General features: G+C 36.5%; 1 protein-coding gene and 1 long non-coding RNA gene across 6 annotated transcripts; one reads left to right on the top strand and one right to left on the bottom strand.

Annotated features, from left to right (window-relative positions):
- Positions 1-52,218: 52,218 nt before the first annotated feature.
- On the top strand, positions 52,219-138,202 carry ARMC3 (armadillo repeat containing 3). 5 transcript variants are annotated; one of them, XM_087947800.1, is made up of 19 exons: positions 52,219-52,418; positions 68,082-68,130; positions 72,961-73,078; positions 74,871-74,996; positions 77,209-77,277; positions 78,503-78,678; positions 80,310-80,504; positions 83,032-83,215; positions 101,557-101,709; positions 101,820-101,925; positions 121,108-121,357; positions 123,623-123,759; positions 124,822-124,990; positions 126,147-126,247; positions 127,450-127,554; positions 130,057-130,134; positions 132,555-132,752; positions 136,106-136,268; positions 137,509-138,202. In XM_087947800.1, the coding sequence occupies exons 2-19, from the start codon at positions 68,083-68,085 to the stop codon at positions 137,716-137,718; spliced, it is 2,586 nt and encodes an 861-aa protein (XP_087803926.1). In that variant the 5' UTR covers positions 52,219-52,418; position 68,082; the 3' UTR covers positions 137,719-138,202. The 5 variants fall into 5 exon arrangements, with proteins under 5 accessions (XP_087803926.1, XP_087803927.1, XP_087803930.1 ...); XM_087947801.1 differs by lacking the exon at positions 130,057-130,134; XM_087947802.1 differs by lacking the exon at positions 72,961-73,078 and having other exon boundaries at positions 52,221-52,418.
- Positions 108,881-117,202, bottom strand: LOC148128838 (uncharacterized). The gene is made up of 3 exons (XR_015745686.1): positions 116,965-117,202; positions 116,188-116,330; positions 108,881-108,996 (listed from the first exon to the last, which is right to left on the bottom strand). It is a non-coding gene; the product is annotated as an uncharacterized LOC148128838 (long non-coding RNA).
- Positions 138,203-139,506: the final 1,304 nt, after the last annotated feature.

The following is a 139,506-nucleotide window of genomic DNA, read 5'->3' as shown; positions in this document are numbered from 1 at the left end:
AAAATTCAGAAGAGAAGCAGAAATCAATAGAATACCATTTCTACCAGGAATAGCAAATGAAAAGGCTATAAAACAATTTACGTATTCTTATTTTGAAAAATATCAGGGTAGTATAGTTGTTTGCAGTATCTTGGTTTATAAAAAACAAATAGTAACAAGCTCCTTTTGTGCAAATAAAATTTTCTTTTGTATATATTATTATTACTAATGAAACACTGAATCAGAACAAAAAAAAACTCATCTAGCCAAAGTAAGTGTTTTAAAATATTTGTGCCAGGCATGGATTTTAAAAACAAGCACTATTATCTTGTAGCAAAGATATCACTTGTTTTCATTTCATTTATAATAGATATTTTTTATTATACCATAGCTCACGTGAAACTGATTGTTTTATTTCAGGAATTATATAATAAATTATATAATCTGCCTGCTCATTAAGATCTACTGAGCTTAAACAGAGAACGTGAAAACAAATAAATACTACAAGATTCAGTCATTCCTTTCTATCTCTCTATTTGGGGTCTTTTTTTTTTTAGGAGGAAATAGATTTTCCCCTGATTGATGGGCCAATGCCTATGATGTCTCCAACAAGCCATGATGATGTGTATGATGGCATGATCACACAATTGCCTCATTACATGTTTCTGCCCGAATGTCTGATGCAAATATGTAAGTTGCAGAATTTGTGTAACAATTTTGTTATTCTTGTGCCATGATTTATCTCCTCTCATTAATGAAATCACTACTCATATCTATGCCTACAGACATACTGTATCCAGACCATCATGGGTTCAGATAGCCTTGTGTTGAATTATTTGGTATTTTTGTTTTGTATTTAGTTTAAAAGTTTAAAAATCGTGCTATCCCATAATATAATTTGGGGACTTTATATTGCTAGGTATATGGTAATTTTTATGTTAACCAGGATGTGCTTGGTGGAGGATTATATAATAAATAGGTTAGAGCATTGAAACGTAGTTGAAACATGGATCTTAGTCTTTGCCTTCCCAAGAAGCTTCACCACCATGGCAGGTATCATCACATTTTTTTTTTGCTTGCTTCATCTCTCGCAGTTCCAGACAGAAGCATGGAATCAACAGTTGGGAAGAAATCTTAATAGCATAAGCTCAAGCTATCTTTTCATGCAATCTTTGCATGGTAGAGAGACACCAGTATGGGACAGAACATCCATCAGATTATCTGGAAAATTCTTAAGTACCTTCTTGAAATTATCCAGGATGTATCAGGCATCTCAGGCAGACCATCATAATGGGTTCATTGCCATGACAGAAATACAAGGAACCCAAAATCTCCAGTTTGGCTAACAATAGATCAGTACAGCAAAAGGACATTTGTCAATATTCTTCAAATTCAAATCAAATTTGATCCAAGGTCCAGCATATGCTTGTCTTTTGGAGCTATAAGCATTTGTAAACAAGTTCTTGAGTACCTTAAAGGCAAAAAAAACCATGAGATAACCCAGTCTCTTCTCCCAAGGCATGGAGACAGAAAGCCTCCTGAGAACAAAAGCCACAGGGACTCCAGCAGTAGCCCTTAGATGACATCTACTCATGCAGAGCCATTGCCAAGCAGCAAGACAATTGTTACACAATAGCAGTTTTAATTTGACATCACACACACACACACACACACACACACACTGCTCAAAAAAATAAAGGGAACAATTAAACAACACAATGTAACTCTAAGTCAATCACACTTCCGTGAAATCAAACTGTCCACTTAGGTAGCAACACTGATTGACAATCAATTTCACATGCTGTTGTGCAAATAGAATAGACAACAGGTGGAAAGCATAGGCAGTTAGCAAGACATCCCCAATAAAGGAGTGGTTCTGCAGGTGGTGACCACAGACCACTTCTCAGTTCCTATGCTTTCTGGCTGATGGTTTGGTCACTTTTGAATGCTGGTGGTGCTTTCACTCTAGTGGTAGCATGAGACGGAGTCTACAACCCACACAAGTGGCTCAGGTAGTGCAGCTCATCCAGGATGGCACTTCAATGCGAGCTGTGGCAAGAAGGTTTGCTGTGTCTGTCAGCATAGTGTCCAGAGCATGGAGGCGCTACCAGGAGACAGGCCAGTACATCAGGAGATGTGGAGGAGGCCGTAGGAGGGCAACAACCCAGCATCAGGACCGCTACCTCCGCCTTTGTGCAAGGAGGGACAGGAGGAGCACTTCCAGAGCCCTGCAAAATGACCTCCAGCGGGCCACAAATGTGCATGTGGCTGCTCAAACAGTCAGAAACAGACTTCATGAGGGTGGTATGAGGGCCCGACATCCACAGGTGGGCGTTGTGCTTACAGCCCAACATCATGTAGGACATTTGGCATTTGCCAGAGAACACCAAGATTGGCAAATCACCACTGGTGCCCTGTGCTCTTTACAGATGAAAGCAGGTTCACAATGAGCACATGTGACAGACATGACAGGGTCTGGAGACGCCATGGAGAACGTTCTGCTGCCTGCCACATCCTCCAGCATGACCGTTTTGGCAGTGGGTCAGTAATGGTGTGGGGTGGCATTTCTTTAGGGGGCTGCACAGCCCTCCATGTGCTCGCCAGAGGTAGCCTGACTGCCATTAGGTACCGAGATGAGATCCTCAGACCCCTTGTGAGACCATATGCTGGTGCGGTTGGCCCTGGGTTCTTCCTAATGCAAGACAATGCTAGACCTCATGTGGCTGGAGTGTGTCAGCAGTTCCTGCAAGACAAAGGCATTGATGCTATGGACTGGCCCGCCCATTCCCCAGACCTGAATCCAATTGAGCATATCTGGGATATCATGTCTCGCTCCATCCACCAACGCCACGTTGCACCACAGACTGTCCAGGAGTTGGGGGATGCTTTAGTCCAGGTGTGGGAGGCGATCCCTCAGGAGATCATTCGCCACCTCATCAGGCATTGTAGGGAGGTCATACAGGCACGTGGAGGCCACACACACTACTGAGTCTCATTTTGACTTGTTTTAAGGACATTACATCAAAGTCGGATCACCCTGTAGTGTTTTTTTCCACTTTAATTTTGAGTGTAACTCCAAATCCAGACCTCCATGGGTTGCTCAATTTGATTTCCATTGATAATTTTTGTGTGATTTTGTTGTCAGCACGTTCAACTATGTAATGAACAAAGTATTTAATCAGAATATTTCATTCATTCGGATCTAGGATGTCTTATTTTTGTGTTCCCTTTATTTTTTTGAGCAGTGTATATACACTCAAAACCAATGACAGGTCATTGCTTCCTGTATGATTATGGTACAGTATCCCACCTCTTTAGCCTTGGTGTTGGAGCTACTGCAGAGCCTGAAACTCAAGAGAACGGTCCATGTCTCTTGCCAGCCACAACCTATGGTACAGAACATTTCTCATCTATCATGTGGTTTAATTCTGTCTTACTGTGCATTGCCTAGTTTTTACCAGGAATAGCCTGAGTCCAATGCCCCCACAAGATTCAGCTTCCAGTAGCTAGGGTTGGAGCCATTAGATTAGAAGGAGCTTGTTTATCAATGAGCGAGTTTCCTTCTTTTATAAGAGTCTACCCAGAACTCCCTATCTGTCTGTATGTGAGCCATCTATATCTCTGCCCATGATATGTTTCCCAATCCCAAATACCCTATTTTGCCCTTGACATTTATCCACTTAAAATGTTGGGTTAGCGTTTGCATGAAAATTTACAAATTTTGTTTTGTAAACTATTATTAAATATGTTGTGCAAACTCAGATGTTATGGTTATTCAGTAAAGCAAGTTTAAATAGACCATAGAATACCACATGTGAACCTATTCTATTTGTTCATGAACCAATAATTCACATGAGAACTGGATTTTAGACCATGAAGGTGTTGGTGTTCAGGATGTTTTAAAACTCACCTGATGGTAAAACAGATGTTCACATCTTAGTGAACTTGAATCTCATTCAACTGCATCTTAATTAACTTGAGAAGATCACAAGTACAGAATGGGTTACAGAAAATAGCAGCTATCGTCCCCAGTGTACAGAATGGGTTATAGAAAATAGCAGCTACTGTTTATTCCAACATGGAAAATCAAATACTGATTCTCATGTGAGGAAAGCAACACCTACTGTTTATCAGTTATTTGACTAGGGAGAAGCATCTAAACTCAGCAGGACTTAGAACAAACTTGCACAAGAACAGACTCCAATACCGTACCTACAGTATGTATTTGTTTTCACTCACACCTGTACTTTATTGCTAGCCTGAGCAGGCATGCAAAAGACAGGTAGCCAAAAATGAAATGTGTTTTAAAGGGTTACATATTAAAGGTAAAGGTTCCCCTCGCACATACGTGCTAATCGTTTCCAGCTCTAGGGGGCAGTACTCATCTCCATTATAAAGCCGAAGAGCCAGCATTGTCCAGAGACGTCTCTGTGGTCATGTGGCTGGTATGATTAAGGGGCACAGAACACTGTTACCTTCCCACCCAGGGGGTCCCTATTTTTCTACTTGCATTTTTACATGCTTTCAAATTGTTAGGTTGGCAGAAGTTGGGACAAGTAACGAGAGCTCACTCCGTTACACAGTGCTAGGGATTCAAACCACGAAATTGCCGACCTTTCTGATCGACAAACTCAGCATCTTAGCTACCAAGCCATTAAAGACTGGAATTTATCCATGATCAACCAAGGAATCTTTTCAGTCTAGGCTACGTGCTACCTTTCAGACCAATTTACCTCACTGGATTGTCATGAAAATATAATTGGAGATATTCTATTACATTGCATTGAAGAGGAAAGAAAAAGTAAGACATCTATTAAAAAGAAATTCATTTAAACATTTTAATTACATTACTTAAAATCCATAAACTGAATTCTTTAAATTAATCATGGGAAATAATATTCATTACAATGAATATATTAGACAATGGAAATAGAAAATTATGTTAGAAAAATGGAATATGAGAGAGTCTTCTGCTTTTGAAAAAAAAAACATTCTAAGGAATTAATTAAAAATATTATCTTGGCCACATTGAATTTTCCTGAGGATAAACATTACATAGGTTAGATTTGCTTCTTGTACTGTTTCTTAAAAACAGAAAAGCAAGCTGGTACTTCAGGATAGGTTTTATAAAGGGAATATCTGAGTCACCATTTCTATGTGATTGTTGTCATTCTCAGAGAATTCTAAATAATTAATGATGCAGAAATAGTGAATAGGGGTATACTGTACTGAAAAACATTATTTTAATTTTAAAAAATCCAGCAGTTCATTTCTAGTGAACAATTCAACATAGACATACCTCTAGCAAAGCAATTCTATGCATATTTCCTCAGGAGAAAGACCCACATGCGTAAAAAAGATTGCCTAATATTTTAAAATCATATCTGATGATTATTTTATATATATGGATTTTCCTCCTGAACAATCTGAAACAGATTGCCAGTATATAAAATATAAGATCTTTCAGAACCAGCTCCTTGCCCAACCTATGGTTACAAGCCACAGTCATTCCCATCTTCAAAAAGGGAGACCCAAGCCTAGTTGAAAATTACAGACCAATCTCCTTATGCTGCGTCACCTGTAAAGTCATGGAATCAATTATTAACCAATCCATCATCCTCCATTTAGAGACAAACAACCTACTCTCCAATAAACAATTTGGTTTCAGAAAAAAACTATCCTGTAATCTGCAACTCTTACACTGCAAAAACATATGGACTACTCAACTCGACCAGGGCAAAGCAATAGACGCAATCTACATAGACTTCTGCAAAGCCTTTGATTCAGTGGTACACGACAAACTACTCCTAAAAATAAAATCTTATGGTATCTCTGGACAACTGAATAACTGGATAGAAGCATTCCTGTCAAACAGACAACAAATGGTCAAAATTGGGAACGCCTATCAAATCCAGTACCTGTCAATAGTGGTGTTCCCCAAGGCAGTGTTCTAGGACCAACTCTCTTCATAATCTACATAAACGACCTTTGTGATCATATCAAGAGCAATTGCGTTCTCTTCGCTGATGATGTAAAGCTGTTCAATACCACAGACAATACTACTACCCTTCAAAAGATCTAGACTATGTATCTGAATGGTCTAACATATGGCAACTCCAAATCTCCACAAATAAATGCTCTGTCTTACATATTGGTAAAAAAATCAGAAAATAAAATACAAACTGAATAGTCAAGATCTTGTTGATGACCCAAGCTCTGTAAAGGACCTGGGAATACTCACCTCTAATGATCTAAGTGCTAGAGCTCACTGCAACTACATAGCCAAAAGGCATTAAGAGTTGTTAACCTAATCCTACGTTGCTTTTTCTCTGGTAATATCTCACTACTAACCAGAGCATACAAAACATTTGCTAGACCAATACTCGAATACAGTTCATCAGTCTGGAATCCTTATCACGTATGTGATATTAACACAATTGAGAAAGTCCAGAAGTATTTCACAAGAAGAGTTCTCCACTCTTCTACCCGTTATAGAATACCTTACGCCACCAGACTCGAAATTCTAAAACTAGAAAACCTCGAATTACGCCGTCTTCGGTCCGACTTAAGCATGGTATATAAAATCATACATTGCAATGTCCTACCTGTCAATGAATACTTCAGCTTTAACCATAACAACACAAGAGCACACAACAGATACAAACTCAAAGTAAACCGCACCAAACTTGATTGCAGGAAATACGACTTCAGCAATAGAGTGGTCAATGTCTGGAATACTCTACCCGACTCTGTAGTCTCTTCCCCAAACCCCAAAAACTTTAACCTTAGACTGTCTACTATTGACCTCACCCCTTTCCTAAGAGGTCTGTAGGGGGCGTGCATAAGCGCACCAACGTGCCTACCGTCCCTGTCCTATTGTTTCTCTTATTCTTTTATTTTTCTTATATGTACCCATTTCATATATTCACAACTATGTATACACTTGTACTTATTATCTTGTAAACAATTGACAAATCAAATAAATAAATAAAAATAAATAAACATTCTGAGGTATTTCTTATAGCAGACAGGGGTATAAAAATCTTAACTTGGTCATATAATCAAGGCAGTATAGGCACAGATACAAGAGATACCGTATTTATCGGCGTATAACACGCACTTTTTTCCCCCTGAAAATAGGGGGCAAATGATGTATGCGTGTTATACGCGATATAATGTTAAGAAGCCTTCGGTGAATGCTGCTGGGATCGGGGATCAAGGACACAAATGAAAGAAGGGGAGGGAGGAAGCAACCGAAGCCTGTCCTTCTCTCTGGGTCAGCTCTCTCAGTCGCTCTCTCGCTCCTCCACCAGCACAGGAAGAAACTGCTTCAAAGAAGCGGGGGCTTTTCCTGTCGCCACAGCTTCCCTGAAGCGCCCGTTTCTCCCCACCCCCACCCCGTCCGCCCGCCCGCCCGCCCGCAGTGCTCCGTTCTGCCTGCCTGCCTGCCTTCGTTAATGGTTGAATCGGAACAGCTTCGGCTGAGTAAAAGAGGCGAATAGTTATTATTCTCAGCCGAAGCTGCTCCCAAACAACCAGAAACTAAGGCAGGCAGGCAGAATTTTTTTTCCTGAAATTTCCCTCTTAAAATGAAGATGCGTGTTATACGCCTGTGCGTGTTATACGCCGATAAATACGGTATCTCATTACCCATTTTCTGCTCCCCAGAATCCCATCACCATCACCACTAATTTAGTCTAAATATTGCCTTTTTTTTTTTCATTTGGGGAGTATAAGGAATTTAGAATTTTTTTCCCCATTGGGATGAGAATTTTCACTCTAGAAGGTTTAAGGTACTCATCTTGCTTCATATCTTTCATTCAAAAACCTGCTCTTGCTGTGAAATCATAATGTCACCAGCCATAGCTTCTGCTTTCTTCAGGCAAAGTGCAACATCTTAAAAAAAAAAAAAAAAAGGTTCCTCACCACTGCAAAGTTTGCTTGTTTTTGTACTGCAGCCTTAAAATCTAGAAATGATTTTTTTCAATTTCTGTAAAGAATGAGGACAACATTAGCAGAGACAGACCACCACTGTAGCAGCAGATACTTTGAAGGCCAATTATGGCAGATTTCTCACTTTCCAACCTGAGAATTTCAATCTCAACTTTGTCTTAACATCATGGGCAGGATGCTGCCTTTTGTGCTTCCTTAAACATGGGTGTTGTCCTCAGTAATGGTTAAGAAACAAATCCTATTGTCAATATAAAAGTAAGATACTGCTGTCACTCCATATGACTTAGCTTGAAGGAGGAGAATCCCTTTGTCTCAGGCAAGATAATCCTGGTCTTGTTAAATAAGTCAAATCTTGCCTTAGACATTGCCCCCCTTGTTCTTAACCATGGCATAATTGTGGTATTCTTGGTGCTCTCTGAGCTTGGCCATTTTCCTGCATATGTTTTATTACTATGCACTGATGATGTTACTTAATTTGGGTAATGAAATGTCTGTGGGAAAACAGCCAACCTCAGAGAGCACTAAAGATTCTTCATTTCAATCCCGAGCCACAAACGTTCCACTTTACTCATGGCATAATCATCCCTTGGCAGCCTCATTTCCCTCCTGTCATTGTGGTATTGCCTTATCTTTTCCTCAGTTTGTGAATGAGAGAGATATAAGCTGTAACAATAAAAAAAAAGGAATTTTTTTCTGATATGTTGACACCATCCCAGGACAATTTCAATGAGTATACATATGTCATTTGTTACCGTAGAAATGGTAACTTGCAGTGGGCCTGATCAGGGATATACTTTGGGAATGTTGGAAATATGGGCACACATTCATTTCTCTGTCCTCTGTGGCTGGTCTGTCCCTCTCAGCCTTTATTTATTTTATATTTTTGATCAGTAAGTGGTTCTAGGCAGTGAACAATATTAAAATTAATAAGTACAACCATAAATACAAAAATTAAAATAGTTGAATGCTATCTAGAGCTTTTTGCGAGCTGGGTGATCATTCTTTTTCCATTCAATCATAATCAATTCTCAGTGACTTCTTGGACAGGGCCCTGCAGTTTTCTTGGCAAGGTTCTTTAGAAGCGCTTTGCTGTTGCCCCCTTTCTAGGACTGAGAGAGAAGGACTGGGTGAGGAAGATGTCCCAATTGATAGTCTAATGAAACCAGGAGGTCCTTTCACATTCAGAGAGCCTAAATCAGATCTTTAGACCCTTACAAAAGGCAAGCAGTTATGACTATCCTAAACTCCAGAAGGAGAATGTTCCACAAGGCAGGCATTATGGTAGAAAGACTGTACCAACGGGTATTTCTTAGCCAGTGGGTCCTAGATTATGATCATCCTGCCAGAACAGACAGATAGAAACATCTAGGGAGAGATGGTCCTTCAGGGTCCCTCAGGTGTTGTTCTGCCCATTAGTACTGTTGTTTTGGATTTCTTCCAGGTCCTTCCCATCTAGTACACCAACATCTCTCCAAGCTTTCAACAAGGTATAGAAGAGAACTACTATTACTATTTTGATTTTGGAAAGAATACGCATATCTAAACTTATCCATACTGCATAGAATCTGCTCCCGTGAACTCCGTGCAGAACTCAAAAAATGTCTAGATAATGGAGAAAAGGACCTATACATTGACTACAGAGATGATTGCATCAAAAGAAAGTCACACAACCCACAACTCCGCATCCAACCCCACCCCATCCAATCCAACATCACTCAAAACCCCTAACTACCTCTATTCCAACCACAACTGGCCTTAAATGCAAGCTACTCAATGCAAGAAGCCTTGTAAATAAAATACCTGAATTTCTCCTCTTATTAAATACGGCTAAATTCAACATTATATTTGTCTGTGAAACATAGCTCAATGCATCTCTCCCTGACTCCATTACCACAGTAAGAGACTATCATGTTTACTGATCAGATCGTGAAATCCATAGAGGAGGTGGTGTTGCTTTCTTCTATAAAAAGTTCCTACATCTAAAAAGCACCCAAGTTACCCAGGAGCTTGCTATTCCTGAGACCATCATCTGTGAACTGTCCTTAAATATCACATTTTGGTTCTTACTATGTTACAGAGCCCCTGATAATGACATCGAACATGCAAACAAACTAAATACAGTACTAACATGGGTAGCATCCTGCCCACACACTTTTATCTTTCTTGGTGACTTCAATCTACCTCATATTAACTGGACCCTAAACGAATGTACAACTGAACCCACACATGCAACCTTCTACAATGCAGTAACAAATCTGGGACTAGAACAACTAATAACCAACAACACTAGACTTAACAACTACCTTGATCTCATCTTCTGCAATAGTTTGAATTCAATTTATGAAATACAAATTAAAGAACCCTTTTCCAATATTGACCACAACATGATAGACTTTTGTCTCAACATATGTCCACACAAAAATCATCACAATGATGGAATCCCCAATTATAACTTCAAAAAAGGCAACTATGATCTTATAAACAACGATCTCTCATCCCTTGATTGGCAATTTCTATTCTCTGGATGCAATACTGTAGAAGACCATTACAACATATTTTTACTTGAAGTCAAAAGAGTCATCAAACTATATGTACCATTAACAACTCCCAAAACCAGAAAAAACAAATTACCCAAAACAATAAGGAAGCTTCAATCCAAAAAGAAATCACTTTGGCGGAAAAACAAATCTGGTCACGTTGCCAACTTCAAAAGCCGATACAAAAATTTATGCCACCGGATAAAAACTGAATGCTCCAATTATCACATTAAACAAGAAGAAAACCTTCTATGCACCAATTCCACCCACACTTTCTACAATTTTATAAACAACAAACTAAAAGACTCAAGGTCCATCCCACCCCTGAAAGGACCTAATGCTAAAGACTGCAACGATGACATTATTAAAGCCAATCTCTTTAACACATTCTTTGGCTCAGTATTTGTAAACAGCAATGGATCATGCCCAGTATTTCCTAGTCGAACCACAGACAACTACAATGATCTAATACATATCAATTTTACAGAAGACATTGTTGAAAAAGCACTGCTCAATCTAAAACCAGCTCTATCTATTGGACCAGACAGAATATGTGCCTACTTCTTAAAAAAGCTATCCACTGCCATAGCCGAACCTCTAAGCATAATCTTTGAAAAATCTTTCAGGACCAGCTCCTTGCTAAAACTATGGTCACAAGCCACGGTCATCCCCATCTTCAAAAAGGGAGACTCCAGCCTAGTTGAAAATTACAGACCAATCTCTTTATGCTGCGTCACCTGTAAAGTCATGGAATCAATTATTAACCAATCCATTATCCTCCACTTAGAGACAAACAACCTACTCTCTAATAAACAATTTGGTTTTAGGAAAAAACTATCATGTAATCTGCAACTCTTACACTGCAAAAACATATGGACCACACAACTCAATCAGGGCAAAGCAATAGACTCAATCTACATAGACGTCTGTAAAGCCTTTGATTCAGTGGTACACGACAAACTACTTCTAAAACTAAAATCTTACAGTATCTCTGGACACCTGCTTTACTGGATAGAAGCATTCCTGTCAAACAGACAACAAGTGGTCAAAATTGGGAGCATCCTATCAAATTCTGTACCTGTCAACAGTGGTGTCCCCCAAGGCAGTGTTCTAGGACCAACTCTGTTCATACTCTACATAAATGACCTCTGTGATCATATCAAGAGCAACTGCATTCTCTTCACTGATGATGTAAAGCTATTCAACACCACAGACAATACTGCTACCTTTCAAAAAGACCTTGACTATGTATCAGAATGGTCAAACAAATGGCAACTTCAAATCTCAACAAATAAATGCTCTGTCCTACATATTGGCAAAAAATAATAATCAGAAAATAAAATACAGCCTGAGTAGTCAAGACCTTGTTAGGTCATCTCAAATGACCTAAGTGCTAGAGCCCACTGTAACTACATAGCCAAAAAGGCATTAAGAATTGTTAACCTAATCTTCCGTAGCTTTTTCTCTGGTAATATTACACTAATAACTAGAGCATACAAAACATTTGCTAGACCAATACTCAAATACAGCTCATCAGTCTGGAACCCACATTATATATCTGATATTAACACAGTTGAGAAAGTCCAGAAATATTTCACAAGAAGAGTTCTCCCCTCCTCTACTCGTTGCAGAATACCTTATGCCACCAGACTCGAAATTCTAGACCTAGAAAACATAGAACTACACGGCCTTCGGTCCAATCTAAGTATAGTATATAAAATCATACATTGCAACGTCCTACCTGTCAATGAATATTTCAGCTTCAACCATAACAACACTAGAGCAAACAATAGATACAAACTCAAGTTTAATCACACCAAACTTGATTGCAGGAAATATGACTTCAGCAACAGAGTGGTCAATGTCTGGAATACTCTATCTACTGTGGTTTTTTCCCCCAAACCCCAAAAACTTTAACCTTAGACTGTCTACTATTGACCTCACCCCTTTCCTAAGTGGTCTGTAGGGGGCGTGCATAAGCGCACCAACGTGCCTACCGTCCCTGTCCTATTGTTTCTTTTATATATTTTTTTATTTTTCTTATATGTATCCATGTATTCATAACTATGTTTTTACTTATACCTATTATCTTGTAAGCAATTGACAAATAAAAATTAAATAAATAAAGTTATTTGTCATGAAATAAGAGAAATTGTTGCCTGCATTTAATTAGTTTAATTTCCCTGGATCTTTGGGACTTGGCTATTTGCAGGGTTGGCTTCCATCTTCTCTGGAATTATATTTGCTCTAGTATCATCTCATATGATTGGGAAGAAAACAAATCAGAAACTAGACAGAATCCTGAATTTAAGCCTTCCCCATTCCAGATGTCATGCTCTGATTCATGGATGTTTTCTTGGCTGATTGATATTGTATACACCAGGAATCACGTTTGAGTTAAGCAACCTCTAAATCTTAGATTTAAATAAATACATAAGTGCACATTTTGAAGTTCAAAAAAAGAATACATTATCCCTGTAATAAGGAAAATGTAGCTTATGAACTGAATAGCAAGTTATAATAATTAAGTTCTCTCAGTTGAGGAAAAGTACCGTATGTACTTAATATAGATTGTGAATTAACCCAATGACTGGAAAATGGGGCTGGAGTTTTATTCCCAGGTGAATCACTGTGCAGGTTTTTGAATTACACTTGAGATGTTGACAACAGTCTCGCTGCTGACAACAGATGCTGGTTTAATACTGTTTTTCTCAAGTTGTTATTCAGTTTCATTCCAGAGATGTCCCTTTATGTGTTTTATCTGAATAGACAACAACCCCAAACTTATAGCCAATTTCTGTGTACTTCAGGTAGTCCGTGATTTACAACCATACATTTAGCAACTCTTCAATGTTAAAAAAGCACTGAAAAAAGTGACATGAGTTGTCTTACAACACTTTCAACTATTACAGATCCTCATGGTCATATGACAAAATTTAAGTACTTGGCACCATCTTAGAGTCATGTGATCGCTATTTGTGACTTCCCATAAAGTCAATAAGGGAAGCCAGTTTTACTTAATAACCATATGATTCACTTAACAACTGTGGCAAAAATTGTTGTAAAATCAGGTAAAGTGCACTTAACAGCTGGCTTGCTTAGCAAGAGAAATTCTGGTGCCAGCTATGGTTGTAAAACAAGGAATACTTATAATGCTAAAGATTGTCTGAACAGATTCAGATGAGTGTGGCACAGGCAGCTTCAGCATAACCTTTTGGGAACAACTATTGTATGACATATTTATGTGAGCAAGTATTAAAAGCAGTTCTGATATGGAATATTTGAACACACTATTCCTGGAGCATACCAAGTAAATTAAATAGTAGGTAGATAGGTTAAGTAAATAGATTCTTTGTTATAGTCAATGACCAGTCCATAAAACATGTGGCATAGATAAAACTAATATTCATTATTTAATTAAATGATATTTGATTTTTTTTCTCGATTGCAAGGCTTACCCTTTAGAAATCCAAATAGTTTGTTTTAGAGCTATCTCTCCTATCAAGGCTAATTCTGTGCCTGTAAAACATTTGTGTATTTTAGTTGTTTGAAAGGGGAGTAATATTATTAACAAGTGGTAGGTTTTGCTGTGGACAGCATTGTAGGGAGCATAGTAGACTGTCCTGTCCTATAGCTTTGTGTTGAGGTTTTGAATAAAGTTGGGAATATGGAAATGTGGAAGGCTTTTGCTTTCTGTGCCTCTTTAAAAACTTTCATTCAGGACTTCTGGTGGCAAGGCAAGGACGAGCAGAGGTGCAGAAGCCCATCTGTGGTTTCAGCCTATCTCTTTTTGTGGTTGGTGTGATCCCCTCAGGGTGCTCGAATCCCGGAGAGATTTGTGTCGGTGTGGGGGAAACTCGGGCTGCAGTGTGGGGAAGGCAACCCCCTGGCAGCAAAGAGGATCCCTCCAGAGCCCAATGAGCAAGAAAAAGCCTCCTGTCAATGGCGGCTCCAAAGTCTGGATTGCCTCCGATGTGAAAAGCGAATAAGTGACAGTTCGTAAGATCGGTGGAGAAAAGGTGGCAGGAAGAGCTTAACGGTGGAGAGGAAGATCGGCAAGTTATAATCTTATGTACTAGTGTCTGTCGGAAGCCTGAAAGGAAAGCGGCTAATAAGCGGAGGCTAGATAAGCGTGGGCGAAAAGGTCCGACAGAACGAAGTGAAAGTGTGGATTACAACGAGTGAAAGGGAAAGTCTACGAGGACAGGAAAATACTGCTTGGAAAGAGTCTGAAAGTTGTGGAGAATTTTGAATACTTGATTTGATTGCTACTTTGATGGACTTTCTAGGATAAACTTTATTAAAACAAAGATGAGAAGAGGAATGAGGTTGGTGAAGAAGAGATACCGCGGCGCTATACGAGTTACATAGAAACTCCGAAGTCATTGCAACAAAATATCAGATATTAACTGTTTAACAGACCTCTTAACTGATCTTGGGGAGAATTCTATTTTATTCTATACTAACTGAAGCGGTGGTCCTATGCAAAGGAAATTAATGTATTGAACTTAAGAACATTTACAAAAAAAAAAAAGTAACTTGGAAGTTTTGGAAGATACTGATTGATGGCAGTCATTATTCAGCACTTTTTACCTACCTACTTCCGGTGTGTTTGAAGAAAAAGTGCTTAAACGGTGGACTAAAAACTGACTCTAAAATCCCGTTTCCTTATTTCTCTCCTTCTTTTCTTTTCTCTTTCTTTCTCTTTGTATAAATCTGCTTAATTCTTCTCCTTTTCTCTTATTTACTGATTTTCTGGTGTTATGATGAATTTTTTTTCTCCTTCACTTTCTCTTTATAACGACTATAAATTTATCTATTGAGGAAAGGAGTAGTGACTGTTATATTAGATTGCTAGATAACTGATTTAATTGTTTTGATTAAGTTACAAATAATAGGGATAGTTATACTTTGACCAGATTGATAGGGAAAATAGCAAGAACGTTAAGAACTATTTAATCAATAAGTATAAGATTTAATATTTAATATCTTAATAGTATAATTTAGTGTGTGATTATAACTAATCTATTGGGGAAGGAAATAATACTGTTTATGTTTAAGAATACTGGTGACTAAGGGTACTTAGAATATCAAATACTTAAAATAGGGTCAGATAAGGTTAGATAAGATAAGAATACATATATATTTGCAATACTTACTAACTCATAAAACCTAAATTTGGTTAGATTTGATATACTATTTATTATATATATTTATTATATGGAACGTTATATAGTGTTGTATAGTGTTGCATAGTATTGGAACATAGACTTCACAAAATTATATACGTGATTTAGAATTTAGGATCTAAAATAACATATATTCATATATTTCAGTAACCGGTTAAGAATACAGATTACAGCTACCTAGTAGATAAGTGGACCAAGCAATTAGGTACCGGACAATTCTAATATAGGGGTCATAATACTGAATGGTAATTTGGGATAACATAACTAATATAATCCAACAACAGAAACAAATATTAAAAGAAATGACTTCTACAATGACTACGGCTCTGAAAACTGGAAGGAAGGCCACCCCGACTTTAACAACTACCCTGGCAACAGCTTCGCCCACGGTCCAAAAAACCATAGAAGAATCACTACCAGTGGAAAAACAAACTAATGTCTCGAATGCCAATATTCAATCAACTTTGCTAACCCTACCAGAATCGATGATGAAACTACAAGAAATAATGATTAAAAATCATAACGAAACAAGAGCAGATATTAGTGAATTAAAAGAGGAGACGGGGAAACTAAAAGCAGAAAAGAAAGCGGACATCTTTAAAGTAGAGGACAAAATTGGAATACTACAACAGGCCCTGGAAAAAAATGAAGCAACGATAAAAGAAGTAGAGACAAGGACTGAACGAACTGAAAGGAAATTAGAAAGGGTAGATGAAGAAGTAAAAAATGTGAGCAAAGAAATGTAGGACTCATTGGTCTACTTAGAAATGGACAAGGCAGCTACATACTTGAGATTCCAAAATGTTGAGGAATCCAAGGAAGAAAACCTGGAGCAGCTAATGGCAGAAATTCTGGCCGGACTACTGGGAAAGGACAAAGATGATATCCTAGTGGAATTTGACGAAGTTTACAGGGTCAGCACCAACTATGTGAGACATCATAAATGCCCGAGAGAAGTCCACATTCGCTTTGCGAGAAGGAGTGTCCGCGATATAATATTTAGGATGTCCAGAGACGGAACAATTATGTATAAAGGCAATTTTTTTTATTCTTAAGCAAATTCCAAGGAAAGTAAGAGAAATAAGGCGAGACTATAAATTTCTAGCTACTTATCTAAATCAGAAAAGAATTTTATTTAAATGGTTAATTCCGGAGGGGATATTAGTTTCATGGAAAGAAAGGAAAATCAAAATAGATTCTATGGAAAGGGCCCAAGAATTTTATGAACGACTAGTAGGTATGGAAGATCAGAGTAGTAAGGAGAAATTGGAATTAAACCCACAGAAAGACCAAAGCCACCACAGAAACAAAAAAGAAGGATCCTCAAGAAACCAAGGGAACGTTTATTCATTTCAGGAGAGAGAAGAAACTAGTCCCCAGCAAGCACAAGGAGAGACAGGAGTTATCACGAGACAAAGAGCAAAACAGATTTAAGTAAATGGAAGAAGAAAAGAAACTTCTATCCATTAACATAAATGGTTTAAATTCGACGACAAAAAGGAAAATAATAATAGCTACATTAATTAAACAAAATGCCGACATAATATGCCTACAAGAAACTCACATAAGGAAAGTAGATGAAAGATACCTAGACTGCCCGAAACTAGGGAAGCTATTTACTGCACCAGCAGACACGAGAAAAAAAGAAAGGGATTGCACTATACGTGAAAGACGATTTGAAAGCAGATTTAGTTTGGTCAGACCCTGAAGGAAGAACTTTGGTTTTACAGATCTGGATTAACGCCATTTCAATTCTATTAGTAGTAATTTATGCCCCGAATGAAGATCAGAAAGAGTTCTTTAAACATTTACATAAAAAAATAATAGGATTTGAAAAAAGGAATATTTGTATGGAGATTTCAACTCTATTGCTGATTATCAAAAGGACCATAGCAATGGGGGGAAGAATAAAAAGGGGAAAAGAGAGCTTCCTAAGACATGTAAAGAAATGATGAAGGAGTTAAATTTGGTGGACTTATGGAGAAGACTATACTCCGAGGAAAAACAATTCACATTTTACTCTAACCCGCATCAACTATGGACACGAATCAATATGGCATGGATGAATGGGGAAATAACAAATGAGATAAAAGGAATCGAAATTTTACCGAATGAATGGGCAGACCACAATCCAATTCAAATAACTTGGAAGGGTAGGAAAAAAACAAAGAAAAGATGGACATTAAACACCCAATTAATAAGAGAAAAAGAGTATACTAACAAACTTAAGGAGGAATTAAACTATTTTTTAAAGGAAAATGACAATGATGTAACTTTGAAACAAAACATTTGGGATACATTGAAGGCAGTTATAATAGGTATAACAATCTCTTACAATGCTATGAGAAATAAAGAAAAATATGCCCAGCAAAATAAACTACAACAACAAATTAAGGAATTAGAAACTCAATTACAAAAGACCCCTAAAGATCAAAGAGTACAAAATCAGATAACTGTTAAACATAATTTGAATTTAATTGAACAAGAGAAAATGATAATAAATTTGAAAATGACTAAACAAATCTACTTTGAACATGCTAATAAGCCAGGAAGATGGCTATCTTATAAATTTTAAAAAAAGAAGGAAAAGAGATTGATCTACCAATTAATAGACGAGAAGGGCGACATACAACAAGAGATAGAACAGAAAAAAGACATTGCACATAAATACTTTGAAGAGTTATACAAAAAGGAAGAAGTTAATGAGGATAGAATAAGAAATTATTTAGATGAAATGAAAGATAAAGTAATCGGGGAAGAATTGACAGAATTATTAAATAAAGACATTACTTGGTCCGAATTGAAATCAGCAATAGAGAATCAGGGAAACAATAAAGCCCCAGGGCCAGATGGGATCCCGGGAGAACCATATAAGGCAATTGCAGAACAAATTGGACCTCTTATGATGGAAGTCTTTAACGATGTCTTATTGGCAGCCAGAATGCCGGACTCATGGAGGGGAGCATTGATTTCGCTAATCCCGAAGGAGGAATCTGATCTTAGATATATTAACAACTACAGACCAATTTCACTCCTAAACACCAACTACAAAATATTCACCTCCATCATAGCGAACAGATTAAAATTAATTTTAAATTTGTATATACATGAGTATCAAAATGGATTCTAAACTAACTAAACTAACTTTAGCCTTAAAAAATAAAGATTCTTCAATATATTATAACAATTGGAATTGCTGGTATAAATGGTTAGAACAAAGATAGATTATATATCATAAGGCAAAAAAAGAATAGGACAAATTTATATGAGTGATATATAAACAAACATATGGATAAGGTGTATGTATATGGCATAACCCCCCAAAAAAGAAAAGATCTTACAAACTGTCGAAAATGAGAATGTTTTTAAGTGTTTTTCCATTCTTTTTTCTTTTTCTTTTTCTCTTTCTTTTCTATTTTGCTCTTCTATCTGTGTATATGTTGTTGATTTGTTTTTAATTGTAAAATTAATAAAATTTGTTTTTTAAAAAATAAAATAAAAACTTTCATTCATCAATAATTTTTGACCACGTATGTTACTTTGTATAAAATAGAGCTACTTACATAAGGCTACTTCAAATAAATTAGCAACTGAAATAAGTGCCAAAATAACATTCAGGCAGAAAGAGTGAAAATAAGGGCTCGGTAAGATTTTGTTTATCTTTTCTTATCTGAGAAAAAAATATTAAACCTGCAATAAACAAAAAAAATTAACAACCAACATTGCAGGCCTATTTCACACATTTGCTGGGTTAGTTTAAGCATGTCCTATAGATTGTAACCATGATTTCATAAGTGGATCATTGGACCCTGGCCAGTTGTGTTTATTCAGCAAATAAGTAAGCATACCATAGTTACTATGATACATTGAACCTACTGTGTAACAAAATAGAGATATGTAGAAAAATCCCTTATACAAAGTCACATATTTAAAAATCCATACACAGCAGCGGTAGGATTCAGCTGGTTTGCACAAATTATCCACCTCCCGCTATCAAAGTGGATCCTGGGTACTGCACTGCACTGCAATGGAGAAATGTGGGGGAAGGAGAGGGCCACTTTCCCTCTTTCTTTTCCCTGCTCCTCCTCCTTCTCTTGTGTCAGCCGCTCTGTTGCCCATTTTATCCATTGCAGCATAGCACTAGGATCCAATTTGATAGCGGTGGTGGTGCTGGGGTACTTTAACAACCGGTTCTCCCAGAGTCAGGTGGAGCCACACGTCCCACGACAGCCAACCTGATCACGGGCAAATCAGTTGTTAAATTATTTGAATCCCACTACTGATACAGATAATACAAACTAATAAAACAAAATCAGGTGGTCAGAAACAGCTCCCATAGCCTTCATTGGAATTTTTGGATTAAAGGTTATTGCACTTTAGAAATCAGCTTATAAATAAAATGTTATTTATTTAACATACACTTTAGCGTAAATCAAAATCATATTATTTACCTTGTAGTACCTTGTAGTACTAACTACTAAATGACTAAAGTAGTAGTAATACTACTAATAATAAATACTAAAACCCTGCAAAGCATCGTTATATTATTAAGATGGGAACCATATTAGACAATATTTCTCCAATATCTTTGTAAAAACTCTTTCAAATCAAGCTTGACTTCTGCTGACCATTTGAATGTACCATGAAGGATTTTTCAGCAGAAAGGCAGCAATCATTTTCTATTGTCTTCTGGATTTTGACGTTCCAATTTTAGCATGTAAAATTTTGACCTTCCAATTTTCAGCATATGCGGTTTTCTTATGATTTTCATCTAAATTTTAATTAGATATGACTGATTTAAGTTTTATTTGTCAAAACCAGCCAACATCAATTAGGTACTGAAATTCAAAGAGAAATTGACCATATTTTCATAAAGACAAACCTTTTACACAAAAAGTAGGAGAAAATGAACAATTTAGGCAGCTTGAAGTTGACTATCTAAGACATTTCATTTGAAAGCACTTATTCAAGGAATTATTATACAATAACTTTACCCCTTTAAAAAAACAGTATTATTACTAAAAGAAATAAGATATTTCTCCAGTATCTTTTTTTCCTCATCAATCTTATTGGAACATCAAGGAAGAAATCTTAGGATTGATATAAGTTCATATCATAGTGCAAATTCTGTAAAACAACTGCATTTGCATATACATTTAAAATAGGAAATAATTATATTGCTCCTGAGATAAATCCAAAATATATTGTACATGGGAACTATTTTTCCCCATTTATTAAAATAACTTCTGGCTTCAGTTCTCCCTTTCAGCTTAAATAAGCTAATCTGTCCATTTGTTAGAATGATTTATTTTGTTTTCATTTTGTTAAATACATTTCTTCAAGACAAATATGGTTTTAATTACTTCTGTACAAACCTTCTGGCATTTATAATTTTATCTGTCTTACTTTTGCAAATAACTGGGCTAGCCGTACAAATATGGGCTGATTATTTATACGTGGGAAAAGAAATATTTAATTATCTTAGCAAAACAAACAGAATATAAATGCTATGGAAATATTTTATATGCATATTGTTCTCAAAATTGCCGCTATAGAGCACTGTTGAAAAGATATTGAAAAGGCAAATCTAATTCTAAAAAGGAAAAAAGTGAATACGAGAAATAGTGTTGTCTGCCTCAAAGTCTGTTTGCAGTTAAGGTGCTTTGTACATTCATAAATAAATACTAAAAGACATGCGTGCGCATCTCCCATGCCCCCCCGCCCTTGCACATGCGTGCCAGATACCTGACAATCAACTGTCAGGTGGGCGGCGGGTGAGCATGTGCAGTTGGGTTCTTCCGGGTGATCTCTCGTGTGCTGACAGAAGTGGCTCTGTGTGCCATTTCCGGCACGCATGCCATATGTTCGCCATCATGGGTTAAACCACTAGACCCTACTGGATTTTTTTTAGTTAATTATCTTCCTCATATACTTTATTGATATGAGGAATATAATCTCAGTGGGTGTTTTTTGTGGTATGCCATTAGGATCATACTAGTGTGCTGCCACTGCACTAGTGCCATGCTAGTGTGTGTGAGAGATGAAGAAATATAGAAAACATAAGTTACAAAGTTCAGTCCTTGGCATCTAGCTTTCAAAGAAACAAATGACAAGGAATATAACCAACTGTTCAATCTTTAGGTAACTGCTGTACAAGAGGCACTGTTGGCCTACACAGGAAAATAATGTGACTCAAGGGTGCGTATATAAAGAGCTAGCTCTGTCTGCAAAAGACCATATTGCTGGGAAATGTAGAAAGAAAGGAAAAGACCTCCAGGGAACTGAAGACAGCTCCACTAAACTCAGAGCCAATGGTGGAATGAAGAATAGGTGAATATATTAGCTCTTTGTAATTACCCTCTGGGCAAGGAAACAACTTGAGATCACTTGCTGAGAGCTCCAGACAGATGCTCTTTGTGAGAAGACCACAACCCAGTGGCTTCCAGCAGTTTAGAGCTCTGGAAGATGACAGAATAGCCATCTACTTCAAACTACTTAGTGTCTATACAGGCAAAAGGTTCACACATACTTCCTTTTCTAATCCTTTTCAGAAAATGTTAATTGCTTTTTAGCTATTATTATGAGCAACGTAAGTTAAAACTTTTTAATTATTTGTAGCACCAAGTCTAAAAGTACTAGGTAGTTTTCCTTCAATTTTTAGCAAAAAAAAAGTTTTAAATGCAAGTTTTAGAACTTAAAAATATGTTGTTTTTAATAAACAGCAAAAAGGAGTTTAGAACTGTGCTTTTAGAAAATTACCAATGCGCTGAGGGTTCAGATGGATTTGAAACAAGACTTTGGAATTACAGTAATTATAAGAATCCTTCATGATCCATGATGGCTCAGTGGTTAGAACATAGTATTGCAGACTGATTCTGCTGTCTTCCAAGAGTTGGATCCTGAGCAGCTCAAGATTGCCTCAGCTTCCATTTTTCTAAAGTCAGTGAAATGAGGACCCAGATTGTTGGGAGCAGTATGCTAACTATGTAAACCACTTAGAAAGTGCTGTAAAGCACTGTACAGCAGTATATAATTCTAGGTGCTATTGCTAGGTCAGAATTTTTTTAAAGAAATATGATAGGTTGAAGATTTGAAGGTTGGACTTTGGAGGGAACTAGAAGAAATTAAAGATAATTAAAAGGGGATGTGGTGGCTCAGTGGTGGCTGAGCTTGTCGATCAGAAAGGTTGGCAGTTTGGCAGTTCGAATCTCTAGTGCCATGTAATGATGTGAATTCCCGTTTACTTGTCCCAGCTTCTGCCAACCTAGCAGTTTGAAAGCATGTAAAAATGCAAGTAGAAAAATAGGGATCACTTTGGTAGGAAGATAACAGCATTCCATGCGCTTTTAGTATTTAGTCATGCCGGCCAAATGACCACAGACAGCGCTGGCTCTTTGGCTTTGTAATGGAGATTAGCACTGCCTCCTAGAATCAGAAACGACTTGCACGTATGTGCAAGGGGAACCTTTACCTTTACTTACATTACAATTAAAGTAGAATACTTAAAGAATTTGACTTATTAATGCAGAATGAAGCAAAATATGTTAATATTAGACATATTGAAGTTTTTTGTTTGAATAGTGGACCCAGAAAATAATTTTAAAGGTCCTCAGATAGACTGTGTTTAAAAGGTGTCATGGAAAAAGAATACATTTTACCTGACAAGACTGAAACTGATCTGAAAAAGAATTTAAAAATGACAGTTTACAAAAATGATATGGAAATGATTTTACACTGACATTTGTCATGCAACAAAAAAACCTGTATACTGTCTTAATAATTAAAATGAATACACAAATAATAAACCAAATGAATGACCTGAATAATTTACCTATATTGGATTTACAAGAGGCTTCTTAAAGTGTTTAAGAATTTTATGAGAAGGGATAAAGAAAACATTAAAAGAAATCAGGTTCTAAAACATTATTTGAAGAAACTAGATCAAGACTTTTAAAAGCAAAAGGAAGGAATATAAAGTTGGTTTACTTGATCAAGGCTAAAATAGATAAGTTGGTATCTCTGGCAACCCTTAATATAGTGTTCCCCAACTGAATACCACCTTTGAAGTAAGAGAAAAAGAGGATAACCAGCAGCAAAGTAGGTGGATTTGGTGCACTGATGGAATAGCTAAAATAGCATTTCCAACCATTACAATTTTGAGATAATGGACTTCAATTTCCAGAATTCCCCAACCAGCAAACTTTGATCTAAAGGATCATAGTGGAACAGAGCATTCTGAAGAAAATCTATGTGGTTACTAAAGATCAACATTGATTTGATGGCAGATAATCAATCGATCAATCAATCAATCAGTCAGTCAGTCAGTCAGTCAATCAAAACCTGTTTTCTCTGTACCAAAGATCAGGATTATTTTAAAAACATTCTGCAGGTTTCTTCAGGATAGTAAAATAATAATGTGACAGCTGCAATAGAATAATATTTTCACTGTAACAGCCACTATTTTGATTTTCTTGACCATACCTTCTGGATACCACTGGCTATTGCTCTACCAGGTCCTATTGAAGGACATGCTGAAGTCTGGAATTGCTTAAATACTTGAAGGTTGGATGTGTTGGGTCTGCATTCAATTTTCCTATTCTTGCAAAAAAGGTTAATCTACAGATGTTTAACTGTGCCTTACTACCTACTGTAGAAGATTGGATTATAAAACTGATGGAGCTTGCAGAAATGGCAAATCTGACCATTTTGATCAAGGGGAAAATGCTAAAGGTTTTTAAAATATTTTATATGACTTTTTTTGAAGAAAATAACATATAGATTTGTAGATTTGGGGAAATCTTCAAAATCTACAAAAAGAATCAAAGAGGAAGGGGAAAGAATGAGATAGAAATTACTCTACAGAAAGGAGGAAGAAGGTCATAATTATGTCTTTCTTGACTTCTAAGTGAGAATGTGTACGAGGAAGATTTGATCATTTCAACAGTAAATAATAGCCAGTGGATTATCAGAAATTACTTCCTCTTTTGTTTTTAGCAGTAATGTTATATCAGAGAAAATCCTAAAATTGACTAAAAAAATTACCAATGCTTTAAATATGAATGAAATTTCACAAAACTGATATATTCTGTATGAGTACTGCTAAGATTTTAGTATTCTAACCCAAGATTTCCATATTCTTAGATGAAATTGCATGAGATCTCAAGGATAAGTTATTCAGTATCTTAAGAAATTTAGGATACTAAATATCCCAATTGTGGTGCCAAACTGTATGATGATACTGAATCTGAATAATATATTTATTTTTCCGACCAGATCTGCAATTACTGAATTCTAAACTTTGTGCCAGACATAACCAGTCAGCCATAAATTATTAATTGGGCCTGTATTCTTAGTGTGAACATATTGTGCCACATAATAATAGCAGCATAACAGCAGAGTAGCTATGTAGAATCAGTATTATTGATAAATAGAGAAGAACATTCACTTCTAATTACACATTAAATGCTCAACAACAATCTGGAAGACTCTGTTACAGCCAACCTGCAAAGGAATTGTGATGTAAGTTCTGGGTGGTTTGTGATATTACATGCATATAAAAAGGGGATAGAGCTAGACTTCCGGTGATGAGATATGGGTGAACAGAGGTGCTGAAGCTCACTCTGGGTTTCATGCTATCTCCTCTTGCTGTTGGAGTGAACCTTAGGGGTGCACGCATCTTGTAGAGAAGTGTGCTAGTGTGGGGAGACTCAAGTCGTGGTGTGGAAAGGCGATTCTCATCGCAACGTAGAGAAACCCTGTGGAGACCGACAACAAGAGACTGTCAGCAATGGAGGTCCTAAAGCCTTGATCGTTGCATACAAGAGGAAGTGAGTGAATGACAGACTGTGGCGAACGAAGAGTGCGAGTGAAAGAATTTGCGATCCTGATTGAGCGTTGAATATTGGAGTATCTTAGTCGGAGTAAAGCACGAAAACAGTGGCCAAAGCAGATACAAGCGGCGGCGAAAGCGAAAGGGCTCGTGAGACGGAAGAGGGTAAGGACGTGAGCAATCGGACAGAGAAGATAAGAGAATCGGAGGGATCTGAGAGACTGATAATAATTGGGGGAGAGAAAAAAAGAAGAAGAAAGAAAGAGCAATAATTTGATTTAAGGGAACTTTGAAGGGTTTGAATTGTGGACTTTGGGGGAAATTGGAAGGATGAACTTGAGATGGGGAGAGACTTGAAGTAAAGGAATTAAATTACAATTTTAAATATTCCACGAACGAAACTGAATAATTTACTAGTTTCCTTTTGGATTATTGGACTGGAGCTGTAGTAAGTGGAGAAGATTTATTAAAGAAAGAGACTATTTGAATCTAAAAATTGACTTGTTAAACTTTCAAACGAAAGGAGAAACGACTACAGCGGAAAGTGTGGTGAGATAGTGAAATCAGAGACATTACTCAGCAACTCTGTACTTCCGGGCACTCGGTGAAGGAATCTTGAAGAACTGAACAATTATATTAAGACACTTTAAGCTTTTAAATTTGCGGATTGCAACAATTATTTCTTGACACCAACTTAACTGATTTTGAATGTGGTAAATGTAATTTATATATATATTTAATTGATACTTTAGTAATATTGTAGTTTATATTTGGTTATAACACACATAAAAAAGGGAGGTGATAATTAATTAATTATTTAGGTATAGATATTTGATTATAGGTGTTGATTAGATTGAATTAAATAATTAATTGTGATTAATTGTGATTATTATAGATTAACTAATTAATTATTGTATAGTAAAGTTGATATATCTATATTTAGATTTGTAAGTATTTGAAATATTATTTTATAACACTATTTTGAGATTTGGGATTCTATAGCATTCATAGATATACAGGTTAATATTATTTAAATTTAAATAGAGGAATTTGATACATTATTAAGAATTACAAATCCAGATATTTGATTTAGAAATTAGCTGTAAAAGTGCTCTGGAAAATATATATATATTGATAAGAGAGGTTAATTCTGTAACATATCATATTATTTAGCGTAGTGGGCCATTTATAATTGATATTTCTTAATAGTGAATGTTAATTTGGGACAACATATTTAATATAATACAAAAACAAAAACAAATTTTTCAAGAAATGACCTCTGTCACTAATACAACGCTTAAAACTGGAAAGAAGACTTCTTCAATACAAACAACTTTAATGCCATCAACCTCAGTGATGGCACAAAAGACAATTGAAGAAACTTTATCTGGAGAAAAACAACCTATCATCACAAATGCCAATATTCAATCGACCCTTCTTACTTTGCAAGAGTCCATGCTGAAGCTCCAGGAAATAGTGGTAAAAAATCATATTGAATCAAGAGCTGACACAAATGAACTAAAAGAAGAGATGGGAAACTTAAAGCAGAAATGAAACTAGACATCCTAAAACTGGATCAAAAAATTGAAACAATACAGCAAACATTAGAAAGGAATGAATCAATAATAAAGGAAGTTGAGAAAAGAACAGAAAAAAACAGAAAAGAAGCTGGAAATGGTTGGTCAGCAATTAAGAAATGTGAGTAAAGAAATGGACCACTCCTTGGTATAATTGGAAATGAATAAGGCCACAGCATATCTAAGATTCCAAAATATAATGGAATCTAAAGAAGAGGACTTAGAACAAGTGATGGCAGGAATATTAGCAGACCTATTGGAAAAAGATAAGGATGATATTCTGAAAGAGTTAGATGAAGTATACAGAGTGAGCACAAATTATGCAAGTTGACATAAACATCCAAAAGAGGTCCATGTGAGATTTGCCAGAAGGAAAGTTCAAGATATTATGTACAAAATTTCTAGAGAAGAAAAAATTACATACAAAGGGAAAGAAATCTTGGTGCTTAAACAAATCCCAAGAAGAGTGAGAGAGCAGAGGCGAGATTATAAATTCTTGGCGAACCAATTAAACCAAAAAGATATCATATTTAGATGGCTAATCCCACAGGGAATGCTAATCACTTGGGAAGAAAGAAAAATTAAAGTAGACTCCGTGGAAAAAGCCCAAGAATTCTACGAATGATTGATAGGCCATGAAGAATCGAGTAGTAGAGATGAGTTAGAAATGAATTCGCAAGACAACCAAGACTACCAAAAAAATAGAGATGGGAATTGTAGGAATTCAAAAAATAAACAACATCAAGAGAGAGAAGAACCGAAGACGCACAATCAGCCACAAAGAGAGATAGGAGTAACTACAAGACAAAGAGCAAGAGTCAATTAGGTGATGGATGAAGAAAAAAAAATACTATCAATTAACATAAATGGCCTAAACTCTAGGATAAAAAGGAAAAGAATATTAACCAAATTAATCAAATAAAATGCAGATATAATATGTTTACAGGAAACTCATATAAGAAAGGAAGAAGAAAAATATTTAGAATACCCCAAGCTAGGGAATTTGTATACGTTGCCAGCACATTTTAGGAAAAAGAAAGGGATAGCAGTATATGTGAAAGACGATATGAAAGCAGAGCCAATTTGGATAGACCCCAATGGAAGAATTCTGATGTTACAAATTTGGATTAAATCAATTCTAATTCTACTAGTGGTAATCTATGCCCCTAACGATAACCAAAAGGAATTTTTTAAATAATTACATGAGAAATTAGTGGAATTAGATAAAAAGAATATTTGTATCTTGGGAGATTTCAATGCTATTGTGGACCACCAGAAAGATCATTGCAGTGGGGGGAAAAAGAAGAAAAAAAGAGAACTATCAAAAACATGTGAAGAAATGATGATTGAACTAAATTTGATAGACATGTGGAGGAAATTAAACACTGAGAAAAAGCAATTTACATTTTACTCCAACCCTCACCAATCATGGACACGAATTGATATGGTGTGGATGAATGGTGAATTAGTAAATGAATTAAAAGAGATTGAAATCTTACCAAACAAATGGGCAGATCACAACCCGATTCAGATAGTGTGGAAAGGCAGGAAGAAACCAAGGAAAAGGTGGACCTTAAATACACAGGTAATTAAAGAGAAAGAATTTATGAATAAACCTGACGAGGAATTAGACTATTTTTTAAAAGAAAATAATAATGAGGCAACTACGAAACAGAATATTTGGGATACAATGAAGGCAATAATAAGAGGCATAATGATATCATACACTGCTAAAAGAAATAAAGAAAAATATGCCCAACAAAATAAATTAGAACAAAGAATCAAAGAATTAGAAATTCAGCTGCAAAACACCCCAAAAGATTGCAAATTGAAAAAACAGATGATAATAACTAAACATAAATTAAATTTAATCGAACAAGAAGGAATGGTCTCAAAGTTAAATACAGCCAGACAGATATTTTTTGAACAGGCCAATAAACCAGGAAGGTGGTTGGCCTATAAACTTAAAAAAAAAAAAAGATTGATCTACCAGTTAATAGATGAGAACGGGGGTGCCCAACAGGGGATAGAACAGAAAAAAGAAAATGCATGTAAATTTTTTGAAGATCTTTATAAAAAGAAGGAGGTAAATGAGGATATGATAAGAAACTATTTGGGTATTACTAAAGATAAAATAATTAAGGAGGAGATGAAGGAAATATTAATTAGAGATATTACGTGGCCCGAGTTAAAAGCAGCAATAGAAAACCAAAAGAACAATAAAACCCCAGGACCCGACGGGATACCAGGGGAACTTTATAAAAAAATAGGAGAACAAATAAGACCTCTTATGGTGGAAGTATATAATGAGGTCCTACTAGCAGCAAGAATGCTGGATTCATGGAAGGGGACATTGATATCATTGATTCTGAAAGAAGATTCAGATTCACGACATATACAAAACTATAGACCAATTTCCCTGTTAAATACTGATTATAAAATATTTACTACAATTATAGCAAATAGATTGAAAAAAATATTGAATGAATATTTACATAAAGATCAAAATGGATTTCTTCCTAATAGACAAATCAGGAATAATTTAAGGATAGTATTACATGTTTTGGAATACTACGAAGCCCACCCGGAAAAACAAATAGCCCTTGTATTCTTGGATGCACAGAAGGCCTTTGACAATTTAAATTGGCAATTCCTAATTTAACAACTTTACAATATGAATCTAGGCACTAAGTTTGAAAACATCGTGACTACAATTTATGATTCACAAAAGGTGAATATTATAATTAATGGAGAGTACACGCGCTCAATAAAAATAGAGAAAGGAGAGTGACTTCCGGTTTGTCGGCTTCGCGAGCGGCAGGGATTTGCGAAGCTGCGCGATCCCTGCCGCGCTAGCCGTTTTTGGGGCTCCGACCCAGCTGGGTACGGAGCTAGGCTGCCCTGCAGGGGCAGCTGAAGGTAGGGGATCCGGAGAAGGGTTTGGGGGTGCTGCAGACTCCCTCCCTGGCCGGCAGAACTCCCTTTTCCCAGGACGGTGCAGCGGCGGTCTGTAATGGCCGCCACAAAGAAGCTGGCAGCCGGGTAAGAATGCGCAGGAGGAAGTGGAGAAAGTGATTGAGAGGAGAAAGTTTTTCTTGGCTCCTAGGACTCTAAGACATATCTAATAAAATTCCTGAAAAGTATGACTTTCTGAATAATACCTGCCAGAAGAGGAAAAAAGCGGCTGTTTGAAGGTGCTGAAAGGATAGCTTTCCCTCTTTTCCTACGGAATAAATAACTGGATATTAAGAAACCTATTTCTTTTAGGTGAAAATTGGTTTTAAGCGATGAGTGGGAAGAGAGAGGATTAAAAAGAAAACATTTGTATGCTAAGACCTTGTTGGAGCAGATGCCTTAAGGATTTGAAGACTAGAATATATTGCAATAAGATTTTAAACAGATTTGGACTTTCTTTCTCTTGGATTGATATTACCCCAGAAGGAGAAAGTGAGAACTCTGCCTTGGTTTGGACTGACTGATAACTTTGGGACTGTTTTATTTTTTTTTATTTTCTTTTGAATATTCTGGTTGTTGTAAGAAGAAAGAAGGGGAAAAGAAAAGAAAAGATTTATAATGGCTCTTTCTGTTGAGGAACTAAGAAAAGAATATGAATAAGCAAAAAAAATGGTAAAGATGGTGTGGAAGAAGCTTTCCTTTTCTTAGAAATGGCGCTTATTAATTATCAACAAACATTACAACAGATGAAGACAGCAGAGGAACAAGAAAGAAAGAAAGGAGCCATTTTTAATGAATCTCAGAACTTGATCCAGAAAGAAGGAAGAGAGAAAGAAAAGAAAAGAAGAGAAAAGAAGAAAATTAAAGGACTTAAGGACTTAAGATCTAAAAAAACATTTAAGAAAGGGAAAAATAAGGTGCAAAACCAATATGATGATAGTAAACAAAAGGGAAAAGGAATACGACAGAGAAGGGAAGCTGGCAAGGCAGAGGCTAGAAGAAGGGGGGGTAGAAAGGTTTGTTGGGAGAAGAAAGAAAGGGAAAAGGTGGAGAAAAGCTACAATGTTTTGAAATTAAATGAAAAAAAGAAATTTTTTTTGGATAATGGATAAAGTATAATTTTTTTTAAAAAAAAAAAGATTTTGCAAGGTACATAAGATGAGATGGTAGTATTGTAATGATTTAAGAGTTGATAAGAGATTAAAATGTTAAAATGTTTAAAAATGATTGGCTTTAAAACTTAATAATAGGGGAGGTTTAGAATATTGTTTTAATTAAAGAGTTTAATAAGACTATGGTATTGATGTTCTTATAAAATTTTTATTATAGTATCTTTTTTAATATTTGGATTTATTGTCTAATTATGTACTTAATTATGTTGGATGTATTAGTTAGATAGAATGTACCAAGCAAAATCGGATTGGGTATTAGATATTATTTTAAAGATTAATTTGATTAACTTAGGGGGGGAGATAGAAAGGCATCATACTCTGATTAATGATTTCAGGAGAAACTTATTTTCTTTTTTCTTTATAAGGAATGAGACAAAGGGAGGATAAAAAATGGACAAAAGATATAAATATAATGATTCAAATTAAGATGATTAATTAAGATAGAAGTAAGAAGTGTGAAATATGTGGGGAAGTTAATATAGAAGGTTTAGAATGGTAAATAAAATAAGTAATGATATGTAAGATGAGCATGAATATAATTGAAGTCCATGAAGAGAGAGACACCTGGGTCCAAGTTACTTTCCAAAAAGATTTTTTTATGTTTTGTGTGTTGTGTGTATATGTCTTTTTGGGGGGAGAATTAGTTAAAAATTGTAGAAATATAGATTGAGAATAATGGTAACTAAGTCAGAAAGAAACAGATGAAATAATAATAATGATATTGAATAAGAGTAAAGAGAAGTAAAGAGAAATTGAATAAGAGGTTTTGGTATGTTGTATGGAAATGGTTTAAAACAGAATTATAATTTATCTGACTTGTTAAATTGACAATGAAAAAAGGTTTAAACATGTAATGAATAATGACAATTTGTGTGTTTTAAAAATTAATAAAACTTGTTTAAAAAAAAAAAAAATAGAGAAAGGAGTCAGGCAGGGATGTCCATTATCCCCCCTGCTCTTCATATTATCTTTGGAAACATTGCTTACACGAATTAGGCAGAACCCAGAAATAAAAGGACTAAAAAATAAAAAAGAAGAATATAAACTCCAGTCATTTGCAGATGATATGGTATTTTTCATAGAGGAACCAATTGAAACAGGTCAAGAATTACTGAAAGAGTTAGATCAATTTGGGGAAGTTGCAGGACTTAAAATTAATAGGGAAAAATGAAATTAATAACTAAAAATTTAACAGAAAAACAAAAACTAAAATTGGAAAGGATAATGGGATTACAAATAGTAAAAAAAGTTAAATACCTAGGAATTTGGTTGATGGCTCAATGCAAAACTCTAATGGAAAATAATTATAATAAAAGATTTAGAGATATGGGTTAAATTGCAAATCTCCTTATTAGGGAGGATTGCCACTATAAAAATGAATATTCTGCCCAAATTTATTTACTTATTCCAAACAATACCAATAAAAATACATAAAAATTACTTCGTGGAACTTAACAAGATAATCACCAAATTGATCTGTCAAGGGAAAAAAGAGGATAAACCTAAAGGCAATGCAAGATATGAAGAGCAGGGGAGGTATGGCACTCCCAAATTGGGAATTATACTATAGTGCAGCCTCCTTACTCTGGTTGAAAGAATGGGTAAATCTGTCGAATAAAAGGATGTTATTTTTAGAAGGCCATGATCTACAGAGGGGATGGCATGCATTTTTATGGGACATTGGGAAAATTAAGCAGAAGTATTTCTATAGACATATAATTAGAGATTCCTTATTGGCTAATTGGAACAAAATAAAAAAAACATTATTTAAAAATCCTAATTTGGATCTCAATGATGGAGGCAATGATACATCCAAATAATCTAGATCTTAATAAAATAATAAAATACAAAGACCTTCTTGATGCGCAAGGAACTTTAAAATCATGGCAAGATCTCCAAGAACAGGGGCTACAAGTAGACCGGTGGACTTCCTTGCAAATTCAAAATAGATATAGCCAGGACAAGAAAATTTTTGGAATTTATACTAAGGCACAACAAATAGATAAAATTTTATTAGGTCCAGATAAAAAAAATATAACTAAATTTTATAATTATTTACTAAAGAGGGAATTAGAAGAGGAAGTAGTCAAAGGCAACATGATAGCTTGGAGCAGAAACATAGGACGTAGCATTACATTATTAGAATGGGAAAAGGTTTGGACAAGGAATAATAAAATTACAAGATCAGCAGCATATAAAGAAAATGCCTATAAAATGTTTTATAGATGGTATCTCTCACCCTTGAGAATAGCGAAAATGTCTCCTAACATGAATCCGAATTGCTGGAAATGTAAAAAGAAACAGGGAACATTTTTTCATATGTGGTGGTCCTGCACTGAAGCCCAAAGATACTGGCATAGAATACAAAAGTGGTTAGAGGAAATAATGGCGGAGCAAATTGAATTAAAACCAGAATTCTTCCTTTTGGGGATATTTAATAGACAAATTCCAAAAAATGTCAAATATATAATACTGCATATTCTTACTGCAGCCAGAATAACCTTTGCACAGTGTTGGAAACAAGCAGATATTCAAACAGAGGAGATGGTAATACAGAAGATAACAGCCTGTGCAGAGATGGACAAATTAACCTTAGCACTTAAGGAAAAAGAAACATCAGAATATTATAGAAGCTGGGAATGCTGGTATGACTGGATAAAACAAAAATAGAAAATATATTAGTAAATAATGTAAAATGTAAATCATAATTATATATTCGCAATAAGATGTATTTGTAAATGTATCACCAATATTGACAACAAACAAGGAACCATAGACTGTCGATAGTAGAATTGTTAGTTTTTTAATCATTTTTTTTTCTATTTCTTTTCTTTCTTCTTCTGTGTGTTGTGTTTGTTTGATATTTTGGTTTTGTAATCAATAAAGTTTGTTTTTTTAAAAAAAAAATTAAAAAGGGGATAGAGCTTTATCACAACAGCATGACATTCATGTCATGGTTTTGATGAATTTTGCAGAGGAATCTACTTGCAGAATTGTAAAGCTATAAACCCTATACCTTGATAACTTAAAGCTTATGGTCTCTAGGTCACAAAAGCCAACATAATGGATTAGTATGTTTCATTTACTGCAGAGCAATTAGAAAGTTGGTTGAGGAGAACCATGTACATTTTTTCAATCATAAGGTCAGTTGATGATACCGAGTCAATGCTAGTTGGTTTCACACCCAAGCTCTAAGGTGGTTTGTTTTGGTTTGGTTTAATATGTTTTGTGACTACATAGGAATATTAAGTCATGAAATAGCCTTTGATTTTGAGATCACTTGTATAATAGGTAGTATGCTAATTGAATAAATAAGTTGGAGAATTTTTTCTGTCATTAACAAATATGCCATAAATAAGGTACCATTTTCAACTTTTGATTTATATCACCATGCTGAATTAGAACTTTGGCTCACTTTAAGTGAAGCAGTGATATTATCTTTTGACTGCTTTGTTGCACACTTGGTAACAGAAAAAAATAAATAAAATTATTGGCCAGTTATATCCTGTACTTAGTTACCCTGGGTCTAAAATCCAGAAAATAGAGAAAGCAAAAATATTTCCCTTTGCTTTCATGAAAGCTGAGATGAAAATTACTCTTGTTGAATCTATTATTAAATTATAATTATATTATAATTATGTGGTTCCCTGTACAGTTAGCCAGATGTTCAGACTGATTTGGCATATTTGTCTACCTATAGCAGGCCAGCCAAACTCAAGGCCCGCAGACCAGATCCAGCCCATGACGTGATTGGATGTGGCCCATGCAGCCATCCTAGAAATTGTATGGGGCCAGCCTGTGTACTTTGGCCTGGCCCACATTATTTCAGCAGGCATGCGGGTGCGCAGGAGGACCCATGCATACACAGGCCCATCCCATCCTGGCATGCACACATGCTCACAGGAGACAATGTGTACACTTGCATACAGGCCAGACCCACCCATCCCAGCGTATATGCATGCACACAGAAGGTGGCAGGCCAGCATTACCTTGTCCATAGCTTTCCTATCAGCCGCCAACACGCCTCCTCCTTCCTCTCCTCTTCCTCATGGATCAGGGGATGCAGCCACTGCCACCGCTTTCAGCAGCTGCCTGCTCCCACCTCTGCCTGCTGCCCTGCAATTCTCACCCTTCCCAGCCTGATCTGCACCCGGCAGTGGAGGCCACTTCGGCTGCAGCCTCAGGGCTACTCGGAGGCTGTCCCCTCCTCAACATCTCCATCACGCCAGCACTCCACCTGAGTGGCCAGCCTGAAGTTCCATTCTCCAGCCACTACCCCATGATTCTCACCCTCCCCAGAATGCTCTGCACCTGGCCATGGCAGCCACTCCAGCTGCAACCTCAGAGCTGCCTGGCGGCCACCTTGTCCTTACCATCTCCTCCATACCAGTCCTTCATCTATGTGGCTGGCCTGAAATTGAATTCTCCATCTGCTGCCCCATGATTCTCACCCTCCCCAGCCTGCTCTGCACCTGGCAGTGGAGGCTATTTCAGCTGCAGCCTTGGGGCTCCACAGCAACTGCAGGGCATCCCATCTTTCCTTCTCCTTGAGGAGGGGGCTGCTGCCACTGCCGGGCATGGAGCAGGCTGGGGAGGGCAAGATTTGCGGGGCAGTGGATGGAGAATGGAACTTTTGGCTAGCCATCCAGTTGAAGGGCTGGTGCAGAGTTGGTGGCGAGGAGGGGATGGCCACCTGGCAATCCTGAAACTGCGGGGACTTTCAGGTATGTGTGTGCACAGCAGGGAGGAATCCGGCAGCAGGGGCTCCACAGCTGGCCCTCCAGGAAACTTCATCCTGGCCCATTCTATCAGGAGTTGGCGGCCGCACACACACACAGGCTAGTCCACATCATTCTGGCAGGCACACATGTGCACAGAAGGTGGCCAAAATGGCAGGGGCAGGGCCTGCACACACATGCATCTGCCAATTCCTCCTGCCACTGGCCCACAGTTGACAAATCGAATGCTGATCCGGCCCATGGAAAACCCCTGACACCCCTGACCTATAGGGTCCTTTCAAAGAACTTGGAATAGGCAGAAGTGGATGTTTAATGGTATTATAGAGATTGTTGAAGGATGTAGCAAGTAAAGCTGCCTTCTATAATTGACTGATGGTGAATTTGTCAATGCCAATGGTGTTCACATGATGCTCCAGTTGTTTGGGGATTGCACAAGGAGCCTATTATTATTGGTACTACCTTTGCTTTCTTTTGCTAGGTTGTTCTATTTCTATTTGCAGATCTTTGTAGTTTGTAGTTTCTCCATTTCTTCTCCAGATACGGCTACATGCACTATTCAGACCTTTTTTTTTTGTCTTTCTTATTGATGATTTTTAAGTCTGGAGTGTTTTGTGGCAGGTACCTGTCCCAGAGCAATTTAGTTTCTTTATTTTCTATGATTTTCTCCATTTTAAGGTCCCACCAGTTCTTGCTTGTAAGAAAATAATATTTCTTTCAGCTGCATCATTGTTGCTGCTTTTTAATCCATTGCTTATAGTCAGTTAGAATCTTCAGCAGCAGCTAATCAACGGTAGTCCACTGTTTCTTTAGCTTTTTTGCAGAGGCAGCTCTTACTGTCTGTTGCTGTTTTTCCAATTCTGGCTTTGAATACATTTGTTCTTAATACTTGGTCTTGTGCAGTCAGAATTAGCTCCTTCATTTCTTTCTTCAACTTTCCTGCTCTTAGCCATTGCCAAATCTTGTTATTATCTATTTTCCCTGCTATTTTTGTAATGTACTGGGCCTGGACATGTAATGCTTTGTCTTCCCATGTCTCCATTCTGTTTTTCATTTGGTCTTTTTTGTAGGCCAGTTTGGTCTCTTCATTAATCAGTAAGCCTTCCTAATATACTAGCTTCAGTACATTTTCTCCACTGTCTTTCAGATTTTCTTCCAATGCCCTTTCTACTTTTTCAACCATTTGTTGTATTTCCAACATTCCATGCCCACCTATTTTCCTTGGTAGATAGAATTTGTCAGTATCGCTGGGAAGATAAGGCACAGGATTCATTGTTATTATTTTTCTGGTCCTCCTATTCACAGCTTTTAGTTCTGCTTGAATCCAGTCCCCTATTCTAGTTGTGTATCTAATAACTGGAATTGCCCAGGTGTTGATTGTCTTGATGGTATTTCCTTCACTAAGTTTGGATTTTAAAATCTTCTTCACTCTTTTGACCTTCTAACCTTTATCTTGACTTAAGTGTACTTGATGTTTTCAACTTGAAGGATGTGCAGGTATTTTCACTCCTACTCTTGATGTATTTTTCATAGAGCATCTTGATTTCTTCAGTTTTCACTATTTTTCCCTGTGTGATGATGAACATGGTACATTTTTTTAACAAATTTTATTCAGTTTTTCACATTAAAAACAAAAATCTCTTTTTAGTGGACAACGTATTTCCAGGTCATCACCTTTACATACAAATATAACAGCAATTATACATTCATATATGCATACGTAAGTCTATTATTACCTTTTCCATTCCAAATTTTCAGTAAGGAGAGAAACAAACACATTAATTCTAGCCTCTTTCATTAATCTCAATCGAAACATCTTTTTGTTTCATTTCAATTATTTCAAATATAATCCTTTAATATTTATTTTAAAAGTAAAGATAAACAATATGTGTTTGCATAATAATAATAATAATAATAATAATAATAATAATAATAATAATAATAATAATAATAATAATAAAAGGTTACCAATGTCTCTCCTTGCTTTTAATAGTCTATATTAACTTATTAATTTAGTTGGTTCTTTAGACTATCATATTCCCTTTCCATTACACATTCTTTTTATAAATTCTAGATTAATACAAAATTTTAAACTAAAGAAAAAAAAAACCAAGTATAGGTTTCCCCCCTTTTATTGCTTTGAGTGTGACACCTCAATGATTAAAATATACCTTTATTCCCTCATCTTGATTCCCAATAAACCATTATTTTTTAAGAAGTTACAATAATAATCATTACATCTTTTCATTCGGATTCCGCAACATATTTCCCCCCCTTAATTTTTAATAAAAGTTATCAGTATCTTTATTACCCTATTTTCTAAATATTTTTAATTGCAGAAATATTCTTATTACCCCTTGTCACCCTGCAGAATCCCCTTTTTAATTCATCAACCATTATCTCTGAAAAAACAATTTCTTTTCAACGTTTTACTATTTCCGTATTTCTTTATTTCATGCACCTGTTTCTTACTGCTTCTCCTCCCCCTCTTTTCCCCATATCTTTTCTCATTCCAGTTTATATCCCTCTCTTTCTTAATATCTTCCTTTCCCCTTTTCTGCTGGGTCTTTCTGCCTTTCCCGACTTCACAGGTATTCCCCCTTTTGATTGCCTTTTTAAATCTCAACTTTTTAACCTTCCTTCTTTCCCCACTTCTTTGTAGTGTTCTTTGTGTTAATTGTCTATTTAAAATGTCTTCTCCTTGAGTCAACTCCTCCTCCTCTGAAGCTCTTTCTTCTTGTTCTTCAATCGCCATTTCCATTCTTTCTAACACAGAGCAAAGTGATTCGCCTCTTTCCTGTAGTAATTCTCTCATATTTTTAAGTTCCATTTTTAATTCCCGAAGAGATATCATCATTACACACTCTTGTATTTTATGATCGTTAAAGTCCACACACAAAAAATTGGTTTACAAATTGTTTTGTGCTTCCATTTCGTAGTCTTCAATTACAATTACATTACATATAATATCATATTGTCAATCAAAAACTAAATACCTTAGTATCATTATTAATCAATCATTTGACTATACTTTTATTCGTTCATGTTTTACAAGATAACCATAATTTACTTAATTTATTGTATAACAGTTCATATTATCATCCCAAATCTATCCTAAAATCATTTTGTAGTTATAATAAGAAAGAAGTACATCTTTGTATATTTATTATTTTCTAGAAGTCTACATATTTCATTACTGTACTTTGTTATCTAACCATTGATAGAAAAGATCCCAAATTTTATAAAATTGTTTATCCTCTTGTTCTCTAATTTCAAATGTCAATCTACTCATTTCAACACATTCCAATATTTTCTTAATGATTTCCTCCTGTGATGGTATCTTCTCATTTTTCCAGTTTTTAGCAAATACAATCCTAGCCACTGTTATTACATTTACAATCAGGTATTTCAAATCTTTACTATATATTTCAGGTAAAATTCCCAACAAAAATATCTCTGGTTTCAAGTGTATATGTTTTTTCGTCATTTTCTCCAACCACATGTGGATTTTAGTCCAGTATTTTTTGGCATCCGCACAAGTCCACCACATATGGTAAAATGAGCCAGGTGTCTGATGACATTTCCAACATTTTTTGGATTTATTCTTGAACATTCTTGCTATTCTTGTCGGGGGGAAATGCCACCTGTAAAACATCTTATACAAATTTTCTTTATATGCTGTTGACATTGTCATTTTATAATTTTGAGGCCACAATTTTTGCCATTTCTCTAAATCAATCCCATATCCAAAATTCTTCCCCCAAGCAATCATAGTTTCTTTAACTTGGTCTTCTTCTAGTTTAATTTCTAATAAATATCCATACAATTTTTTAATCACCTTTTCATCAGTACCTGTCAAAATCTTATCTGTTAGTCAATTTATCATAGAAACCTTCTGTTTTAGAATCTTTATCATACCTTGAATATATTTGCGCATATGAAAATCAATTCATCTTCATACCTTGTTCCTCTAGTTTTTGCATATATTTAAGTTCACCCTTTTCATTCAGTATTTCACCATATCTAACTGTTTGTTCCTTTTTATATATTATAGGATACGAAAATGCTTCAATAGTCAATAACCAGACTGGAATTTTCAAATAACATTGTCTTTTAACCTTCTCCCAGTTTAACCACAGAGACTCCCGTATATAATGTCTTCTAAAATACCCCTGTGTTTTAGTTCCTTTGTACCATAAAAAAGCATGCCACCCCAACAACAGATCATGTCCTTCTAATGTCAACAATCTAGCATTTCTTAGTGTTATTCATTCCTTAACCCACATCAGATTTGTAGCTTGGTAGTACAATTCCCAATTAGGCAAACCAAATCCTCCTCTTATTCTGGCATCTTGCAAAAGTTTTAACTTTATTCTCGCTTTCTTACCTTGCCATATATATTTCAACAAAATTTTATTTAAATCTTCAAAATAATCTTTTCCAAGCCTAATTGGAATTGTTTGAAACAGATATAAAATTATGGGTAATATATTCATCTTGATTGTTGATATTCTCCTCAACCTGGCTTGTAGCTTCCCCTTACTCCGTCGCCCCTCCAAGGCAGCTTCAGCCCCTAATAATGATCGGGGCTCTCCAACGAAAGAGCATGGACCATAGCCACAGTGAGTCGCGATCTACGGTCTGTCAGCAAGGAGGCTCCGCCTTCTTTCCCGATGAACATGGTACATTTGTCCAGTCAAAACTCCATTGCAATATCTTGGTTGCATGTGGAGACATTGTTGAGCAACAATCCTATTTCAGATGGTGTTTTTCCATACAGCTTCAGATCATCCACGTAAAGGAGATGGGATAGTCTGGCAGATGTTTTTGATGTTTGATAGCCATGGCCTGGGTTATCTTCGTAACACCTTATTTCCACCCCTCTAGACTGCAAGGAAGGGGTAGATAGTTGTTACCAAATGTCTGAAACTCTTGCAAGAGGGGTTCGAAATTGACCTTGGGCCACAGCTTACAAAGGTTTTTAATTTTTCTCTATATGATCTTGCAGCTGATCTATTTTGATGCTATGCATTTATAGAGTTTGCATGCTACTTTCCTCTGGATTCTGTAGACTCCAAAATGAAAAGCCATTTTTCCTTTATGAATCTCTTCCATCAGAAGTGCAATGGGTGAGACAAGATGTTTATTTTGAGTACTAACTCTGTTTCCATCATTTCTTGATTCTAAGGAAGCAGTGATAACTCCCATTTCAAAGGGCACATTTAAAAAAATTGTGCTTTAAATATTATGCTCTTTTCTTGCTGTCTTCTAATGGTGGTGGTGGGTGTTGTTTTGATTAATATGTTGCCAACTGGCAAGTGCCTTTGGAATAGCTTAAAACAGAAAGAAACCAGAATAAATTATTTTTTAGTTGAAAGAGCAGGGAATAAGTAGTGGAAAATGAATATACTGAAAGTTCCCATCTGTGGACAGGGAGGCGAAGCAACAGCAGCGCTGCTTCCCTGGCCGGCGGGTCCGGCAGAGAGAGCCCAAAGCCGCCCGTCCTTTCCACCTCTCGCCCAGCCCGTCCCTGTCCCCACACATCTCCAAACGCACCGGCAGCTCCAAACGCTGCAGCGGCATGGGCATCGGGCAGAGGCGCTCACTCGGCGGGGCTCAGCTTGGAGGAGGACGCGGCGCAGGCTGTCGCCTTGCCTCCCTGTCCACGGATGGGTGGGCCCTATCACTGCCTCATGTGGCCTCTCCCAGTGGCCCCTTTGGGTTTGGGCTTTGAGGGACTTGGGAAGGAAGCCAAGCTCAGATTGGCCCAGCTCTTTTGGTTGGCAGGCGGGTGTGCATCCGTGGCTCACTTTCCCGGCTCTGCCCAGCCCACATGGCTCTGGCAGGATGAGCAGAGGGTCTGGCAGGGAGGCGCTCACTGCCTTGGCGAGAGCTCCGCCACCGGGCAGGAGGGCCCACCTATCAGCTGCGCTGGGTGCCCCAGGTGAAGCTCTTCGCGCTCTGCCCGGCGCCAGGCAGGGATGGCGGCTGGGCGCTTCTCACGGGGTGGGTCGATCCTGTGCTGTGGCCCCGGGAGATTTGTCTACCCATGTGGGGTTGGGCTGCCCTTTCGGGCAGGGGAGTCTTTGTTGTGCCGGTAGTAGGGCGTCGTTTTAAAAAGAATTGGCTTTGCCTTCGAAGGCGAAGGGAAGGCGGCGACAGGAGCGCCTGAAGCCGAGTGTCTCCGCCGGGCTCCGGTTGCAGGGAGGAGCCCCGGCTGGCCACGCATGGCTGTGCCAAATGCCACGGCGTTGCTCTAAATGCCGCAGCAGCATGGGGAGAAGGGAAAGCAACGGTGGCGGAAGGTTTCCCGATACGAAGTGCCCCACCAACGCCGAGGTCAACATCCAAGGCATCGCCGCCCGCCCGCCCAAGGATGCAAGGGGGAGGAATTAAGTCACCCCTGAAAAGATGACCTAGTCATTTTTTTGGGGGTCAAAAAACAAAATAAGGCCCGGCCTTATTTTGTGAGAAACACGGTATCATCAAATCATTACTGACTAGCAACATGGACAGATTTTGTCCATGTTGATTTGTCCATAACCTATTGTAACAATTCTCTTCCAAGAGCAGCATATCACTACTATATTAAGAACAGATGCATGGAGGTCATTCTTTTTAAAGGGTCCAGTTACCATGCAATTTTTTTGCTTTGTTAAGTAGACCATTAACATCAGAAACTAAGAGTACCATACTATAATGGGAAAAACAGTTTCCATTAACAAGAAAGCACTCTGGTGATCTCTGTAATCAGTTACATGTACCATAAATAAAATAGGGAAAAGACATTAACTTGTTCATAAACCTCTCTCCAGATTTTCCTAGTTTATTTTTGTATATTTTGATCTAAATAGGATACAAAAGCATGTTCAGTTATATCCATATAGGTAGCACTCATTATGATTGAAATGGTGCCTGCCCATTATGAGTGTATGGTTATAAGAGTTGGAAAATGAACCACATGACTGACCCAATTATGAAGGTTTTTGCAGCAATTATTAAGTGGTTTTAAATGCAAATGCCACAATAGTTAAGGGAACACCACAGTTGAAAGTGAACCCATTGCTCTCTATGCCGTGGTTTTGATGAAAACCAGAAATAAATGCTGGCTTTCAGGCAAATTATTATATAATGTGGTCATATAACTGTGGTCATATCACTGAAAACAATTGTAAATGTGTCCATGTTGCCAAATGCTCAAAGTGTGGGCATATGACCAGGGGGAAAGGACTGCCGGAATCTTTGATTCAAGTTGTAAGTTTCTTTTTTCAGGTAGCTTGTAACTTCAAACAGTTGCTAAGTGGCTAGTCATAAATCAAAGACTACCTGTATTAGATTACATTTGAGTACAAATAGCTTGCCTGGTTCCTTCTCCTGGGAGTTTTATAAACATGATCAACCAAACTTATAGATTTGTTTTTAGATCTCATGCAAAACCAGGTAGAGGAAAAGCTAGAATGACTTTTATAAGTTGCTCACTTTCCCTTCCTATTGTGATGTATTGATATTGCAAATAAACATCTCTTAGTTTTTATCTTCCTAAAAACTTCAAATCAGGAAGTCTCTAATTTCTCTTTCAAATCCTTCTTCTGTCAGAATCTGCACATATGCCTTGAAACACAAAATTGATTTCAAAATTTCAAAATAATACAAAACTATATAGGAATTTTATTTGGAATTCCATGTGAGAGTCTGTACAGTATGGTTCAACTATTTTAGTATAGCTGAAATGTCGAACCAGGAGTGTGGGAATAAAACCTTGACTTGGGTATTGGATAATGATTAGTCTAAAACCTTATACATACATGTCTGCCTAAAGGTCACTGAGATAAAGCAAGGAAATTAAAAGCAAACACCAGAAACAATTGAGCAGCTCAGACAACTGTAAACAATTCTGTGTACTATATCTAATTATTGTAATCCACAATGTGAATGCTTACTATGTACAAAATTCTCAATAAAAGGGAGCACTGGAATTTGCTCTAGACTCCCATCCCGAGTACACACGCTTGTGTCTCATTCTTTCCATGGGAGACCACCACAAATGGTGACCCCGACGTGATCCACTGCAGGTGGTACGTGTCCGGACCTCCGTGTTTCCTCGCCTGGAATAGGTAAAGTACGTACTTAACTATTGCTGGACAATAGGATTTTTCAGGGAACATGGGGGAAAACTCTCTCAGCCACAGGAACGGCATGTTAGTGAGCTGCTGAAGTTAGACAGGACAAACTTCTTTATCTTTAAACCCTCTGGGGGGGAGCAAATAATTCTTTCAAAAGGTAATGTGAGAGAGCTGCTGCAAGAGATCTGGCGGCAATGTCCCTGGTATTCAGAAAAGGGATCTTTAAAGTTAGACACGTGGAGGAGAATTGGAACTATCCTTCATGAAGAGCCACGGGCAACAGCTGAAATTTTGATATATTGGAAGGTTGTTATGACTGCTTTAGAGACCCAGCAACAACCTCTTTTAAAAACTTTAGTAGAACCTCCTCCTTATAAAGGAGTTGTGTTGCACCCACCAACCCCAAAACTGGAGTATGTTTCCTCAACCCCAACAGCGCCTAAGCCTGTAGAGGAGAAAATCCAACCAAAAATGGGAAAAATTCAAGCAATGATGCATCAGGCTTTCAGTGAGGGGAAATTAGAGCCTGATGAGATTCCCCAGATGAATTTGTTTCCAGTCAATAGGCAAGTGGATGCTCAAGGCAATCTGCAGACTGAATGGGTTCCGATTCCTTTAGCAGTTCTTAGGGAAATTAAAAAAGCAGTTAAAGATTATGGTATTCAAAGTCCTTTTACAAAGGGGCTCCTGACAAGTTTGGCTACCTCACGCATGATTCTTAGTGACTGGAAAGATTTAATGAGAATGATATTGAGCTCTACTCAGTATGTGGTTTTGATTCAGAATATCAAAGGGAAGCTGTCACTAGGGAAGGAATTCGGGGGCTGTATACGCCAGACCAAATCTATGGGGCAGGCTTGTTTGAATCCACTGCTGATCAAGCTGCTAATTTTCCTGATCATGTATTTCCAGTGATTATGGCAGCTGTCCTTGGGGCGTTGTCCCGCATCCAGGTCTTTTTCTCACGGTCTTTTTCTCAAATTAAGCAAACAGCATCTGAGTCTTATAATGATTTTGTGGAAAGGCTACAATTGGCTATTACCAGGCAAATCTCTAATGAGGAAGCTGCAAAAGAACTTTTGCTGAAATTGGCAGTTGAAAATGCAAACGCTGACTGCAAGCGTATCTTACAGCCTTTGGTGGCTAGAGGTGAGGTTACTCTGGCTGATCTGTTAAAGGCATGTGCAGTGGTGGGTTCTCAGGCTTACAACATGGAGACTTTGACTATGGCATTACAAAAGGGATGAAACCTACAGGGAATTGTTTTAATTGTGGGAAGCCTGGCCATTTTAAAGCCCAGTGCCGTGCCCCTGGGGGAATGGCATTTAACAAAAACAAAATTAGGGACGTTCGCTCCGAAATCAGTCTGTCCAAAATGCAAAAAGGGTTTCATTGGGCAAATCAATGTTGCTCTGATCAGAACCAAAATCCGGGAAACTAAATTTGGGGCGTGCAGCTAGCCCCGCTCCCAAGGCTGTCACAAAAGCATCACCTGCAATTACTGGGAGTGCAGGTTTGGGTTTAAAAATGCTGAACTCAATTGATGTGACCTTTCCTAATCAAGTGTACATTGAGGACACTCGTTTGCATGGGCCACTGCCAGAAAAAACAGTGGGATTGGTACTTTCCAGGTCTTCTGCATCAGAAAAAAGGTTTTTTGTTATTCCAGGAGTTATTGATCAAGATTATAGAGGGGTTATTAAGGTACAATTGTACACTGATACTCCTGCATCATTAATGGCCGGTGACTCTATTATTATTGCTTCCATACATTCCTATAAATCCTTTAATTGGGATCCCACGAACTGGTGGTTTTGGGTCCACTGAAATGGCCAGTTCTCCAGTTGCTGCAGAATTGCTAACGCTGACAAAAAAATTGACTACAGACCAACCTAAAATGACAATTGAAATTCAAGGAAAATCATTTTCTGGCCTTATAGATTCCGGAGCAGATGTCTCTGTGATACGCCAAAAGGAATGGCCAAATGAATGGGCGCTTGAGGACTCTCTGGCTGTTCGTGGAGTGGGTGGTATGCAGTTTGCAAGAAGTAGTGTACATTGGTTGAAGGCATTGCATAGAGAAACTGGTGAGACTGCAAGGATTCAACCTCTTGTGTTGCCCCTGCATATAAACTTGTGGGGTAGAGATTTGCTGTCACAATTTCGCACAAAAATTGTTATTGGATAATGGAAAAATTACAATTATTAACCTCTCAGCCAGTTGGGATTGACCAATGGCCACTTCCAAAGGACACTCCTTCACATAAAAACAAAAACGGGGGAAGTGGATGGATATGGCTTGCCTTACATACAAAACATTCTTAATATTACCTTATACACTTTAAATTTTTTAAACATGACAGGATCTCCTGCTGCTACGGCAGCCAGTAGGCATTTTGCTTCCTCCCCTTCTGCAGGTACGCCAAGACCGAAAGTTCGGTATAGGAGACTACCAGATCCAACGTGGAGAGGACCTGTCCCGCTGATAACTTGGGGCCGAGGATACGCTGCTGTTGAAGATGAGGGGACAGTTGTTTGGGTTCCTGCTCGCTGTGTGCGTCCTTACCATCAGCCAAAGGGCAAGGGGATGGATTTGGGGGAATGGAAAAGAAACACGTTGATCCAGGACATGGGGAAGCTAGCAAACCTTCATAATAAAACTGATTGTTGGATATGTATGCACAAGCCAACTCACAAAACATCAGGGCTTCCAATGGTTGCAGTACCTCTGGCCGAAGGTGACTGGTATAAGGGACAATGCTATGGTTGTTCAGGGATGTGGTCTAACAGTTGGACTACAAGTAACATAAATACCTTGCACCTTGGAAGCCGAATCCAAGAGGTGGCGGGTATCTGCTGGACCCACAATGAGACAGTAGAGAATATGACTTACTTGGGGACATATCCGTTTTGCAACAAAACAATTGTTATTAGCAATGGAAGTCGGGTTTATTCGAATGACATGAAAACTAAAAATCTCACTTACTTTGTACATAACATTTCTCGATATGATATCACATCTTTGATCAATGAAAATAGGTGTCCATATATTCCTGCCACATGTTGTCCCACCACGAGAGAAAACCAGTTGTACAAATGTGCGAATGGGAAATACACACCATCATCCACTTATTTGGCTATGTTAATGGAATCCTTTGCACAATTAATCTATGCTGAACCAAATACGGTTGGTCATCTCCTGGGAGCAAATCTATGGTTGCTGTGTGGACAGATGGCCTATGATCGCATGCCAGCACGATGGAAAGGAGTCTGCACCTTTGGGAAAGTAATCCCATCTCATTTCATTCAAAAATCTTTGGGGACTGCTCATATCCGCAATGCGCATTCTGCAACGGAAGTAAACTTTGTTTTGACTCATGACTACTGGACACAGATATCAAGGGGAGTTATTCCTCCTTTAGGAGTCATGATGAACTATAGAGATTTACATCGTTTAAACAATTGGACAGTTACTATGTTTAAAGACACCATTAAAACGCTAAAGCTGCTTGAAGAAGAGCAAGGAAAAATCCTTGACTTTGTCCTGCAAACCAGATATGCGGTGGACACTATTTTGGCTGCGCAAGGGGGAGTTTACTCTGTGATTCATACGCATTGTTGCATGTATATCTCTGATTATTCTCCAAACATTACAGCTACTATACAGCATATGGAACAAACCCTGAATGAGAATCCATTACAATTGGAGGACGAGGGACTGGACGTGTGGTCTGCACTTTGGTCCTGGTTGCCAGATGGTTCATGGATTCATCACCTAATTGTTGGAGTGATATTGCTTTTTATACTTTCTCTTTGTGTATGCTGTTGTATCCAATGTCTCCCTGGACTTTTAGGAATGTGTCAGGTGAAGCCTACGGAAGGAGAACTGCTGTTGCAGATGGCAAAAAGCTACAGAGGCATCCGCGATCATCAAAAAACTAAAACAGGGGAGATGTGGGAATAAAACCTTGACTTGGGTATTGGATAATGATTAGTCTAAAACCTTATACATACATGTCTGCCTAAAGGTCACTGAAATAAAGCAAGGAAATTAAAAGCAAACACCAGAAACAATTAAGCAGCTCAGACAACTGTAAACAATTCTGTGTACTATATCTAATTATTGTAATCCACAATGTGAATGCTTACTATGTACAAAATTCTCAATAAAAGGGAGCACTGGAATTTGCTCTAGATTCCCATCCCGAGTACACACGCTTGTGTCTCATTCTTTCCATGGGAGACCACCACACAGGAGCAAAGATCCCACATTCTAGTCCAGGGATTGCCAACCTTTTGGACCTCAGGGACAATCAAACTCATAATTTTAAATCCCGTGGACCACTAATATGACTTTTGACTTGACGGTGGCTTGCTGACGTTGGTGCGAAAGTCGGTCCCATATTTCAGAGCTGCAGTAGTAACAGGATGGGCCCTTTGGTCACCCCGGAGCAGCACCAGCCTGCCATGCACTGGCCGGGTGTACCAGCCTGCCATGGACTGGAGGAGCTACTCCGGGATGACCAAAGGGCCAGTCTTGTGATCACTGCAGCTTTGGAATATGGGACTGACTTTCCCGCCAACGTCAGCAAGCCACCCCGGGGCGTATTTCCCTTTCTCTCTGTTGATCTTACCTTCCAGTTATAGCTCGTGTGGCTCTACTCAAGGTAAGGTTTGCACTCGGCCGAAAGGTGGAGGCCAGCAGGTGGGCAGGCTATGTGGATGGCACAGCCTTGTGTTCCCACGCAGCCTGGATTAATTGCTTTGGGGAGAGTGCTTTGGGGGGGACATTTCTCTGCGGACCACCAACATTTTCTCATGGACCACTAGTGGTCCTCGGTCTGCCAATTGGTGACCACTGTTCTATTCCAGTGGTCGCCAACAGGTGGGCTGTGAGAAAATTTTGGTGGTCCGCAGAGAAATGTCACCCACAGAGCACCCCCCATAGCAATTAATCCAGGCTGCACAGGAACACAATGCTGCGCTGCCCACATGGCCAGTGGGACCCTTCCCCACCCACTCACCTGGCAAACTTGCCTGCTAAATTGCTAGTTTGCTTGCTAGCAAATTTTATGAGTTTGCTTGCAAGCAAATTTTATGTGACAGACTCAACTAACCGATGGCAGAAAGATAGATCTCTGAATGAATCTGTGATTCTGTGAGCAATCTGCCTGCCTGCTCTGCCTGATTTTGGGTACATACATGGTGTATTGTGATTTAATTTTGTGAGTTTGCTTGCTAGCAAATTTTATGGGTTTGCTTGCAAGCAAATTTTATGTGACAGGCTCAGCCGATCTCACAGATCTCTGAATGAATCTGTGATTCTGTGAGCAACTCAATCTGCCTACCTGCTTTGCCTGATTTTTTTATAAAAAAAATCAATATTTATATAAATATTTATAATATTTACATATAAGCCATGCCCAGCCAGTCATGACCACCAAGCCACACCCACAAGTTAGGCCACTCCCACAGAAGCAATTGTTAAGAAATTTGAATCCCACCCATGCCTCTGTGTATTTGTGTGTGTGTGTGTGTGTGTGTGTGTAAGTGAGACAAGGGGGGGGGAGAGAGGTTAGATCAGATTTCTCTCTCTCTCTCACCAACGTCAATAGCCACCGTCAGTCAAAATTCATATTAGTGGTCCCCAGGATTTAAAATTATGAGTTTGGTGGTCCCAGAGGTCCAAAAGGTTGGCGACCCCTGTTCTAATCCTTCTTCATTCACAGGGAGTCAGTGGGTGACTTTGGATCTTTCAGCCATGTCTGCCTTGTTGTGGTGACAAACAATGACAGAGTGCTTTGAATGCTGTTTTGAGTTGGTGAATAAAAGTGACAAATACTACTGGAATGGTACATGTGCACATTTGAAAATCCAAATCCAGCTCTTTTTCTCCAGCTTTCTGGAAGGAGTTTGAAAGAAAACTGTACACTACTTGCTTTGGACAGAACACCAATATGGTTCTACATGTGAACTTACCCTAGATTATGCTGAAAGCTGCACATTCAAATGAGCAAAAATACAGTTTCCCTTCAGAACTCCTGCAGAACACATAAAAATTGGAGAAAGACAGGGGAGGGATTCTCTCTCTGCTTAAGTTTTCCAATTGTTTTGGCATGGCAGCTCAAGTTGCATTGTTACAAAAAAAATCTTCACTGAAGGCTTTCCTGCATTGTCAATTTTATGATTTTTATGTTTTCTGTATTTGGGGAAGCATCCCCAGTACTGCACTCTTCAAATAGGATGCCATGAAGTAATGGACGTAGTACTATAGTCCAATAAATCTACAGTATATCAGATTGAGAAACTTCCTTCCTTCCTTCCCTCCCTTTCCTCTCCTCTCCCCTTCTCTCCCTCCCTCTCTTCCTCTTCCTCCCTCCCTCCCTTTCTTTTTCTCCCCTCTCTTCCTCTCCCCTCTTGCTCCCCCTTCCTTCCTTCTTTCCTTTTTGTTCCTGAATTTTGCTGAGGAAAAGGTAACACATCACGGTTGCATATCATTTCTTGGTATTTACCTACTGCCTTGTGATGTTAGGCATTTGTGGGCTTGATTGGGATAGATTGTAGGTGTGGTACAGAAATATAATTTTATTTTATTCTATTTTACATAATTTATGTATTAAATTATTGTATTTTATCCTATAATTATTGTATTTTATCCTATTCTTATTTTAAATTGTTTTTTTTCTTTTAAAACAATTGTTTTATTTTATTGGTAATACGTGTTTGAACCTTGTATTTTGATATGGCCTATAGGCTAATCAATAAAGCTAATCCAATCTAATCTATTGTATGTTAGGAACTTGTACTATGTTTGCTTGGTGATTAACTGTTCCTTATTCCACATTCCATTCTTCTGGCTCTTTTTTCGCAGTAATAATGATCAGGACGTCATTTTGCTAATATTGGGAATGGGAATTTTCCCTACACTATTATCCCCTCCTTTCCCCGCCCTCCTCCTCGGGTGGCTAACACTCAAGCTGTGTGAATGGTGTTTCAGAATGGGAAGGAAGAAATAATTCTTCCAGTAAATTGAAAATGCATTAAGAAATAACACTGGATCGCGTTTCTTAATGCACAATACCAAGTTGTGGCACAAGAAGCGGGGGGAGGAGAGGGGGAACGACACACCGGATTCTCCAGAAAAAGATTACCAGCGTGAGCAATTTATCCAATTCAGGCCTTGGGACTAACTACGCATGCGCTAACAATTACACAATGAAAGCATAGACATATCAAAACTTAGTGAGCACTCGAGCGCGGTTGGAGCTTTGAGGGACTCGTCTTTGTATAAGAAATACAGTAGATAGGTCTTGATCTTTCCTCTCCAAGCATGTCAGATCTATCTATTTTTCCGGCTCAGACAAGATCTATGAAGTGGAGCGATCATATTTAGTCAATAAGAGATCAGATTCCGAAGCAACGTCTCTCATATTTTGGGGCTTGATCCATCGAAGCGCAATAAAATCCGTTCAGACCTTTCCAAGCCTAACTTAGTGCCCTTATTTAATTACCCATATTTGGAAACAAATCATTAATTACGATCCTATGAACTTTTGTTTGTTCATGTGAAAGCTTTGAATGTGAACGGTTCTGCCTCTATACCGATGTTTCCCAACGTGACACTTTTATATATATATATGTAATTTTATATAGAGGGCGTGCATAAGCGCACCAACGTGCCTACCATCCCTGTTCTATTGTTTCTTTTATTTTTCTTATATGTATCCATGTATTCATAACTATGTTTATAACTTATACCTATTATCTTATAAGCAATTGAGAAATAAAATAAAAATAAAATAAATAAAATCCACCCATCTTAACGTTGCCAAATTGAAAAATCGCTGCTCTTTTGTGTATAAAATATAACCAGCGTCTATTCAAGCAGTATAGTTGAATTGAGGAATATATAACCGAAATTGTGGAGGGCGTGGGGGAAGTTTTTTTACCCATCTGTCTTTCAAATCTGAATTGCTCGTTTAATGTGATTTGTATGACACTTTATTATTCCACTCCATCAGAAAGAGAAGAATGGTGCCTGATCTGAACTTGGAAACTCTTAACTATATACGAGTCTAATGAATAGAAGTCTATGATCTATGACGGCAAAGTTGTGCCCCCTGGAGAAACTCTGTTTTGTAGTTCAACGCGCTAGAAACTGCTGTTACGCATGCGCCTTAAGGTTAGCGTTACCTAGCGACAAGCAGAGCGAGACGCGTTCGCAAGAGCGCGAGACCAGTATTGAGGAGTCGTGGGAACGTGTGTATCGGCCTAGAAGCGCAGATACAGATCTTCCTGTGTGACTGACTGGAACTTTCTGGGGACGGTTTGAGTTGAAAAGTCATCTGAAGGAAGGAAAAGCCCTTCGGTAATGCGAAAGCTGTGCGCCGTGTCTGCATAAGCTTTAGTTAAGATTTCTTCGTCTTATAATCTTTTAAATACATTTTACAGAACACTTTGTATTTCATTATACAGTTAATAAAGTAAGCATGCTAAGAAATTGTAAGTAAAAGAAATCCTCCTACTGTATTTTGTCTCCCAGTATTGTCTGTTCTCAGAAAATAATTATTTTACTGTATGGTGTGTCTTTCCTATCACGCTATGCAAAACAAAGGAAAAACAGCTGCCCTGAAACACTGAAAAATACTGAAAGTATATTGAAAGGCTATATGAAGGGAAAAGAACGTCCTCTTCTAAGAATACATTTTCCATTAAGCTCTTTTATTTTTTTTTAATAAAGCTCAATTTTTTTAACAATGCAAATTATATGCAGTTCTGATGACTAAATTTTATTTAATGTTTTTATAGTGTTTATGCCTTTATCGATTAATGTGAGCAATCATGTGAAATAGGAAGCCATGTAAATCAAAGATTATAATAGAAAAAGGGAAATATCAAAGTTACTTTCTTGGCATATACAGTAGGTTTTTGAATTTTCAATATTTTGAAAATGGTCAAAATGACCCAAAACGTAATCTAACTTTTTTTCTGCTTTAACTGTTTTTTTGGTCATATGATTTATATCATGCCTACTTTTTCTTAAACTTCAGTTCATGGAGAGATGCCCTAACATTTTTGTGTAAAATTAAGAATCCACATTTCCCTCAATATTGGTAAGCCATCCTGATCCAGAAGCAGCAGGCTCAAACCATGACCAAGTTTCACAGATGGGATAAAATTCTTATGGTGGAATGCAGTGTTTGCCTTTAAGCAAACATAACCCTTTTCACAAAGTTTTGTTTTGGTTTCATTTGTCCACAGAACATTTTTGCAAGAGATTTTTGGCTTATCTGCATAATTTATAAACTATTACAAACTATACATGGGCAGCAATGATCGTTTGGAGTATGGCAGCTTTCTCTTTTCAGCCTGCAGTGTTCACTATTATTGTTCAATATTGTCTTGATGATGATTTCACAAAACTGGCACTCATCAGAGCAAGAGAGACCTTTAGTTCCTTAGAAATTACCCCCAGGCTTTTTGAGACTTCCTGGAATATTACAGGACAACAGTGGTGGTAAATTTCCACATTCCTGTGTTGTGAAGATTGGAGTTTGAGAGTAGATACCTATAATTCTGTTACTTAAGGAAGGTGGGACTTCCCACACTCAGAACTGATTGTTGTCTGATTGATTGAAATACCTGATTCTAATTTCTTGTTCAAATGAACTGATAATCTTAGACTTCCTTTTGTAACACAGAAGTATGTAGCTTTGTGTCATGGTCTCAATAAATTAATGAACAAGTATAATATTTTTGAATAGAATAGGGCTCCTTTCCAAAATGGTGGCTGAACAGTAAAGAGTTGTTTCTCTCTTGCTGACATTCTGCTGCTTTTCTTGCCAAAGCTGTTTCTCTGGCAATGCTGCTCCCTGGATTTGAATGGGAGCACTTAGGAATGACCAAGACATCTTTCGGATGTCATGGATCTACCTGGGAAGGAGAATCTTGAAGATTCCAATTCCTTGTGGGAGTGGTTAGACAGTCACTGGTCATCCACCTTCCTCTTGGAATTTCATTTTCTTAAGCATTTCTGGGTTTTAACTTCACTTTTTCAATCTTTTGTTTTGCTCTGTTTTTTATCTTTAAAAGTTGACTGATTGGTTGAATGCTGATTTATTTTAACCCCCTACTGGACTCTAGTTATTCTTTTTTTCTTTTTTCCTTTGGTTTATGTTATTTGAATAACTTTCAGTTTTCCATAAGGAAACTCTGTTCTTGGTTGGTGAAAGTGCTTTCATTTGATTTACATTAATATTAGACTCTGACCACAGGATTTTTGCATTTTATTGATTTGCAAAATATTTGGAGCTTATTTTTTAACCTTGGTTTTAATCTTGGATCGAAATATTCAGAAAATATCTTCCCTATTTCCCCCCCACTTTGCTTCAAGGTTCTTTGTTTCCTAGCTAAGTTATACAGGCCAACAATGTATCAGATCACAGACAAGCAAGAAAAGGACCATTTAATAAGATGCAAATTTTAGCTGAAAGCTTTTTTAAAAAGTTTGATGAAATGATAATGGCTGTGGAAAATATTCAGATACATGTAGCTCTGGATAAATTAGATTCACAAAAGGTATGTGATTTGAAAGTTGCAGATCCATTGGAAAGAGTTATGGACTGTACAGACTTAGAACTAACTAACTGAGTCAATTGCATATGCTTCTCTGAAGTTCAAGCTGCATTCTTTTACAACAGCAGAAGCCTGATTGAATGGAGAAGTGATAATTTGATAAATTTTCCCTAGGAGGATTCAAGGAGATTGGGAAATGGATTTATCATACTTAATTGGAAATCATTTTTATCTAGATTTTGTTGAGAAGATAGACTGATTGTGGAGACTGAATTTATTATATTTAACCAGACAACAATTGATAAGAGATGTATAAAGAAACAAACATGGATATTTGATCCAGGAATTACTCTTAGGATAATTTGGGATAGATAAGATGCTTTGGTAAATTTTCTATGAGTTGATAACAATAAGTTTGTTAACAGAGGGTTTTAAAACTTTAACCTTACTTTTGTTATTATTATGTTTCCTGTTAACTATTTTATGATTAATATAATACATAGATGACAGGCCAATGATTTGCAAATAGATTAAGTAGTTTAAAAATTTGGGGGCCTGTTTGACAAGGGGTGGAAATAATATTATAGTAATATATTAACAGAGTATTCAACTGGGAGAGATAGTATGGTATATATGTGCTGATTTTTTAATGCATTTTTCCAATGTCTTGTTTGCTTTCTGTTTCTTCTTTCTTTGTTGGTTTTTTTTAGTTTGTATTTTAACTTTTTTTGAATAAAATAAAAATACAAAAAGAAGAATGGAACAGAACAAAATAGTTTATTTGGGAAGTGTGGTTAAACACACAGGCAGTTTGTCACCAGTATAGAAGCACTTTGTGTACTTGCAAAACAATAAATAACTAATAAACGCTTAGGAAATTCAAGTAATTAGATACAAAACTGGAATAGTGGACTGAACTCAAGCAGAACTAAAAGCCGTGAATAGGAAGACCAGAACAATAATGACAAATGAATCACACCCTTCATCCTCACAGTGACCTAGACAGACTCTACCTACTAAAGAAAATAGGTGGGTGTGGGATGTTGCAAATATATCAAATGGTTGAAGAAGAAAAAGGGGCTTTGGAAGAATATCTGAAAGACAGTGAAGAAGATGCGCTAAAGGTAGTATACCAGGAAGGCTTACTGACTACTGAAGAGACTAAACTGGTCTACAGGAATGACCAAATGAAGAACAGAATGGAGGCATGGGAAGAAAAAGTATTACATGGCCAATATATGATAAAAATAGCAGGGGAAACAGATAATAACAAGACCTGGTAATGGCTAAGAGTGAGAAAGTTGAAGGCACAGACCAAGGGACTAATTCTGGCTGCATAAGAACAAATGTTCAGAACCAATGCATACAAAACCAGCATTGAGAATTCAGCAACAGGCAGCAAGTGCTGCCTATTCAAAGAAGTTGAAGAAGCAGTGTACTACCTGGTTTCTCCTTCAAGATTGCACAGAGTGATTATAAGCAAGGGCATGACAAAATGGCAATGGTGCAGTGGAAGATCTGCAAGAAGTATCATTTTCCTGCAAGCAAGAACTGGTCAGACCATAAAATAAAGTTATAGAAAATAAAGAAACTACTGTATTTTTCACACTATAAGACGCACCTGACCATAAGACGCACCTAGGTTTTGAGGAGGAAAACAATTAAAAAAAAGATCAGGTGGAGCCTGATAAGACCACATATAGGTGTGTTCTCATGTGCCAGCTCTGCCTATTGACTCCTGCACTGCAAAAAAGAGACAGAAGATGCGGGCAATGACAAAGACAGAAGAGGCAGGGTTCAGCACTGTAAAAGGACCCCACCACCGCGGCCCACTGCTATTCATCAAATGACCAGCACTGATGCACAGACATTTCCAACCACTTTGGGGGGTGGGGGGAAATAGTGTGTCTTATTGGAGCAAAAAATATGGTAAATTTCTGTGAGGCTTTAGAATTCAAAGAAACAGGTACCTACCATATAACACCCCAGATTTAACAACTAAGGAGGACAAAAAAGTCTGGATAGTGAACATGGCAGTATCTGGAGACAGCAGAATAGAAAAGAAAGAAATGGAGAAGAAAACAAAATACAAAGATCTGCAAATAGAAATGGAACAACTGTGATAAAAGAATGGAAAAGTAGTATCAATAGACATAGATAACTTAGGTGTAATTCCAGAACAACTGGAGCACCACTTTAACATCATTGACATTGATCAATTCACCACAGGTCAACTATAAAAGATGGCTTTACTCAAAACAGCTTACATCCTGCAATGATATGTGTAATATCATCAAACATCCACATCTTCTTCCCATGTACCTGCCTGTGTGAAGAATAATAATATTAAAAGTATGCAACCAGTAGAAAGGTTAATAAGAGGTAATAAATGGATACTACAGCTACACACTATAGGTTAATATGCATACACATTAGTAATCACTGTTTTGTCAACAGTGAGAATTTGGAATTCAGCAGAGTGATGGCATGAGAAAAAAACTGTCCCTGTGTCTACTTGTCTTGGCATATAATACTCTATAGTGCCAACCTAAGCGGAGGAGTTGAAACACTTTGTACCCAAGATGTGGGAGATCTGCAGATATCTTGTTAGTCTTCCTCCTGGCCCGCACAATAAATAGTTCTGCTATAGAAGGAAGGCTAGTTGTAGTGATTTTTTCAGCAGTGACTATCCATAGGAATCTTTATCTGTCCTGTTTGGTTGCTGTACCAAACCAGACATTTATAGAAGTACAAATGACACATTCAGTAATTCCTCTATAAAACAGTATCAACAGCTCCTGGGGCAGTTTGAACTTCCTGAGCTGATTCAGGAAAAATATTCTTTGCTGTGCTGTTTTAATGATGGTTCTGATATTAAGTGTCCGTTTTAGGTCATGGAAGATTATAGAACCCCAAAACTTGAAGGACTGTGTTACTGAAATCCTACTGTTGAATATACATAGAAAGAGGGGGATAAAATAGAAAGTCTCCCCTAAAATCCACCATTACTATACTGTAATATCTACTACATTTAATAATAGACCTGCCTTTGCTATTTGTATTAAAATACTTTTCCTGCAATGAAATACTTATCTCTTTCATCTTATATAATTTCACATTTAAGACAACAAATGAAGATTTCTTGCATTCATATATAATGCAAATGAGACCATAACAAATTGTACTGTATGAACCCAGGCATTCCCGTTTTGTAAATCATGGCTTACAACTTATAATTATGTACAAAGCAAGTCATATTTTATTTCGCAAACTGGGGCTTACTGCAGTATGTGTTCTTATCCAATAAATGGTTCTATAAACGTGAGTCAATTTTGCTTACAGTTATAATAACTGAAATTGAGTTGCTTTGTTGTTGTTTTGGTTGGCATCTTAGATTGCTTTTTTTAAATGTATGTTTACCTCTCCCTGCCAAAATAACAGACAGCAAGCAATAGCTAAAATGTTTGTCTGTCTAAGAACATTTAGCAGCATATTGAGTTTGGATTTAAAGAACAGCAACTTAGCCAGTACTATGTGGTGAAAGCAGCAGGAGGATACTGACTTATGTAGGAGGATTTCAAGGGATTAAGAAAGTAATGCCTTTCTGAAGTGTACATTTTTCCAGTTCATAATAAATCAGTTGAGGTCAGCATAGCTAGAGTTTCATGCTGTCAACATTATCCCTTGAGACTTTGAAAGGGATCCCCAAAGACAGTTTTTAAAGGGGTTAGAATTGGATGCACCTATTAGCAGTGCAGACTAAAGCACAAGAATCTGCACTACTAATGCAGAGATGCCACATTTGTCAAATGCTATTTTTAATGCTAGTTAATTTATGAGAGTAATAAATATGGAATTGGAATGCCAATAACAAAAACTATCAAATAAAGCATATATTGCTATTTTATGCTAAATTCATTATAGGCTGATTCAGCAGTAGTCATGTTTTTGAAACATCAGATCATAAAGAGATTTTCTGAACCTTGTCATCAGAAATACTGAGAAAGGTTTAACCTGGAATATGTTGCATGCCAACTGCCCAATGATCTAAAAGATACAAATTGTTTTGTTCACTTGTCAAAATATTCTGATTTTTAGGAAGAACATTGATTTGATAGTTTTCTCTGAATGTGTTATTTTGTATTAGATACCATATATAAATATATATGTTGTGGGAATATCCATGAGCATATGTATGTTTATAAAATGTCATTTACATTTTAGCATTTTATACAACAGAAATATGCAACCTGAAGTCCCAAGTCTACATACACTTGTCAGAAGTTTTAAATATAGTCCCCAGATCACAACAAAAGAGAAAATTATTAAATATCTAGGGAGTGATCAAATGCAAAAATAAGCCAATGCTATTTTTTTTCTCAGACCACACCTACTTTTGCAGTGCAACCCCTGACATGCCAATAAAAGACTGAGCCCAAAGGTGGCAGCCGGGGAGGGGGGAGTTTACAGAACAATATCAAATGGTATTCCTTAATGGGTTATCATCAAAGATCACGGGGAGAAAATAGAAAAGAAAAGGAAGGGTAGCTACAATAAATAATTGAATTTTTGTGTAATGATTCTCATTAGGTCATTATGCCTAATCAGTTCATGTTGCCAACTTATTTCCATATCAACACCCAAAAAGTATTCTCTTCAGTATGTTTCACTGTTTCCCATACTCTCTGTCACTTTGGCAATTAATATAGGGTAGTGAATGAAGAATAGGATAATCTTTGCTGATTAGTAGGTACCTTTGTAGATCTAAGAGTATGTGGTCCTTTCACAAAATGAGGGTCCTTGTCCCTGAAGGTACATTGATCATAAAATATTTTATTTACCGGAAGGAGAAAAAGAACTCCTGTAAAAATTTTGTGCTGCCCAAAGTTTGTTTTAAAGGCCTTTTTGGAAATGCAGGTTATAATTGTGGGTTAGCTTTTTGTTTGTTGTATGCTACCAGGTTTCTCACAAAATAAGGCCGGGCCTTATTTTTTTTTGACCCCTGAAAAAATGGCTAGGCCATCTTTTCGGGGGTGACTTAATATCCCCCCTTGCATCCTCAAGCGGGTGGGCAGCGACAGCTTAGATGTTGACCTCGGCGTTGGTGGCGCACTTCGTATCGAGAGACCTTCCGCCACCATTGCTTTCCTTTCTCCCCGTGCCGCCGCAGTGTTTAGAGCATCGCCGTGACATTTGGCGGAGCCACACGGCATTTGGCGGAGCCACGCAGCATTTGGTGCAGCAACGCGGCGTTTGGCACAGCCACGTGGCGTTTGGCGCAGCCATCTGGGGCCAGCCAGGGCTCCTCCCTGCAACTGAAGCCCGGTGGAGACACTCGGCTGTGGACAGGGAGGGGAGGCCCAGCGTAGCTGACAGGCGGGCCCTCCTGCCCGGTGACAGAGCTCTGGCCAAGGCAGCGATAGCACCCACCCATCCGTGGACAGGGAGGTGAGGTGATGGCAGCACTGCTTCCCTGGCCGGCGGGTCCAGAGGAAAGAGCCCGAAGCTGCCTGTCCTTTCCACCCCTCACCCAGCCCGTCCCCATCCCCACGCATCTCCAAATGTGCCAGCAGCTCCAAATGCTGCAGCGGCGCGGGCATCGGGCAGAGGCGCTCACTCGGTGGGGCTCAGCTTGGAGGAGGACGCGGCGTGGGCCGTCACCTTGCCTCCCTGTCCACGGATGGGTGGGCGCTATCACTGCCTCGGGCAGCCTCTCCCGGTGGCCCCTTCGGGGTTGGGCTGGAGAGACCTCGGAAGCCAAGCTCAGCCTGGCTCTTTCGCTTGACAGGCAGGCGCGCACCCGCAGCTCGCTTTCCTGGCTCTGCCCAGCCTGCCCGGCTCTGGCGCAGCCCTGGCAGGATGAGTGGAGGGCCCAGCAGGGAGGTGCTCGCTGCCTTGGCCAGAGCTCTGCTGCCGGGCAGGAGGGCCCACCTGTCAGCTGCACTGGGCGCCCCAGGCGAAGGTCTTCGTGCTCTGCCCGGCGCCAGGCAGGGATGGTGGCTTCTCCTGAGGTGAGCCCATCCTGCACTGTGGCCCCGGGAGATTCGCCTCCCCACGTGGGGTTGGGCTGCCTTCTCAGGCAGGGGAGGCTTTGTCGCAGTAGGGCGTCATTTTTAAAAGAATAGGCTTTGCCTTCGAATGATGCCCGGGAAGGCAGCGACAGGAGCACCTGAAGCCGAGTGTCTCCGCCGGGCTCCAGTTGCAGGGAGGAGCCCTGGCCAGCCCCGCGTGACTGCGCCAAATGTCACGTGGCTGCGCCAAACGCCGTGGCATTGCTCCAAACGCCATGGCAGCACGGGGAGAAGGGAAAGCAACGGTGGCAGAAGGTCTCCCAATACGAAGTGCCCCACCAACGCCGAGGTCAACGCAGACAGCACCATATCTGGGTGTGCATTAAAGTACTTGGTGACAGTAGGGAGGTTGGTGGCGAGGCATGGCGCTCCTAACAGCAAACCCCCCATTTCCCCCCATTTTGCATGTTTAATATAGGCCTTAATTTAGGGGAAGGGGCTTAATTTCATTTTATGCCGATAAAACATGCTGGGACTTCCTATTGGGGGAGGCCGTATTGTTGGAGAAATATGGTAGTTCCCCATTTCTTTTTGTTTAATTTAATTTAATTAATTAAAGAATCTTTTAAAAGTTGGGAATGCTTGGCAGAAACTGAAGAATATTTGTGACTATCCTACATTTTGATCACAATCCACTTTAATGTTTTTGATAGAAATTTGATAGGCTTATATTTTTTTTCATGACTATTGCTTCGTATTTATTTTCTTTATTTATTTCTTCTTGTTTTCCTCTCTGTACTTTACAAACCTTTCATACCGCCTAACTCTTTAGGTGATATACTTTTATTGTATTAAGAATTGGGCCCACTAATTAGGTCCACTTGTAATAAATAGGACAAAACAGGAAAGCTTCCCAGAGTCACTTTGGATTGTGAATGGCAGCATATAAATGTTATAAATGAAAGCATGCAAGAGAAATCTAAAACAAAATACTTGCAAATCTTAAGTAATTTATTGGCATTAAGTTTATATTAGCAGGTTGTCTGACACCATATTCGTGTAGAAAAAAACCCTTAGCATAATAGTCTTTTTAGTTTTTGAACCAGATAACCTGACAGATGAACCGTTTACTTGGTACAAGTAATCTCCTAGCCTTTTTTCCCCCACTAGAAGTTTGTTCCACTGTAAATATTGAACAAGAAAAATTTCATTTTCTGCTAATTGTTGATGGAAATAAATTAAGAATACCATCTTTTAAGTTATTAGAGAGATTTAATATACATAAAATCTATCAGAACACAATTATTTTAATCTTTTCATGACAGGGTCATATCAACCTTTATTATATTAAAATCTCTTTAACTGACTGAATAGATGGTATGTTATGTTTCTTTTAAATTCATGTTAGAACAATTCGTTTCTTAAAATCTCTGTCTTCTGGAAGGAGAATTTTATTGTTCTTTGCAGAAAGATGTTTGAAACCATGTTTCATTTAGATAGTTTGACACAGTTTGCACTGTCCTCCTGTCGTACCAGAATACTTTTCACTAGAATCAGTATTTTTCATTATGATGTCTTTGACCGCAGAACTTAGAGTGTAGTATATTCCATTTTTGTTTTCATTAACTTTTATATAATAAATATGTAGTTACAGCATCTAACTATTGTATGAAGTACAGTAAAAAAAAACATTTAGTCAGGATTGGGTTCCTAAATTTCATTTTAGGAACAGACTTGAGATTTTTAGGCTATTTATAATACAAAACCAATATTTTTATATTATTTATATGTATGATTTATATCCCAGTTTTTTTATAGAATTAACAAGTGGCATTAAGACTGCTTCTTCCCTCTCCCTCCACATTTGCCAGTGGAAAATCAAATATATTTTTAAAGATATATATAAATTAAAAGTTTTAAAAAGGAAAATAAATAATACTGATCAAATACAAATTTTAAAGTATATTGAAAAAGGGAGAAAAAAGTAATGTAACAAATTGCATGTGGATAAGTAACAGATCTTGAATAACCAGCAAATATACAATATCATTTGGCTAATATATTCTAATACATTATTAACAAGCAAGACTGCTATAGATATTTCATGTCTGATTTCCAAAATTTTGGAATTGCTAGACCAATTTGTCTTCCTGAATTTAATCCTTGGCCTTTTGTTAGATCATATATAATTCATCAGTTGTCTATGCTGAAACCCCGTCTCTTTTATATTAATGTTGCACAAAGGGTTGTACAGTTGTGAGCACCAATTTGTATTTTTAAACTGTTTTTAGATGCTGCCGAATTGAATATTTAATGATGAATTGAAACTTTTTAATGTGACTATCCAATGCTAGCTTTAATATATTGGTAGAAAATGCACATGCTAATTGCTAAGATATATGTTGACAGCAAACCTAACTAAGTTCAAAGAAGCCCTGGACTTGAAACTACTGACGGAATATTGTAATGGTTATTGAGGTTTAGTGTTAATTACTTCTAAGGATTTTTTCCTATTCTGTAATTTTTGAGACCTAATGAGAACACTTAATCGCTGTGATTATATTTCAGTGATTCAAATATAAAGCGTATGGCTAGCAACATTCTGGTTGTGTTTTTGCAATAGGAGCTGGGATGATTTTTTTTTTCTTCCTGAGATAAGTTAACAGAAAGGGACAAGTGAGATGGATATACTTAAGAGTAAGTTTTCTCTGGGATGAGAAAGAAGCAGAGACTTACTTTGGTCTTTGGAGAAACTTCTTTCTTCTTTCTGATAGAAAAGGATTTTTTTTTAACTAGTTCTTAATTCTATATAATCTAAAAGATTATATATTAATGTATACAAATATAAAAACCTTAAACCAAGATACAAATTCTTCAGTGATTTCTTTGTAGGGAAACAACTATTTACATTCCTAATAATAGATTAAGATGTAGTGAATAAGAACAAGTTTAATATTATAGATTTGAGCAGTTCCTATAATTCAAATTTAACTGAAGAATAAGATAAAACCAGCTAGTCAATGACACTTGTTATTACTTTGCCAAATAATTTTTCATATTCCTAAAAAGGATTGAAAGCAATCAAAGATTCTAAAGGCAGTACTGTAATCAATCCTGGGGAAAGGAGCTGTTGGCTTCCTAAATGATCACAGCAATGTAGCTCTGTAGCTCATGTTACATCCTTATTTTACTGTCTGTTCTCCAGAGGAGGTAATTGCCCTCAGAACTGACCTCTAATTCCTTGAGTAAGTTAAGTTACACATCTGGTATTGCTTTCACTTTTAAGTTTGCTAACTGCAGTTCCTACAGCTTTAGAACTTTTTCCTTCTATGATATGTGTTTTCAGAAATTGATGAAAGATAAGGAAAGTAGTACTTCTATATTTCAGCTGGTCATCCACCTAATGTTAACAGCTAGTTATGTTTTTACTTTAGGCACTTCCCTCTTAGGCTGCCTCTGATTAAATGAATTATTCACTAGTTCTTTTGGATTCTCTGATTTAAGCAAAGAGTTAGCAGTTGAAAATTTTACTTTAGGGTTACCCTATCTGGATTGCAAAACAAAAACAAAAAATCCAGGTGTCTGCTAGTTGTTAGTAAGGAGTTAAGAATTTTCTGTATTATTTTGCTGCCAACTTGAGGTCAAAAAGACTGGGAAATGCTGGGCTACATTGAGGGATGGCCCTAATGAATGGAGAGTGACTCCCCTTTTTTGGGAAGTTGCTATTTGTTGTCAATTAACATATATATCAATATATTAAATGGCAACAAACAGTTAAAATTTCCTGAATTTCTTTATTTCCATCTAGTGGTCACATGAATTTCTGCAGCTGCTGATAGTGCTGAGGGTTTTCTGATATTGTTAGATCTGCTGGCAGTTTTTGAGAATCTTGGTAGCCAAGCCCTTAGAGAGGCAGACAAATTCAAGAAACAAGAATTAGTTGCCTTTCTGGAAAAAAAAAATTATGGCTAGTAAGGTAAAGTATAGAATACTGAAAGTTTGCTAAAGCTGTTTTCCAGATCAATCTATACCTACTATAATTAAGTTAGAGTCACTTTTGTCATGCTTCCCCCATTCTCTAGGCTGAGGCATTCTTTTTGCAAAACTCCTGTTTCCTCCCTGTGTTCCCAAGGGCCTGGAGCAAATGGGTGTCACGAGGAAACAGCAATGGGAACAGGATCAACATCAATGGCCATGTTGCTAGCTACTGCAGAGTTCATCAGCTTAAACAGTGGCCATCTTGCTTTCTTCATGTGGTACCATTAGAAGTGAACTTTCAGCTTCCTGCTCCCACTACTGTCAGTGCTTTCTATTATTTATATCTATAGTACCAGATGAAGTTGGGCCTTGATGTATGTTTAATGTTTTTAAAGGGCAGTGGTTGGTTCTCTTGGACAGGAGATGACAAAAATATTTATTGTTTTTCATTTGGGTATGAGGAACTGGGGGCTAGCAAAAGAAATGCCTGTAATGATGTTGAATCATGAAAAGCAAATGTAACCAAATATAGGTAAATGCTATTATTAATAATTACACCATGGTAATTATGCTATACAAAAAAAGCAAACAGAAAAGCAATCAAACCCTGAGGTATTTTTTCCATTGTTATTTTATGGACGAATTGCACTTTACAGTCCACCGGCCACATGTGAAACTGTAACTGTCCCTGTCTGACATGTACCCATTGAGCAGGAAAGGGACAGTAAAGGGAGGGGCAATTAATTGTCCACTCCTGATTTAAGATAAGCCATTTCTCCTATGGAGATTTGGGCCAGAAGATCATTTGAAGGATTATTATATCTTTTGAAGTATCTATTGAATAAAACCTCTTCACTCAGAGCTGAGACTGTAGCTGTGCAGTTCCTGTGCAGCTAAGTTATGGCCTTCCCATGAAACTTTGCAAAGCATTTCAAACATTGGTCTTAGAAAGTGGAGAAGATCATGAGAGCTATGAATGGAAGTATCTGTCTATAAAACCCATACCTTTGGTGGTTGATCAAGAAGTGGTGTGTGTTGGGATTCAGGTGATGGTATATTTATCCTTGAGTGAGGACTGATTTCATTTTTGCTTAAAGAGGCTGTGGTTTGAACCCTTCTGGAGAAGCCATTTGTGGCTCCAATGATTTGGACAATTTCCAATCCAATTCCAACCTTCTTTTTTTTTTTGGAAAAGGTTGTGGATAAAATGATCAGACAGTTTTAGACAGATTGGTGGGAAACCAGTTAATGGAATCATCTGGGTTTTAGGCCTAGGTAGAATATTGAGAAGATACTGATCATGGTTGTGGATAATCCACGGCAGGAAAGAAATTGGGATAATCCATGGAATGGTATATTTCTTGTTTTCCTCCTATTGTTTAATATCTGTTTAATGAGGCTACTGGGCCATCCATTGGCATGAGTTAAGATAAGTATCTCTAGCTAAACAGTATCAACACTGAGCGGCTATGAATTTTGAAGCCTTGTGAATCTGGAGATTTTCCATCTATTTTGTATGGAATTCACTCACTTCCCTAAAGAGACCCAGTGAACAATGTGGTGTCCTTGATGGCTGACAACAGTTGCTAGAAGAATAAGTGAAAACCATGGCCTGAACAGCTTTCACACAAATCTTGTGCACTAGTTTCACCCATTGCTGGGTTGAAAGATAATACTCATAATCCATATACCTCTGGATTGTTACAATATATTCTACATGGAATTGTCTTTGAAGACTTCAGAAAGCAGCAGCATAAGTAATTATGTTTATATTAGGTATGCACATGTAACATGGTTACTTCATGAGTTATAGTGGTTGCATGTAGGCTTCCAGATGCAATTCGACATTATGATTATTACCTTCAAAGTACTGCTTGATAAATATCTTTTTTAAATTATTTGCAGGACTATTTATTTCCTGCATACCTGATAAAAACTGACACGGCTTCCTCTAGGCCACGGGTCTCCAACCTTGGCAACTTTAAGATTTGTGGACTTCAACTCCCAGAATTCCTCAGCCAGCAAAGTGAATTGGGGGGGGGGGCGCCAAGGGAATTTATTTGGATCATTAGTTAAAAGCACTGCAGTTATAAGTAAAATCAAAAGCTGATTAATCCCATGGCTTTTGAGATGATTTAATGTATTAATGTTTGCTCCACAGATATTAATGCCTTTCAATAGTTATTAAATTTGAAAGTTTTGGGGAAATCTTTTGTATGATTTAGCTGTGGAGCATATTTAGAAAGAATATGATTCAATCTTCTTAACAAAATTATGAAGTAAAAATTTGATTTTCTATCACTACCGTATCACCTTACATCTTATCTTTTATAAACTAAATGTCTAACCAGTTCATATTGATGTGTTAGATGCTTATTAAATTCACATATAAATAGGAACAAAAGATTGGCAGTCTGGATAATTCAGTTGTACAATTTTAAATTAAGTGTCTTTACATAATTGTAATTTCAATTTTCCACTCTTAGAGTTACATAAATCCATATTTTTCAGAAGCAGAATATTCATTTTTTCATATCTAGTTGATAATTTATGAGTGAGCAAACTCAGGAAATTATAGTTACCTATCTAAGGGCAAATAAAAAGTGAAAATTGTTGTTATTTTAATCAATGCTATGTCAAAACACCATGAAAAATCAATCAGTCTATCTTTATTTTGGTCAATGACCAGCATGGACACCTGAAATAGCACACAAAACATCTGATAGATTTGTAGTAGTAAGAAACCGACTCAGAGAGGGCCACATTAAATGATTTGCAGAAGTCTGTGTATCATAATTATCAGGATGTTTACTTTTTCAGCTTTGCCTGGGCTGTGATTAATGTGCTATATTGATGCTAAAAGTGCAGGTAGGTTTGTGTGAATTCACATAGGCCTGTAATTAAACATGAATATTTACTGAAATAAATCTAATAATGAAAGCAACATTAGAAAAATATAATAAGCAAACACACAGACACACGCACACACATGCACACACACACACACACACACACACACACACACAACCTGTTTAGTCATGGTGAGAGGAGGTAGTAGTTCTGGCTTCTCTTAAACGCTAAATAGGATCAGACCTGATTATTATTTGAAATTGAGATACCTAGAAAATTGCTGGACTGTAGATTAGATTGGAAAGTTTATTTTTTTAAACAAAACAAAACAAATCATCCTGGAAGAAAACAATTGCAAATATTTCTGAGCTCAACTCAAGAGATATGGATACTCTAGTGTTTAGTGAGTAGAGTTAGAAAAGGTACACTCTGGGTTTTTAAAATGTGTATAAAATACCCAGTGCTATTTCCTAACTTGAATGTACAGATCTTGTTAATCTAGGAATTTTTCATTACTTTATAGCAATGTTTTTATATATGGTATGAATTCAATTAAAAATATAAAATGTACTCACTGGCTATTCACTGACTATTCCTGCTGTTCTGTTTGTTTTTAGAATGGGTAAAAAGATAAAAAAGGAAGTTGAGCCTCCTCCAAAGGATGTGGTAAGTTTATAAAGCAGTACTCATAAAAATGTTTCACAATTACAATATTCAGTTTTAGTTTTCTTTAGTCTTTTACTCCTACTTACTTCCCTTTGATTTCTAAAAATACCATACAAACATAACCATATTCCGTCTTCATGGTCTTTATGTTTAAAAAGCAAGGGGAAAATCACATTGATTTCATGAAGAATAGCGTATTCTGTCTGTAAGGCAGGGCATCAAGTTGTGAAATGTCAGTCTTCCATATTATTTTGTATTTTAAAAGAGATAACTGCACACAAAATACTTCTTTTTCTGTTATCTATATTTTTATCATCCAATGTCCAGCTGCTGATTTATGGGAGGTGTGTTTTTTTTAATCTGTATTTTTTAATTATGAATTTTATATGTTCTAGAAGAGGATCTCAACAGATTTGTTGCAAGTGTAGGTTTTGTAAAGATATTGTGTTCATAGCTTTGCTAAATTGCTAGGATTAACAGTAGAAGATATTTTTTTCTTTCAGGGGATCCTTGGCGTTCTCTAAACTGTTTTCTTACAAAAATGTTCCTTATGTCTGCAAAACATAATGAACATTACATCTTCAAAAGAAACATCTGCAAAAATACAAGCAGGCTCAGAGAGCATCCAAGGACCCCTCATTTCAACCCGAGCTACAAATATTCTTCTTCATTGACACTGGTTCTTTATAGACCTTGCTTCTAATATTCATTGAAAGAATGAGCAAGATTTAAATATTCTCACTTCATCTGTAGAGATTTATTAGGATTTTTTCACTTAGCTAATCCTTTGTGTGCAAGTTCATCCTGTATTGTGTCTTGCAATAAAAGGACTTTCCTGGTTTTTCCCCTTGAAGAATAGTAATTAGTAATTCATTACTTTTGTCTGAAGCATAGACTGGCTGTTCAGTTCCATTTAGCTCTTTTTCATGGACATGTTTCAATCCCCAACATGGCCAAATTGGACTATTAGTTGGTATCCAAGAAGAAAAAAAGAATAAAAAATGTGGATACAAAAGAAAAACAAAATCTTAAGTAGAGATAGAGTTCTACTCAAAATATGCCAGGCTTTTAATATTTCCCTACTCTAGAATTTCCCTATTCAAGAATTTCAGATGTTGTTGTGTTCCATTGTTAGATTTCTTTTGTTTTCCCATTGTTGTTTCATCAAAAGTCCATTAAGGAAGAAAATATGTATTAGGATTTAACTGATAGCAGTAAGACTGTTTACATCACTAAATATGATTCAGTACAATAGTATAAGAGTTTACATCTTGTCCTAAGCCTTTATTGATTTGTTGAATAAACCCAAACTGGCTGGTTAGCATATCATGTTGAGGTACAAACAATTTTAATACTCAATCTATATAGGCTTAAATTTCAGTAACAAATCACCTGGTAATACATTGCTCTTTTTCATTATTAAAAAAAACCCTGTGGAAATGAACTTCACAATGCTGTCTTGTTTATTATTCATATAATTTATATTCCTTTCCACCTATCAACTGTATTTAAATACAGTGGTTTTTTTTTCAAACATGCAGTTGTGTGGAGACATCTTGTAGAATGCTTGTAGCATGAATGATTACAGTATATTTATTAGTAAATACATTTTATCCTGTATCTTTTATGCTCAATTACATACATTATTTTAATTGATTATTCAAATGAGGTATTCAGAAGAATCATATTACTTCTAAGTATCATCCAGCCTTTTAAATACTTATTATGTAATACTTGTTTAAAAAGTGCATCATATCAGGTGCATTTGAATCTAGTATCTATTGAATCAGAAGCTTTTGTCAAAATGATAAAATATATGCTATACCATAGTAATATAAATAGTATCATTTTGGGGTAAGTAACAAACCAAGTTATGGTGATAGCTTATGGTAAAACTTTGTCCATGATCTGGATGTATGTCATGCAGGCAGATCTAGTAAATTGGAAAGCTAATAATGTTAAAATCTCCAGCAGACTGTTCAGAGGGCTGACCTGATCATGGGAAAATACATTCCAAGCTTCAGTACTAGACATTCCTAGCTTTCAGACACTGAGACAAGATTTTGGAACCATCTCCAGTGAGGCCAGGATTGGTTATAGTTGGGTATTATCAGTATATCGATACTGGATCCTGAGCTGCTGGATGATCTCCCCCAGCAGCTTCATATTGATTATAAATAAAAGGAGATGAATACTAATGTTTGTGGCATCTCACAGAGGAGTATCACTGGGTCAATTTCTCCTCCCCAGTTACCTCACAGTGGAACCAGCTGTTGAGGAAGGATTTGAACCAATGTAAAACAATGTGTCTGATCCCCAGACTCAGAAAATACTTCCATTTGGGTTTTAACAAAAGCTGCTTGTAAGATTTTTTTTTCCTTTTTACAGCCTATAGTCCCTTAATTTGGGGTAGAGTCAGGTTGACTGGCTGGACCTGAGCATTTACAGTCCAGATGACCCTGCTGCCCCTGTGGAGTTAGCAGCAGATATTTTTTCTTTGGGTCATAAAAGAGAAAGATCTGCCACTACTTAGGATTGAACTCTCAACCTTCCAAATCAGAGATGAGTGTCTTTATCACTAGGCTATCACACTGCTCGTAGTTATTATCTACCATTCTGTTTCATTGTGGGTTGGTAGATGTTGTCAGCTTCATAGAGTGAGAAGAGAAGGATTGGCTATTGCAGATTCTTTTCTGTATACAGATAATCAGATTGACATAAAGCATCAGAAACTTGGACAGTTGATTATTTTTATCTCCCTTCAATACCAAACAAGACTAAACATTACAAAGAAAGCTTACAAAGAAAAGGGAATTGTACAATTATAAATGCTTTCATCTATTTTAGAAATTAATATCTTACTAGTAAATCTATAATTTAATTATCTATTTTCTACAAGCTGTACTCTATATTCTTTAAAATCCAGTTTCGTTGTATTTTCATAATTACTGTAGCCCTAATATATTTGTTTATTGTTGGCCTCTATATTTCTTTTGTCTTCAATTCTATACATATCTAGTGATTTGACTATTGCAAAGTTCCTCAAGATCTAAATCAAAATCCATCGGCTATGAGACAAACTCAAGGTGTACATTAGTTGGGATCAAGATAAATGCAATTACAGGCTAAATCACAATAAATCTAGTCTCTGGATCATGAGATATAATAGGTCTACTATATTCTGTACCAGTTAGATCCAAACCTTGAATTTTATATCCAATTCTGGCATACAAATTGAAACAAGTCTAGAGAAAGGCACTGATGATAATTGAGGGACTGAAGCTAACTCTAACAAGGACATAGCAAGAAAATTAGGGAGGTTTTGCCTTGAGATAAGACAACTGAAGATATGTAACACAGAATTAGGTCAAATCCTATTTTCTGTTGTCCCATTGTACAGAATAATGGTCATAAATGCACAAAGGCAGTACCTCCTATCAGTAAGAGCGATTCAACAAAGGACTCAACTACCAAAGGAGAGTGTGAGTTTTCCTTTCCTAGCTTTAGTTAAGTGGTAGCTCCACAACCATTTGTTGGGGTTGCTTAATTTGGATTTCTGCACTGAACAGGGGGTTGGACCTGGTGGCCTAAATAGCTCTTCAGCTCTATGACACTATGATTCACTTATGTAGCATATCTGAACTTTATATCATTAAAAAAAAGAAAAGAAAATTGTATAGCCTGTTCAGCCTATCCATCTGATTCCATTATTTCTTGTTTCCTTTGAGGCTATTATTACTGGTACAAATAGGAGTTTTCAAATGAAAACTTCTGAGAATTTCTGTCATCTGAGTTGTCATGCTTGATATCCTTTTTGCCACTTGATAGGAATGTTCTTTTTGAGTTGATCTGATCAGTCTGGCCCATGGATTCCACATAAAAGTGCACTGCAGGGTTTTGTAATACAATTGCATTTTTCCTGTACTATTTCTTTTCCTTTCTTCTTCAGACTTTTTGCATCCCTAGTAACCTGTTTTTAGTACACTGAGCAGGGCTTTTCACTGAATCATGTACAATGCTGTTATATTTGGCTTTTCTGACCCTTTATGTAGGATGCAGAGAATTACTTGGGTAAAATATATTATGATGTATTTTAGTAAAAATTGTCTATGTTCATGGTATTTTATAATTGAATTTTTTATGTTTGATCAAATCTGTAAGTGCTTTCTTGCTAGGTTTGTTGCCTATAGCCAGATCAGCAACAAATGTTCTTGTTTTTTTTTAAAAAAACTTACTGATCTCAAAATCTTAGAATTAATTTGTCATAGAGTCCATTTCATCGCCATCTCTTTTTCAGAATTACTGATTGATGTATATCATTACAATTTCCAAAACTCGTATTATATGTGCTCCGTGGATTTCCTATGAGTAGGAGAAAGAGGCAGTTTGGAGGAAATTTCTAAGCTAAATGTTGAATTTGTGGGATTTGAATTCCATCTGTCCTTTTTTGGGGTATAATTATTGTTCATCTCCTTTTCATCCATATTTTAGAGTTAGGCTATTTGTGGCCAAGTCCAATCACATTTCAATAGCCCACTGCAAGCATGCATTTCGGTCTTCTATTTCCAAAATCTCCTTGCATGGAGAATAAGGGAAAGGAAAATGGAACCTTCTTATAAGCCATTAAGTTGCTGTTAAAGTTACAAACAATTGAATCCTTCCTGTAAGATATTTTTTTAAGTATAGTATTTACTGGTATGTAAGTATATTATTATATACTGTAATTCAAAAGATATGTTCAATGGTTGCCTTATATTTATCAGAAAATATATATGGCACTGAACTTTATAACACCGTCTTATATTAATATCCTTACTATTGGTTCTCTAGTTCGATCCTTTGTCAGTTGAAAGCAAAAAAGCTGCAACAGTGGTACTGATGCTCAGTTCTCCTGAAGAGGAAGTGCTATATAAAGCATGTGAAGCTCTGTATAGATTTGCATTAAAAGGTTTGTTCTTTTATCATGTTCCACCTGTTTATTAATTACTAAATATTTATATGAATAATTCCTATTTGTTTAATATTTAAATGCCAGCACTATGCAAGACAATATATAGAGTTACATAGTGTAATATAAAGCTATGTTATGGGAGCTTCTGACATATAAGCAAACTCTTCCAGATAAAGAACAGCAAGGAAAATCTAATCAATTTATTATGGTTAGTTGCACATTCAGCCAGATGTTTAGACTTAATCTGCCATTTCTATCCACATTGAGTCCTTTTTAAGGATCTGGGATAGGCACATGTTTATTTGTTTGTTAGCTTATGTCCCACTTTATTATTTTTATGAATAAAACATTTCTAATTGTGAACATTAGAACATATCTAATACCCTTTCCTCATTTTCTCCACAAAAAGAATCCTGTGGGATGCATTGGGTTAAGTGAAAGTGACAGACTCAAAGTCACCCAGATGGCTTCCTTTCCTAAAGTGGGATTTTATGGTTTTCCTATTTCTATCCTAGTGGCTTAACCACTAAACCAAATTGGCCCTCTATATTGTTGTTGATGGTGCTAAAGCTATCATTGCAAGGTGTAAGCTATTGCCAAGTAAAACATATTATAGTTTGTAATTCAGTCAGCTAGATGTTTAGACTGGCATTTTTGTCCATCTATTGACTTAGAACAGGGAGATGCTATTGTATGATGGTGTTAAACATATCATTTTATTGTTCCAAATAAAAGTGCCTTTTGCAATTGACTGGTGATGATTTTTTTGCACCCAAGTCACCTATATTATCTTTTCTTTCTTTTGCTCTGCTTCTTTTTTGAAAATCTTTGACTCAGCCTTCCATCCTTCCAAGGTGGGCAAAGCGAGGACCCAAATTGTTGGGGGCAATATGCTGACTCTGTAAACTGCTTAGAGAGGGCTGTAAAGCACTGTGAAGCGGTATATAAGTCGAAGTGCTATTGCTATTGCTATTCTCTTTCTATTCTACTGTTTCTAGGTACTGAACAACCACTCTCCAGACTATTTTGTCTTTTTTATTGACAGTTGTTAAATCTAGAATGTTACATAGCAGATACTCATCTGTTTGAATTTGAAAATCCCAGAGCAGTTTAGTTTCTCCATTTTCTATTACTTTGTCTATTTTGTGGTCCCAGTAATTGTTGCTTACAGGCAAATGATATTTCTTGCAGAGATTTCAATGCACAGTTGTTGCTACTTTGTCATGCTATTTGTTTGTAATCAGTCTATGTAATCTTCTTGCAGCAACTAGGACTAGGTGTCCATTATTTCTTCATCTTATTATTAATTACTATTGTTCATGTTCATTACTATTATGATTATCATCTTTGTGCCTTAGCTAGGTTACTGCTGGTTCATTGCAGTGAAAAAAAATGTGACCTTGACAGACACATGTAACATTTTTCTGTTTCAAGGTAGTTCATCCTTTGATATTGTTATTTTCTTCTTCTTCTACAGTTACTGCTATTGTTACAGTAAATCTTGATTTTAAGGAGTTTATTGGACAAACTAAGTAGCAATGGACAAAACCTGTCTACAAGAGCATGATTCTGCACATGTATAAAATCCCATATGCCTTTTACACTTACATAAAGTGCATAAAATATCTAAAAGACTTGTGTAAAATATATTCAGGTTTAATAGTTGTTGTTTTTTTTCATTTTGTTTTATGAACACTTTCCCCCATCGATCTGTTAAATCGAAAGCTTACTAAGTTATAATGATTATTAGAGAAATTTGAAATTAAATATAATTAACAATTGTTTTTAGGTGAAGAAAACAAGCTGACACTTCTTGAACTTGGAGCATTAGAACCTTTATTTAAATTAGTTACACATGAAGATCCCACTGTTCGCAGAAATGCTACCATGGTAGTCGGAATCATGGCATCTCATAGTAAGAGTTTCCTTTAGAAACATGGGCAGTATTATGCATTGTGAAACTGTTAACACATATTAAACTGATGTAAACTATGAAATTGTAGTATGTCTAATGTTTCTGCTAAGCAACATTAAAAATAGTTCACTGGGTTTAATAAAGTTAACTTTGAACTGTTGTATTATAAGAATGGAGTAACCTGAAAAGAGAAAAAATGTAAAGAAGGTCTATGGAGAGAACAAAAATGTACAAGACCTGAGGAATTTACTATCAAATAAGTTGAGCATGCAACTTCTTCAGCATAAGCAACCCTGGCCTTTAGGAGCCCTTCAAAGAGCTTCATTCCAAGAAGTGGGCATAGCCAAATTCAGAAAGTAGGTGAGAGCAGAGAGAAAACTGAACTTTATTTGGTGTAAGCTTTAATTTAATTAAAATTGAAAGTAATAAAATGCTTATTTCCTTGTATTTATTAATGTTATAAAAAACTAATAGCAATATTTGAATCTGGCAAAATAATCAAGCTTCCAGGACATAAGTCAGGGATGGGCTGCTGGGGTTTCGCAGGAGTTCAGGAGATCCTCTAGCTAAGTTTAGAGAACCGCCAAATCTCACTTCTGGCTGGCCCTGCCCACCCCACTCCAACCCTCCCAGGAGTCTCCACACAGCTGTTTTGGATGCAGGTAAGCGCATGGCACATGTGGAGGCTCGGGGAGGGTGAAAAATGGGGCTCCTGGAAGTTTCGGGCTTCCAGGGAGCCTCCAGAATTCGGGGAGGCCATTTTCATCCTCCCAGAGACTCAAGGAAAACCTCTGGAGTCTGGGAAGGGGAAAAACACCCCCGTCCCCACCATGGTGCAGGACGATGACTAGACCACACCCACCATGGCCACGGCTACCCAGCAACCTTTTGCTACAATTTTTGAAGCCCACCCCTGACATAAGTAGCACTAAGCTGTAATCAGACAGAGATGTTTGCTTTTCAGGAGAGGAGAGTAGAGTAGAGTAGAGTAGAGTAGAACTGGAAGGGACCCTGCTAGTCCAGTCCACTGCTCAAGCAAGAGAACCTATACTATTTCAGATAAGTAATTGTCTAGTCTCTTCTTTAAAACCTCCAGTGATAGAGCAGCCATGTTTTCTGAAGGCAAGCTTTTCCATTGGTTAATTGTCCTCACTGTTAGGAAGTTTCTTCTTAATTCCAGGTTGCTTCTCTCTTTGGTTAGTTTTCATCCACTGTTTTTTGTCCTGCCCTCTGGTGCTTTGTACAATAATTTGACTCCCTTTTCTTTGTGGCAGCCTATCAAATACTGGAATACTGCTGTCATGTGGCTCCTAATTCTTCTTTTCTTTAGATTAGCCAAACCCAAATCTTGCAGCCATTCTTCATATGTTTTAGTCTCCAGGCCTTTGATCATCTTAGTTGCTCTTCTCTGAACTTTTTCCAAAGTCTGGACATCTTTTTGTAGTATGGTGACCAAAATTGGTTGCAGTATTCCAGGTGTGGTCTTACCAGGGTTTTATAAAGTGGTACTAATATTTCATGTGATATTGATTCTATGCCTCTGTTTATACAACCCCATTATATTGGCTTTTTTGGCTGCTGCTGCATATTGCTGGCTCATATTCAAGTGATCATTCACTACGACTCCAAGGTCCCTCTCACATTTATTATTTTTGAGCCAGATCTCACCTAATCTGTACTTATACCTTTGATTTTTTATTTTTCCTGCCTAAATGTAAAACTTTGCTTTTCTCCACATTAAAATTCATTTTGTTCGATAGGGCCCATTGTTTAAGTTTGTCAAGATCTTTTTGGATCCTGAGCTTATCTTCTGGGGTATTGGCTATTCCTGCCAGTTTAGTGTCATCTGCAAATTTGATGAGTTCCCCTTTTATTCCCTCATCTAAGTCATTTATGAAGATATTGAAGAGTACTGGGCCTAAGATGGAGCCTTGTGGTATCCCACTACTCACTTCTCTCCATGTAGATGTACTACCATTAAGGACTACTCATTGAGTATGGTTTGTCATCCAATTTTACTGATTTCATGAAATAACATTTTTCCTGTCAACTGTAAATGAAACATAGTCTATTTTTGTTGTTCTTCCAAGCCAATGCTTTAATATCTCCTCTACAGGATGAAACAATACTATTATATTTGCATTATTAGTCATGACAGCATACTGTATTCTTTCAATTAACAGAATATATTGCTTTATGTCCTTCATTATAGATGATGTGAAGAAATCTCTACGGCAGCTTGATGTCACAAGTGCATTCATAGCTCGTCTGGCACCAGAAGGTAACTTGCAGCATAAATTCTTGCTTCTCTTACTTGCTGGGAAGGTGAACAAATTCTAAGTAGCAGCTTCAGCTGTATGATGATTGATATCCTTATACCACAGTACACATTAAAGAAGATGCGGCTTCATTCACATGGTCTCAATCTTTCTAGTCCAGATAAGAAACACCAACCATCTAATGGATATACAACTAAAATTCTTGTGCCTATTACCTTTAACTGGGCAAAATAGTGCATCATACAACAATGATTTTTGAATCAAGATACCTCAAATGGGCTAACTTACCGAACTACAATCCATCACTATAATCCATTACTCCTGTGGGATTGAAATTCAGCCAATTTGTGGTCACTTCTGTGTTACCACACTGTTATGCCACCACCAGATTTTCAGTAGATCAGTTCTGTCTTAGTCCTCTGAAGGCCAGGTAGATTGTCCATGCTGCCAGCATCTGGAGATCAAGTAGCTCAGTCCTGCCCTACAGGCAGGGTGGACCAGTTCCACCACAGGCAAGTTGCCAGGAAGTCAGAAATTGCACCCACTGCCATTGGGGTATTTTTGCCCTTGCCATTCTGTTTCTCTGTTTAAATAAATATTTCTGAAACAATGATCCAATAAGTTGTTTAGTGAGTACCAACATTATTTATTTTATGTTTGTAATAACAAAACCTTGCAAATCTGAAACTACTTCTCCCCTTTTTTACTTTTAATTTCCAGAAAATTTAGCGATGTCTCTTTTGAGATGATTCCCATGTCCCTTTTCCTTCTGTAGACTGAGATACCTTTTGCATAATGGTTGCCTTCCCCTCTGTCTCCCAAGGCCATTTTCACCTACTTATGATAATGGCTTTATTTTTCAAGTTATTGTTTGGCTTGTTTCTCAGTTTCTATTCCTGCAATTGAAAGACTGTCAGCAGCTTGCCTAAAATATAAAATCAACATAACATATATGGTGTAAGAGTCTATAAAAACAATAACCTTTGAGCAAAAAAATTAAAAAAAATGAAAATAGAACCTTCCTATTCCCATTTGGCAACATATTTTTTTAATACTGTAATATTTTGGTAAATTTTAAATAAATACGTGTTCCCATTTATTTTTAACATCTTGAAAATAATTAATTACAATCTGCTTTTAATTGAGTACATCAACATTTTTCTTATAACATGTGCATATTTGTTATTGGATAATGTTTGATCACAGTCACTTTTAAATATTTTGTAGAAGATGTTGTCATCCATGAGTTTGCCAGTCTTTGTCTCGTACACATGTCAGTTGATTATAACAGTAAAGTACAAATTTTTGAGCAAGGTGGATTAGAGCCTCTTATCCGGCTGCTAGGAAGTCCTGATCCTGATGTTAAGAAGAATTGTGTGGAATGCATCTATAATCTAGTGCAGGTGATGATTTCCTTTCATTTTTCATTAGAAAGTAGTGCCTTCTTCTATAAATGAATCTAATATTATATGCTGATTTGTGTTTGATCCACATTTTATTTACCCAACTTTTCCTGCCATCTTATTTTTAAATGCATCCTTCTCATATCTCCTCATACTGACATGGACTAGTTTGCTTCATGAATTCCCCCTGCCAATTAATACAGCTGATGTCATTATTTTAATCCATAAGACTTCTGGTTGTAAGTTAATTAGGAGGAAAATAAGAGGACTTATAAGAAACATTGAGAAACATTCATGTTTTTGATTTCCATCCTTGGTAAAATATGATTAATGGTATCACTATGCCCACAGATCTGAATCTGCTCACAAAAGTTTTACTGCTTTCAGTTGGCAAGGGCTGGATGTCAGATGTCTCTTGAATGAATTAGGGTGATTTACTAAATGGCAAGTCTCATTGATTCTGATTAAATTTGTTAATTAAATGTGTTTAGTATAGGTCGGAACATGCTCCATTTAAATGCCTATAAAGGAAATAATTTTCAGTAGAAGAATGTAGAATAATTTTCAGTAGAAGAAAAATCTATAGTTTCTTCATTGTCTGGAATAATGTTTAAGTTCTATAAAAGGCTATAAAAATGTCAATTATTGATGATTTGGAATAAGAAGTATTATTTTTGTATTATTCTTGCCTAACACGTAATGATTTTACACTTTTTAAACTCTTAGTAAATGATTTTGACAGTTTCTTTTCAGAAGGTGGGGGGGGAGAAGGTTATTGTAATTAGTTACTTTCACAATCAGTGTTAATGTCACCATATGCTGGTTAGCAAAAGAATAGTAAATTGGTAGAAGAGTTCTTTTCAAAGTCGAATAGCCCAATATACAATCCAGTGAAGCTGAAACAGTGGGACAAGTTACTTTAGCTCTCCTGATTTAAATGGTACCAAATTGGCTTAAATCCAAGTGCTCCAATTGAACAGGGTTGTGACCAAGTTATAAGTGAATCAACTATGTAATGAATTCAATCCACAGTTCAATCTTTTCTAGGGCATCAGAGCATGTCTTTATTCTGAATCACATTTTGCTGTTTCCATTCTTTGGCTATCTATCCTTATTGTAAGGTATATCAGGACAACTGCACCTGGTGCTTGTTTAAACTGACAAGTGAAATTGTATAGAAAAAAGCACAGAGAAGATATCTTTTGAAAACTTCTAGTAGTAAGTTACTAACTAGTAACTTTTACTTTTACTATTTTAACGTTGCACAATCAGAAAAGTTTAAATATTTAACAAAGCAGTTTAAAAACATTTAGCTATTTAAAAGAACAAGAAAGTAGAGATATTAAAATACATATCAAATGGTCAAACTGCATTTCTTTTATTCCTTTTGTGTCAATATGTTAGAATTTTTTTCTGTTAAAGATGAATTATTTGTAAGATAAACATTTCTGGGTTTTGTTCTGTATAATATATATATTTGTAACACATGGAACTCAATGCTTGATCTGTTAAAGAAATGTCTCTAAACTGTATTTGAACTAACCTATTCATTTTGTAACAGTCATAATTATATTGTGCTTTATATTGTTTTTTCCCCAATGACATTATTTTTATTTGATATTTAAATATAGGATTTTCAAAGTCGTGCTGCAATACGCGAATTAAATGTAATTCCTCCTTTGTTGGAACTTCTGAAGTCTGACTACCCAGTTATTCAGTTGTTAGCACTCAAAACTTTAGGTGTCATTACCATTGATAGAGAAACAAGAGTGATGTTAAGAGAAAATCAAGGATTAGATCACCTTTTCAAGACATTGGAAACTAAGGTATCCTTGAAGACATCACAGTTATGAATTTTAGTCAGTCAATTTAAACGAGAGAAATTGCATGTGAAAAAATGCAGTACTTAATATGAAAGAAAAGTTGTTCTACATATGAGGAAATATGTCTTTAATGACAAAACTTTTGTTAAAAGGGCAGTTTGGGGTTCATTCATGGTTAATTAAAGAGAATTCAATAAGGCATTTTATTTCTTTAATTGATAAATTTCTTTAATTGATTGTCAGCTAAACTAATTATAACTTGACTTGAATAGATATAAACAGGTTTTCTTCAGATAAAGTGAGTGCTTTCTGATTATATGGAATAATGTTCTCTTGGTTCTTCAGGCTAGTGGGAACCTCTAAAATGAACAGTATTTGTAGACACCAATACTGGAGCTGTACATTTGAGATATCTTTTGTTTTAATTTTTAAATTTTAAATTTTATTAGACAAACACAAAAACAGAAAGGGACATTAAAAACAGTGGACATGGTACAATCTTCCTAACCCACATAGTTGTCTTCTTACATTGCTAAGTCACATATGAAAATAGTGCATATTTATATTCTATATACATAGTATATGCTATATACATTTAATCATTTCTTATTATCTTGATCCTTTCTCTTTTCTAACCAACCATAAAACTTATCCCATACTTTGTAATATTCCAATTCATCCTTCTTTTTTAATTCTTTTGTCAATTTGTCCATTTCTGCCCACACCCAAATTTTCCTAATTATTTCTATTTCACTTGGAGTGACTCAGGTTTCCAGTTCTCCATTGTCTATTCTCCTTCTGTTGATGTTGAGGAATGGGAGTCTGCTTTCTCTTTCTTCTTTGTGTGTGAATTTGATCCCAGGGAATAGGTTATTGAGTAGGTGGTTTGTTTCTCCAATTTGGGAGCATTTGATGATGACGAAGATATCATCTACATGTCCTGAATTTTGGTTGGATGGTTGGTTAGAACTGTAGATTCAAATCATTGCATGACTACTTCTACTAATAGGCCTGATATGGATGATCCTATTGGTGTACCTTGTACTTACTTACAGATTTTCCCATTGAAATTGAAGTATGTGTTGAGGCATGTGTCCAGGAGTTTCACAATGGTTTCTTTGAATGTGGAATGTTCTGTAGTGGAATCATCCTTGTGGGTAAGGTGTTTAGTGAGTAGGTGGTGTATGGTTTGTTTAGCCAGGTTGATGTCAATCTAGGTGAAGAAAGCGGTGACATCGAAGGATTTCCTCCTTGTTGATCTTAGTGTGTTTGATATATTGGAGAAATTGTTCTGGGGAATGTATTGAGTGGGTTGAGTCATTGACCAGGTTTCTGAGTTTCCTCTGCAGGATTTTGCTAGTTTATACGTTGGTGTTCCAGGTAGAGACACAATTGGGCCTAAGGGGATCCCCTTCTTGTATATTTTAGGGAGTCCATAGATCTTAGGTGTGAAGGAGTCTTGTGGTTGCACGTGCTTTCTCTTAGTGGTGTTAGCTGCTTTTCTTTTTCCATTTTTCTTAGGGTGTCTTTTATTTTGTTCTCTAGCTATTTTGTTGGATCATTAATTGCATTCTGTCATGCTGCCATGAGGTCCTCAAGTGTACATTGATTGGGGAACAATGGGTTATAGTTATTCTTTGTTGTGCCTTGGTGATGGTTCTAATGTTAGGTGACCATGTCAAGTCCTGGGAGACTATAGAACCCCAAAACCTGAAGGACTTTACTGCTGCTACAGTGCTGTTAAATATAATAAGGATGTTATAATAAGGAGTGGTAGGAGGCCTTTTCCTAACATCCATTCTCTTCTCTACAGTTTTTAAGCATATTCAGCTCCAGGTTGTTCTGGCTGAAATAAAATCATGGAAACAAGGTGGCAAAGAAGGTAGCTGAACATATGGGGAATGGGGATTGGACTTTTATTAGACAGCTACCTCCAGTATGAAGTTCCCCCATTGGGTCTGCATCAGATAAAGCCAGGTCTTAAGGCTCTTTTGAAACATGAGGAGGGTAAGATGTTCCAGAAAGCAGGAGCCACAGCAGAGAAGGCTCTTCTGGATCCCATCAGCCAAAATTCCTTGGCTGAATCCATAGTATGTCGCTTCTGCCGGTGCAGATTGGGTGGGCCAGCCTCATCAGGGTATGATGGTAGCTCAAGTAGATTGGATCCATGTCATGCAGGGCTTTAAAGATGATGACCAACATTTTCAATTGCACCCAGAAGCAGACCGGTAGTGTTGTAGCATGGACCACTCAAGGGGCCCTAAGAACTGCCTGTACTGCCATAACAGTTGCACCAGCTGTGCCTTCTGAACACTTTTCAAATAAGGGGAGAACTTGTCAAATATTTTTCTGCAATTAAGGTATCCTGTAACAGCATATTAGTTTATGAGACCAGTGTTTTTATATATGTAAATTATGACAGCAGTATTATGGGAATATGGCGTACCAAAATATGTGGTCAGAAAACAGTAACATAGTTTTAAATCCTTTTACAATGTTGATGTCATATCTGCATCTTTTTAACTTATAGGAATTTAATGACCTACATGTAGAAGCTCTTGGAGTTGTGGCAAATTGTCTTGAGGATGTGGATACAATGCAACTGATCCAGGAGACAGGGGGTCTCAGAAAGCTACTGGCCTTCACTGAAGTTTCCACTCTAACTGAGTTTCAGAAGAATGCCGCAAAAGCTATTGCTAAGGCAGCCGCTGATGGTACGTCATTACAAAAATTCCTATGTCTTGAGAAAAGTCTTTAGAATATATGAATGTCCAGTCAATGGTTCCTTTTTATGATTAGATGCCATTATTAAATCTTAATAGTTTGACATAAGTTTCCTAAAATAAGGAGCCAGTGATGTCATATCCTACATCTTATTAGCTCTACAATGCAGTGATATACTTTTTGATAAGACTGCAAGCATCTTCTGTCATCCCAGATTAGCACAAGATAATTTTGCTGCTCGAGATTACCATTCTGTAAATCAGGGAGAAATGATACAATACCCAATGCTGGACAAGATATTCTGGTACCTGCTAAGGAAGATTCTTTTAGTTTCTATCCTTGGAGTCAAAGTTCATAAGGCATCAAACCAGTTGTCTTAGAGAACTGTCTTGTTAATAGTAAGGTGGGTGTTCTCTTCTATTAAAGATCCAGTGTCTTTATTTCTTGGAAGTAAATTAATTAAGTTGTTTTTATATTTGAATATTATGGAATAAACCACAAAGTCACCATGTCAAATGTTATATATGCTCTGTATTTAGATAGAATATATGTAAATAGACAGATATATTTAAGAAGCCTAGAGAAATACTCCATACCAGGGGTCGCCAACCTTTTGGACCCTCTGGGACCACCAAACTCATAATTTTAGATCCCAGGGATCACTAACTGGTTCTGTGGGCATGGTCTAATTTGTGGGTGTGGCTTGGTGGTTATGTGACTGGCTGAGCATGGCTTGTATGTAAATATTAATATAAATATTGAATTTTTTATAAAAAAGAGCAACTTTTACCCAAAATCAGGCAAAGTAGGCAGATTGAGTTGCTCACAGAATCACAGATTCATTCAGAGATCTATCTATCTGCCATTGTCTAGCTCAATCTGTCACATAAAATTTGCTTGCAAGCAAACTCATAAAATTTGCTAGCAAGCAAACTCACAAAATTAACTCACAACACACCATGCATGTAAATATTGAATTTTTTATTTTAAAAAAAGAGCAACTTTTACCCAAAATCAGGCAAAGCAGGCAGGCAGATTGAGTTGCTCACAGAATCATTCAGTGATCTATCTATTTGCCATTGGCTAGCTCAGTCTCTCAAATTTGCTTGCCGTGAGTCTGCACTGAATTTGCTTGGAAGCAAACCTTCAGTCCTAAGGGAGGTTCAGCTGTACTGAGCCGAAGATCTAAAGACTAGCTAGAAAGCAAGAAATCCAACAATTTCCTGCTTCCTAGCTAATCTAAATCTCCCAGCACAGCAGAACAGATGATGGTCGGAAAAAGGGAAAATAGCAATTTAGCAGGCAAGTTTACTGGGTAAGGAGTGAGTGAGCGGGGAGGGTTCTCACGGGCCATGTGGGCGGTGCAGCCTTGTGTTTCTGCACAACCTGGATTAATTGCTTTGTGGGGGTGCTCTGGGGGTGAGATTTATCTGCGGCCCACCAAAATTTTCTTACAGACCACCAGTGGGCCGCAGCCCACCGGTTGGCGACCGCTGCTCCATACAATACAAAGATATTTCCCTTCCTTCCCCTCCTCTTCCCTCCCTGCTTTTTTACAGCATATTGAGATAATGGGCTTACTTCAAATGGACAAATTTAGAAGATATGCCCCATCTTGAATATATCTTAAATCAAGCCACTGATCTTTGTTACAGATCTTCTATCTCCCTGTGCACAAATACACATGCACACAGGCAGTTCATGTAAAATGTTGTAGCATCCACTTATTTTTTTTATACAATGTTGTACATTCATATGGTTGTACTGTAAAGAGGAAATGTGGGTAAAAAAAGTTTTCGCAAATGAATAATTTGTTACTGAATTAAACAATCCATCCCAAGATACAAAATTTGTTTCTGAATTTTCTCATAAGAAATATTTTTCCTTCACAAGACTGATTTTTATCATCATTATTTAATCTGAATAAGTTAAGACACAGACATTTTCTTTTTAAGATATGATTTGTCTCAAAATCTCTTATTGATTAATGTCCCCAAGGAATTAAGCTCTTCTTTTATCCTTTTGTAATGATTTTGTAATTCTTTGTTTATATGACCAGTTCACTGCTCCTGAATCAACCATGGAATTCTCAAGCAAGCATGCCGGATGGAAGTAGTTTGCACTCAGCATGACAATGCTGTTTAAATATGTCTCAGATTTTGATTTGTCAAACTGCAATTGAAGCACAGCAGTGCCATATAGCAAAATGTAATAATATAGAAAATAATGTACTTCTTATTGTCTGTAATAAGATTCTTAGTCTCTCAAGGGACTCTGATGACATAAGCTGTGACAGACTTAGACAGTTCTTATTTCAACCATCTCTTGGTTATTAATTATTTCTAGCACCTCTCACATTATTATTTTAATTTATGTATATTTGTTGTACATAATTTCTAATGCAGGAAACCTTCTTGTCCTATGAATTTTATTTCTTTTTCTTTGCTGCCGCCTCTGTTGGATGGCCAAGTTGAATTGTAGATTTATTTTTAGGAACTTATCATAGTCTAATTAAAGTTGACAATATATGTTTATTATTATTTTATTCTATCAGTTTATTTCTGGGAAATATCATTATACACATAGATCTTCAACCTGATACATAGTTTCAGTTTTTAACCACAAAAGTGGGGAATAAAGAAGCTAATTGCATAAAAGAATATTCCCAGAATTTACTATATAATAAATGAATTCAAGAAAATAGTCAATTTAACATATAAGATGTAGGATCTACCCTGGCTGATTTCTGAAACAGAAAAATAAGCAATAAATTTTTTTCCCCTTTTACAAATATATGTGTGTGTGTGTACAAAATATACATACAATATATTTATATTTGTGTATGTATATGTGTGTGACACACACACGCACACACATACATGAAAAAGAAGAAAGCAGTCAACAGGTTGACCTAAACATTACACTAACCTCCAAATCCCTCTGTTAACCCTAATTATATTTACTGTGTAGAAAGTCCACATTTTCAGTTTCATATATATCTGTCTAGTCCATTATTTCTAATCAAAGCAGTTAATTTTACCATCTTTGCTAATTCAGTCAATTTCAAAATCCATTCTTTAACAATCAGCATCTCTTTTTCTTTCCAATGTTTTGCAAGTGGAATCCTTGTCACCATGTGAAAAAATAGCACCCCAAATTGTTTTTCAATTGACTTGTCCATCATACCTAAAAGAAAAGTTTCAGCTTTCATTAATATTTATATCTTAAATATTTTTGCATTATTGTTATGTTTATCCAATATGTTTTTATATATTCGCAAGACATATGATAAAATAAACCTGGATTTTGACTACATTTCCAGCACTTATTAGAAATCCCTTTATATATTTTCGCTAACCTATTTGGAGTGAAGTACCAATGATATATCATTTTATAAAAGTTTTCTTCCAAACTATAATATTAATTTTAATTCCTTCGTCCATATATTCTCCCATTTATCTAGTATTATACCCATTTTTTTTGCCCATTTTAGGATATACTCTTTAACTTATTCATCTTCTAGATTCATCTTGAGTAGCATTTTATATACTTTAGAAACCAAGGGGTCATCTCCAGAACATAAAATTAATATCCAATTCAGATTTAGTTCCTGTGAATTTTTTTTATCAAGTTTAAATCTTTCAAAAGTTCTATAACAATTAAACCAATCACAAAGAAAGTTTTCATTTACTAGTTGTTCTCTTATCTTTATCTTAAATCCCTGTTTTTCAAATATCAATAAGTCTTGATATGTCATCCATTTACATTCCAAAATCATCTCTGTTCTATGCTTCATGAGGTAATAGCCAAAGTGGCATTTTATCAGCTAATCATCTTTTGTAATTCCATGCATACATGTGCAATCGATTGCCTAATAACATGAATCTTAAAGCCAGATTAACTTTTACTTTGTCATACCCAAATCTCAAATCAAAACCTTCGAGGTTTAACAACCTTGAAATTTTGAAAGTAGAATCGCTAATCAATATTGGTATAGTCTGAAACAGAAATAACGTTCTAGGTAGTATATTCATTTTAATTACTGAAATTCTTCCCATTAATGACAAATCTAATTTTTGCCATCTTTTTAAATCCAATTTTATCACCTTCCATATTTTACTGTAACTGTTTTTATAAAGCTTAGAATTTTCCTCAATAACAATCATGCCCAAATACTGTATGTTTTTCATGACTTCAAAGCCAATTCTAAATTTCAGTTTCTTCTGATCTTCCACCTTTATGTTCTTAATCAGTACTGTTTTCTTTTATCTATTTATTCTTAAACCTCCCATTTCTCCAAACATTTTAATCTTCCTAGTAACATGTTCAGTGTTCTCTAACGGGTCTTGCACAATCAGTACTAAATCATCGGCAAATGCATGTAATTTGTAATTATGCACTTTTATTTGTAGTCCTTTTGCTCTGTTATCTGTTATCTCTATTTAACAGTTCCAACACTAGAGTAAATAATAAAGGAGATAAAGGACACCCTGTCTTGTTCCCTTCTGGATTTCAACTGGTTTTGTAAAGTCTCCATTCACCATTCACTTGAGTGTATAGATGGACTTCAGAGATGGCAAAACCCTATCCAAAATCCATCTTTTTCACTACTTTAAACACAAAGGCCCAGTTCAAATTGTCAAATTGTCAAAAGCTTAAAGATTATTGTAATCCGTTTGTTGCTATGTTGTTGTAGATACTCAATTATATTCAAAATTACTCTTACATTATCCTTTATTTGTCTTTTAGGTAAGCCACACTGATCTTCATATATATGATCTTGTAAAACTTTTTTTAATAGCTAAAATAGATGTAGATTTTGTAGTGATTATTAAAAAGAGATATTGGCCTTCATAGAAAATAAATCCAGTCCATCTTTCAGTATTAAAGAAATGTAGATGTCCTTCCAAGAGTCTCATATGGGGTCCCCTGTAAAATAGAATTCATTAAGTCCTTGATCAGAAGAAGTAATTGATCTTCAAAACTTTTATAAAATCTGTTCTATAGGCCATCTGGCCTGGAGCTTTGCCTGTTTTAATCCTGTTAAATTGCTTCTGTTATTTTAAAAGTTGTTATTGGACTGTTCAAAATTTGCTTGTAGTTTTCTGATAATTTAGAAAGATTTTTAGTTGTGGTGACAGAGTGAGAGACAAATTGAGTAAATGAGTTTGATGACTGAATGGCCAAATCTTTGCCATCTGATCTTTAAAAATACCCTGTGGTTTTTGTTTTAATACACATATAATTGTTTTTAACCATGTTTACTTATTTGCATTGGTGTGAGGCTACAATGTTGCAAATTCTTTTATAACATTGGCGTTCTACCTTCCCAGTGACAAATTTGATTGAATAGTAAGCCATTAAAATATAATTATAATTAAAATGTATAGGCTAACTATAGAAGTTAACATTCATCGTCATCATTCATGCCCCACCTTTCTGCCTATAGAAAAACATTGTGTTGCAATCCTAAGGAAGTTTATTTGAAAATAAGTACAATTGAAATTCATGTATCTTACCTCCAGATAATAAGTTGAGGATCATGCTATACATATAATTAATTAATCCTTTCATTACTTGTTCAGATCTGGTCATTTTTCTTTCATTCTGAGTTAATTTTAGCAAACATATGTGAGTTTTGTATGTGATTGAGTTGATTTCTGTTCTCCATTTTATCATTTGGGGTTGCTTTATTAACACATGAGTAGAGTTATTAGAATCAATATTAAAATTCAGTTTTCTTCCTAGAATCTTTACCATTTAAATCAATTGTCAATTCAATTACTGAATAGTCTAAATGCTATCGCTACAGTCCTCTAAACATCCAGATTACCATATGTTGTACAGGACTGCCACTTCATAGTGAGACAGTTGCTAAGGAACAAATTTGAACTATAATGAAATACTACAAGACAGTAGTATGTTTTTGTAATATATATGCAAACAAACTCTAATTTAGCCTTTCAAGTTTCAACTGATAAATTGATAAATTCAATTGTAATAGATCTGCAACCAAACTGTAATTTAGCTTTTCAATTGATAAAGCAAGCTATTCAAAGAATGAAGCACATTATGGAATGTATGGATGTCATACTTAGAGATAATACTAAACCAGGATAATGTAGGAGTGGACAGGCTTAATAGCAAAGGTCATAGAGAGCTGATGCAAAACAAGCAGGCCCATTCATGTTATATAGATGCAGATACTTAGAGAAGGATTTTGGTTTTCTCTACTATGTTAGGTCTATTTTAGGACTTATTCTACAGTTATCATGTATTTTCTCTCAAAATGGAAAGAATATACTGCCAGTTTTCGGGAGTTGTGATAGAAGAAGGCTTCAGGAGTCACAACAAAAGAAAAATACTGAGACCTCATTCAGACCTCAGATCTCAGGTGTTTTGTGAACAAGCAAGACAATGCTGCTGTTGAAAAGGCTATTGGATGCCTTCTTTTCATACAGTCAAGAGGCAGAGGTGGTATTCAGCAGGTTCTGACCAGTTCTGGAGAACCAGTAGCAGAAATTTTGAGTAGTTCGGAGAACCGCCAAATACCTCCTCTGACTGGAGATTTTGTAGTATCCTTTCCCTGCCAACCCACCAAGCCACGCCCACAGAACCGGTAGTAAAAAAAATTGAATCCCACCACTGTCAAGAGGGCTTGGTCTCACATTCGGAGAAATCAGACATCGTTGCACGAAGCAAAGAATGGGGTTTTAGATATGCTGTTCTATTTTTAAATACTCCATCTTTAGATAATACAAAATGAAATTAGCTTATTTGAACAGTTGGGATTTTTTTCTTTCTGTGGAGAATAATAACTGGGGAGCTGATCTCTGAACCTCATGTTGCCTTCTTGTTTAGGCATATACTATTACACCATTTAATGCAATCTCCAACTATTTTCAGTCAACAGTGTTATGAGGGTTTATAAAATGGCTACCATAGTGTGCATGGCCACAAAAATAAATACACTGATTTAGCAGAAGGCGAATGGATGAGATTACTCCCCACTGTCCTAAATTGGTAGGATGCTATTTACCTCCTCAAAGTAAATGTTTTAGGTACTTTTATAGTATAGTATTTAGTTAAAAGAATCTAAAACAAAATAAAATAAGTTGAAACCTAAAGCTCAGTGGGCATTGTGAGGGAATCAAGAAAGTCCAGATGATGGTTAAGCTCTATGATCAAAGCCATTATGTTGACTTTTATCATAATTCCCCATAAACAACCACAGACAATATTTTGGAGAATCAGTGTTTGGTTTAGCAGGCCAGAATGTAATCACTAATAATGTATAAAAACAATAGAAGCCTCCTGGTAGTAATTCTTAATATGAGGATAAATAAATTACTCTGAGAATGAGTTCGAATTAATTCAGAGTGCTTTTGGCTATATATTGAACAAATCTTTTAAACAAGTATCTGTCAGAGTATATTCATGAACTGGAATAGAGCATGATAACAAGGTCAGCCAATGAATAGGCATAGCAGCTAAGTCAGCCAATGAGGACTGTTTGGAAACTGAAACTAGAAGTAACCTAGGTGTGGCTCTATATTAAGCTCTGAAGGTATGTTAAGCTCTGAGTCTGTCTATTGAAAATGAAACTGCTTCTCTCATCTGCTGGGTGTCTTGCTTGCCTGTTGAACTAAAATGAAACTAATGTCTGTTTCTGAGTTCTTGAGTTGCTGTTTTGCTCTGAACTTGTAACATGTCTGCTTCTGTTTGAGTTTGCTCCATGTTGGAGAAATCTACAGCTGGTATTGTAAAATTCATTGTATGTATTTATAAAGGAGTTAAATGAAGCCTCAGTCATATGTGTTTATTTTTCTGGCGCTGAATTTATGCTGCAATACTCTGAACAGTATCCATTTTTATTTGTTATGCATTGAGGAGTATAGGAGTAATCCTATATTGTTATTATAATACTACAGTAATTGTTAGTATTACTTTTACTAAGGATATCCAGCCACATTTTACTAATTTGATAAATAGTTCATTCTATATTGAACTGGATGTAACTTTTGGGAGAATTTCAGTCTTGTTCCATGAAAATAATATTGTGCTATCTTAATGTCGCTAAAAAGATCTTAGTTTTTCTGTAGTTTTAATTTTCTTTTAATCCTATTTGCTTATTTTATTAAGCTTGGAAAAAGTTCTCCTTATTTCCTTCTGTTCAAATTTCAGAATCAAAGCAATGAATATTTCAAGTATCCTTTTATCGTGACTGTTCTGTACAAGAAAAACAAGAATATAATATGTACTTTTATTCCAGATACCAGAAACATGCAGTATAACTTGCTATATCAAAATCAAATAATTGAAGAATGGAGAATCCTCTAGAGACCACTCCTAAGGATTACACACAAGTTTGGCAAGCATCAAGCCAGAGGCAAAGTCCATTATGAGTAAAGCCAATCTGTAATCCCAATTAATGCCCTCTCTAGCGTGCTTGCTGTTGAATATGGCTGCTGTGGCAAACCTTATTTCTGCTTTCTTTTGTTCAGTAGTCTTATGTAAAACAAACTCCCACAAAATTCCCTATTAAGCTGCGTAGAAGGTAAAATTATCTGACTACGTGAAGTAGATAGGCATCTAATGAAAAATATATTGTTCTCCCATGAGCTGTTCAGAGCATCCAGAAGTGGGGAGGTGCTTCAGTCTTTTCTGGAAAGGCTGGGCTTAAAACTCTGGGACGCTCCTCCTCCTCCATGGGACACCTCCCCAGCGTCCCCCAGTTTTAGCTCAGCCTTCGTGGTAAGAGGTTGTGCACTCCCTGACTGGAACGGTTTTCTGATTCAGCTAATCAAAATTCAGGTTTGCTCTTGGGTTATTTCGGCTTGTAAATTTCCCCCCAATTAATTTGGCGATTTCAAGGCTTGTGGCTCTATTAGGTCATTCCCCCGATCAGTTTGAGAGCAATTCTTTGTGGCTGGCGGAGCCTGCCACTCTGCAGGCAGCCTGAGACGGCCGCTTCAGGCAATTAGAGTATCTAATCCCCCGATTGTCTTATCTCTGCAATCTTGGTGGAGCGCTCACAGCCGTGGCTCACTTCTCCTTGCCGTTTCGACTGACAGGATCATTTATCTGACAATTTAGAGAGTCAGCAGCAGCGGCTCGTTAAATTGCTCAGGCAATTAACATAGGAGATTCTGCCTTCCCGCCATTTTCAACGGCTGGCTTCAAGTTCGCGCCTAAATATCACAGGCGCCATTCCCCGCTGGTTTCCCTTCTTGGGGACCGGGGCAGGTACCTTCCCACTCCACTTCCCTGGCATTATTTCTCTTTTATCTTGCTGGCGTTGGATAAGCAGGCTAGTCCTTAAACAGGATTTTTTTCTCTCTCTTATTGCAATTGCTTTTGGATCATTACATTGGAGTGAAACCGCAAGTGCCATTTCAAACAGTGGGACGTTTTTGACAGGAAAGGATCCATCAGGCCCTGCATAGCTGGTTTCCCTTGTTGGGGACCAGGGATTCAGAATATTTCTGCCTGGAGCGCTTGGGGGTTTCCCTTGTTGGGGACCCTTAGATACTGTTTCCCATATACACAGTTTTACATGTAGATATAGGCACGTATGTGTATGGGTATATATATACCCAACCTCCAGCTCAAGCACACCCCAACCAGGCACCCAGATGAAACCTAGCTTCCTAACAAATGATAGCTGTCCATTTACTCGGAGCCAAGCTGCACTAAAAGCCTCCAATACAGGAACACAATGTTGCCAGCCAACCAAGACAAAAAAAAAAGCCACAAAACAGACAGAAGATACCGTGTTTCTCCAACAATATGGCCTCCACCAATAGGAAGGCCCAGCATGTGTTTTGGGCATAAAATCAAATTAAGCCCCTCCCCCAAATTTAGGCCTATTTTAAAATATGCAAAATAAGGGGGAAGGGCGGGAGACTGCCGTTAGGAGCGCCCGGCGAAGGCAGGATTTCCTCGCCACCAGCCGCTCCTAGCAGGCGATCATGCCAAGCACAAAGAGCTCCCTACTCCCACCTTTGCTGCAGACACCTTTGGCACCCGCCGCTGTTGCTTTCCCTTCTGCCCATTACGCCGCCACGTTTGGAGCTGCCGCTTCCGTGATTGGAGCGCGGTCGCCATTTGGAGCTCCAAACCGGAAGTGGCAGCTCCAAACATGACGGCGGCGATCTTTTTATTTTGGTCATGCGAAGTTCAGAGCAAGCAAGAGAGGAGACGCGATGCCTTGCTAAAGAGCTTTCGCCTTTCCCTCCTGCAGTGCGCATGCGTCCCAAGCAACACTCCGCCCGAAGAGTCGTCCTACTGCCTTCACTCTCGTCAATTACACGACTCCGCCCTCCCCTCCGTCTCACCCTCCTGCGCTTTGGGCATCTCCGTGTGATCGCGACCCTGTCCTTTCCACCTGGCGCCCTTGCTGCTTTCTGGCTCTTTAGCAACCGGCTTCGTGTTTGGAGCACTGCCGCTGTTTGGAGCTCCAAGCGGCGGCGAAGCTCAAATGCGGAACCTCCAAACATGACAGTGGGCGATCTTTTTATTTTGGTCCGCGCGAAGTTCAGGCGAGCTGACCAAAATAAAAGATCGCCCACCGTCATGTTTGGAGGTTCGCGCATTTGAGCTTCCGCCGCCATTTGGAGCTCCAAACAGCGGCAGTGCTCCAAACATGAAGCCGGTTGCTAAAGAGCCAGAAAGCAGCAAGGGCGCCAGGTGGAAAGGACAGGGTCGTGATCACACGGAGATGCCCAAAGCGAGGAGGGTGAGACGGAGGGAGGGCGGAGTCGTGTAACTGACGAGAGTGAAGGCAGTAGGACGACTTCTCGGGTGGAGTGTTGCTTGGGACGCATGCGCGCTGCAAGGAGGAAAGGCGAAAGCTCTTTAGCAAGGCATCGCGGTCTCCTCTTGCTTGCTCTGAACTTCGCATGGACCAAAATAAAAAGATCGCCCTCGTCATGTTTGGAACTGCCACTCTCGCGCTTTGGAGCTCCAAATGGCGACCGCGCTCCCAATCATGAAGCGGCAGCTCCAAACGTGGCGGCGTAATGGGCAGAAGGGAAAGCAACAGCGGCGGGTGCCAAAGGTGTCTGCAGCAAAGGTGGGAGTAGGGAGCTCTCTGTGCTTGGCCATGATCACCCGTTAGGAGCGGCTGGTGGCAGGGATGCAAGGGGGAATTAGTCACCCCCGAAAAGACGGCCTAGCCGTTTTTTCGCTCAAAAAAATAAGGCCCGGCCTTATTATGTGAGAAACATGGTATTAGAAACACAAATCAAGCAAACACAGCAAACTCCAAGACCAATAAACACAGACCAAGACTCCCAACCAATCAGGATGAAGAAAAAACCATTCTGGCACAGCAGTAGGCTAGCCCCAAATTTAAAACTGAAACAACTGTAAAAGTCTGACTCACAGACGAACACAATACAGAAGCCTGATAATAGCAGATGAGATTCTGCCGAAACGTTGCTACAACTTTAAAAGCACAACTATAATGACGTGGGAAAATACCCGAACAAAGCTGAATACCATACATGTAAGTACCTGCGAAAACTTAAGAAAACGTATATGTGTGTGTGCGTGTGTGTGTGTGTGTATTGTATATATGTGTATGTGTATATATGTGTGTGTGTATAGATATATATATATATAGATAGACTTACACTCCTGGAGAAGCGTTCTACTTTCAACCACAGGGGTAGGCATCACCCCTAAGTACTAATAATATTAATAATAATAATTTTAAAAAGAAATTAAATTTAGAGACACGAGAATCAGTCCTCCACAATGGAAGGTGACAACGTCTTCCGCTCCAAGACAAATAAGTCCTGAGATAAGTCAGTGGGCCCCAAAAAGGCCTCTAAGGCAGCGGATAAGGATGCCCATAGATGGCACCAAGCCTTGGAAAGGCAGTTGCAGAAATGGACCAGGGAGGTGGACAAGATGGCTATGACACAACAATCGGATCAGGGCCCAAGTACATTGTTGGGGCCCTAGGACTTATCCACCCAGCCCAGACAGGCTATTTCTGGACAACCTCCCATAGGCATATCTCCTCTAATGAGCACTGCCCGGCGAATCCCAGAGGCAACCTTCACCCCTACGGCTGCCAGTTTAAGACAGGAGAAGGGATTACCTGAGACTATTCCCATCGAAATGAGGCAGTGGATGGAGATGGCCATACAAAAGGGCATTGCGGCTGGAGTTCAGCAATCCATCCGGACCAGACACTTTTCGGCTACTTCGGAAGCGGGATCCTGTCTGCTCGCTCCTTTGCTCATATGGGACATCATCAAACTCAGGTATTCCCCAATATCCCTGACATACCAGCCCAGGGTCTTCGGGAGGAGGTGGAATTAGATGACCAGGATGTTCCCATGGAGGTGGGGTCGATCCATCAGATGGACTTGGGGTTGTCAGAGGCTGACCCACTAGAACAAGGAATGTCGGATGACGAAGGCCTCATTCCGGACCAACCTACCTTTTCTGGCCTTTTTCGTCCACACCTCTTTAAATCTTTACTGTTCAAAGCAAAGAACACCGCTAAACTAGGCACATCAAGCCCTCATCCATTGTCAACAGGGTCTCAGGACGAATCCGAGGATCTAATATTCTCACAACCAGCTAATGAGACAGAAACTATTCCTGTCCCTCATATGTTTGCTGAATTAGTACAAAATCAATGGGCATCAGCAGCATTCTACCCACCCCCATCAGGGTACGATAAACGATATTATAATTTGGCACCAGAGTTTTCAAATTTTCTCAAAACGCCGGAGGTGGATGAGCCCATTGTGGCACTGGCCTCTTCTTCAGCCTTTCCCAACGAGGCCGAGGAAGCCCTGAGACCAGAGGAAAAGAGAGCAGAGTTGGCACTCCATAGGGCGCATGTTTCTGATGCCTGGGCCATTAGGACAGCTACAGCTGCGTCCTTTTTTACATGGTCCTCCCTACGATGGCTCTTCCACTTGAGGGATATATTGCTGGCGTCAAATGTCAGAGCCCACCAGGACATTGCTAAGATTATTGCAGCGGCAGAATTGTCCGCCGACACCACATTTAATGCAGTCAAATTCTCGTCTAGAGCCATAGCATCTCATGTATCAGCACGGAGACTGCTGTGGCTCAGACATTGGCAGGCAGATACCAAGCATAAATGCAAGCTGGCATCAGCCCCAATATCGGGGGATAAATTATTTGGCAGTGTCTTGGAGCCCCTGCTTATTGAGAATAGAAACAAGAAAAAAGTGCTTCTCCCTCTTTTTCGGAGGTCTGAAAACAGAATGCCCCAGTCGTTTCGAAGGGGTTCCTTTCGGACCTACTATCAAGGCCCATACATTCCCAGATCACAAAGAACATCAGGCTACAGACCCAGTTGTAGACAGGATAGGTCGGAATCTTCCAACAGAGGTCAGCAGGGAGGCCAAAACAGAAGAAACCCCAGAGATACCAGAGGCTGATTTTTTCGTCACCAAGTGAGTCCTTGACAGCAGCTCCCATTGGAGGGCGGCTAAAATTGTTTGCTGATCAATGGGACAGCTCCACCTCTGATGCGTGGGTCAGGGACTCTGTTAGGTTTGGTTTGGTGCTAGAGTTTCAATCCTCCCCTCCAAACTTTATCATTAGGAGCCCTAGGTCCACGGACCCCATTAAGAGAGCGTTGATGCAAGAGGCTATCAATCATCTTCTGCATATTCAGGCCATTAGAGAGGTCCCATCTGAACAACGGGGTCAAGGCTGTTACTCTCTATTGTTTGTGGTCCCAAAGAGTTCGGGGCGCTGGAGGGCAATTCTGGACCTCAAACGTCTGAACAGATCATTGGTTTATCGAAAATTCAAAATGACTACTCTCCAGTCCATTCTGCTCAGCATCAGAGAGAATGATGTCCTGACCTCTATAGATCTGACAGAGGCTTATCTACATATACCAATTAGACCTGCTAACTACAAATACCTTAGATTTTGCTATTGTGATTGGCACTACGAATATATCGCCCTACCATTCGGTCTGGCTTCGGCCCCTAGGACTTTTACCAAGGTCCCAGCAGCTTTGGCTGCCTCCCTCAGGATCAAATCTATTCGTTTGCAATGTTATCTGGATGATATTTTAATTTTGTCATCTTCCAGACATCAAGCAAATTTAGATACCAAGATTACTCTGGAGACCCTTCAAGGTCATGGCTTTTCCATAAATTGAGGTAAAAGCCATTTGATCCCTTCAACTAGGTTAGTTCATTTAGGGGCAGTGATAGATACCATGGAGGGCAAGGCTTTTCTCTCTCAGGACAGGTTGAATAGTATCCAGTCCTTGGCCAGAGAGATCAGAGCCTTAAAGAGGGTTTCCCTGGCAGTTCTGTCTCAACTGTTAGGGAAACTGATTTCTTGTATTTCCATTGTGCCTTGGGCTCGATTCCATTCTAGAGATTTGCAATGGTTCCTGCTACCTTTCCAGCGATCTGGAAGAGCCACTTCCAATGTCCGGATAAAGGTACCGCACCATGTTCTCCGATCGCTCTGCTGGTGGTCGGAAAACACGATAAACAAGGGATGTCCTTTCAAGGAACCTTGCAGGGCAACGATCACAACCGACGCCAGGCTGGTAGGATGGGGAGCTCACTTCCAATCCCACACTGCACAGGGAAGTTGGACTATTTCTGAACAATCACAAAGCATCAACCTGTTGGAGCTGCAAGCAGTTCATCTGACGTTATGCAGTTTTCTACCCCTTTTCCAATCACGCCACATTCTGGTCTTGAGAGACAATATCACAACCAAGGCCCATGTAAACAGACAGGGGGGTATCCACTCCAAACTTCTGATGCTGGAGACGGCCAATTTGTTCAAGTGGGCCGAGGCCAATCTGCTTTCGCTCAAGGCAAAGCACATAGCAGGGGCCTTAAACACACAAGCGGACTGGCTCAGCAGGGCCACGATAGATCAGAGTGGCGCCTACACCCATCTATCTTCCAGGAAGCAGTGCGGAGGTTTGGGCAACCGGTGATTGATCTATTTGCCTCTCCCCTCAACGCCCAATTGATCTGGTATATTTCAAAGTACCTGACTTGGGGCGGAAGCCGTCAATGCCCTGCGATGTCAGTGGCCTCCCGAACTTCTATATGGGTTTCCTCCACTCCCTGTAATACCCAGGTTGATCCAGAAGTTATTGGAGGAACAAGCGGAATTGATATTGGTCGCCCCTTACTGGCCCAGGCGAACATGGTTCGCGGACTTACAGGAACTGTCGAGAGAACTACCTTGGAAAATTCCACCGTTGAGGGTTTCCCTCTTGCAAGGGCCGGTACTTCACCCGGACCCACAATGGCTCAGCCTAGCCGCATGGAGGTTGAGCGGAACCGTTTAAGGACCCAACAGATTTCAGAGGATGCCATTGCCACCATACAAGCATCCAGACGGTCCTCAACAAATCTTATATACGAGGCCATGTGGTCCACTTTCTGTCGCTGGTGCCGGGTGTCTAAGATCGACCCAACTGCCCCATCAATAGGACAATTATTGGACTTTTTACAGGAGGGGTTGACCAAGGGCCTATCTCCAAATACTTTACACAGACAGGTGGCGGCCTTAGCCTCGGTGAAATCCTGGGGTGACCTCCGTTCCATAGCGCACCATCCACATGTCCGCAGCTTTCTTAAGGGTGCTGCAAACTTACGACCTCCTGTAATTCACCGCTATCCCACTTGGGAGCTCAACAAGGTGTTAACTGCACTTACAACTGGCCCGTTCGAGCCATTAAGAACCGCTAGTCTCAAATTCCTGACATATAAGGTGGTCTTCTTAATTGCGATCACATCAGCAAGGAGGATTTCCGAGTTGGCAGCATTGCCGATGAGAAAGGACCTGTGCGTGTTTCATGCGGACAAAGTGGTTCTCAGATTGGATCCATCGTTCACCCCTAAAGTAAATTCAGTCTTTCACAGAGCGCAGGAGTTGGTGCTTCCAAATTTTTGTCCGAAACCATCTTATAGACTGGAGCATCATTGGCATTGACTTGACCTTCGAAGGGCATTAAGCATCTATCTAGACCGCACAGCGGCATTTCTAAAATCTGAGGCTCTATTCCTATCCTTCAACCCATCCACTTTAGGACACAAAGTGTCATCGATGACCATTGGTAGATGGTTGAGAGCCACTATAGCTAAAAGTTACGAATGCCAGTCCATCTCTGTTCCTAAGGGCATTACAACCCACTCAACAAGGAGTGCGGCAACAGCAGCATGGGCCACACGGGCTTCCATAGACGAAATTTGCAGAACGGCAACCTGGGCTTCACCATCGCCCTTTGTCAGAAATTATAAAATTGATGTCTATGCCTCAGCGGATGCTTCATTTGGCAGAAGAGTCCTGCAGAGGGTCCACAGAGTTTAGGAGTGGATTTCGATCCTGACGGAGTCCCTCCCTAAGGACAGGCCAAGCTTTGGTATGTCCCACTTCTGGATGCTCTGAACAAGCTCATGGAAGAAAGGGCGTTCGTACTTACCTGATACGCCCGTTCTCTGTGAGCTGTAAAGAGCATCCAGCCCCACCCATTTCTTTCCATCTGGTGGGGTTCAGTTACGGTCAGGGATCTAGATTAGGTAATGAGTTCCGGACTTTGGCACTCAGTCTTCACAAAACTGGGGGACGCTGGGGAAGTGTCCCATGGAGGAGGAGGAGCATCCCGGAGTTTTAAGCCCAGCCTTTCCAGAAGAGACTGAAGCACCTACCCACTTCTGGATGCTCACAGAGAACGGGTGTATCAGGTAAGTACCAACGCCCTATTTCTTATTTTAATGTATGAAATAAATATTTTAAAGTTTTCTTTTAAGAATGCCATTTTTTTCCATTCCAGAATTAAACTATTGGTTCTTATTGCCAAACTGTCAAGTTAATATGTCCTCACAAGCATCAATTAAACACTCCCTTGGGGAGGGACAGAGAAATTTGAGATATGCCATCAAATGTTAAGTAATAAAGTAACAAATGAGAACAAAACCATTGAGATGTCCTGAGAATTCAATTGAACTATAAATTAAAACAATGCATCAATAATTTAAAAGACCCCAAAGTGTACTTATCACCCATAATGGCCTATTTTGTGTCTTTTTCACCAATATAACATTTCAGTCATGATGAAAAGATTTTAAGAGTTATTTGTCCTTACTATATCTTGAAAATGGAATAATGCTATCAGAATCAATTGGATAATTATTTTACACAAAAAGTATCCTTCCTATGGCTTAAATATATTAAATGCAATAAATAATTCAATTTATGGTTTTTATTTTGATTTAGCAATGAATTGGAATTGAAATTAATAATATATGATATTTACTTTTTTTTTATTTTAAACGTCAAAGTTAAACTTCACTCACTTCTCAGAAGAAAAGTAGATAAGCTTCAGGATATTTGTATGCTTAAATTAAATGAAGCAGTACTGATATAGAAAAGTCTGCATTTCTCATAATATCTTGCATCCTAGGATATTTTTTAGGTTATGTATCCTGTTCTTTACAAACGAAGAAAAGCAATAATGCCTTTCTAGGTATTAGCTAGAATACGTAACATTAACAGTAGCATTGAATTCTCCAAATTCTAATAGTATATGGTATGGGTGGGACAGGGAGTAGGCAATCTTTGCAATTTATTCATCATTTTAGAAAGAATTGTGGGTGGCAAATCCAATCATTCTGATCCTGAATGAATACAGAATTGAGCTGACTTCATTGAATACATCAAGAAGAATACACCAGTATAATAATGTCAAAGTATACTATATTCACATAAATGCTTAGCATCAGATGATGGAACTGGACACATTAACAACCTTTTTATTTCTTTCTGTTAATTTGGACTTGCATGAAGAGTAAAGGGATCCGAGAAAAAGGAATAAAACACTTTTTTAACCACTCTTCCATTGTATCTAGCCTGTGCATTAATTTGATTAGCACTGCAACTGTCAAATACACAGTATCTCTACTGGAAGAATGACCTTTTAATTTCCATACACATGGCTCTTATTAGCACTAATTGAATGGAAGCATTGTAACCTAGTGAGAATAGATCTGAGGGCTACAGATGCATGTTTTGTTTAAAGTGGACATACTCTTACAAATCCACTTACTTAAAGCTTGTGATTAAAAATATAGATTTCTTTCTAATAAAGACTACTTTCTGCAGGTTTCACCATGCTTGAACCATGCTGATACTTTATCAGTCTAGATTAGTATAGGAATGTTAATATTTGCTGGTAACAATATCTGCACAGAAATAGATATTTTGCTTTCTTTCTTCCCATGTACCATCTTATTTAACTAGAGGTTGGTATCTATGATGATGTATTGTTCTTCTTTATAAACAGCTGAAAACAGAAAAATCCTGAATGAACAAGAAGTTGAAAAATGTCTTATCACTCTTTTGGGAACGGATAACGAAGGAACCAAAATAGCTGCTTCTCAAGCCATCTCTGCTATGTGTGAGAATTTAGCTAGTAAACAAACCACTGGAGCTCTTGGTAAATAGTTATGGTGACAATGGAATTATGATCCAGAAGAAAATATTTACCAATTTACAATGTTTCCATAGTTAATTTAAAACTGTCTATATACATTTATCCTCTCTTAGGAATTCCCCAGCTTGTTCAGTTGCTAAGCAGCGAAAATGAAGAGGTAAAGGAAGCTGCTGCTACAGCTCTGGTTAATCTAACAACTGCCCATCCTGCCAATGCAAGGTAAGCTCAGGATGAATAGAGGATTATTAGACATTTTAATCAGGAAATACATTTTTCCATTTTTATAGTTTATGGAATTGGTAGGAAATTTGGCATGGTGCTTTGTTAGTTTTATTTCACATCACATGTCATCTATACACTGTTTAACTAAACATGACTGCATGCTTCTTTTTATTATTAGTATATTAATAAAATATAACTATAATGAATTGGTATTATGATTTTAGCTAGTTGATGCTTAGTCTGGGTGTGTTTTTTTTTTCATTAAAATTTGCAGTCTTGCATATTTAGAAAGTTTGAAAAGCTAAGTACAAAAATAAAAAGGGATTCCCTAGAAATGTTTGCATTTTGCTAAAGATGGGTTACTTTGGAATCTCCCTTTTCTATGTATAAATATTGTTTTCATGATAACCAAATTTTTAATGTCAACAATTTAATCAAATAGTGTTTAGACTCATCAAAGAGCATTAAGGAGCATGTGGTTAAGAATATTTGCAAAATAGAAGTGAATGGGTGGATCCACCTCGCTGAAAACAAAGTATCTATAATATTTGCCCAAGAAAAAAAGGATATTATTAGTATCTTCTGCCATCAAGGAAATTTGACTATAGTGCAGATATTTAAATAGACTTAATTTTATTAGATACCTATCAATGTTGTATGTGCTGGATATACTTCTGTAAATTTATCTTTGTAAAATGCACTTAAGAAATTAAGTTCAATCCCAGTTTACTTGTTTTTTCAAAAGATTGAAGCTTCTCTAATTATACTGTGTGACCTATTTCACATTCTATATGAAATGAAAGTAGGGGAAATTTTAAGATTCTTTTGGTTGATTAAATGTAACCAGAATTTTTGACTGACAATTGGACAATGTTATAAGAAAACAAATAACTATAGATTGGACAATCAGAATTTATGTCTGGTATTTCTTTTAGACACATTGCTTTATCTTGCTGTAATTGGCATATATTTGTGGGCTCAAGCGGGAAACATCATGAAAACAAGTCAGCATGCAGATCCACATACGCAGATATGCAGACATTTTTCTCTTCCATTTACAGTATTTCCTTCCATATTAAATTTGGAAAAGGAAACCACATTTAACTTAAATAAACACATTAAAATGAGCGAGTAATCAAACTTTTAAAGGATATAAGGTAGTCAAATTTGCAAAAGGTTTCTTAGACTTTTGCAAACAATAAGTAAAACGTAAATGGCTACTGGCTCATACAGCCTTAATGTATTCAGTCCTTTTTATTTAACAAATTATTCATTCAATTCTAATAGCCACTGACATTAATTTAACATCATAGTTGAAATATTATTCATTTTGTGTAGACATTGTCTGCTCATCCGTTCGCTGGAAAAATGAAATAGATATTCTCTGATAATTCTTTCTTATAATTCAGTTGTGGCCAGCTTTTTAACCAGCCTTATGCCTCTAGGGCCCAGCCTTTCTAGAATTGTTCTTCTCTTCCTTACAGTTATAAATTATTGTAAACTTGATTGATACAACCTTTTGAGGATTCATCTATGAAAGCTATTCTCTAGACAATGAATCCACGTAGCTTCTTTTTCTTTTGTAATCCCATTTGAGAAAGGAATACATTTGGTGCTTAACTCCAGTGATTGCTAATTACTAAAATATTTTATATAGTAGTTTTATTAAAGATTAGAATTACAACAATAAAAACTAATAGGATACGTTGGATTAAGAGAGAGAATTTTGTGATCAATTAGTGGGGGAAGAAGAAAGTAGCAGTAGGGAAGAACTGGAATCCAAGAGTCAGGAAGATCAGCCATAAGAGATAAGAGAGGTGGAGAAGGAAGGAGGTGGTACGGAAAGACAAGAACAAAAAGGAACAGAAGGAAGAGAATTAAGGACAAGACCACAAGGGGATTATAGAATAAATAGAAAACAGAGACCAAATCACCGATAAGATAATGGATAAAGAAATTTGGCTAATATCTATAAATATAAACAGGCTAAACTCTCCAGCTAAAAGAAATCAAATATTTAAAAGGCTACTCAAAGAAAAATTAGATATTTTTTGCCTTCAGGAGGTCCAAATAAAGGATCAATTTAAGGACTAGAATACCGCAGGTTAGGGAAGTTATATACTGCCTTAACAAAAAAATAAACAAAGAGGGATAGCAGTTTATATAAAGGCAAACCTAGAAACAAAGTTAAAATCCGCAGATGAAAATGGAAGGATCTTGATAATTGAATTACAGATTAGACAAAAATTAATGATACTGGTAATAATCTATGCCCCAAACAAAAACCAAAAATAATTTTACAAGACATTACATGAAAAAAAATGCAGAAATAGAATATGATAATATATGTGTTATAGATGACCATAATGCAGTGGTAGACCCAAGGAAAGATTATATAGGGAATCTGGCTACAAAGAAAAGGAAAATATTACCAACCACATTCTTTGAAATGATGCAAAAATTAAATTTGTGGACCAATGAAGGAAGATAAATTCTAAAAAACAGGAATATACTTTTTACTCAAATCCTCATAAAACGTGGTCCCGCCTGGATATGGCCTGGATGAATGGAGAAATAGGTAGCGAGATGGATAAGATAGAAATTATGATGAACACATGGGCTGACCATAATCCATTAATAATAATTTGGAAGGGATATGAAAAAAGTGAGAAGGTGGATGTTAAATTCCCAAATTTTAAATGAAAAAGAATATATTTCGAGGACCAAAAAGAAAATTTTTTTGAGGATAATTTAAATCAATATACCTCACTCAGTATGGGACATGGCAAAAGCATATTTTACGGGCATTACTATAGCATACACAGAAAAAAAAAAAGGAGACAAAGGCAGGAAAAATTAACAGAGATTAGAGAATTAGAACACAAGCTACAAAAAGAACCTCAAAATGAAGGAGTGAAAAAATATGGTTTTAGCTAAACATAAATTAAATACGGTAATCAAGAGGAGAGGGTGAGCAGCAAAACAAAATTACTTTGAACGTGCTGATAAGTCGGGGAGCTGGCTAGCCCATAAATTAAAAAAAGAAAAAGAAAAAAAGTTGATTCAGGAACTGGAAGATGAGAATAGAGAGATACAATATAAAATGACAGAGAAAAAGAAATTAATTCAAAATTATTTCAAAAGACTACATGAGGAAGAAAACATAGGCGTAAATAACATAGAACAATATCTACAAAGACACGGTTGGCAGAATTAATAGAAGATCAAAGGGAAACATTAAATAGAGAGAGAACACTCACGGAATTAGAAAGAGCGGTTTAAAAAAAAGAGTAATAAAACTCAGGGGCCAAATGGAATTCTGGCAGAGGTGTACAAATGTATGTATGAATGCTTTGGAGATGTATTGTTGGGAGTGTATAATGACGTATTGGAGTTATCAAAAATACCAGATTCATGGATTGAAGCTTACATTTCTCTCATTCCAAAAAAGAGCAGAGACCATAAGTATATTAAAAACTACACGCCAATCTTGCTGTTAAATGCTGACTACAAAATCTTTACCGTGATAATGGCAGAAAGATTGAAGATAGTCCTAAATGAAATAATATACCCAGACCAGAATGGTTTTTTTCCAACAAGACAAATTAGAAATAATATAAAAATAGTTTTGGACACCTTAGAATATTATAAAGCACACCACGGGAAATAGGCAGCGCTAATCTTTCTGGACGTACAGAAGGCATTTGATAACCTTAATTGGCAGTTCTTGATCCAACAAATTAAAAATATGAGATTTGGAATTAAATTTGAAAACATGATTAGCACAATATATTCCAGGCAAAAACCTAGAGTGATAGTGAATGGAGATTGCACTGAAACATTTGGAATAAAAAAAGGAGTATGACAAAGATGTCCTATATCACCTCTACTTTTTATATTGACAATAGAAGTGCTTCTAACCAAAATAAGGCAAAACGAGGAAATAACAGGATTAAATATTAAAAATCAAGAATACAAAACCCAAGCATTTGCGGGCGATTTAGTGTTTTTATTGTGGAACCGACGGAAACAGGGACAAATTTGTTAAGGGAAATTGAACAATATGGATTAGAGGCAGGACTAAAAATTAATAAAGAAAAAACAAAAATGCTAGTAAAGAATCTAATAGAAAAGGGATTAGAAAGAGAATTGTGATTACAAGTGGATAAAAAGATTAAATATTTAGGGATTTGGGTTACAGGACGATGTTTGACTATAGAGGAAGCTAATTACAAGAAATTGATGTTACAATGTAAAAAATTTTTAGAGAGTTGGAAAAAGTTGCAAATATCGTTGACGGGTAGAATTGTCAAAGTAAAAATGAACATACTACCAAAATTCCTATACTTATTTCAGACAATTTCCATAAAACTAGATCAATTTTTTTTGAAGATTTGAACAGAATGGTGCTTAAATTTATTTGGTTAGGAAAGAAAGCACGTATTAAAGTAAAAATGCTACAAGATAATAGAAGTAGAGGTAGCCTAGGACTTCCAAAATGGGAATAATATTATCAGGCGGCGGCATTGCTCTGGATTAAAGATTGGATAAATTTACATAATAAGATGATATTAGTAATAGAAGGGCATGATCTCCATATCGGATGCCATGCCTTTCTGTGGGACAAACGGGAAAGGACACATATTTTTATTGCCATCAAATTAGACAGTCACTAATATGGGAAAAGTTAAGGAAGAAGCACATTAAACTACCGGATTGGGTGTCACCAACGGAAGCAGTGATTTACCCAAATACAACGGAGAACAAAAAGAGGATCAGATACAAGCAATTATTAGATAATCAGGGGAATTTAAAAACAACGGAAAAAGAACAAAGTATAATTGTAGATTGGTGGCCATATATGCAGATAAAAACTAGGCATAAAAATATATGGATGAATTTGGAATAGAAAGGGAACATCAACAATTAAACCAAATTTTAACTGATAAAGAAGAAAAATTTATTACTAGAACATATAATTATTTACTCCAAGTAGAAATGGAGGAAGAAGTTAGTTAGTTAGTTAAGGACCCAATGATTGCTTGGGCACAAAATGTGGGCCATGGCATACAGAATATTGGGAGAAAATTTGGACCAAGAACTGCAAATTAATGTTATCAACAGTGTATAAAGAAAATCTAATCAAGATGTTTTATAGATGGCATTTGACACCGGCAAGATTGGCTAAAATATAGCTGAATATGAAACTGCATTGTTGGAAATGTAAGCTCACAGACAGAACTTACTATCATATGTGGTGGTAATGCTCCAAAGTTAAAAAATACTGGGAAAAAATGAAGAAATGGATAAGAGAAATTACAGGGTATGATACTGAATTTAAGCCAGATACTTTCTTATTGGGGATGATCAAAGAAAACCAATACGTCTCCAATATGTTGTTCAGCATATATTAACAGCGGCAAGAATTGCTTATGCCCAAAGCTGAAAATTAGATGATGTACCTTCCGAAAATATGATAATTAACAAAATACTTGATTGTGCTGAGATGGATAGGCTTACAAGGAAACTTAAAGGTAAAGAGGAGTCTGAGTTTTATAAGGTTTGGGAAATGTTATACGTATGGTTAGATAAGGGAAATAAGGTTTCATATGAAAAAGAATTGTAAATATAAGTAACGCTTGACACAGAATTGTTAAAATGTAATTTTCGCATGTATTTTGAAAATAATTTTTTTTAAAAAAAGAAATTATTGTAAACTTGAATGATACAAATTTTTGAGGATTCACCTTATGAAAGCTATTCTCTAGACAGTGAATCCACATAGCTTCTTTTTCTTTTGTAATCACATTTGAGAAAAGAATAAATTTGGTGCTTAGCTCCAGTGATTGCTAATTACTAAAATATTTTATATAGTAGTTTTATTAAAGATTAGAATTACAACAATAAAAACTAATAGAAACTAAAGGAATACAATTATAAAAAAGGTGCAGAAAAGAAAGAAAAAAATAAAAAATAAAATGAAGAAAAACTAAAATAAATATAGTAAAGGAAAAGAAAAGAAATAGAAAAGTAACTTTTTCCCATATTACAAGCATAAATAATTTAATGTTATCACCTTCTCTTAAATAACAACAAATGATCTTCCTGTATCCTATCTTTATCTATAGTTCATAAAACAATTCTTATGTCAGCACCCTGATCAAATAAGCTAATGTTATATCCTTTCCTTTTACTTCTAACATTCTTAGTTTTTAGTCCTTTCAAATAATAACTTAAAACTTGATTTCTTTTCATATTTTCTTTGTTTCTTCTCACAAAACTATCAAAACTTTAACAAACCTCTTCTGTAAATCCATTATAGAATACTGTCTTAGTCTGTTTTTTTGTATATCCCTTTTAATGATTAAGATAGTATCACATTTCTTTTGTATGTCCAGTGAATCATCTTTTTCCACATCATTCTTGTAACCTGTCATTTTAAAATCCATTTTCAGATCAGTTTCAATCCTGTTGAGTAAAATGTATTCTTCTTGATACCTTTTAAATACAGTCTATTAATAGATGACCCTTAAAATTAATTTCTGGGTCCAGCGTTCAAAAATGTCCTTCAATAAATTAGAATACTTTACTTCATTCTCTAACTGAAAATCAAATTTGAGTGTTCTCCTTTAATTGTAATCTTCCTCTACTGTCCAATTTTTAAAACCTTATCTTTTGCTAAAAAATTCAAATGGGAAGAATTCTATATAATTAATTCCAAAATCTTATTTCAAGTTTATCTGGACCATTAAATCAAAGATTTAATCAATCTTTTGATTTGACAAAAAATAACTTCTTAAACTTGTAGTTAAACTTTATTACATTAAGGATTGAAAACAATTCAATTGGAGCTATAAAACTTTCAATCCAATGATTTGTAAAGCTGTAGAACAGTTGGCAAAATAATTTCCAAAAATGATTAGAAAAGGAAGTATGCTAACTTACTGTTCTTTCAAAGGCATTGGTGTGTTTTGAGCAGGATGGTTATTTCCTCATTGAGGATTGCTATGTCTTTGTGAGGAGTAGCTGTCTGGAACACTTGTTGATAATCTCAAATCCTCTTCTTGTCTGGAAAGGAATTATCAAAGATTTAATCTACTTGATGGGCCTTTAGATTCCACCACATTTGTCAGCTCCGCTTTTTACAGAGCTACCATCATTCTTTTTTTTAAAATAAATTTTATTAAGTTTCCAAATTTTAAAAACATAAAATAAAACTTTATACATTGTTATCAACATCAAGACATCTTTTGCATCTCCTCACATTTTTCAGTATATGTATTTACTTATTCCTTTACCACTACATCTTACTCTTACTATATATAAATATCTTTTATCCTTATATCTCAATCTTCTCCATGGTATATTTACATATTTACATATTCCCTCATTCTTTTCCTTATTGCCATTTTATTTTATTTTTATTTCTAAACCACTCATACCAGGCATACCAGGCCCTATAATAAATTGAATCTTCTCTGTCTTTTATTTTCATCGTTAGCCTGTCCATCTCTATACAATCTATTATTTTTTTTATAACCATGCCTTCCGCTGGAACCCTTTTTTCCTTCCAGAGTTGTGCGTACGAAATCCTTGAAGCTGTTAATATATGTAACATAATGTATCTATTTTATTGCATTTTTGTGTTATTATACCTAGTAAAAAAGTTTCTGGATTAAATTCAATTTTCTGATTCGTGATTTCTTCTATCCATTGTCTAATTGTATTCCGATATTTTTTCACTTCCTGCCATGTACACCAGGTATGAAAATAAGTGCCTTTTTCTTTTCCACATTTCCAACAATTTGGGTCTGAGTTAAACATTTTTGCCAATCTAGCGGGAGGAAGGTGCCATCTATAGAACATTTTGTATTGATTTTCCTTGTATGCTGTGGATGTAATTAGTCTGTAATTTGTTCCCCACATTATCTCCCAATTTTCCAGGTCTATATTGTGGCCAATATTTTTCGCCCATACCACAGTCTCTTTGACCACCTCCTCTTCCATTTTAAAATCTAGTAGAAAGTTATAGATTCTTGAAATCATTTTCTTTTCCATTTCTTATAGAATTTTATCTAATTGATGCTTTTCCATGCAGAAACCAAATTGTTCTTTGTCCTTCTGATATCTCACCTGAATTTGCATATATGGCCACCAATCTATCTTTATATTTTGTTGCTCTAATTCTTGTCTCGTTTTTAATCTTCCTTGTGTGTCTAATAGGTCTTTGTAATTCCTCTTTTCCCCCAGATCCATTGCATTTGGGTAGATTTGTGCTTCCATAGTTGACAGCCAGTTCAGTATTTTTGTATAATGATTCTTTTTAATCTTGTTCCATGTCTGAATTAATGAATCTCTAATCATGTGTCTCTGAAAATATGCATGCTGTTTACATTTCACATCCCATAGGAAACTATGCCACCCTCTTTGCAAGTCGTGACTCTCTATCGACAATACTCTTCTATTTTCCAGGTTGATCCAATCTTTAATCCATACCATAGCCGCAGCCTGATAATACATTTCCCAGTCAGGGAGTCCAAAGCCACCCCTTTCTCTTTTGTCCTGTAAAAATTTCATTTTTATCCTAGCTTTTTTCCCATCCCAAACAAATTTACTTATTATTCGATGTAATTCTCTAAAAAAGGTTTTATCCAATCTTATTGGTCCAGTTTGAAAAAGATATAGCATTTTTGGTAGGGTAGACATTTTAACAGCCACAATTTTCCCCAGTAGTGATAGCTGTAATTTCCCCCACATTTCCAATTCTTTTTTTTTATTTGTATTATTAATTTGTCATAGTTATCTTTTTTGATTGAAGAGCATCTTGCTGTTAACCAAATGCCTAAATATTTTACCTTTTTCACACTTTGCATTCCCAATTTTCCTTCTAATTCTTTTTTTTTGCTTATCTTTTAAATTTGTAGTCAATAATTTTGTTTTGTTTTTATTAATCTTAAGGCCTGCGACCTTGCCAAATTCCTCTATTTCCCTTATTAATTTTACTCCTGTATCCTCTGGATCTTCCAAAAAAAAAAAAAATACTATATCATCGGCAAATGCCTGGACCTTATAGTGCTCCTTTTTAATTAAAGCCCCTTTGATTTCTACATTTTTCCTAACGTTTTCCAATAAGTTTTCTAAGGTAAGAATAAAGAGAAGGGGTGACAGTGGGTATCCCTGCCTTACTCCCTTGTTGATCTTGAATGTTTCCGTTCTGTCACCGTTCATTATTACACTGGCTGTGTCGTATAAATTGTCGAAATCAATTTAATAAATTTATTGCCAAATTGCATGCTTTTTAATTGTTGTATTATGAACTGCCAATTAACATTATCAAATGCCTTTTGTGCATCGAGGAAGACCATTGCCAATTGTTTTCCTGGGTTTGCTTCATAATATTCTATTATATTCAATACCATTCTGGTATTATTTTTAATTTGTCTATTTGGTAAGAATCCGTTTTGGTCGCTATGAATGATCTGATTAAGGGTTTTTTTCAATCTTTCTGCCATTATGGACATAAATATTTTATAATCAACATTTAAAAGGGATATGGGCCTATAATTTTGAATTAATTGATGGTCCGAATCTTTTTTTGGGATCAATGTTATGTATGTCTCCCCCCATGACTTAGGTAATTTTGCTGTCATCAGTACTGCATTGTAGAGTTCTAATAATTGCATTTCTAATTTTTCTTGGAGCGTTTTATACAGTTCCCCTGGGAGACCATCCAGTCCTGGTGTCTTATTTTTTTTCAGTTTCAGGATTGCCTCTTGCAGTTCTCTTAATGTTATTTCCCTGTTTATCTCTTCTTTATCCTCTTCCGGGATCACAGGTAGCCCTTTTCTTTCTAAGTTGGATATTTCCCTCTGGTACGTATTCCCTACTATATAATTCCTCAAAAAAACTTTTAACAATATGTTTTTTCTTTTCAGTTTGATGTTTTAGGATACCATCAGCGTCTTTCAATTGTTGAATTGCTCTTTTTTTTTTTTCTTTCTTAAGTCTATAGGCTAGCCACCTTCCCGGATTATTCGTATGTTCAAAATAATTCTGTTTTATCTTTTTGATGTCCTGTAACCATTCATCTTGTGCTAACATATTCAATTTATGTCTAATCATTATCCTCTCCGTATTTGCTGTCTTATTATGTGGTGTTTTTTCTAGTGTTTTTTTCTAACTCCTTGAGAGTATCTAGTAGTTTAGATTGTTCTCCTTTTTTTCCTTATATCTACGTGTATTATATGAAATTGCTAGGCCCCTTAAACATGCTTTAGTCGTATCCCATAGGTTTGGAATTGATGCTCGTTTTTTGTTTTCCTTCAGAAAGAACTCCAATTCTTTTTCCATCATCTTAACACATTCTTTTTCTTTTAGGATCTCCTTGTTTAGCATCCATCTTCTGTTTTTTTTTCAATCCTTTCCAAATTATTTTAATGGGATTATGGTCCGCCCATCTGTTAGATTCAATTTCTATTTCTTTTATATTACATTCCATTTCCCCATTTGTTCCCCATAACATATCCAATCTTGACCATGATGTGTGTGGTGCTGAATAGTAGGTATACCCCTTTTTTTGTCTGGATTTCTTTCTCACCATATATCTTTTAATCCTAATTCTTCCGCCATTTGATAGAATACTTTTGATAATGTTTTCCTTTTCCTTTTTCCCCTGGATTTCCATTATTGTAATCTTTTCCTAAATTTTCTATTGCATTGAAATCACCTAGCAGGCATATGTTCTCATATTCCTGTTCTACTAATTTTCTGTATAGTTTGGTATAAAATTTTTCTTGTTTCTCGTTCGGCGCATATATCACTGTCAATAACATTTTCTTATAATTTATATAAACTTTTAACTTCAAAATCCTACCCTCCTCGTCTGCATATACCTGTTTTGCTTGTAAATGTTTCCTAATGTATATTGCTATTCCCCTCTTTTTTTGTTGGGCTAGAGATACATATAAATCTCCTAACTTTGGTGCTTCTAACAGTTTACTTTGATGTTTCTGGATATGTGTTTCTTGAAGGCATACAATATCTAAGTTCAGTTTCTGTAGTTTAGTTATCGTTTTTTTCCTCTTAATTTGTGAATTTAAACCGTTGATGTTAATGGAAATCAATTTGATTTCTTCTACCATCTTACTCTGTAGTTGTTTCTTATTGAAGTTTATTTGCTCTCATTTGGTGTCTCGTTCTTACGCCTTCTCTTTCCACTTCTTCCTGCTCTCTTTCCTCTTGTTCTGTTTCTCTTTCCTCCACCCTTCTTTTTTTTAAAAAAAAACAACAAGTTTTATTTTTCAAGACAAACAATACATAAATACACATAAACACAAAAGATAAAAATATAAAAAATCTCTTTTCTGAAAGTTGCTTAATCCCGGGTTAAAACTCTTGGTACAGACACAAATTCAATTTCATATTCATTTTACATACCATTTCATATCTTCTTAACATTTTCAATTTTCTATATAACTTCTCCTCTCCTTTAAATTTTCTCAATTTTATTTTATTTTATTTTTTATCTCCTCTCAATTCATATCGTAATATTTATTATTCTTTGTCTGTTCTATTCCAGCCAATCATTTATTTTTCTTCTTTAAAAAAAAAGAAGAAGTACTTCTCCTATACACTATATGGAGTATGATGCCTTTATCTTTTCCCCCTATATTTATAGTACTTAATATAAAATACATAACATACATTGGGATTCTGTCTGGTACATTCTAAAATTATACTATATTATCAAAAATAATACAAATCTATTCATTAATATTGATATTCATTCATATCTTAAATGTTTAACTCATTACTTTTCAATTAAATCACATGCTTTTATGAGAGCCCTATTTTTAAAAATTATTCCCCCCCCCCCATCACATATTATAGCTCAATATTTCATTGAAATGTTCCTCCTTCTTCTACTTCAAATCTCATTTCACAAAGGGTTTGCTAATATATCATCTTCTAATTATTAATATTAACAATCATTTATATCTTAAACATTTTATCCATTTCAATTGAATATCATGCCTTTGTGGGAACACTTATGCTTTCCACGATTATTACCCCCCACATCACAATCTTGAATCATATTTCATTACAGTACTCCCTTTTTCTTAACAAAAATTTCACTTGTTTATGTTAAATATTTTATCACATTTTAAACTACATATTATTTCTAATTTTCTATAATTACTTCTAAATACAGATATAAAAATGCAATCTTATGTACCTTTCTAGAATCCCATTAACAATAAGACTTATCCATTATCTCTGAAAAACTTTTGCTTCTTAATATCTTGATCCCCACCATTAAGGCTTCTCATCCCTTCCTTTCTCCCTTGCTTCTTCTTCTCCTTGTCCTCTTTAACCCCTTGTCTCCCCACCTCCCTTTTATTCTGCTTTCCCCCTTTCTGTTGTTTCTTAACATAATGTCCCTTTTTCACCTTATTCTTCTCTTTTGGGGCTGTTTTTCCAGATCTTAAAGACCTCCGCTTTTTCCCTTCTCCAATCAAAGTCCTTTTCTCATCAAAGATGGCTTCTTCTTCTTCTTTGTCCCCATTATCCTCATTCTGCTTCACATAAATATAAACCGCCATTTCTAAGTATTGGAAAATAGTGCCAAGTCCATCTTCCCCTCCTTGTTTTTCTCTTTCAAATTGTTGATATATAAGTTCCAATTCATCCATAGATGATGCCATTGTGTAGAGAAAAAGTTTTTCCAAACAACCACCCAGATGATTTAATCAGAAGTAATTTCCAAAGGTTCCAAAATCACCAAACAATCCAAACAGACTGTTTCTTTTAGATACCTTCTTCTTCTTGACTTTCTCTTTCTGGGGTTAAAGTAATCACAAATCCTTTTCAAATATATTTTTGTAAGTTTTTAAACTCTTTGCAATTCTAGGCAATCTTCTCCTTATTTTCAAATTTTGCTCAGATTTTTTTTTTCACTCTCCCTTCCCACTCACAGCCAAAAATATTTTTATTTTTTTTCCCCGCTGTCACTTTAGGAAGGAGAGTCGAACAAAGAAAACAAAACAACTTTTCCCTTTAAGGTATTCGCGGCTTGTAACTCTCGCAAGGAACAATAGATACTTAACAGCTTTCAAGGTTCCAAGTCACTTTCTCCCGTCTTGTCCCAGTTAGAAGCAACTTTCACTTTTCTTTCAGCTTTCTCCCTCCTGCACTTGCTTACCCGGCTGCAGCTTTCTTCGTGGCGGCCATTGCTGACCGCCGTTCCTCCGCCTCGGGAAAAGGGAGTTTAGCTGGCTGGGGAGGGGTTTTGCGGCACCCCCAAACCCCTTGCCGGATCCCCCCTATCTTCCGCTGCCTCTACAGGGCAGCTGTATCCCCCAGATCCAAATGGATCGGGGGAACCTTGGCGGTGAATGCAGCAGGGATCGCACAGTGGCAAATCCCTGCCGCCGCCGAAGGCTAGCAAACCGGAAGTTTCCTCTTTCCTCCACCCTTCTTCTTGGCTCCTACTTTCCACTTCCTCTTTGCTGTTCTGGTCTTCTCCTGATACCACATACAGCTCAAAGAATTCCCTCGCTTTTTCTATACTGTCTATTTTAAATTTTTTATCCCTCTGGGATGAGCCATTTGAACAGGATGTTATTTTTATTCAGTTGGGTGGCCAGGAATCTGTATTTCTTTCTATGTTCCCTTATTCTTCTTGGAATTTGTTTCAACATTACAATTTCTGTTCCCTTAAATATCAGCAGTTTGTCTCTTGTCACTTTGTATATCTCATCTCTCAGTTGTTTCTTTGAGAATTGTATATGAACCTCTCTTGGAAGTCTAAAACGTCTTGTATAGTTGGTATATATTCTATATACCTCGTCGATTTCCCTTTGAGCCTCTTGGCCCTCTTTTTGTAACGCTTCTGCTATGAGATCTGCCATTAATTTGAGCAAGTCCTCCCCGCTTTCTTCTGTTACAGTCTGAAATCTGAGGAAGAAATCAGCCTTTTCCATCTCCAAATATGCAATTGCCTCTTCTAATTTCCTGTTCTCTCCCATTAATTTCTGTTCTATTGATTCTACTTTCTTATCTGTTTGTTCGACCTTTGCCTCCACTACTTTCATTTCATGTTTCATCTTTACTACTGTTTGTTGGATTGTACTTATCTTCTCGTCTAGTTTCCATATTTTACCTTTCATTTGCCCCATTTCAGTTTTAAAGTCTGCTTGGTTTCTCACCATCCTTTCTTGTATTGTTGTTAATGCCATTTGAATTGTTTGCCTGACTCACTTTCTCAGGATTCAGCATGCCCTCTATCGAACATTGTCCTGCTGGTGATGTTATCGTTGATGTTGGGTTGGATGTTGTTTTCTTCCCAATTTAGCAGTAGTTGTCGTGGTGGACATCTTAGGCTTCCTAAATCTACCTATTTTCTTAAGAAAGTCTTTCAATATTATCATCCGTTGTATCAACTCCCTTCTGCGTTTTCTATGTTTATCTTTTCCCTTTTATCTTATTCTAATCCCTTCCCTTTATCACTACAAGGTCTAATATACTTAATAATGTCTCTCCTTAATTTTATGCACACTTTATATATATATATGTATTTATACAACAATGTAAAACTAAATATCATTATTGTTTATAATCTATGATAGTCTATAACCCTCTTAATTTTCTGATCTTATTTAATCCTTTTAATAAATTAATTAAGTATAATTCTAAATGTAATAGCTTATATAGTAAACATATATAATTCAATAAATATAGATAAATATGTGTTTGATTGTTTTCTTTTCTTATATATTATCTCTTATAACTTTCTTATAGTTCAATTCAGTCTATGAATCAATATATAGCCATTAATTAGTTATACATTAATTAATTAATTAGTTGTTATCCGAGGTATCAAATTGTAGAAAGATATAAAGGATATATAGGGTATAGCAGTTATAAAGAATGTAGCAATCTATGAAATAGGATACATAAATTAATTCTTCTTGCAAGAAATCAGCTATATATATATTGCTTTAGATTTTTTTTAATATACATTTTTGAATTTAATACTTAGAAATTATTCAGCTTTCTTCTTCTTTCTTCCTTCTTCTTTCCCTTTCTTCTGTACACCGTCACATTACTTTCCTCATTTCCTGTTTCCTCAGTCGTCTTTAATTACTTAGTCACTTTCACTCTCAAATTGCACAGTCACAGCTTTCTATCAGAATGGTTCCACTCTCCATTCAGCTACAGTTCTCCACTAAAGTTCCAATTGTTCTCTCTAATGTCTCTGCTAGTAATCAATCCAAATCATAGAAATTTTCAGTTTTTATTCACAGAGTCTTGATCTTTTCTTCTGCGGTGCTCTCTCTCAGCTGTCAAACTGTTCTATTTCCTCCTCTCCCTTTCACTCCGCTGTCCCCCACCAATTACCACTGCATTCACTCTCTCCGGAGACTCCCTCTGTCAAAGTCTTTCACTGGACTCTCTTCTCTCACCTCTCAAAAACTGTCCCAGTCTGCCATTGTTCTTCTGATGTCTTGTATTGATCCACTTTCCTGCTTCCCGATCGCAGCTGGCTGTCACAGCTTCGGACCCACCGTAGATGCCAGGTTTCTTTTGCGCCGGATTCAAAGGGCTTCCCCTCGTTGCAGTGGGAGGTTGCTTTCCTCCTCTCTGCTCCTAGGCTTCCCCTTCTAATTCATGTGTATCTCCAAGCTTCACGATGCCTCTGAGAGCTTCCAAGCATGAAAATTCGGATACAGGATTGCAGAGATCGCTCTCCTGCTCCCCTCAACTGTAACCTCACCACTAGAAGTCCTACAGAGCCACCATCATTCTACCATTTCTTCCTTGAAAATCGCTAATTACTAGAATCTTGATGTCAGGAATATTTTATCATTTTAAATCTAGAATATTCTACGTGTATGAAATTGTGGTGAAGCATTTATCTAGCATAATTTATATCTGCCAATTTTTAATTCTTGCTGTACCACAGAGGCAAAAGCAAGTTAATGTGATTAGCTTTTTTTATTTGTCAGCTAACATGCTGACAATAATTTTATGAAAACTCCTGAGGTCAGAATTATCTTATAATCATTTAGTGCATTAAATGTAAAATGATTCATTTTTCATTTGGAAGTGTGTTGCTAAGTATAAGAATGAGCAAAGAGTTATAAAAGCACTCCAAATCAATCAATCAATCAATCCATTCTTTACTTTAAAAATTAAGATTTCTGAGTTGCACTCAGCTTTATAACAAACATTTATAATATAAACCTTATTTATATAGTATTTGTGGCAGCAGAATGGAAGTGGGTTGCCACTGCTGTCTTCTGATTTCTTCTTTGGCTTTACAGACTAGAATACAGAGCTGGAATTCCCTAGTGGAATTTCCCCTCCAAGCATTAACCAGGCCCAACCTTTCTTAGTATCAACATATTACCCAGCTAAGTAAAATATAATTTCCTTATTAATCTTACTTATAAATCTTAAATGATTGTATCTAATAATATATTTACATGCACTAAATATTATAAATTAGCATCAAATGATCTAAACCTGTATCCATGTATACATGTGTGTATATGTATACGTCTGTGCATATTTTTTGAAAGGTAGGAAGATAAACATGAGCTCAGCTGTTAGGCACCATGCATTCCAATTTCATCGGCAATTTCTGTGACCTGTTCAACAACCCTGATAGAGGCAGGGATGGATGGGTGGAAGGGATGAATTAAAGTTCATTCAATGTCTTGTTTATTGTATTTGATAAAATAATTTATTATCAATTCCATCCAAACATTCTGTGTAACTCATAAGTCAAAGCAGCCAATAAAATAAAGCAGGAGCGATAAAAATAGCAGTCTGTCAGAACAGCTAAAAAGTAAAGCAAATAAACCAACCTAAAACCAGATGTAAAATTAACAATAAAAATAGAAATAAAAATAAACATACCAAAGATAATAGCAGTCCAGCAAATGTTATTTTCAATGCACTACATTAGCTGTTTTTCTGAATGCTAAGAGAGCCAGTGAGAGAGCAGTGATAGGCCATTTCCTATCAATTGAATTAGGAAATAATCAAAATCATGTCTGGTGTTCAGAGTAGGTTCTGATCACTGATTAAGTGATCAACATTCTCTTCATGGCTTGGTATCTAATTTATAGCTTTACTGCCATCTATTGGCCATTATATAATTTCCTCCTTAAAACATGTTATTTGAGAAATTGATTTATTCATTTCTACAGCTATAGAATACACATCAGACATAAGCTCCTAAATGTAAGATGTAGTTGCCTTATCAATCTTATATTAGCCGAAACTTCTCAAGATTTTCAGTGTAAACAGCTGTTATACAAAGAAGACTAGAGGAGAATAATCTATGCAGTAGTTGGAAACTTCATATTTGCTATAATTTCTTGGAAATCTCTAATTGTTTGCAAAGACAATTGATTTAGGATATCAGATTATTAGAAGAACAAAAATGGTCTAACAAATTGTTATTCCTCATGAGAAATGAAGTTTATGTCGTATTTAGATTGGATAAAATCAGTACTTCTTCTCCCCCTCTCCTCCTCCTCCTCCTCCTCCTCCTCCTCCTCCTCCTCCTCCTCCTCCCTCTCCTTCTTCTCCTTTTCCTCTGCCTCCACTTCAATTTAATTTTCTTGAACCAAAACAAAAGAAAACAGTTGGAATGCTCCCCAAGTGAAACTGCATTCAAAGAGCAGGTATTTCCACTCATTTGAAATACCACAAATATAACTCCAAATGCAATCTCCAAAGGACAATTTAGATCTTCTCTCTATGCTACAAATATATGTTGATAATATAAAGCATGCATGTAAGAAGATGTATTGAATATGTTCACCACCTTGAATTATTTGAAAAAAATAATAAAGCCAAGATTCAAATAAATAAACAAATACATTATGGATATCCTAATTGTTGAAACATGCTGATATTAAATATTACTACAGACTTTCAAGAATAACACTTAGGAATTTACATGGAACAATGTTTATGCAAATACCTTGACATTTTTCTTTGTTATTTGCCTAATTTATAAATGTTTCATTGGAAACATTTTCTCATAATTATCCTTAAATAAAGTAATACATAGATTCTTTGTTGTGTTAATATGACATAACAGTGACCCCTAGTGACAGCCTATAGAATTTATTAATATCTGTTAGTAGAAAGATCAGAAACATTTCTTTGTGCAAGAAAGCTCCTGCTGAGCTCACCAAAATACAGTTAGTCCCATGTGTGGGATTACAAAAGGGTCTTATGGGGAAAAAATGTCTTAAATCCTAACTCTAAACTACATTTCCAGATAATTAAATTGGGCATTAAGTCTTTAAATTAGGAAATTTCATTGCATGGTACACAGATATTGTATATCAATACACAATATCAAATATTACAGTTTAATAGGAAGGTTTGTACTCTACTTACATGTGCAGAACTTATACAGTGTTTACTTCCTGAAATATCTAAATAGATGTATAGGACTTCTAATTAAATCATTAAGATTAATTGGCAGTCATAGTAGAGACAGTATTAAATATATATAAAAATTGCTGCTTTTGATTTTAAGATTATTTTATCAAAATATGGAAGTTTATTGCATATATGGTGGATAACACTATTCAGTGAAACATTGGATCAAATAAAGATTGGAATGCAAAAAATAAAGAACTGTTAGTGAATAAAAAGTTAGACTGTTTCTTTCTGCAACTAGATTCTCCCTTCCAAAAAATAGTCTGAGTAAAATATGAATGAATGTACAACTGTCAGTATTATTACAATACCTTAGCAATTTTTAATTATTTGGTATGGGCAATTTCATTGTGTTTTTTAGAACAAACAGAACATACATAGGAGAAGGAAGTTCACCATCGTTTGCAATAAGATAACCATAACAATATAATATGGACATAAAAATAGAACAACTAGCTATTAAATAGTGACAATCTTTATGTTCAGTATGAACAGACTACATCTCTCTGAAAACATAGATGTCATTAAGAACTTTTCTGAAAATAAATGTATAAAGATGAACATACTTTTCTGGGACACTTTTTCCCAAGGAGGGAGGATCCCAACAATTCATTTGCTGCTCTCCAGCATTACCTTTTCATCCCTTGGAATGGTGGAGCTTTATAACTAACAATAGCTCTGTCTTTTTCTCTTCCTTTTCCCACTTCCTAGCGCTGTTGCTGAAGCTGAAGCCATTGAACCGCTAATTAGTGTTCTAAGCTGTAAAAGAGACGGCGCCGTGGCTAGTGCTGCCTCTGTTCTCACAAACTTAGCCATGCAGGAGCCATTACGTCTCACCATCCAAAGCCATGGTTTTATGACTGCCATTGTAGATCCACTGAATTCCACTAACAGCATTGTGCAGAGCAGAGCAGCTCTTGCTGTGGCTGCTATGGGCTGTGATGCTGAGGCCAGAACTGAGGTAAGGCACATGTCCATCTTCTTTATTAGGGTAAAACAAGTCCTGGCATTTTTCATGTAACACAGCTTTCTTGGATCAGCATATTTTGCTGTATTTCCAGGTAAATGTCAAAGTTTTGGTTCTCTAATATTGGATCTCTAATACTTGGCTGTGTAAAATTGTCAGTTTCAATAAACAATTTGCAATGCTTATATTCATGCCGTCTGGCTTCTCAGCCAGATTTGAAAAATTTCAAAGGACAAGCAGGTTAGAAATTGGACTGTGATTCAGAAAAAAGTATCCAAGTAAGGTCAGCTTTAGTTTAGCTATATGGTATATATAAATCCTAAGAAAAAAAATGTATCCTTGTTATACTGTGCATAATGAAAAAAAATGATGGGTGTAATCAATGCAAACCACATAATTATTTTGTTGTAAAGTTCATGTTTTCCTTGTAAAAAAATGCCCAGACACCAGGCTTTCTATTTACTATTTTGATAAAAACGTAAGACTGTGGAAAGCGTTTTGAAGATGGACTTTGCAAAGCTTGTTGTACAACAAAATGTTTGTGGTTGGCTGCTTTGCTCGGAGGTTTGAGAGCTGCTTCAAAGCTATTCTCCAGCTGTCTATTCATGTGTGTGGTTGCACACATAGATTGCCAACAATGCAAAGCAACTATAGGCATGGCTGCTTTAACATTTTGAGGAATTTTTCCACACACAACCTCCTTTGCAAAACACCTTCTTGGAATTCTTTGCACAGCCCTATCAAATAATATAAGGAAAAACTTTAGTCTGAAATCCAGTGCTACTAGTTAGTTTAATGCTATTTGCATATATTTGGCCTCAGGGATTAGCAACAAGGCAACAGGGAAATTTTGTTAGCTCTCCAAACACAATTTTACATTTTAAAATTTAAGTTTTAAATTGGTCAACATCTAGTGCAATTGCTATGTTCTAGTTGATACATTTACTCACAGATCCATGTGCTTGTAAATAAGCATGCAAATTTGTTACTACAAATTGTGTCTAAATAATTCAAAAAAGCTGCAATAACATTTCTTATTGGTGGATAGACTGGGTTTTAGATTTTAGGGAAGGCACTATCACTACAATATATTCTTACTAGATTTTCTTCCACAGTATAGACAGTTACCTCTTTCTTTCTGATGTTACCCATTCACATGCTTCTCCCTCAACAAAAAAATGTTTCTGCGTCACTTCGTAAAAAGTTAAGTTACACTCATCAGTCCTTTCATTGCTTGCTCAGAAATAGAAAGTGAATATTAGTAAAGGAGAGCAATAGCAGAAGGTAGGAAAGTCCAGTAATTAGCAGCTTCAGCAGTTGCCAGCATTCCAGCCTTTTCATTGATTTACACATAGGTTAGTGACTACCTTGAGCTGTGACCATTCATAGATACCATGGTGATAAAAAAAGTAACATGACATTTGCGGGCAGAACAAAGGAAAGCTAAATCAAGATCATAAACACAGTCAGTTTCACTTGGTGACTACTTTGCTTAACAAAATAAAATTGCCAAACTCAATTGCAGTTGAGACCAAATAATTTTATAACATTGTCTTACTAGTAGGCACTTCAAACATCCTATCTTAATCCTTGTGGAAAAAGCCAAGTCCTTCTGTTTCTCTTTGCAGGATTTAGCTTACCTTGGCTAGAAAGGAAATCTCTAGTGCTATTTCGCTATAAGTATAGCCTTAATTATTCAGTCCTAATTCAGTAAGTATTCTTGGCAGCAATTTTGCTCCTGGGGTTGAGTGTAGCCCTTGCCAACCTATTTATATATAACAAGCCTGTCCTACCATGCCAGCAGAGGAGGCCTGCTGAGTATCTTGTCAGTCAAGGAACTCTTACAGGATCCAAGAGAAGAGCTTTCTCTGCTGTAGCATCATCTTGGAACATCCTGTCCCCCAGGATGAAGTTTGCCCCTCCCTTCCTTCCTTCTAAAGGGCCTGAAGACATCTGATGATTGGCCTGAGGACCCAATAAGGGAGTACATCACTGGAGGTGGCTGCTGGACTAATTAGCTGGTCCCATTTTTCCATTATATTTCCTGCTCTCTCTCTCTCGACCCATCTTCTTTTAATTTCATATTATTGTACCTCCATTCTTTATTGTTTTTCATTGCTATTGTTATATTTACATTTTTATCATTTTTTTTTTCAATTTTATTGTTATATTGTTATTGCTGTGGGGCTACATCCATAGTAGCCCCACAACAAATGGACAGCAAATAAAGTTAACAAACAAACAAATGTTGTCTTTCAGTTACGAAATTCTGGTGGACTTGAACCTCTTGTTAAGCATCTGCATTCTAAGAATGATGAAGTACGAAGAAATGCTTGTTGGGCTGTTATGGTTTGTGCAAGTGATGAATTAACAGCAGCTGAAATGACCAGGTTGGGGTGAGTTGAGATGCCAAAGTGATAGTGTTGGTGTGGTAGGATCAGATCAATGTTTTAATGCTATCTTATATTCATCTTATATCTTATATTCATCTTGTCTTCAAGTTGTATTATAATATATCCATATTTAGGGACTAACCAAGCACATGTTGCATCAGATATTCCATTTCATCACCCATCCCACAACAGTCACTTCTTCATTTTTGCCACAGTCCCTTTTCTGAAAGAAGCCTGATGGTAGTTTTGTGCCTGAGGGTGTGCTTTTCATGATATAAAGTATATATATTTATTTTAAAAGATTATTAATTTGTTATTATTTATTGTAACTATATTTTATGCTGCCTTTTTTGCATCTTTTTTGCATCCAGTCATGTTGGCCTTTGAATTTTTGTATTTTTAGATTTTGTATTTCATCTGTTTTATTATAAAATAATTGGAACATACTAATACACACTCTTTTGTAGATATCATATAAATTATAATAAATAATGAATCCCTTGTCACATGGTTATACTTGGCTATGTTCAATAAAGTGATAAAAATTGTGGATGAACACATCAGGATAGCATCAGTTTAAGATGATGTAAGAAGGAGATGAAAGTTAAATTGCTTATATGCAAGTATATTGTTGGAGAGAATTAGATAATGGCAAATAGGGATTAGTCATGCATTGGTTTGCACATAGATCAGAAACAGCACTGACAGAACCAGGGAGTTTGCCTTACTTCTGGTTGGTATCACCAATAAAATATTTTCAAATTTCCTGATATTTCATGCAAAGCTAATGAGAACCTGTGAGATATGAGCAAAATTTTGATTTTGCTACCTTTTGTCTACTTTTACTATCGTGTAAATGTACTTATCCTTGCTCTCATCCTATTCTGTTTTATTTTGTGAGCATGGTCTCCAGAGAACTAGAAAAATGGTACATTTCTGAAATCAGATGTATTTCAGTACTGTATAAATTGTTTGTAAAAGATTACAGTATAATAAGAGAAATACTGTAATGAATTGGAACAATGTTTTTGGTAAATTCTCTTTTGTTTTGTTTCTTTGCTAAAGTGCTTTAGATATTCTTGATGAAATTAACCTCTCTATTGGTCGCAAAAATAACTTCAGTGAAGCAGCATTGGAAAAGATACTTGATCACAATCTTCCACAAAAATACAGTCAAATGGGGTTTTTAGCATCTACTAACATAATCTTGGATGGATTCTATGACTATGGGCAGGTAAACTTGCTTTAAGTATACATTAAAAATCTTTACAGAACTGCTGCATATCAAACAAAGATCATTAGTTAACATCACCAGTACATAGGAGATCATAGCAAGAAAACACTTCACTTTTATGACAGGGCATTGCACTTTACTTTCCACCATCTGGGTCATATGATGATAAATGCTAAACTGTCATTTATTATCACAAGTATAAATAGGACTGAGATTTATCTGCTCTTGTCTTACCATAAGTATAAGTAGAAAGAAGCTTTTTAATACTTTACTTTGTTACACTTTTCTCAGTTGGATTTTAAAAATATTAATATATATATATATATATATATATATATATATATATATATATATATATATATATATATATATATATATATATATATATATATATATATATATATATATATATATATATATATATATATGTTACTTTATGTTTTAAAGATTAAAAAAACTTTAGAAATAATTTTATTACTATAGCTTGTTTCACGATTTGATCATATAACATGGTGTTTTTATTTTTTTGCTGAAAGATGAACATGGGCTTGAAACCATATAATCATTAGTTTATACTTTATTGCTGATGTTTATAAAATTATTAATTTTGTATCATGTCTAAAAGAACAAAAGATCATTCAATACAGGAATAACAGCAAAATAATAAATATTTTAACAAGTTTTTTTAATAGTTTAATGTTATTCACACAAATAGTTTAAGTTCGAAATTTCAAAAACAGTTTAATACTGTAGATATCTATTTTATTATGATGTTCAATAATAAAAAATTGTCATTTAAAAAGAAATTTAACAATTGGCTTCAATAGATATTTGTTATGTAAAACATTGTGATTTAAAACAACATTTTGTCAGATGACAAGTTAACCAATTGTTTGTTTCTTTCTTTAATAAACTAGAGTTTACTTTAAATCAAAAATCTTATTTTGTATTTAACTCTAAATCTTCATATGCTAAAATGAAGTTGAATTTTGTTTCAGGCATTTTATTCATGAACATTATTCCTATGTGCTTAACACTAAATTAGTATTAATACTACTAATATAGTATTATTAGCAAGAGTTCCCAATAACTTTTGTAAACTTCCTAGAGATGGCAGACAATTTATATTATATACCTTACTGAAATTTTCTCATAGGTGAAACCTGGTGAAAAACTATTGTCACTGGAGGAACTCTGTGCTCAGGAGCTTAATGATCATCGTGCTATAATTTTAATAAATGCTAAACTATCAGAACTGTGAGTCTACTAATAAGATTATTATAGAGACTTTAATAATTGACTTTATCAGAAGCTAGCCAATCCAATTCTCCAAGATCTCAGGCAAAAAAATTTCATTGCTCATGAAATATCCTGGAATGTCTTGGTCCAAATAACCTTCTCTATCCACTAAGAGTTACATGTCTGTATTTATTTCTTATTCTAAAGGCAGTTTTTATAAAAAGTCGTATTAATCTTACAACCTCTCTTTCAGGTGGTGTGTGGAGAGCTAGTGATAGTTCACATGAAAAGTTTTATAGCTGATCAGTGATTTAAACTCTGCTCAAAGCTATTAAAGAGCAGAGTTACATTAACACTGAGTTTTTAATATTTCTTTTCATAAACTTAATATTTTAAGATTTAGCTTTTTAAAATATGCATTAATATTAATCTAATCATGGTGATACAGTGGTTAAAATGAAGTATTGCAGCTAATTTGCTGACTGCCAGCAGTTTGGCAGTTCAAGTCTCACTGGCTCAAGGTTGACTCAGTTTTCCATCTTTCCAAGGTCGGTAAAATGAGGACCCAGATTGTTGGGGGCAATATGCTGACTCTGTAAATCGCTTAGAGATGGCTGTAAAATACTGGGAAGGGGTATATAAGTCTAAGTACTATTTAAAACAATATTTTCTTGCGGTAGAGGGAAAGAGTACACAAACTGGAGTACATTAAACCCTCACTATTCACATTTCCAGCCCTCTACACAGTTTATTAATTACTCTTTTAGTTTCAGTCAATACCAATGTGTAAAAAGAATCATTTGTGTGACTGCCTTAGGAAATGTTCATTTTCTCAAATTTCATAAGTTAGGTTGAAGCCATATCAGCAGAAGGTAATATCCATACAAAAATAGGATTTAAGTACAGACACAAACATAGAAGTGATAGGAGGAAACTGAGCTCACATAAATATACATACATAGGGAGAAATTGTGTCTAGGTACATAAAATAACAAATTATTTCTTAATCTCATATAGATTTTCCACTCAAATCTCTTTGTTACTTATTGCTCAGTCACAACTTCTATAACTAAGGTACTATATTTAATACCTACAGAAACAACCTGTTTCAATTTTCTTAGGCTAAATTCAGCAGCACTGAAAAAGGATTAAATGTCCAGATGTTTTATTCTGAGCAATATGCAAAATAAATGACTGATATAACACCCTTTCTGTTTCAGTGAACACCAAGCAATTTCCATATCAGTCGAGGAAAAACCACAAGAGACCTCAGCCTCTCGAATGGGGGTGCCTGCTAGCAATACCAGGAAATCTAGCAGAACTAAGTAAGCATTTAAATTTTTGTAATTGCTCTTTTTTCTTTGGTGAATTTTAGGTTTAAAAATGTATAAATTAGATTTCTTTTTTTTCAAAAAATCAAATCACTTGCTTTATCAGAGTTTGAAATGAATGATGATCAAAAATAAGAAAGCTATTCAAGTTTCTGTGAAATGCAGATTCTTCTCAAATTTTAAAATCTCATGGCACCATTTAGATACCAATTTAACTTTATGTAATTTCATTCACTCTATCCATCATAGTGGCATCAGAATAAGCTATTTTGTCACACTGGTTAAGTCAAATTCCACTATGATACTAAGTTCCTGCATCAAACTCCTTTTGAGGCTTTAAGTAATGGATAAACAAAAGTTTATGGAATATTTTCTATTTGTTCTGACTTTATCTGGCAAGATAGTGATTTCTAGTAAAAGCTACATCTAGATAGTCCTTGATTTAAAACCAAAATGAATCCAAAATTTCCATTGCTAAGCAAGACATTTAAGTAAGTTTTGCCCCATTTTACAACCTTTCTTGCCACAGTTGTTAAGTATAACACCTTTTAAAAGTGAATCTGGCTTCCTCATTGATTTTGTTTGTCAGAAGGTTGCAAAAGGTGATTAGATGATGCCAAAACACTGCAAGTGTCATCAATATATGCTGGTTGCCAACCACCCAAATTTTGATCATGTGACCATGGGGATACTTCAATCATAAATTTGAAAAATGGTCATAAGTGCAGTTTTCAGTGTACCTGTACTATATTGTATTTTGTGTCCAGAAGATAACTGAAAACATTAATAACATTAATAAATCTTCCAGACTCAAAAAATTATCCAGACTGTTATTTACGTATAGAAGCTGGAAAATACATTCATTCATAAATGGCACTAAGCAGAGGAAACCTTCTTGGTGGTAACCAATGCATACATACATAGGATATACCAATTCACATTATGTTATATGTATTTTTATTTAGTAACTAGGGTCAATATTACACAGCATTAACATTAATGGATACTTGATACCTGCAGCTCCCCTATTCTGATTTCAACTACAATTGAGATAGCCCTTGTGTCTTTTGTAGTGTATAATCATTTAAGACACAAAACATGATTTATATACAATAATATGAATATGCTAAAAAGATACAGTATATGAGACATTATCAATAGTCACATATATTTCCTGATTCAAACATGGAATGAAATGTATTTGCCATTGTTAAATTATATATATGTATATCTATCTATGATTACTCAATAATTTACATATATATTTTATTACTGCATATCTAGTGAATGGATGCTTTTTTTTGCCTCTTTAAGGCTAGCTTGTTATTGCATGGTAGAAGGCTTTTTAATAATTGCCCAAAAGATTAAATGAATTGGATCCAAACTAGATTTCTATACTCATAGTCCTATGCATGTTTTCCCCCTAAGAAAATGCCCTATCAGATTCAGTGCGTCTTTATGGATATTTACATTAGTGGATTAAAAAAAATAACTTCACAGTTATTTTAATGTGATCAAAAGTCAACTAACTTATTTTGGTACAATTGGTGTAATTAAAGATATACTCTTTGCTAATGCTTTTGCTAAAAAAAAGAAAAAAGAAACTAGGGCTCTTGTAGACACAAATAATAGCATGTAGTATCTATTTGTTACTGTATACCCCAGATAAAATAGAAGCCTGCCATTTTGCCCCTGCACTTTTTCTTTGAAAGCATCTTTCTGTATCTCATACACAGCAGTTCCTGTGGCACAACAGTCTGGATAATGATTATGAAAGATCCAAGTCCTCCCCCCCCACACACACACACATACACACACAAATGAGAGAAGAATTTGCGTTCTGTCAAAGCACTGTTGTGGGGCTATATCCACCTCTCTCAAGGATAGTTGCACCATGGATCCCTTGGAGGTGATGTGTGTCACTGCCATCAGCCATGTTTGAAAAGCAAAATGTTTTATTCCAATTTTGAAAATGGTGGGAGTTGAAGCTGTTTATTTAATAAATCACAGTTGGCTGCTTTCACACAAGGCATTAAACCATAAATCATCTGTTTAAACCACAATTGTTGGATTCATTCAAAATGGCTCAATTTCATCTGTTGAATTCTCCATTGGCTTCCATAATAAGGGTGCTACTTGATAAAAAAAAAAAAATAGAAATGTGCCTTAAAAGCAGCTATTTTTGACGTGCCTACTGATTGCAAATATGACTGAATTGAGTTAAATAATTTTAAATTTAATTGCTTAGCCCAGTAGTTATAAAACATGGAAGCAAGCAAAATAATTAAATTAATGTGGAATATAAGTTTTTAATACTATATTCCATTGGATTGCAAGGAAAGGATACTTCCACAGAAAATTATTTTGCCTATTGATTTCGCTTGGAAGGCCCCCAAGGATTCTTAATAATGGTTCCCTTCTCCTCTCAATTTGTTAAGAATTTGTATGCCTTATAGAAATGAAGAGATATTGGCAATTATTTTGTAATTTTGATAGTTCATTGGATGAAAAACCAGAATCTCCAGGACGGTCTTCTTCAATCAGTAAAGGAAGCTCTAGAGAGAAAGGATCAAGGTATTGGTATTCTTGTTTCAAGCTTGAGGGTAAAGATTTTGGCCCAAGGCCCTACATTCTGAAAAACAAACTCAAGGAAGCAAAAAAAAAAAAAAAAGAGAGAGAGAGAGGGAGAGGGAATAAATGAGCAGGACTAAATATGGATATAGTAGAATATTATTTCAATTACATGGGCTGCATGTAATAATTGACAATTTGAGTCCATGGTAGCAATCTTGCAAAGATATGGATAATGCACTAAGGTAAACTGTAAGGTCTGGAAAGTTGATTAGCATAGTATTGCATATAACATACAATTCAAAACAGTCTCTTTGTAGCCTGGCAGTTATCTTTTGTAGATTGTCGCAACTCTGCCTTTTCTTGCTCATATCATTATGAAGCCCTTTTCTACTGAAATAGATAAATGAACTTAGAGAACAGTATTAATTATAGCAAACAGCCCATCCATGTTAGGCAGACTGAGCTTCAGCCAATACTTTTTTCTTAGTGGATTTCCCTGTACATTCATCATGTCACAGGATGTAATTGAAATGTTCCACTTCTGAATATTCTCAGAGCTTTTTTTTTTTCAGTATCCAATTTTATTAAATTACATGTGACCAAAACAATCTAGCATGGAAAAATAGCATTTATCTGGGTCCATTTTCCTTATGTTATTCTTAAACTCTGGTTTTTCTTCAGAGTATATAAATCTATCTTATATTACTCTTTTTTTTTCAGGTCTCAAATTGTTTAGAAAAAATGCTGAGAATTCAGACCCTTTGTTAAGTGCTTAAAAGTTTAGCATCTTAAAGTTACTGCAAGGCATCTAAATAAAACTTTGCATGGCAATCTCTGATGATTCAATTCAGTTAAATCTAGCAATTCCAAAACACACAGAAATATGTGCAGCTATTGTTTCAAAATGTTTTAAATAGGTAACTGTAACACATTTTTATGATACCAATCTACTTCATTTAGTGTATAGTACATTGGTGGTCTTGTATTTCCAGCAGTTTTTTAGTAGCTGTGCAAGTAAAAGCTCTTAGGGTGACACTAAGAATAGCATAAATAAAACATAATAAAATACCTGGTATTTGAAAGTTCAGAACTGACTAAAATGTTACAGAGATAATGCTGTTTAAAAACACAGAATAGTTTAGCAGCAGAAGAAAATTAAAAGGTCTAAATTAATGTTCAAAAATTCATATTTGTTGGAGAAAATCATAGAATAACAATTAGGCAGACTTTTTTAGAAGGATGTTTTGTGGCTAAAAGGATATTGCTGAAAAGCTCTATTTCTGAATTGCATTAATTATTTCAGAATAAGGTTGTGAATTATGATCTTGAGCCTCAGGTATAATATGTTGGAAGAAGTACTTTTTCAGCCTTCTTCAGAACTATACAGTGGAACCTCAGGTCACAAACATTTCTGTTCGTGATCAAATCGGGTGACGACCAAAAATTTCAGAAAATTGTTGCTACTGATCGCGAACAAATCCACAGGTGCTGATCACAGGTGCGGCAATTTTCCCTTCTGCACATGCGCTGAATTGTAGGTGCATGTGCAATCAGTCTTGCTTCTGTCTGTCACCAAATTGGGTTGCAATTGAAGTCCTGGAATGGATTACAGTCATGACCCCGAGGTTCTTCTGTATTGCATATCTAGGATGGGCATAGATATAAATTGATCACGTGCTTTCATCATTTTAGAGCAACTTGCTTTTCTTTGATTTGAATAGACTTTGTTGATTCTCTTATTGTTGCATTTGTATTTTTGTTTGCTGCCTTTTTGTGTGCATGCTTGCTTGCTTTTTCCTGTCTTTTCAGATTTTTAAAGAAAAAGTTATTTCTATTCACTAGCTTTATTGTCTTTAAATGACTGGATTTATACAGGTTCCAGTTCCACCATTACCATAAAAACTTTATAGAGGTAATCACTTAAGGATTGCTAGAACCAAACAAACCATTACCAGTTGAGATGATTTCTTTATGTATTATAAGCTATCTGTGGCATTTTTCAACCTGAATTTCTCACAAAATGTGCATATTCTAATATATGCATTGAAAGCTTGCCAGATGTGGAGCAAAAGAAACTCCTGGATCATAATCTGGGAATTAATTGAAAAAGACCTGTCCCATGTCAGTGACACCTGCACTGTTGGTTTTAGGAAATATAAATATTTTATGGCTATTAGCTAAAAGCTTTGAAAATTTAGGGTTGCTTCTTTATGAAAAAAGTGTGTAAGAAGAAACCCCAAGAGATCATTGAAAAGTGCTGGAAAATTCTAACATGACAAAAATACTTCTTGTTTTATGTACCTTGGAGAAGAATCTCATGGTTTTTTTCTGAATGAGCCCCTGTCCTTTCTATGCTGATTAAAACAAAAGCTTTGGAAATAAAGGTATTTCTAATAATCAGTGTTGCCTTTTTACAAAAGGAAGGGGAAAGGGAAAAAAGAAGAAGAAAAACCAAAAGATGAGGACGTGGAACCATCCGTACCTAAAGTAGTTGAAACTCCAGGAAAAGCTGTATGGATCCCCCCTTTTGACCCCATCTTGTATGATTATATTACTGAGGTTTCTAGAACAATTCTACCACTACCAACTAGCAAAGAGCAAGTGGTAGCTCTTGCACAGTGAGTATATCAAATGCATGTGTTAGCAATACAAAGGGAATATTTCAAACAATTTATTTAGGCTGTCTATTGGTTTCCATTGTATTATATTTTGCATACTTTCCACAAGTATGGTATGATTGATAATCTGTTGGGAGATAATTTTGGGTAAGTTTGTTGGAGTTATAGAAGCATGTTGAGATAGAACATTATTTAAATTGATTTTCAAAGTGACTTACTCATATATAAAAGGAGTTAAAAAAAACAGTTTAAAGAGTTTCAGAGGGGTTTATATTGAATCATGACTGAAGAATTAAAATAATAAAGCTGCAAGCTCTTCTCCAAAATCTCATCCCACCTTTTTCTTTGCTTCTTCTTTCAGTTTCCCTCTTTGTTCTACTACTCCTGGTGCAAACTTTTTCCCTATTTCCCTCTGCTATCTCTGCCCCCAATTGCATGCATAAATTAGACCAGCCCCAGATTAATGCATAATCCAAACATGATTATGTTTGTCCTGCCAAGATAGCCTTTAATTCTCTCACCTAAAAAGTTTATCTAGGTAGCAAGAGGTAAGAAAACACTGATATTCCATTATAATCAAGTGTGCACATTTGATGATCTCAACATTCCATCCTCTCAGCAATAGAATTCTTAGCAGCTTTGCAATTGAAAAATGTGTTTTGTTTTCTGTCTCACTTGCTCAAAATGTGTCCATAAATTAACTTACTTAGATTTCCTGCCTCTCAACCCCAAACAGTATCAAAATCTCTATCTTTATATTGTTCACTGTTCCTCTTTCTTGCAAAGCAAGCATCCAAGAATCATTGACTAAAGTTTGGCCACTTCTCCTCAGTGTTGTGTTATTTTCTTTCACAAAGGTTCCATTGGAATATTAGACCCAAAGTGTGATATTTCCATCAACTCAAGGACCATTCCAAATTTAGCATAGTATGTTGAAGCAGTAAGTAGGCAATGCTTATTGGGCAAAGACATTCTTAAAGGCTAGGCAGTCTTCAATCATGATCATGCAGTTGAAGTCCTCCTCCTTTTTTACAAGCACTTCACACACAGGAGACAGGTAAAAATAATGGTCAGGCTAAACTTCATTCTGCTCCTGTCAGGTATTTACTTGTGGACTAGTCTTGCTATGCAAAACTAGGCTTGCTAATTATTAAAGATGCCCATTGACAATTCATCTTGGAATACCAGTTTGACAACTCTGATCAGTTTGTGCTTTCCACTCTGAACCGAAAGCTGCGTGTCTCACTTGACTGCAGCAAACTATACAAATCATGATTGAGTAAATTTAGGACAAAAAGAGCATTTAAACAGCCTTTTTCTCATAGGTGGCTCAATAAGGAATATTTGAACAAAGTGTGCTACTTGGCAACCAACCTAATAATTTATGAATCTTTAGATATTAAACATAGGAATATTTTCAAAAATAACCTGTATTGCTTGGTTTGCATGATCTATCACAGACAATATTTTCATCTATCATCAAATCTTCAGCATACACCTTACAACAACAGGATATAATAAATGTAATGTACTTTTACCCTGTTTCCTCAAAAATAAGATCTATCCAAAAAATAAGACTTAGCATATTTTATGCATGCACCTAATATAAGATCTATCCCCCAAATAAGCTCTACTTAAGAACCTGTGCAGCTGACTGCCTGCCTATTCCGTCTGGTTGCTAGCAATGCTGTGGCCATGAGGCGAGGCAGGGTGGTGGTGGAGCTGCCCCACATGCCCTGCAACAGCTTATCCCAGGGCCCCCACAGACAGGCCATCCATGCCTCAACAGCTGCCTCATGGTGGCAGCACCAATAGCCATGTGCATCAGGAGCCCACATGGCCACCAGCCCATTTCTTCTGCTTGCTTGTGGCCATAACGGAGCAGGCCTAGTGGTGTGCTGCAGCCGTGAGATGAGACAGGTGTCAAGGCATGGATGGTCTGGTTGTGGAGGCCCTGAAGTAAGCCAGTGCAGTGTGTGTGGGACAGCTCCACATCCACTGGCTCATTGCGTGGCTTCTTGCCCCACCACAAGCAAGGAGAAGAAGTGGGCCTCCTGTACACATGGAAAAAATAAGACATCACCCAAAATAAGGCCTAGTGGTTATTCTGGGGCCCAAAAGAAAAAAAGACCCAATCTTATTTTTGGAGAACCACAGTATTTGCCAGACAGACTATTACCGTTGTTTCTTCAGAATCCAGAATAGCATGGAAACTGCTTCTATGTGGTTAAATTAGCATTGCTGAAACAAAGAAATACATGTTTAAAATGCATGCTTTTCTTCTTAGGCAACCAAGATGAGAAAGGTGAGAATTAGCCAAAGAGGACTGAGACCCAGTGAAGCATAGTAGCAAGTTTAAGAGATGCTTCCCATCCGTAGGCTGCTAAATGGTAGCATTTAATTCCTAATGCCCCTAATCCTTAATCATGCTAGATGGAGATGATGGAAGTTGTGAATTGCAACAATATCTAGAATCTACAGTATGCTTGGAAGCTGAAGATTAATAGTCCTGGAATTTTTTTAATCCTAATTTAGTCATTAAAATTAGTGAATGGCTTTAAGCAAATCATTCTTTCAATCCTATTCAACTTCATATGATTGTTAGATTTAAAATAAGAAAGGATGCTTATTACATTACATTACCAATTTGACATCTTCAAGACGAATAAAAATGTAATATTAAATGAAAACATCTCAAGACCTGCTTAGCTCCTTAGAAATAAGTCCTAAAAACATATATGTCAGAGTAGAACACAAAAACATGCTTAGATAACCTGCAAACAATTAAAGTCTCATGCCTTCCATTAATTATTAATCTTATCCTTTCACCTTATTACAATCCGAACAGACAAATAATAACAGTATTGTTCCAAAGTTGTGGAAACCACAACCCACTCTCACATATCCAAAGAATGGAATCTTTTAGAATAGGCATGTCCAACCTCTGGCCCACAAGGTGTGTATGATCCTAAATAGCTAGTAATGTGGCCCCACAAGACTATAAACATTTAATATCATTATGTGATTTATAAGCATTTATAATATATTTTGTATGCAGCCCAAGACAATCCTTTTCACTCAGTGCAGCCTAGGCAAGCCAAAAGGTTGGATACTCATGCTTTAGAACATCAAATTGTCTTGCTAGATCAGGTCAATATCCATGTAATTCTATCCATATAATTATTTGCCACCAAATAATTGCTATCAGTGGCACACAAATAAATTATGAGCCATGAAATGATTCACCATAAACTCTATGCAAATAGTTGTCAAGAAGCAGAATAATTTCTTAGACAAGTTTACTAGTATGAAAAGAAAGTAGATTTAATTTACCTTGTTTGGTTTGAAAACAGGTTTGTTGCAGATAGGTTGGGTGGTCCCATTGAAAGAGATAATCTACATGAATTCAGCTGGGAGCTTCATATAAGTGAAATTGAATATGAACTTAAATGTAATGTGATACCAATTGGGAAGATCGGCAAGGGGACCTTCTACCACAGAGCTTTACTTTTCAAGGTAAAACAAGTTAACTGTATAGCAAATCAAATGTGCTGCTCTAAGTTGCATACTTTTAGTTTTAATGAGTATGCAATATATGGTACTGTTTAATCAGGTTCAGTGTAAGTATTGTAGTATTCAAATTGTAGTATTTGTTTTTTTTCTATGTGTGCAATATTTTTGCTCAGACTTGGTATTGATTTCCAATCAATAGATATACATTTTTATATTGTACACTGCTTTATAAATTCCATTTAAAATATTTAATGGACATTTAGGCAAAGCAAGTACAATGCAACACTGAAAAAGCCCTATGTATAAAAAGGCACGCATTGCTATGACTCAAACCAGAAGCACATTTTACATCAGAAAAAAATTATGGCAAGACATACGTTTTTAATCTCATTTTGTTTTCTGTAATATGGAAATAACAGTACTGACCAAATCTATGCAGTAAAGCTTGATATAGTAAATTGATAAAGAGATTTAAATGTCAACAAATGGCACTGAATAAATGCTATACATGTTCGATGAAAAGGAAGTAATAAATGCTATCAGAATTCTGAAAAATAGTAGGCAATAGCAAAACAAAGTTTTCTTACAGCAATTTCCTGCTGAAGTAAAAGAACAGCTGTCAGAATTTCTATGCATCAGTACTGCTATCTTTTGGCAAGTTGTAATATAGAAGCATTGCTTTTAAGTTAATCCTTGTATTTATGGATGAATGTATAAAAAATAGTTACCATTATTAGAAGTTTTTTGGGATTAAAATATATATGTACTTTGCAGTTGATTCCAAGTTGTTGACTAAGAATCCAAGTGATTTTCACTGTATGATATAGTGAGGAATATAATTTGAAAAATGATATGTCAAAAACAAGTCCATTGTGTTTGGCAGGGATAATAACTCAATAATCTTTCCATCTGCAGTCATTCTTCCAGTGAATTCTCAGGAGGGATGAGAATGTGTCCCCTCTGTGGATTGAGTGAAACCAACTGCTATTTGGCTCCTTACTGACCCCAATATTTCTTCATTAAATAGTATTCAATTGACTTGTTCTTTTTTTTTTACTTTTAACCATTAGCATACCAAATTATAAAGCATTATTATCAATGATGTGTCTCTTTGACTGTAATGAGAAATTTAAGGCTGCAGTGGTCCTTCAAATTTTTCCACCCTGTACCTTGCAACTCTACCAGAATGGCAATCCACAAATACAACAAAACTAACGCATAGTCTTATTCTTTCTTTCCATAGGTTCTGGCAGACAGAATTGCTATTAATTGCAGCCTTTACCGTGGTGAATATAATAGAGGGTGGAATGAGGTGAAATTGGTTGATGATTCTCCTTTGGGAATACCTGGACTTCTGCTTCCCCCTCAAGTATTTATTGTGGATCTTATGTACGAGCCAGGCTGTCTCATGAAAGAAAAAAGTCCAGAGGCAGATCGTTATCGACGGATTTGATTATATATTCTTAACTTTCTCTGTGTATGTATTTATTGGCTTATTAGCATTTCAGTTTGCTTTGTTAAAATCCTACATATAAGGCTTATTTTCCAAGTTGGGAATCTATTCCCAGAAGCTGGGAGTTGGAGAAAGGTTCTGAGAAAGACAAAGTTGATTATATTTGTATTTTACATTTTTAAAAGAAATGACCACATTGATCCATTTGGTAGGATCACCATATCAAAACTGTATAATGAATCTCAGGTCCTCTTGGGTGAAGGTGTGGAGATCACCAATAATGTTCAGTTGCATGTCCCTTAGTTTGGAAAGTTAGCTGAACACCCTTACTACTAACCTTCCAGAAAGTTGTTTAAGGCATCAGAGGATTGAGAAATGGACCTGTGCACTTATTTGTATTTGTGCATTTTGCACATAATTTACAATATTATTATAATGTATACATTATGTTTTTAACAGATATAAAGATTATATAGTATAAAAATACACAAATGTAGCAGAAAATGTTGGCTATGGTGCAAGGCATACATTTAATATGATTGCATATTATACTTTCTCATAATCTTCCATCTGATGGCAATATAATTATGAAGGAGATGAAATCCAATATCGCTAAAAACATAAGTTTATTTGTTTTGCATAAGAACATGACAAAAGAAAAATAAACATATACAGACAATCCACGTAATTATATATAAAACTTTTACAGGGGATAGGGCAGTGGCCTCATCACTGGATATCCAATTCCGCTATTTATGAGATCACACTAATGTTGCTTCATGCAGATCTTCTAGGGCAGGAGTGTCAAACTCAATTTTATTGAGAGCCTCATCAGGGCTGTGGTTGACCTCGGGTGGGGGGGCTGACTGGGTGGGTGTGGCTAGCTTGACGCCACTCCCCAAACTGCTGACATGTTTCCTCTTTGCATTGGTAGATCGGGCCGAAGCCATGCTGGTCTGACCTTTCCTCTTTCCATTGAGTAGACCAAGAGGGCCCTGCCGGCCAGATCCAACCACATTGTAGGCCAGAGCACAGGTCTTGAGTTTAACACCCCTCCAGCGCACAGGCCTTAACACCCCTGTTCTAGGGAATCAGAGAATGCATGTTGTGGGCAATCTTGCACAATATGTTTAATAGTTTGCATATCAGCACCACAACTGTAACAAAGGAAATCTTTCCATACCCACTGATGTACTTCTTCCAGTGTCACATATAATTCTGTTCAATTTCATCCAGACAGAGCAAGGCACATTAAAACCAGGTAGTTTGGTAGAGGGATCACTAATGGTCAAGCCACAAGAAATTACCTTGGATCATTTCTCTCTCCAGGCATTCTCGAGGTTAAACTGGATGTTAATAGTGATTTTCCATGCTGGCCTATGGGATTTCAATCTTGTGATGCAGTCTACATTATCCTGGAAAATAGTTATTAAGTATGTTGTGTGCTCCGTTAATACACTTCTATTAAGGCAGAAATGCACTGCTATAATTAATATCAAGTAATTAGTGGCCTTATCAGGCTAGATGAAGATTTGTAAGGAATTGAGTTACCTATCAGCAAAGTTTGGCTGCTATCATGTAAATCAGGGGTGTCAAACTCAAAGCCCGCAGGCCAGATCCGGCTTGCAGGGTGCTTAGATCTGGCCCACAAGGCTACCCTGGAAACAGCAAGGGACTTATCCATGGTGCCTCTGCCAGAAAAAACGGAGTTCAGGAGGGCTGATCTCCGTTTTTGCTGGCAGAGGTTTGCAGGAGGCTATTGCAGCCAAAAATGGAGACCAGGAACCT

This window comes from Notechis scutatus, chromosome Z (assembly GCF_049901735.1).
Source record: "Notechis scutatus isolate UNSWTSFEM ecotype Mainland chromosome Z, rNotScu1.2, whole genome shotgun sequence".
NCBI classification, from domain to species: domain Eukaryota; kingdom Metazoa; phylum Chordata; class Lepidosauria; order Squamata; family Elapidae; genus Notechis; species Notechis scutatus.
This window is presented reverse-complemented; position numbering and strand designations above follow the sequence as displayed.

What these genes read in the sequence shown, in the direction of transcription:
- ARMC3 (XM_087947800.1), top strand. Translation starts at nt 68,083, where the DNA reads ATGGGTAAAAAGATAAAAAAGGAAGTTGAGCCTCCTCCAAAGGATGTG. An exon ending in GTATAGATTTGCATTAAAAG is followed by an intron (nt 73,079 to 74,870) that starts GTTTGTTCTTTT and finishes AATTGTTTTTAG; the next exon opens with GTGAAGAAAACAAGCTGACA. An exon ending in ACAGAGCTTTACTTTTCAAG is followed by an intron (nt 136,269 to 137,508) that starts GTAAAACAAGTT and finishes TTCTTTCCATAG; the next exon opens with GTTCTGGCAGACAGAATTGC.